Source organism: Pantherophis guttatus, chromosome 7 (assembly GCF_059756535.1).
Source record: "Pantherophis guttatus breed Tessera chromosome 7, ASM5975653v1, whole genome shotgun sequence".
In the NCBI taxonomy this organism is placed as follows: domain Eukaryota; kingdom Metazoa; phylum Chordata; class Lepidosauria; order Squamata; family Colubridae; genus Pantherophis; species Pantherophis guttatus.
The window spans coordinates 92,323,166-92,448,193 of NC_142069.1; the positions used below are offsets into that span (position 1 = coordinate 92,323,166).

General features: G+C 43.9%; 6 protein-coding genes and 2 long non-coding RNA genes across 16 annotated transcripts in view; 4 read left to right on the forward strand and 4 right to left on the reverse strand.

Annotated features, from left to right (window-relative positions):
• The window catches only part of LOC148112963 (uncharacterized), a 16,516-nt gene extending 16,450 nt beyond the window's left edge, over positions 1 to 66 (forward strand). Inside the window, exon 4 of the long non-coding RNA XR_015729027.1 lies at positions 1 to 66. This exon is cut by the window's left edge and continues 167 nt beyond it. This is a non-coding gene — a long non-coding RNA (uncharacterized LOC148112963).
• Positions 67 to 23,882: 23,816 nt separating this feature from the next.
• Positions 23,883 to 31,029, reverse strand: CDNF (cerebral dopamine neurotrophic factor). The gene is made up of 4 exons (XM_060694879.2): positions 30,833 to 31,029; positions 28,004 to 28,131; positions 27,483 to 27,624; positions 23,883 to 25,466 (listed from the first exon to the last, which is right to left on the reverse strand). The coding sequence occupies exons 1-4, from the start codon at positions 30,945 to 30,947 to the stop codon at positions 25,288 to 25,290; spliced, it is 564 nt and encodes a 187-aa protein (XP_060550862.2). The 5' UTR covers positions 30,948 to 31,029; the 3' UTR covers positions 23,883 to 25,287.
• Positions 31,030 to 31,036: 7 nt separating this feature from the next.
• HSPA14 (heat shock protein family A (Hsp70) member 14) lies at positions 31,037 to 45,612 on the forward strand. The gene is made up of 14 exons (XM_060694942.2): positions 31,037 to 31,226; positions 32,575 to 32,655; positions 32,744 to 32,826; positions 33,180 to 33,228; positions 34,177 to 34,270; positions 34,370 to 34,460; positions 35,452 to 35,556; positions 36,262 to 36,423; positions 38,157 to 38,312; positions 39,657 to 39,759; positions 41,324 to 41,536; positions 42,914 to 43,087; positions 43,903 to 43,970; positions 45,274 to 45,612. The coding sequence occupies exons 1-14, from the start codon at positions 31,170 to 31,172 to the stop codon at positions 45,350 to 45,352; spliced, it is 1,515 nt and encodes a 504-aa protein (XP_060550925.2). The 5' UTR covers positions 31,037 to 31,169; the 3' UTR covers positions 45,353 to 45,612.
• A 360-nt stretch (positions 45,613 to 45,972) lies between these two features.
• Positions 45,973 to 64,686, reverse strand: DCLRE1C (DNA cross-link repair 1C). 2 transcript variants are annotated; one of them, XM_034424843.3, is made up of 14 exons: positions 64,512 to 64,686; positions 63,896 to 63,947; positions 63,273 to 63,357; positions 62,206 to 62,265; positions 61,516 to 61,571; positions 60,700 to 60,801; positions 57,861 to 57,933; positions 56,852 to 56,992; positions 55,170 to 55,271; positions 54,068 to 54,204; positions 52,761 to 52,815; positions 52,080 to 52,168; positions 50,860 to 50,960; positions 45,973 to 49,230 (listed from the first exon to the last, which is right to left on the reverse strand). In XM_034424843.3, the coding sequence occupies exons 1-14, from the start codon at positions 64,618 to 64,620 to the stop codon at positions 48,236 to 48,238; spliced, it is 2,157 nt and encodes a 718-aa protein (XP_034280734.2). In that variant the 5' UTR covers positions 64,621 to 64,686; the 3' UTR covers positions 45,973 to 48,235. The 2 variants fall into 2 exon arrangements, with proteins under 2 accessions (XP_034280734.2, XP_034280735.2); XM_034424844.3 differs by lacking the exon at positions 64,512 to 64,686 and adding an exon at positions 64,165 to 64,268.
• A 574-nt stretch (positions 64,687 to 65,260) lies between these two features.
• Positions 65,261 to 70,936, forward strand: MEIG1 (meiosis/spermiogenesis associated 1). Of its 3 annotated transcripts, none has more exons than XM_034424848.2 (4): positions 65,261 to 65,405; positions 67,129 to 67,264; positions 67,941 to 68,106; positions 70,724 to 70,936. In XM_034424848.2, the coding sequence occupies exons 2-4, from the start codon at positions 67,137 to 67,139 to the stop codon at positions 70,850 to 70,852; spliced, it is 423 nt and encodes a 140-aa protein (XP_034280739.1). In that variant the 5' UTR covers positions 65,261 to 65,405; positions 67,129 to 67,136; the 3' UTR covers positions 70,853 to 70,936. The 3 variants fall into 3 exon arrangements, with proteins under 3 accessions (XP_034280739.1, XP_034280740.1, XP_034280738.1); XM_034424849.3 differs by lacking the exon at positions 65,261 to 65,405 and adding an exon at positions 65,493 to 65,642; XM_034424847.3 differs by lacking the exon at positions 65,261 to 65,405 and adding an exon at positions 65,690 to 65,907.
• Positions 67,691 to 78,505, reverse strand: LOC117670000 (uncharacterized). Of its 2 annotated transcripts, none has more exons than XR_015729028.1 (4): positions 78,330 to 78,505; positions 75,642 to 75,729; positions 73,685 to 74,107; positions 67,691 to 68,225 (listed from the first exon to the last, which is right to left on the reverse strand). It is a non-coding gene; the product is annotated as an uncharacterized LOC117670000 (long non-coding RNA). The 2 variants fall into 2 exon arrangements; XR_004592557.3 differs by having other exon boundaries at positions 75,843 to 78,505.
• On the forward strand, positions 74,104 to 92,057 carry TMEM243 (transmembrane protein 243). 3 transcript variants are annotated; one of them, XM_034424852.3, is made up of 5 exons: positions 74,104 to 74,180; positions 80,982 to 81,288; positions 87,575 to 87,625; positions 90,582 to 90,686; positions 91,492 to 92,057. In XM_034424852.3, exons 2-5 carry the CDS (start codon positions 81,211 to 81,213, stop codon positions 91,612 to 91,614), a joined length of 357 nt encoding a protein of 118 aa, XP_034280743.1. In that variant the 5' UTR covers positions 74,104 to 74,180; positions 80,982 to 81,210; the 3' UTR covers positions 91,615 to 92,057. The 3 variants fall into 3 exon arrangements, with proteins under 3 accessions (XP_034280743.1, XP_034280741.1, XP_034280742.1); XM_034424850.3 differs by lacking the exon at positions 74,104 to 74,180 and adding an exon at positions 78,875 to 79,052; XM_034424851.3 differs by lacking the exon at positions 74,104 to 74,180 and adding an exon at positions 79,042 to 79,242.
• Positions 91,902 to 119,482, reverse strand: DMTF1 (cyclin D binding myb like transcription factor 1). Of its 3 annotated transcripts, none has more exons than XM_034424845.2 (17): positions 119,380 to 119,482; positions 112,997 to 113,113; positions 111,248 to 111,370; positions 110,281 to 110,375; positions 109,968 to 110,082; positions 109,256 to 109,332; positions 108,072 to 108,229; positions 105,688 to 105,720; positions 104,413 to 104,522; positions 102,863 to 103,091; positions 101,523 to 101,674; positions 100,057 to 100,272; positions 97,078 to 97,163; positions 96,515 to 96,673; positions 95,066 to 95,440; positions 94,230 to 94,374; positions 91,902 to 92,818 (listed from the first exon to the last, which is right to left on the reverse strand). In XM_034424845.2, the coding sequence occupies exons 2-17, from the start codon at positions 113,103 to 113,105 to the stop codon at positions 92,709 to 92,711; spliced, it is 2,292 nt and encodes a 763-aa protein (XP_034280736.2). In that variant the 5' UTR covers positions 113,106 to 113,113; positions 119,380 to 119,482; the 3' UTR covers positions 91,902 to 92,708. The 3 variants fall into 3 exon arrangements, with proteins under 3 accessions (XP_034280736.2, XP_034280737.2, XP_087730487.1); XM_034424846.2 differs by having other exon boundaries at positions 112,973 to 113,113; positions 119,380 to 119,441; XM_087874361.1 differs by lacking the exon at positions 119,380 to 119,482 and having other exon boundaries at positions 112,997 to 118,121.
• Between the last annotated feature and the right edge of the window lie 5,546 nt (positions 119,483 to 125,028).

Here is a 125,028-nt window from a genome sequence, read left to right on the forward strand (position 1 = left end):
CTTCCATTTCCTTTTTAATTGTTGAATCATATTTTTTTTTATCAAATTCATTAAACAATTTCTGCAGTAAATCTGATGAAATGCTCTTATCGGTAAGTGATAAGAAGTGAAACTCTGCATTCTTCTCTTGCGGTAGCTTGAACTTTTTAAAGTTTTAGAACCAATGGGGTGTATTTTTTTTTCCTCTTCTATATCTGAGCTGAATTTCTTCAGCCACAATCTATTGAGGGCAGGAATGTTCTGCGTTCAAAGTGAAGAAAATCATTGGGGAAAATCACTTTTATAATTTTATAATTCCAATTTAGAAGACAAATAATACAGGCAGCCTTCAACTCACACCTACGAATGGAATCACGATTTCCACTGCTAAGCAAGGCAGGTTGTTCAGTGAAACACACCTGATTTTATGACATTTTCTTTTTTGCCACGCTGCTCAAGCGAACCACTGTCGCTCTTAAGTGAGTCATGAGGTCGTTAAGCGAATCCGGGTACCCCGATTGACTTCGCTTATGGGAAAATTTTGCGGTGGGAAAATTGCAAACGTCAATCATTTTGACCTCAGGATACTGCAACGTGTTGTAAACACACGTTAGTTGCCAAACATCCAAATTTTGATCATGTGACCCCCCCCCCATCTGTGACGGTCTTAAGTGTGAGGACTGATTGTAAATTGGTTTTTCCCCGTGCCATTGCAACAAGGGGTTGCTATAAACAAAGAGTCGTAAGTCAAAAACTACCTGTAATGTTCTGTGAATGTAACAGAGGGAAACGGACAAAACAGTTTATTTTGTTTCATCTGTTCTCCCTCTGGGCACAGTGAGAATATATCTGCTGAAAAAAAACTCCGCATTGGTGACAGGAAGGGCATCCGGCCAGTAAACACTCAGCTCCATTCAGTTGCCCAAGACTCCACCTCACAAGGGATTATGGGGTCATTAAAAGAAGATGAGTAAAAATAGAGAACATCATTTAATTGTTCCTCATTCTTAAAAGGGTTGTGATGCGTCTTGCTCCTGTACAAAGGATTTGTTTAGTTTTGCCACCTGCCCAGTACCAGAATATCTGCTTATATGCCAGGCTGTTGTTTTGCACAAGTGTATAAAAATCACGTGAGCCAATAAAAGGAATAAATTCTATGCGAAGTACCGCAGGCAGGAGCTCTTGGAATCAATAAGAGGTTTTAGGTGGTGATTAAGCATGGATTTGCTGTCCAAAATGATCTACTTGATCATCTCATTTATATTATGAGTAAGATTATAATGTGGATACTGTGGCATGGAAGTTTGATCTGCCCCCCTCTACAATCTTGATCAGTTCACCCCTTCCCTTGGGGAGTCACTTTATTGATGGCAAATTTAATGCGAACACCGACTGGTTCTTGAACCGCAAATAAAATAACAATAATAAAATAAAGCAAAATCCCGTGAACTCTGACTTGACTTCATTCAGTCTTTCAGACCTACATTTATTATCATTTAGCTTCTGATTTCTCTTTTCCTGAACCTACTAAAAACAATAATACAATCCCCAAATATAAAATCAATCCTCCTGTTTTGTTTTGTTTTTCCCCATATAAGCAGTTTCAGTTTTCTAACTGTTATGTAATTGATAAGCACCTACTACTACTGATACGATAGAGGGACGTGGTGGCTCAGTGGCTAAGACACTGAGCTTGTTGATCGAAAGGTCGGCAGTTCAGCGGTTCAAATCCCTAGTGCCGCGTAACGGGGTGAGCTCCCGTGACTTGTCCCAGCTTCTGCCAACCTAGCAGTTTGAAAGCAGGTAAAAAATGCAAGTAGAAAAATAGGGACCACCTTTGGTGGGAAGGGAACAGTGGCAAACTAGATGTAAAATTAGCATCCGGTTAGGCCAAACTAGTCCGAACTGGCTGAATCCCACCTCTTGGTGTAGGATTCTAAGGTATCTTAGATAGGTTGTATTTTACCATAACACAATTCCATTCTCTTTCCTTTAGTCTATGAAAAAAAAGGAGAAATGTGTATTTTTTTCACACAACAGCCTGGCATCCACAATACGAATCCTTCTTCCCCGTATTGGGTAATCAATACCTAATTGGTATTGAGATTGCCAATTTATTTATTTTCACAAAATTTATATGCCGCCCGTCTCACCCTCAAGTGAGTGGCTTACAACAATATGGAGGCACAATATTAAATGATAAGAAGCGTTAAAAAAACCTGAAAAACCTTCAGCATTAAAATTAACCAAGAACTAGATCAAAAGGGATTGATACGAAAATAGGATGGAGGTGGGATATTCTCCTAATCTACTCCTGATATTGGAATGCTGCTTCATCACAATTACATAGGGCTATTCCGAGTGATACTGCTGGGAAAATCCTAACCATTTCTAAAGAAAGGAACACAAGTTAAAATAGAGAAGAAAATGGTAAGTGAGCACCTGTCTATCCTAGACAAGTTCAAATCACCAGGACTGGATGGATTACACCCCAAGGTTCTGAAGGAACTGGCAGAGGAGATCTCAGAACCACTGAACTAGATCTTTGAAAGATCCTGGAGCACAGAGGAACTGCCAGAGGATTGGAAAAGAGCTGATGTAGTTCCCATCTTCAAAAAGGGGAAAAAAATAGATCCAAGAAACTACAGACCTATCAGCCTGACCTCAATACCAGGGAACATTCTAGAAAAGATAATCAAGCAATGAATCACCGAACACTTAGAAGCAAACCAAGTAATAACCAAAAGCCAACATGGGTTTGTTAAAAACAGATCATGCCAGACTAATCTTATTGCATTCTTTGACAAAATGACAAAATTAGTGGACCAGAGGAATACTGTATAGTATAATTTACGTGGACTTCAGTAAAGCATTTGATAAAGTAGACTATAACCTACTAGTAGATAAAAATTATTTCAAGTTTGATCAGGGCCTCAAGGATGGATATCCACAGGATGGCCAAGATGGCGGCTGGGACTACATGATCAAATCTCCATTCTGTTTTGACCTGCAACAAGTCACGTACTAGGGTTTATTTGTTTTAATTTTAGTGTTCTGTGAAAAACCATCCCTTCTGTCAGGAGCCCAAGGATCAGGACCGCATATTAAGTTGCAATTCAAAAGAATTATTGATCGAGTCTACGCACAAGAATCTAGTTAAGTAAAATTCAATATTAAATTGGTGCCAGATAAGGGTGAACGGAATTCCAGAGGGATTGGGTTGTTTGTGGCAACGTAAGGATTTCAAACTGATGGCATGTTTAACTCCGCCCACCCCAGCTCCCCTGCTCTTCTCCTACACATTGCATTTTATTCGTAGTACATTCTGTTCTACAGTTGTTCCTTGTTAACTAGGGACAAACATATCATGAAATATTGAGATGTGCAAACCTTCCTTATGTCTGAATCCAGCCTGATGCTTAAAATTTAGTGCCTGGAGCTATTTTTTAGCCTACTAGCCTCTAGATATCTCTATAAGCATTCTTAGCATCCCAAGCTAGCTGGGAGTTGCAGACAACTGCAGATTATTGTAGAGCTTGAAGAGTAACCAAACAGCACTAAGTTGTCATATATCCCTAACAGTTTAAATTCCCTTATGACGGTTCGGTAGTGAAGCAAAATTAATACCAGAGATTGACCCCAAAAATAAAAAAATGGAGCTAGCACTGCTGTTTTTAGTTCAAGTCACCAGAAAGGGAAAAGAAAGGAAAAAAACTCCATCTTCCACCACAAGACAACATCTTTGTATATTTAGCATTTTTCAAGTCTTTTTCCCATGTCATTCGTTTCCTGCCTTCACGGGAAATGTGACGTCAGTGGAAATCTCGGTACGGCTGAAGAAAAGAAGAATCGAACTGAAGTCGGATAGAAGTTTAAAAAGATTGCTGGATTCCCATTTCTTTTTTTCTTTTTTTTTTAACCTGGAGAATGTTCTAGGCCAGGGGTGTCCAACCTTGGCAACTTGAAGACTTGTGGACTTCAACTTCCAGAATTCCCCAGCCAGCCATGCTGGCTGGGGAATTCTAGGAGTCAAAGTCCTCAAGTCTTCAAGTCGCCAGAGTTTCTAGGCAAATAAAGAGCGAGCAAGATTGTATATGTATAATTCTGTATCTACACTTGCTTGCAAAATGATTTCCTGAACAAAACAACTTTTAAAACCCAGTTCGTTCAGCGTTATCAGGGCATTACGTCCGGCCAAACCAACCTACGCTTCTCACTCTGCAGTGTTTCAGAGAGGCATTTTGTCTGACAAAGCTTTGCTCAGAGTTCAGGTTGAAAAGAAACAGCTGAATCAGTCGGAACCCGGGGATTGAAGCGTTGCATTCAGTTCCGGAAATGCAAAGAGCTCATCCACGCTTGATGAGTAAAAAAAAAAAAAAAAGAAAGCACAAATGTACAAAACAGCTGGCTAAATGGAAGAGGCGGAATGTGATCTTCCCAACAATTGCTTTGATCTGCATCAAAGCAGTGCTTCAGGCTGGATTGCAGCCAGTCGATGGGCCCGCACTGGATCTGAGTTAGGATGGATCCCTTGGAAGGAAGACAGTTGAGTTACATGGTAGCCATGCTCCGTGCATCAGATAAAGTGAGACACCAGTGCACAGAAGTGTAGGTCTTTTAATCATCATCATCTTCTTCTTCTTCTTCTTTTAATGACCCCATAATCCCTTGTGGGGTGAAGTCTTGGCAACCGAATGGAGCCAGCAGAGTGTTTTAATGGCCGGATGCCCTTCCTGTCGCCAATGCGGAGTTTTGTTCAGCACATATATTCTCATTGTGCCCAGAGAGAAAAAATATCTGCCTCTACCTAGGATTGAACTCACAGCCTCCTATTTGTGAGGTGAGAGCGCCACCTGTAGGCCACCGCACCACTCCTAGTGTACGTCTTTTAAGAACATGTATTAATCTGAAAAGGTGCTATCTGTAACCCAAGGGTGCTTTTTTGCAAGCGGCAACTGGACTTTCTGGTTTTTCTTTGAAGACGTTTCGCTTCCCATCCAAGAAGCTTCTTCAGCTCTGACAGGATGGCGGAGAAGGGAAGGATTTAGCTTGCAAACAGAACTGGTCATTTGCATCCTTCCAAGAGTCATTGAGGCTACTTGGAAGTTTATGACTGGGTGGTGGAAGATGGAAGGATTGATGCTCCTTGCAAACAGAACTGGTCATTTGCATCCTTTTAGAGAGTCGTTGAGGCCCCTTAGAGGTCCGACTGTGTCCTCAGGGTCACCTGAGTGGTGCAAATGGGAATGGAGTCTTCTTGGGGCTGCTGAAAGGACTGGCGTTGTGGAGCTGTGCTTTCTGCAGGAAGTTTCCGCCCTGCGTCGTGAGAATCTCCATAGACGTCTGTGCTATCTTTTTTTTAGGAATAAAATGGGACTGTATTATTCTCAGCCAATTATGGTCTCCCCACTGGCATCTCACTAGCTGGAAACAAAATACAGGATGAGGTGGGACAAAATTGGCACTCTGGTTTAGCGCCTCAGGAGTTTAAATGTAGTAGACACTACTACAGGTAGTCCTCGACTTACAACAGTTCATTCAGTGACCGCTCGAAGTTACAACAACACTGAAAAAAGTGATTTATGACCGCTTTTCACACTTACGACCGTTGCAGCATTCCCCCGGTCACTTGATCAAAATTTAAACACTTGGCAACTGACTCATACAGTGTCCCAGGGTTTTGTGACCTTCTGATACGCAAAGTCGATGGAGAAGTCAGGTTCACTTAACAACCATTGTTATTAACTTAAGAACAGCAGTGATTCACGTAACAAATGTGGAGAGAAAGGTTGCAAAATGCGACAAAATTCCTTCAACACAAATTTTGGGGTCAATTGTGGTTGTTAGTCGAGAACTACCTGTAGTCAAAGGAGCACACTGTCACAACACAACTGGATGTCCACTTAACAGCCATTTCATAGGTGGGTTTCAGCAGGTTCTGACCAGTTCTGGAGAACCGGTAGCGGAAATTTTGAATAGTTCGGAGAACCGGTAGTAAAAATTCTGACCCCCATCTATTCTCTGCCTTCTGAGTCCCAGCTGATCAGGAGGAAATGGGGACTTTGCAGTAACCTTCCACGCCCACCAAGCCACGCCCACCAAGCCATGCCACGCCACGCCCACCAAGCCACGCCCACAGAACTGGTAGTAAAAAAAATTTGAAACCCACCACTGAGGCATTTCCTCCCAAACATCATTTGAAGTCATACCACCCTTGACAGATTTAAAGTACTTTCCTTTTCCGACTATTCAGAAGGAATCCTGGCAGTTAGGATTCCCAGGGGGAAAAAAAACTTAGATAATTGTGACATTTAATCTGAATTTTATAAATGATGTCTCTTCCTGGAATGGAAATAAACTTGGGGTGGATTAGATTAGAACAGATTGTGGCATGGGAATTCCTGCTCCTTGGAATATGGCTTCAAGGCCGCATGCAATATAGAGAGAGTTTATTTTCTACTGATATTTTGATACTCTACCCAGAGACTGTTGTCTTTTTGTGGTTCTTAGTCCAAAAAAAGCAAACACAAACTCAGAAAACTGCTCTAAAAAATATATTACGGCATTTTTATACGCGGCACATCTGCCTGCATTCTTCATCAGTGGAGTATTTTTCAAGATGGATGCAGCTGTATTTCATCTCCCAACTTGTCAGTAACTAGAAATATATTTACTGAGTTCTGACCAAGAGTTTTACAATACAGTGAACATCTTTTATATCCTTGTCAAGCACAAATAAATCTGCCCAGAAATGAGTTCGTAAGTTTATTCCTGCATCAGTTCACACAATGCTTTCTCAGGATATCTACGCTTCCAAACTCCCCAGATAATACATTTACATGGAAAACAAAGTACAAACTAAACTAACACATGAAGAATGGTTGCAGGAACTGGGTGTGTCTAGTTTAATGAAAAGAAGGACCAGGGGAGACATGATAGCAGCCTTCCGACATCTCAGGGGCTGCCCCAAAGAAGAGGGGGCCAAGCTATTCTCCAAAGCACCTGAGGGCAGGACAAGAAGCAATGGGTGGAAACTAATCAAAGAGAGAAGCAACTAGAACTAAGGAGAAATTTCCTGAATGTTAGAACAATTGATCAGTGGGACAACTTGCCTCCAGAAGTTGTGAATGCTCCAACACTAGAAGTTTTTAAGATGTTGGATAACCATTGGTCTGAAGTGGTGTAGAGTTTCCTGCCTGGGCAGGGGGTTGGACTAGAAGACCTCCAAGGTCCCTTCCAACTCTGCTATTCTATTCTATTCTAACCACCTGGAAGTTACAGGCATGTTGAATTAACTAGTCAAGCAAATTAATTAAACAGGTACATTGAATTAACTTGTCTCCTATATTGGAGAGGTAACCCCAAAACATCGATGTTTTAGCCAATCGCATTGCATAAGAAGGAAAAAGAAAAAGAAAGATGAGATTTAAGAATTCGTTGCTACCTATTTGCCCGTAAAAATGCCTTTTAAAAGATGCAGCAGTAAATATCGTGGCTGCGTCAACATGGACGTGACACGAGCTCATCGTGTTTGTTTAACGCATTGACATCGCCATATTCCTTATGGTTACCGTCTGCGAGTGGTTTTTGAAGACTTTTTTTCCCCTTTTTCAGAAAATATTTTCTCTGTGTTTTGCATTATAGTTTCCCCCACTAAAAATATCCCAAGCCTATCTTCCCCTCTATTTCTTTTCTGCAGGCAGCCGGTTCTTTTGTTCAACTCCTGTCTGGAAGGGACAAGCCAGCCTTCTCCTCCTGTCCCATCTGCAAAGGATTCCCAACACAATTGAAACCCAAGCCACGTTTTTCTGATTTTGGAACCTCCACAAAGGGAAGATGCCTCCAGCCTGGGGCTGCTTATAGGCAGGGAGGCCTGGAATTCACGAAGAGAACCAGACGCAGCAAAGAGCGACTTGGGAAAATGCAAACCAGAGTTTCTCTCCTCCGCTTGAAATGGGTCCCAGTTCCTGAGATCTCTTTCCTCAAAGTTTTACTTTGAGAGGAAATACCAAGTACAGGCAGTCCTCGAATTATGACAACAATCGAACCCCAAATTTTTGTTGCTAAGTGAGACGTTTGTTAAGCGAACTTCGCCACAGTGGTTACCGGTAAGTAAATCCCTGCAGTTGTTAAATTAGTAACATGGTTTTGTTAAGTGTTAAATTTATGTTTAACGACAAAGAGATAAAGGGAGACTAGTATAGATGTGTTTCAAGCTATTTGAGTCTCGTCAGCTAGCTAGCCATACCCTTCTGAGATTCGAACCCGGCTAGCTGACGAGACTAAAAATAGCTTGAAATAGATCTGTATTAGTCTCCCTTTATCTCTTTGTCGCTAAATATAAATTTAACACAAAAATAGTTTGTTGCGGAAGCAACTGCCTGGGAAGCCCCCTGGATTAGGGCTGAAAGTCGAAAGTGGAAGCAGTTATGCTCCGTCCCATAATTGGGTAGACCAGGTTGCCCTGATAAAAAACACCCATGGTTTTGTTAAGTGAATCTGACTTCCCCATTGACTTTGCTTGTCAGAAGGACGCAAAAGGGATCATGTGACCCTGGGACACACGTCATAAATAGGAGTCAGCTGCCAAGCATCTGGATTTTGATCTCGTGATCGTAGGGATGGTGCAACGGTGGACAGTGTGAAAAACTGTCCTAAGTCACTTTTTTTGGTGCTGTTGTAACTTCAAACCGTCACTAAATGAATGGTCGTAAGTTGAGAATCTGTATTTCAGAATCTGTATGTTCAGAATCTGTAGTCCTTCCTACTTCCTCTATTAAAAGAAAATAGATACATAGAGTTAGTTTTCTTTTCCTAACCAATTTGAAGCTACTGGCTTGGGATCACCCAACAGTCTACACCAGTGATGGCTAACCTTTTTGCCGTCACATGCCAAAAGTGTGGGGAGTGTGCACATGCCTACACCCATAATTCAATGCGCCCCACATGTGTGCTCGACCCCATGCTCCCCCTGCTTTTGGCATGGCATGGTGGGCCTTGTAGGCCTGTTTTTCACCCTCCAGAGGCTTTCTTGGCGCCTGGGGAGGGCAACAACAGCCTTCCCCACACCCTTGGAGGCCCTCCGGAGGCCAGAAATGGCACATTTCCCAACTTCCGGTGGGTCCGGAAGGCCCGAAAATTAGTTGGTGCTCTGGAGCTGAGCTAGGGCAATGCTCACATGCCCACAGATATGGCTCCATGTGCCACCTGTGGTCTATACCCCCACAGGTCTATACCCACAGAAGACCTTTTAAAGGCCGAACAACAACAAAAAGCAAATAAATTATTGTTCAATCCTTAATTGTCTTTAGCTCTGGTGGTCTTTATTATCGAAAGCTAGCTAACTCAGCTCTTTTCCAATAAATAACATTTTTATTTGCTGCTTAGAAAAAGAAATCACGGGAAGGTGATTATGATGATAAATTCACAGGAATAATTAAAAATCTTCCGTGATGCCAGCTAATGTTGTGATTGCAAGTGTTTGAGCATGCAATTTTTTTTTTTTTAAGGTGCTTATTAGATTTTTCTGCTGAAATGACAGGACAATAAGAAAGGCACTGAATTTCCAAACAACCTTCTAACGGTATTTGATTTGGATTAAAATCAAAAGAGGTGGTAGCACTTGGCTATACTTGGCTGGACTTTAAAAAATGAAGCAGGCTTGTAGCTGTTGATCCTTGTACGGGAGTCCATCAACAGACAACCTCAAGATTGTACGTTGGAAAATATGTTTTTTTAAAAAAAATCCCCAAATAAGTCAATAGTAAACTATTTCTTCATTGATTGTATACACACACACACACAAAAAAAAAGCCACACCAAGAGACAAGCTGAAGCTAAAGGAAGCACAATTCATTTTTATTTTTTTTTGACACTAACTGCATATGGGTCAAATAAACAGAGACATTATCTCCACATCGGTCCAGGAAAAAGTCACAGTTCCTCTGGCAGGAGAAATCTTTGCAAAAAAGGAAGAAAAAGATAAAGCCAGATTGGCTTATACATATTCAGCCTGGGAAAGGCTAGCAGGAAGGAAACTGAAGTATGTGCTCAGTACATTTTGAAGGCATGAAGATTTAAAGCAAAAATGGCAGAAAAACATTTATTCATTTATCAATGTTACAGCTCGATATATTGGAGCAGAAGGCTGGTTAAACCCAACCCCCCCAAAAATGCATTGGATTTTCCATATGAGATGTTGTTTTTATCAAGTTCTGAATATACAACAATGCCCAGTATGGATGTAAGGTTCCTTATATGATCTCGTGAGCTGCTTCAAGTAGAGCAGGGAATAGAATAGGATAGAATAACGGAGGACCTTAGTCCAACCCCTCACCCACCCACTCAAGGAGGAGACCCTTCACCATTTCTGACAGATGGCCGTCCAGTCTCTTCTTGAAAGCCTCCAGTGATGAAGCTCCCACAAGTTCCGAATGCAACTTCTATTCCACGGGTTGATTGTTCTCACTGTCAGAAAATTTCTCCTTATTTCTAGGTTGAATCTCTCCTTGTTCAGTTTCCATCCATTGTTCCTTGTCTGGCCTTCGGATGCTTTGGAGAATAGCTTGACCTCCTCCTCTCTGTAGCAGCCCCTCAAGTACAAGGGGATATCCACCCTGGGCAATTTTGAGCCTTGCGGACTTCACAGCTCTCAGAATTCATCTGGAGAATTGGCTGGGGAAGTCCACAGGTCTTAAAACTGCCAAGGGTGGAGGACTTCCCTGAACTAGAGCCTTGTTCCAATCAGACCCAATCAGCAGTACTCAAGAAACAATCATCATCACCCAACCACTGTCTACGTCTTCTCTTGCCTCTTCCTGCTTCTTCTGCTTCTTGATCAGCCCTCTCCAAATCCTTCCTTACTGTTCCTTGTTCCAGAGTTGCTTTGAAGGGTTGAACTTGAAGGATCTACCCAACAGTCTAAGCACGAGACTTGTGTGGCTCCATCTCGTATGAGGCTGAAAGGAATATGTGATAAAGGATCATTCAACTCTATCCCATGATGTCCTTGTCCAACCTAGAGTTTAGTGAGGTCCTATGTAGAAGTATAATTCTTCTACGACGAGGGCCGATTTTGTTTCAAGCCTGCTAGCAAGCTAAATAGTGAGGAAATGCTCCCAAAAATCTGTAATTGAAATCCTGTTCCTGAGAGAAGGTTAATTCTGTTGAAATCCTCTTGAAACGAATCCAAGTATATCATGATGTTATTTCATGATCGAGCCAGAGATTATGCAATGTTCTTTAAATCATCCTGGGTCATGAATCAGAACGATACTAAAAATAAGGAAAGCAGCCGAAGGAAAGTAATTGTTCAAGTAATGATAATGTTCATTTGTTTGGGAAGGCAACGTGAGGTGTGAAGTGATAAGGAAATGTGTGCCGTTTTCATAAATCATTTTACAATGTGTTTCCAGACATTCAGCACCAACCAGCGAGGAAAACAGCTAATAATGATTAAATATTAGATTAGAATTCCGGTGTTAAGCCCAGAACTCTGATTTTATCGTTCTTCAATATATTTTTTTCTCAAGAATCACGTTTTTGTTCACCTCTCTTCTTGCTTTTCTTCCAGATAATACTTTGCATTGCTTTTAGCTGGCTGTTCAGTCTAATAGGACTCTGTATGGATTATCCTGACAATATATTTGGCCAAAGTCAATTGTGGGTGGAGCGGGGTGGAAAAGACTTTCGTTGTGAACTTATGTGAACCTTGGGAGCTTTGCCGTAATGTTTTCATTAGTGAAAGTAATCATATCAGGCAAATAATGCTGTCTATCAACTCTTTCATCCTCTGGTCGGAGATTATCCTCCTTGTGGTATCAATGTTATAAAATAAGAAATTCTGTTTTTTTCCCCCAGCCTCTGGATGGATTTATGTTCATTCATGCATGTGTCTCTCTGCGTGAATAGGTATATTCAGAATGTGGCTGATAAAAGTATTCCTCAATTTACAATTGTAATGGAGCCTGTCCAGTGGTGGAATTCAATTTTTTTTACTACCGGTTCTGTGGGCGTGGCTTGGTGGGCGTGGTGTGGCTTGGTGGGCGTGGCACAAGAAGGATACTGCAAAATCTCCATTCCCTCTCCACTCCCGGGGGAAGGATATTGCAAAATCTCCATTCCCACCCCACTCTGGGATCAGCCAGAGGTGGTATTTGTTGGTTCTCCAAACTACTCAAAATTTCCACTACTGGTTCTCCAGAACCAGTAGTGGTTCTGTGATGGTCTTAAAACAGATTATCCACCTGACCAACCTAATTTTATGAACTTTTTTTTGCAGTGGTGGTTTAAGTAAACACAGTCGTCCTAAAGTGAATGCTGCGATTGTTAAGAGAATGCCATGGTCATTAAACAAATCTATTGTTTGCAATGGGTCATTTTTTTTTTACCCAAAACCAGAAATAAATGTTGGTTTTCAGCAAAAAAAATATGTATAAATCATGGACACAGGACCAACAGATGCTGCAAACAGGTATGAAAAGGCAAGCTGGTTACTGATATCCAATGTCATGTCGTGTGACCTTGGAGGGATCCCGCTGTTGAAACCTCAGAAGTGGGTTGCAAACAGCCCCGGGGAGACCGGTTGTAAGTTTAAACGACCACTAAGCGACCAGTCTTAAGTAGAGGACTACTAAGGAAACACCATCTTTATAAAGACAGCATTATTTCTGTGACTTCTATGTCGAGATGATGTGTCAACCAGAAGAAACTATAGGTTCCATAGGTCTTTTCAAAGTTGGAAAGTGGCCGAAATGCTCAAACTGATGTTTTGATGACCATTTTTTAAAATACCCTTGGAGTGAATCTCAAGTCAGGAATGAGACCCCCAATGGAGCATCTTTCCGATAATTTCCCTGCATTGATTCCACCTTCATGCACTGCGCAGAACTTCAAAAATAAACCTTTTCTCTCTAATTTTTCCAAATGAGGCCAGCCTTTGATGAGGTCTCTGTTGTATTGGCCATTTGGCCACGGTGGAATTAATCCTTTTATTCTATCAATGGCTTCTCTTTAATTAAAGGACCGACTGTAGCGTGCAGGAAGATTACAGACGATCGTCTTTAATGTAATTTCTACACATGGAGGCCCTGATTGCGGCTTATTACATGCTAGCAAAATGCCTGTAATGACGGGATGTGGAAGGCAGGGTGGGCTTCCTCTTTTGGACCACACACTGTTACAGGATTAAGTGGCACATTGCACCCTCAACACAACGTCTCCTCATTCTACGGATCAAAAGATACAAGCAGCTACCTCTCTTTCCTTTCCTCCCTCTGAAACAGGATGGATGAAATGTTTGGGGGGAAAAAAAACCCAGCTCAGTTTCACATGGAGAAGAACCAGTTTGGACTAGTGGTGAAGGCACCTGGCTAGAAACCAGGAGACGGTAAGTTCTAGCCTACTTTTAGACAAGAGAGCCAGCTGGGTGACTTGGGCCAGTCCCTCACTCGTAAAGATAAGGCCGTAGGACCTTGCTTAATACATAGCCATAGCACAACTGTCACACTAGCTATTCACCATGTTTTGAATCTTCTTCAGCACTGAAACAATCTGTGGTTATCACACAGGGAAAGAGGTTGGAGCCAAACTTCACCATATCCTGGTTAATCATTGACACGGAGAACTATTTGTTAGGGAATCTTCCAATTGAGGGGTTCATGAGGAGAACCTCATGGCTAGTCTAGGGAAGAGAAGGACCAGGGGAGACAGGAGAGCAGTCTTCCAGTATTTGAGGGGCTGCCACAGAGAGGAGGAAGGGGGTCAAGCTATTTTCCAAGGCACCTGAAGGCCAGACAAGGAATAATGGATGGAAACTGATCAAGGAGAGATTCAACCTGGAAATAAGGAGAAATTTCCTGACAGTGAGAACAGTCAACCCATGGAGCAGAAGTTGCCTTCGGAAGTTCTGGGAGCTTCATCACTGGAGGCTTTCAAGAAGAGACTGGACTGCCATCTGTCAGAGATGGTGTAGGGTCTCCTGCTTGAGTGGGGGGTTGGACTAGATGATCTACCAAGTCCCTTTCAACTCTGTTAATCTAATCTAATCTAATCTAATCTAATCTAATCTAATCTAATCTAATCTAATCTAAAAGCCTCAATAGCTTGTTGATATTTCCTTCGCCACAAGGAGAAAGGGAAGGACTCTGGGATAAAGATGCAAATATGGGTGAAGTTCAATGATACCATCTACTTCCATGCACGGACGAAATGGGCTCCAATTTACCTGTAAGTTTCAAACTTACTGATTGTGGCCTTCTTCTGTAACTGGACTCTGGATCACATTATTCAGTGCACTGAAGGAAGAAAGTTCAATCGTCAAACTATTCGTTTTTTTGTGAAAAGGAGCCAGGATGTTGAACTCAGAAAGCAGGAGAAATAGGAAAGTAAAATGAGGGTGGGGGGGAATAGTATTATCTGTACTTTCTTCTGGTACAGTTGGTGGATATGCAGCTTCCTCTATTATGACTGATTAAGAGATAAAAGGAGATGCCTCATAATCTTTTTTTAAAGGCATTTTTTTAATTTTTAAAAGTATTTTTCAAAAAAGGCTACCGCAAATTTAAATTTAATTTAAAACTCCTGTAAATGAATTGGAAAATTATATTGGGGAGAATAGTTCATGAAGCAACGGATGGAAACTAATCAAGGAGAGAAGCAACTTAGAACTAAGGAGAAATTTTGACAGTTAGAACAATTAATCAGTGGAACAACTTGCCTCCAGAAGTTGCACATGCTCTAATACTGGAAGTTTTTAAGAAGAGATTAGATAACCTTTGTCTGAAATGGGTTTCCTGCCTAAGCAGGGGGTTGGACTAGAAGACCTCCAAGGTCCCTTCCAACTCTGTTATTCTGTTACTCTGTTTAGCATCATCCTACTTCAAGTTTTGGAATAGGAATAATAACTTTATTGTCACTTTGAATGTACACCAATCAGCACACATGAAAGTGAAATTTCGTTGGGTGTACCTGAATGAATTTTGTCTGGTTCAAACTGAGCAATCCTAACAACTTGCAGAACTAATGGGTTAAATCTGGAACAAGAAAGAAAAAAAAACTGACACTTCTGCAGAATGCTGTGAAAATGCAACGATTCCAATAGTTCTTGAAATGTTAAAAAGAGATGGAAAGGAAGCAGATATTCTGTAATTGCTTGTAAGGAAGGAAATCCTGTGGTTGAGCCAGAACAATTAGAATCAGGAAAGAATAATTCTATTCTTACATTAATCCAAGCATCCTCTATAATTTTACTCAAGGAACAATAGGTAGATGCCTCCAGCTTCTTTATAAAGCATTAAATCATGCCTGGTTTAACGGCTATGTTCAAGTAACAAAAGTAAAGAGCAATTTTTTTTAAAGAGGAAATCCATTAGGGTGATGTGTATCTCAATTTTTTCTTTAAAACAACCAGTCTGGCATAGGGATGGGAAAATATCCCATCAGATGTAAAAACAAATTCAATAGGAGAAGAGTACCAATTGACAGCACAAAAATACAGTTTAAAAACCAGTGATAGATAGATAGATAGATAGATAGATAGATAGATAGATAGATAGATAGATAGATAGATTTTAGATGTTAGATGGATAGATGGTTAGATGGATGGATGGATGGATAAGTAGATAGGCAAATATTGGTTTTAATTGGGTTATTTTAATTACTGGGCCGAAATTATTTAATTGTTTTTAACCTGTTTTTTAAATTTTATATGTTATGTTTTATCTCGGCTGTGCACCGCCCTGAGTCCCGCAGGAGAAGGGCGGTATAGAAATATAATAAAATAAATAAATAAATAAATAAATATGATAGAAATACATGATAGAGATGATAGAATAGATAGATAGATAGATAGATAGATAGATAGATAGATAGATAGATAGATAGATAGATGATAGATGGATGGATGATAGAAGATAGATAGTTGGATAATGCAAGATAGATAGGTTGATTTTAGATGTTAGATGGATAGATGGTTAAATGGATGGATGGATGGATGGAAGATAGAAGATAAATAGATGGATAATGCAAGATAGATAAGATGATAGATAGATAGATAGATAGATAGATAGATAGATAGATAGATAGATAGATAGATGATAGATAGATGATAGAATAATTTCATTGTCACTTTGAATGTATACTGATTGGAATACATTAAAATGAAATTTCATTGCATACAGCTCTCAAAGAGTCACCACCTCCAATATACCCAATATTTTGTCATGTATAACCATGACTAAACAAATAAATAAATTGTGCATATGCCCACATATATTATATGACACAGAGACCGACTGGAGAGAGCCTAATTTGTAAAGAGACCATTTGCACAGAACTAGCTTGGAAGTGACTAGGAAATGGATCCTGGCTGGGTCTGCTCCCATAAGGGTTGCCACTATCGAACTAACAAACATTAGGAAAGACGCTTTTGCATTCCACCAAGCTCGGTATTCAAGGAAAGTGGATAACAGAGGATCAGAGGTTATCGCCAACCGACCCCTATCTTCCTACAGAGACAATACGACACCACCTTGAACAAGTTGCCTATCTCCTAAGTAAACAATAATTGGGTAAATCGTCATCTTTATTCCCAGCAACAATTGATCTGGGAGAGAACCAGTAATGCGGACCAGACTTGGTTAGTATTTTGATAGGAGACAGCCTGAAGATTGTATGGCTGGAGGGTAGACTGGGAAGTAAACAACAACTACAAAATCAAGGGACAAAACTTCACAACGTGGCAATGAGAAACCACTTGAATCTCACAGCCAAGAAAATCCTGTGGACGTTTTCTGAAAGTCACCCTCAGTCTTCACACACACACAGCTTGGTCAGACCAGTGGCGGGTTGCTACCAGTTTGCCCCAGTTTTGGTGAACAGGTAGCGGCAGCGTTGGAGGCTCCGCCCACCCGCCCAGATGTCTCTGCACATGCGCAGAAGTGTCACACGTGTGCACCAGAAGTGGGTTTCAGCAGGTTCTGGCCAGTTCTGGAGAACTGGTAGCGGAAATTTTGAGTAGTTCGGAGAACCAGTAGTAAAAATTCTGACTGGCCCCGCCCCCATTTATTCTCTGCCTCCCAAGTCCCAGCTGATTGGGAGGAAGTGGGGATTTTGCAGTAACCTTCTCTTGGATTGGGGGGGGGAGGGAATGAAGATTTTACAGTATCCTTCCCCTGCCACGCCCACCAAGCCACGCCCACCAAGCCATACCACGCCCACCAAGCCACATCCACAGAACTGGTAGTAAAAACCACCACTGGCGTGTGAGTGCAGGCACGCCCACGAGCGAACTGGTAGTGACGGGATTTTAATCCCACTACTGGATCAGAAGTCTAAGACTGGTGGGAATTTAATAATTCAAGTCCTACTTGATTAAGGTAGCATCTAAGAATATAGGCAGTTCCAAGTGGACTGGTTTTTTTTTTTACCCCCGTAGAATTAGAGCGTTCTTGCTGGATAAATTCAATATTTCCAGATATTGAAGAAGTCCTTTAGGTATCGCTCCAAGGACTTCCATCACGACTGGTATAAAAATGGATTTCTTTGCAGTCCTAAATCTTTTGAGCATGTGTCCCCCGTGGAATAAGTCAGCTGGAAGATGTGGTTAATTGCCTTGTTACCCCTTTAAAGGTGGATTTTAGGCCCCTTTGAAATGAATGCTACAGTGAGCCTCTTTGAAAACAGACTAATGAAAGATGCATGAACTGGGGAAAAAATGATGGGAAAGGAGCTTATGTCGACAAAGCTCCCAAGAGTTTCAGGCTTTAAATTATTGTTACTTCTTAATAGTAATGTATTAGGACAATTCTGTTATTTCTTGGCAATGAAAATTGAGAAGAAAATGTGATCTCTGGTTAGCACTAGCCCTTAAATTCCCCCCAGAATGAGTTAAATGTAATCTGCCTCTCAACACGTCAATTTTTAATTGTGTTTTGTGCTTCTCCCCGTCCTCCCAATTAAGAATTTCCAGGGTAGCAAACGCTGGGAGTCTTGGTCTTTTCCCAAATTTCAACCAACCTCGTCCAGTTTAAATATTCCGTCCAGCAGCAGAATTCGACCTACAGCAGACACAGTCCTGGAAAGAAGAGAGCGGAATGGTTTCCATTCCTGCTCCCAAAATGCTTTCTAAGGTTTTGCCTTTTATATATATTTGGTTGCTGGAAAAAGATGTTGTGGAATAAGCACAGCCGGCCTGGAAAATTAGGACAGTCTAAAAGAGGAAGGCACTTTTCACATGCCACAATAATAGAAAGTTGTTGTTGTTGTTGTTGTTGTTGTTGTTGTTGTTGTTGTTATTATTATTGTAGCATCATCTTGGTCCATCGGAATTAAAATGCTTCTGTTATGTTCCATTTCACGGTTCATTTAAGGACCGTTTGAAGTTACAACGGCACTGGAAAAAGAGATAGTTTTTCGTACGTACAACGTACAGCATCCCCGTGGTCATGTGATTAAATGTTGGATTTTTTGGCACTGATTCATATTTATGATGGTTTGCAGGGTCCCTGTGGGTCACGTGATTTCCTTTTGCGACCTTCTGACAAGTAAAGTCGATGGGGAAGCCAGATTCACTTAACAACCAGGTTACTAACTTAAGAGCTGGAGTGATTCACTGAACAACCGTGGCAAGAAAGGTCGTAAAATGGGGCAAAACTCACTTAACAAATGTCTCGCTTAGCAACAGAAATTTTGGGCTCTCGGTTGCAGTCGTAAGTCGAGGACTGCCTGTAATTGATCTGTTGCCAGGCACGGTAGCCAAGCGTTAACGCCCATTTCTGCAGTGAAACAAATATAACTGAAACAAATAAAACTAGGTGGCTCAGTGGCTAAGACACGGAGCTTGTTGATTGGAAAGGTTGGCAATTCGGCGGTTCGAATCCCTAATACAGGCCTCCTGCGTGAGCAGGGGGTTGGAATAGATGTCCTCCAAGGTCCCTTCCAACTCTGTTACTGTTAAACATCGATCAATTGTACAGTAACAGAAAAAGAGGAAAAACGATTTTGTCAGCTTAGGATAGAAAGCAAATGCTTGGATCTTTCGAATTCGTTCCCTGTTCGCCAATCTCCTTTCTATTTGTTGCAGGATCTACCCTCCAGTTTAGTAGGGAGAGGATTTAATAAAAAACCCCAAAAAATCAAGAAGGTGAGGTTTTGATGTCATTACGACACAGGTTAAAAAGAAGGAGTGTGTGGTTGTGTCCGTAGTATCTTCAATTTTTAGAATCCCTTCTTTGCAAACACAGTTGGACGGCTTCCTGAAATGATACGATGCTTAAAGTCCAAACAAATAAGATTTTGCAAGGTTAGGATTACATGTTTTTTCCCTTTTTTTCCTCCCTCTTTAAAGAGGAAACAGCTTCTCCTTTGGGATTTCATTTGTGTGGGACTTCAAGCGTTTCCTGCGGTTCGTTTAATATGCACATAAAATCAGTACCACATTAGTGTCTAATTGGCAAAGGGAATATTTAATGCATGCAAATAATAAGAATTCTGAGAATAACACGGACACAGAACCGAGTGGGAAGTCTGCATTGAATGAAGAAAAATCAGAGTTCAATAATATTTTGGTGTTCTTCTCTGGGCAGTTGTATCATTCAGACATTACTGCGTGCACACGAATATGACTGCGTGCACCACGGATCAAATATCTGGACAAGATTTTCAGAACATCTGTTCACACCACATTCTTCCCCGGAGTGAAGTTAGTTTGCACATTTGAGTGTTAAGATCACTGAAAAACTGAGAATGAAATGCCTGTTACATTAATGGAAATACAGCGGAATATATTCATGAGGGTGAGCATGCAGAATGGAAATGCTGAAGGGAAAAAGACTATTAATTTGCCGACATTATTAAAACATCACTTAATGTTCTTGTTTATTAGATAATTCAAGAGGCAGCTATGAGGATTATTCTTCTTGTTCTAGATTGATAAAAATCTCATTCAGACTTCGTTTGCAATATTAAACATCATGAATGCAGATTAACTGGTTTAGCTGGTACCCAGGCTATAATTTAAAACCTAAAAATAAGGAGTTTCCAATTTTTGCAAATATGTCAAAGTTCAGTTTGAGAATTTTGAAAAAGGTCTGGGTTTAAAACAAATTTGCCTCATTGGTGCATTTTTATTTTCATTTTATCTATTTATTTATTTTTATTATTTGCAATTTTGCCTGATCGCATAGTTTTTGCAGGCATTTTATTATTTTTTTAAAATATATTTTAAAATATCTATATATATTTTATAAATTTTTAAAATATACATAGGCATGCAAATGTTTATATCGATAGAAATTAGGGGACTTTCTTCTTATTGGGAATTTTTTAATTGCAAAATTCAAAGAACTAGTGAATTTCAAATGACGATTAAATGACTTGGATTGAAAAATGGAAAATAGATAAACCATTTTGGGATATGAACTAAATCAATTCTTCTCCATTCATACTGCTAACTGAATCAGGAAGGGGAGAAAACTATATTTTTTTCTATAAATATCTGTTTTGTCCATTTCTTTTCCAGAGATCTTTAAAACTAATGCATGACTGGGTCAAATTATGTTTTTCCATTAGTGATGTAGAGCTTTGATGGCCTTGATGGGATTCCTACATTGACTTTTATAAGCATACCCTGTGGATATCTCCATGAACTTAATTTCATTGAAGGTGATTATCTGAAATATCCATCCTTTTTCGTTTTGCTTTTTTAAAAAGCCAAGGACAGCTGTTTAGCAGGGAAAGTAGAAGCCAAGTTGAACGATACAAAAGGAATGAAATCTAAGCTCATGAGAATTAATTTACTCCATGATAAACAATTCATACACTTGTCGCAAAGGTGCTTTTTCAAAAGGCAATTAGCCTTTGTTTGTTTTTCCTTGAAGATGTTTCACTTCTCATCCAAGAAGCTTCTTCAGTTCTGAACTGAGGAACTGAAGAAGCTTCTTGGATGAGAAGCAAAACGTCTTCAAGGAAAAACAAAGAAATAGGCTAATTGCCTTTTGAAAAAGCACCTTTGGGACAATCATGGCCTGGATGACTGAGAATCTCCATACACAAGTCAGGCATTTTTAATGTAATATCTTGCTTGCTTTTTCCACCTAAGCTGAGTATAATCAAGTAGCAACCATTCCTTTTATTTAAGGTGCTACAGCTTTGTAATTCTTTCTTGGCAAAATCTGCTTTAAATTTGTCTGGCCAAGGATCTGAAGCAATGCATCATACAGCCACCCTATATCAAAAGCTTTTCTTGGTGTTAGAAGACTCGGCTTCTGCTACACCCTAGTGAGGGAACATGGGATGCATTTATTCCTAGTAATGATCTTTTGTCTATGTTTATAGAATGATGTCACCAAAAATCATATTAATAAACTATGGCTTTGATACAGAAGCATTTATAGTATCATTCTTTGTTTAGATAGGTGGTCCATGTTGATATTCATTGGAACGTAAGAGCCTGTAGTACAGTGGACTAATGCACTGTTATTAACATCTGCTGCTTGCAATTACTGCAAGTTCAAATCTCACCAGGCTCAAGGTTGACTCAGCCTTCCATCCTTTCAAAGGTAGGTGAAATGAGGACCCAGATTGTGGGGGGCAATAAGATGACTTTGTATAAATATACAAAAGAATGAAGGCTATTGCTTAACGCATTGTAAGCCGCCCTGAGTCTCTGGAGAAGGGCGGCATATAAATCAAATTAAAAAAAAAAAAACCCGTCACATCAATGTTTATCCTCCATGATTGAGGAACGACCTACATTTTTTAAATGTTAAATTATGTTTTCTTTTTTCTGGAGGGGATGATGGCGTTTCAATTTCAAATAATCAGCCCCTCGAGCTATTTAGCTGAAGAGACAGAATTTCATTTCTACCCATCCTGTTCCGTTTTTGTTCAGTCCCTAAGAAAACAAGGCAGGTCATATGAGGTGTATCAAAGGTCAGAATTTGCCTGGCAACCCTCCGTGTGAGCTACCTGACGGGAACTGTACACCTCGGCTGGTTAAAGATAAGATGGACTTACCTTTGGCACTTGGATGATGGACGGTCTTGGGATTTGTGTAAGAACCGCGGATGTGTCACGTCCCAAAGTTTCATCAGGAAACAGAGCTGAATCCAGAGGCATAATAGCCACGGAAGGGACCCCAACATGTCTGCTGGAATTGCAATTTGCAGTGTTGTGTCCCTCTGCACAGTTGTTGGGTCTGAAGACTTCTTCTCTAGCTGCATCTTTGTGGTGCCTCAGGGTGCACCTTAAAGGTAGCGGCTGCCCACAGACGGCGACCTCTGGCTCCAGCTTTTGTTGCTCTTCAGGGGTTAGGCAGGTGGGCTGACTTTGATCGACAGGTGTGCTTTCTGTCACACTGCCGAAGCAGCTGAGCAATGTCGAACAAGGAAACGGATGCATCACGAATGCCCGGAGATTGCACAGTTTATCCCATAGCAAGGCTGGCATTCTACTCATGGGCTCAGCAATCCTAAAATGGCTCTAGAAGGAAGAATCCAAGGCAGTTGAGGAGGTGTCCACCATAACTCTTCCATGACGTGAGATTCAGTGTATTTCATTGCGTTGGAAATGGGGGATGGAGAGCCACAGAATTCAACGGCACCTGTGGCATGGTTTCCTTGGGTAGAAGAAGCGTCAGGACCAGGAAAAAGGTTCAGAAGGTAGATGCAAACTCTTCACGGCATTGTTATTGGCCTCCAAATGAGGAGCTTTCAGAAAAGGGCCATCATCTCGCCAGCAAGCTCAGGTTACAATCCGCAGTCGAACAGATGCTACCTGAGCAGGTATGGCTTACTCAGTGGCACTGGAGTGTCAGATTACGAGGCTGGAGTGGCAGAAACAAACAAACAAACAAAGGTAGCTTGAGCTGTGAGAGCTTCAGTGTGTCTATCTTGGACAACATGACAATAGCATAACTGGCCTTCTCATTGCCCCGTTTCTTCTGAAGGCCCACAACGCACCCCATGGCAAATTTATTGCAATCTGGATGGACGTCACCTTCTTTTGATGGACGTTCGTTTTGTTTTCACGATCTACTCAACTATGACAAAACTGCAGGTGTTTTCTCACCCGTTGGCACATCACAAACTGAGCTTCTTAGATTGAGGTTTTCCAAGATGGATTTTAGCAGCTGTCCTATTTCTTCCACAACTTCTTTGAATGATTTTGAAACCGCTCTCCGTCTCTCGGAGAACGATGAACTTTGCATGAAGCACAGGTTAATTCTCTCTGACTTTGGGCTACAGCAAATAAACTTAGCCATTGTTACTTCCCCCCCGGATTGTCAGAGGGTTGAAAAATGACTCTCCACAGAGGTAATTTTTCTCGAGAACACTGACATTTTAATATTTCCATTTCCATTTGAACAACTGAAGAATACAAAGAGCACCCAGAAAATTTATTCAAGCCTTTAAAGCAGCATTAGTAAATTCAAATACATCAACCAACCCACTTTGACCCAAGTTTCTTCTTGCAATGTATTTGCAAATGTCAAGTCTGCTTTTTCTTCCATTGGCTGGAAAATCCACAGCACCCGGTGAAATAAAGAAATTCCCCTTTTGAACCTGATTTCATAGAGCTGGGAAACTTGGATGATGTTCAGTGACAAAGATCTGAAGAAATTCCCAATCCCCTCCCTGCCTTTTGCCTTCAATGGCTGTTTCACAGGGAGCAGCTTGGCTGCCGGCCCAGAAGGCTGATCCCGGCTTTTTTCCTCTTTTGACAGAGTCAGCAGTTGAAAGGTGAAATGTTGGCCATCTCCCTCCCTCCCCCTCCTCCCTCTCTCTCACACACACATCTACAGTATCTATCATCTCTATTTCTCTATCATCTGTCTATCTGTCTGTCCGTCCATCTGTCTATGTGCCTATCCTCTCTCTCATATCTTTATTTCCTTCCTTCTTTCCTTTTTTTCCTTCCTTCCTTCCTTCCTTCTTTCCTTTCTTTTTTTCCTTCTTTCTGCCTATCATCTATCTACTGGTATCTCTATTTCTATTTCTATCTCTATCTCTAATCTATCTCTATCTATTTATTTATCTATCTCTATCTATCTATCTATCTATCTATCTATCTATCTATCTATCTATCTATCTAATACCTATCCTCTCTCTCATATCTCTCTTTCTTTATCATCTATCTGCTGATCATCTGCCTATCATCCATCCATCCATCTGTTTGTCTGTCTATCTGTCATCTCTATCATCTTTCTCTCTCCCTTCTTCTCTCTCTCTTTGAAGAAGGGAGAAATTGATAAAGATTCTGTCAAGTTTCCCCTTCCAGTCCAAGGGACTCTTACATGGTGGTGATGGCTGCATTTTTTCCGGTACACAAACGACATTCCCATGGAAGGCAAAGCAGGTGGCCCTTATTTTCCTGGCAGGGGCACCTGGAGGGGAAGGGACAACCTTGACCAGGTGGTAGATCACAGGTGGGATTCAGCTGGTTCTGACCGGTTCGGGCGTACCGGTAGTTCTGACAATTAGCTGGGCCTGCCTGCCCACCCTTGCACTATAACCTGCCTATATTTATTTTGTTTTAAGCCCAGCTGATAGGTGCAGCAGAGCGGATTGCCGTGACTCCGCTGTTTTACTCACTCTGGATTCAGTAGAAAGTAATTTTTGATCATATTGAGCATGTGCAGAAATGGACACACAGCGAACCAGTTGTGATAACCGGTGAATCCCACCAGTGTGGTAGATGGAGGGACACCATGCAAGCTCCGCCCTCTTCAAACACACATGTGAGCTCAACACCTGCCCAAAAGCCAGGAGGATTTGTGTTGTAATGTGCCCTCTTGACTTCTAGCTGATTTGAATCTCTCTCTCTCTCTCTCTCTCTCTCTCTCTCTCTCTCTCACACACACACACACGTACCAAGATCAATATTTCCTGGCAGGGATGGGTGGAGAAAATAAATAGGGGACTCGACCAATCGAGGAACACCTTGACTGAGATCCAAAGAGATCACCCGGTCAAAGTGGAGGCAGGGATTGAAATTTCGAGAAAGCATTTCTTATTTTGAGAATAATCCCCGTCCCCAGCAGTCTTCTACTGTCCTTCAAGCCTGGTTCCGTTAATCCAATTGCAAAAAGATTCTACTATTTTTCTGTGCTTTTATGACTGAGAAATCTTTTTTCGCCCAGTCACGGATTATGTCCATTGACTGGATTCTTTCTCCTTCTGCTTTGCTGCAGAAGTCCCTGAGATCCATGGAGTTCTAGGAGCAATTTCCTAAATTTCTTCAGTGAATGAAAGCCAACCATGAAGTCAGGCTCAAGGCTGTGTGGAAAGCATTCAGGGGAAGTAGCATCCATCAAAGGTCAGTTTTAGCAGGAGGAGCAGAATGCTTGGGAGCAACCTCCTTAATCAGGTTCACAAAGTCTGTTTTCTCAGGACAAGCTCTGCAAACTTCTCCCCAGCTATCCAGGATCTTCTTCAGCTCAGCCACTCTCATCTTGGATAGATCTACCGAAGTTAAATCAAGTTGTCTTTCTGTAAAAGCAGATAAGCCAAGTCAGATATCTACAAATACATATATACACCAAACCAACTTGCTACGATGACCCAAAAAAAGTATGAAGAATGGTTGCAGGAATTGGATATGTCTAGTGTAATGAAAAGGGGCAACATGATAGCAGTCTTCCAATATTTGAGGGTCTGCCACAAAGAAGAGAGGGTCAACCTAGAGAACCAGAAGGCCAGACAAAAAAGATGTGGAGACTCTAGAAAGAGTGCAGAGAAGAGCAACAAGGATAATCAGGGGACTGGAGGCTAAAACATATGAAGAACGGTTGCAGGAACTGGGTATGTCTAGTTTAATGAAAAGAAGGACTAGGGGAGACATGATAGCAGCCTTCCAATATCTCAGGGGCTGCCCCAAAGAAGAGGGAGTCAAGCTATTCTCCAAAGCACCTGAGGTCAGGACAAGAAGCAATGGGTGGTAACTCATCAAGGAGAAGAGCAACCTAGAACTAAGGAGAAATTTCCTGACAGTGAGGACAATTAATCAGTGGAACAATTTGCCTCCAGAAGTTGTGAATGCTCCAACACTGGAGGTTTTTAAGAAGAGATTGGATAACCATTTGTCTGAAGTGGTGCTGGATTTCCTGCCTAAGCAGAGGGTTGGACTAGAAGACCTCTAAGGTCCCTTCTAACTTTCTTATTCTGAATGCTGCAGAGAGAAACAGTGAAATGTTCAGAGAAGATCACAAGGCCTCATAGCAACAGAGCCACCTTCCATGGTGATTTCTCAAAGGAATTCAGACCTTCTCCCCCATTGCAGGGATGGCCCCACACGACCACACCCAGGAACTGGCCGGAAGGGTGGGGGTCATGAGCCTGACGTGACCCACCCATCCCTCCTTCCCAGAGGTCACCTAACTGCAAATCTGATGGAATGGTTGGAGGAGAAACAAAAGGAATTGGAAGATGTTGTCGAGCTCCTTATGGTCAGCTAGAAGATGCTGCAGAGATCCTGTTTTTTGAATTCATTGGCATCCTCATTCTTTTTGTACCTGTATCTTTTAGCATCATGGGGAAGAAAGCTTCTTGGTCACTGTGCTTTGATTAGCTCAGGGGTCTCCAACCTTGGCAGCTTTAAGCCTGGAGGACTTCAATTCCCAAATCTGGGAATTGAAGTCCGCCAGGCTTAAAGTTGCCAAGGTTGGAGACCCCTGCACTAGCTCATAACTTCCCAAACGTTTCCCCTTGGCTCATTCCATTTCTAGGTTTTGAATGCAGAAAACCTCAAGTGATGTGGTGCCTCCTAATATGGAAATAATTAATAACACAACTCTATACACACACAGCCTCACCAATTGTTCTCATTCTCGTTTTTCTTTTCTGAACGCAGTTGGGTTACCCTTCTTAATGGGATATGCCAAACCCTCTGGAAAACTTTAGATCAACTCAAGCAGTCTTACATTCCCTTCTTAAAGTTCCTTTAGGTTTATATTTCTGGACTGAACATGTGGGCACGGATACTATTTGGACACAGGCCTGTGTACAGATGTTTAGAATTTTGCTAATACAATAAATAGAACCACTACCTTCTCTCTCTCCCTCCTCCCTCCCTCTTTCTCTCTCTCTTTCTCTCCCTCTTTTTCTCTTTTCTCTCCCTCCCTCTCTCTTCTCTCTCCCTCTTTCCATCTCTCTCTTTTCTCTCTCTCCCTCTCTCTTTCCATCTCTTTTCCCCTTTCTCTCTCTCTCTCCCTCTTTCCATCTCTGTCTTTCTCTCTTTCTCTCCCTCTCCTTCTTTCTTTCTCTCTCTTTCCATCTCTCTTCTTCTTTCTCCCTCCCTCTTTCTCTTTCCATCGCTCTCTCCCTATCTCTCTTTTGTCTCTCTCTCTTCCTCTCTTTCTCTCCCCCCACCTCTCTTTCCATTGCTCTCACACACACAGACTCAGTGCCTTTCCACGAGGAGTAAACGAGTTGTAAATACTGTGCCAAGAGCTGGAAGGTTCTTAATCACAGGCTTAACCGTCCTACATTTGTTGATTTCATCCATACCATGTTTGAGTTCACAAATCTGAATATCGGCTTTCTTTAGTTTCTCGCAGATTTTGGTCACAGGGATGTGACCACTCATTGGACGACTGACTTCAGTGAGGATCTTGGTAGCTGCGTCTTCGGTGGCCCCAAGGTAATAGCACTACGAAAAATAACACAAAGGCGAAATGAATGGTTAGGAACCAGGACACCCTTGTTCTCTTCCCTGAGTTTTCATAGCCGGAAGTCTTTGAACGAAATTATCTCAAGGACTTAGAAGCTGCACGATGATAGGTCTCATTAGTAGTTGGATAGGGGACCACTAAGGAAAACCAGACAGACCGGGGGTGTAAGTTCAGAAAAAAGTGTGTAAGAAACCCACATGCACTCTGGAAGAAAAAAATTGCAAATCGGTTCTGTAGTATTGTGAAAGTAAACGGCATGGCCGTGTGGGTGAATTTACTAGAGGTCACAATGGATTTGAAGGACACACGTTTTTATCTAAACTGAGCTGGTGGAAAGAAGAAGAGAGACGGTCATACCAAGCGGAGTTCTTTGCCTTTTGCGTTTATGCAGGCCTTAATTAATTCCTCCTCTATAGAAGCCATGGAGAAATCAGAATGTTTTGCTTTCAAAGAACTGTAGAATCTTTCCAAAAAATCTTGACACACTGTAAAAAGAACAAGAAGTGAAAAAGTAAACACACATAATGCACAAAATGTGTCAAGTTAAACAAATGGATCACCAAAACCTTCCAGCTTGAAGGGTAGAATTCATTAGTATTTCATAAAATGAAAACAAATGCAAATAAAATTCAAAACTCATTTTAGGTTGAAATTTCTTCCTTCTTCTCTCCCTGGTTTCCTTCCTTCCCCTCTCCCTTGCCTCCTTCCTTCCTTCCTTCCTTGAATTTTCAGTGTCTAAATATAGAAAAGACATTATCATATGCTTGCAGTTTTATTGTATCAAACTCCTGTAAGCGTAGGCCATTCCCCCACATTTGTTATGTGAGTTCTGCCCCGTTTTACGACCTCTCTTGCCACAGTTGTTAAGTGAATCACTGCAGCTGTTAAGTTAGTAACATGATTGTTAAGTGAATCGGACTTCTCCATTGAGGTTGCAAAAGAGGATCACATGACCCCGGGACACTGCAACTGTCATAAATGTGAGTCGATTGCCAAGCATCTGAATGTAAATCACATTTCCATGGAGATGCTACAACGGTCATTAAGTGTGAAAAACAGTCATACGTCACTTTTTTCAGTGATGTTTTAACTTTCAACTGTCACTAACTGTTGTAAATCAAGGACTACCTATATTCAAATATTATACAGCCAGGAGCTCCTTTAAAGTGCATTTTTAGTATAATTAGTATAATTTTAGTATAATTTGGGGCATTTGGGGCCTATGTCCATGGAGATGCTCCATCCTCCAGGTCACCGTTGTCCCAAAGGTGCTTTTTCAAAAGGCAACTGGACTTTCTTAAGTTTTTCCTCGAAGTCATTTCGCTTCTCATCCAAGAAACTTCTTCAATTCTGAGTTCAGTTCAGTTAGAACTGAAGAAGCTTCTTGGAAGAGAAGTGAAACGTCTTCAAGGAAAAACTAAGAAAGTCCAGTTGCCTTTTGAAAAAAGCACCTTTAGGTGATTGGTGTCCTGTTGACTTGACTTGAATAGAATAGAATAGAATAGAATATGGAAGAGGAGAGGAGAGGAAGAGAAGAGAACAGAAGAGCATGTAGGGTAGAATAGAATAGAATAGAATAGAATAGAATAGAATAGAATAGAATAGAATAGAATAGAATAGAATAGAATAGAATAGAATAGAATAGAATAGAATAGAATAGAATAGAATAGAACAGAGCTGGAAGGGACCTCGGAGATCTTCTAGTCCAGCTCAAGCAGGAGAACCTCTACTATTTCAGATAAGTGGCTGTCCAGTCTCTTCTTGAAAACCTCCAGTGATAGAGCAGCCACAATTTCTGGTGGCAAGCTGTTCCACTGATTGATTGTCCCCTTCCTGTTAGGAAGTTTCTCTTTAATTCCAGGTTGCTTCTCTCTTTCATCAAGCTGTTTGAATCTTGTTCGGGTATATAGTTATATCTGCCATTATTTATTCACCCATCCCACAAAGTGAGATCAAGCTTTACGCGAATGCCGCGAGATAATTTTAGATATTTAGACATTTGAATTTCCTGCCATCGGAGGCTGAAATCTGATCCCGCATTCCAAATAATTTAAAAAAAAATGATATACATTTGGAGACATGGCTGTTTGGGGTATTCTTGCTGTAATCAAAACCAGCAGCTCCGTGACTCCTGATAAAGAACAGGACTTTTCCTCCACGTGATAATAATTTTCGAAGCAAGACTGTCCTTAATCTGGTAACGTTACGATGGCTTTATGCCGCCTAGAGGAAACACAAATGTATACTGACGTTCAGGATGCAACAGGGACACCACTTATATATCCCTTAATTTCTGTCGGGGATGCCCAGTTAAATGTCCTTGGGGTTCACCTGGGCTTACCTGCATCCATTCCTGTAACTAAGGTGAGCTGTTTTTCCGAACTAAAGCTGAAGTAATGTTTTCATGAGTCGTACTCCATTAGGCTCAACGTTTCTGCTGCTAAGCAATACAGATAAATGAGTTTTGTCCCATTTTATGACCTTTCTTGCCAGAGTTGTTAAGCGAATCAGTGCCGTTGTTAAGACTGTTAGAAGTCAACCTGGCTTCCCCATTGACTTTGCTCGTCAGAAGCTCCCAAAAGGGGATCGATCAAGTGACTCTGGGATTTTGTGACCGTCATAAATATGAGTCCGTTGCCAAGGGTCTGGATTTTGATCACGTGACCAGGGGGTTGCTGCAGTCATAAGTGTGAAAAAAATGTTCGTAAGTCGCTCTCTCTCTCTCTCTTTTATCTGCCTAGAACGGGGGGGGGGGGGAAAGGGGGGTCCCAACCTTGGCAACTTTAAAGACTTTTGGATTTCAACTCTCAGAATTCTGGGAGTTGAAGTCCACCCATCTTAAAAAAGGAACCCAGGTTGAAAAACCCTGCTTAGCACATCTGGAAAGGTGAGTCAGTATTTGCAACCGTGCAAGGAAGCAAAGGCAGAGGATTTTCGTCGGGGAGCTTAATTTTTTTTTTAAAAAAAAAAAATTAAAAATATATGCAAAAGTCCACAACTCCAGGCAGTTTGCAAAAACGGCCGGTCTTCCTTCTCAGAATCTCCGGAGGTGCATGCAAGGAAGCAAGCCGTGCTGGAATTCACAACAGGCTAAATATAGCAGCAGAAAAGGAGTTCATTTTGCACACGGGTTGCAACACACACACACACACATGCACACAGGCGCGCCTGTGTACCCTTCCTCACCTTCGCACCGAGCTTCGGTGGCAGAAGGCGCCCCCTTAGCCCCGGGGCTTAAACAGAGCGCCGCCACCAGCAGGGTTGCTAAAATGCAACCGTGCAACGGCCCGCGACGCGCCATGCTTGCAAAAAGAATTGCAATTCCCTTGCAAGAGACCAACCAGCAGCTGCCCGGGGCCAGCTGAGCGAAAAATCTGCCTCGGTTGCTAGGTGGAGTGACGTCACGCATGCCCTTTTTTTGGATTGGCCACGCGGCGCCTGGGCCAACAGAAGAGGCGGAGAAGAAGATGATGATAATGGGGCGGCGCTCCCGGTGCATTGTGGGTAGGCGAGGGCGGCAAAGATGGCGGCGATCGGCATCCACTTGGGGAGCAGCTGCGCCTGCGCGGCCGTTTATAAGGTGAGGAGGGGGCTCAGGGCGGTGGGGGGGGGCCCGGGTTTTACTGGGGAGGGGTCGTTTTGTCCCTAAAAAGGGAGGAAACGGGGGTAAAAGCTGCCTTGGGAGAAAAAGGAGGGTCCTGGGAGCGGAGAGACCCTGAGATGCTAGCTTTCTACGCGAGGGGGCAGGGAGAGGGGAGGGCTGGGGGGGGTTTTCTCCTGGGGGGGGGTCCATGGCTCTCCTGCATCAAAGTCAGTGGGGGGGGCTCATTTGCAAAAAGAAGGCAGGGTTATAGAGAAGGCTTAGGCTGAGATGCTAGCTTTCTGCTTCCAAGGAGTTGTTTTTTTTTTTTGCAAGTGGGGGGGAGGTTGCATTTTGAAGCTGGGGCTGGGGGCTTGAATTAGACTCAGGAGGTATAATGCAAAAGGTTTGGGCGAGGTTGCAAAAAAAAGTTGGGTTTTATTTTTTGCAATTGTGTTTTTTTGGGGGGGTTGTAAGTTGCACCACGTTGGTGAATTGCTCCCATTTTTACAACTCGTCCTTATAAAATATATATATATATATATATATGTGCATATATATAGGAAGAGTTGCAAAAATGGGAGCAATTCACCAAATAAATATATATATATATTTTAAATCAAAAGCAGAAAAGCCATAAAAGGGCAACTCATAAACTGTTCTGCGCTGTCTGTCCCTGGGAGATAGATGGATTGTAATGCTTTTTTTAGGGAAGGGCTGCTTATTTTTAATGGGGTTTTAATGAGCCTGGAAAGTTTTCCAAGCTTTTGATGTAGGAGCTGCTTTCCATTCATCCTTCAGTACCTCGAAGGCGGCTTATCTGATGAAGTTAAAATTAGGCCAATATTAGGAAAAAATAATTAAAAAATAAAGTAAAATTAGGAAAAAATAATATTGATTTCTGAAGGGGGTTTCTTAAGAACTGTGTGTAATACGCCTTCCAGGGGAAAAAATAATCCCATTTGTTATAAAACAGCCTCTTAATAGTTAACTAACTATAGTTTGTTACGATCCACAAAGAGTGAATATTGGATGCTACCTTGCTGTATCTGAACTCATTGAGTTTATTTCAGATACTTGTACTGATTGAATTGTAAAATTGACTTATTAAATTTGAATCACGTTGGTTTGTAAGGATTTCTCTTTATTTTTTTCTCCCTACCAAAGTAAAGAAGATCAGTCATGGTATCTTTTTGAACAGAGATTTAAATTTGTGGTCTTATACCTTCTTCTTCTAAAATAATAATAATAAAACCTGGATCTATCACTGAGCTTTCCTTTTTAACTTTACAAAACATAAGGACCTTGATTAAACATAAGTCTTAGTAAGTGTGCTCGTGTGTTGTAGGATGGCCGTGCAGATGTTGTGGCTAATGACGCTGGAGACCGAGTAACTCCTGCTGTTGTTGCCTTCTCTGAAAAAGAAGAGGTAAATTTCTTTTTTTAAAAACATTTTGAGCCAAAGTTATGTAACTTTTTTTTCCCCTAAAAAACCCCCTCTTAAATGCTTTTCTTAGATCGTTGGTCTGGCAGCGAAACAAAACCGGGTCAGAAATCTCTCAAATACTGTAGTGAAAGTGAAACAGATTCTTGGAAGAAGGTATGAATTATGCCACAAAATATCCTCTAAAAGCTTACTGTGTACTCCATTAGCATGCATCTGAATAAATGGTTACCTTTTAAAATGTAATTATTGACTGGTCTGTTTTGGCTGTACTCAAGTCTCAGCGCTGTTGTTTAATAAAGTAGCTGAGGTTAATTTATATTTTTCATCTGTTTTTCTTCCCCATTATTTAAAGATGTACAGAAATTATACTGCTTAAATCAGGAGTGAAAGTTGAACTCATGAAACTTGACTCCCATTCAATGAAAACAAACAATGTACTGTTTTTGTTTGCTTGTTTTAAGTTTTAATATTTTTAAAGTATCTTCTAATTTTGCTTGTTTTCTCAGCTCTGGAGACTCACAAGCGGAAAAATACATTGCAGAAAGTAAATGTTCAGTAAGTGAGGGCATGCTTTGCCATTTTTTCCCCTATAGGGAAAATGTATGAATTTGGGTCCCAAAGGTGCTTTTTTTCCCCACAAGGCAACTGGTTTTTTTCCTTGAAGACGTTTCACTTCTCCAAGAAGCTCCTAAGGATATGCCAGAGCAATATTTTCCCTTTTTATTTTTTCAATCTGATTGATGTTCCAGGAAAAAAAAAGCATTCAGAGTAAGGCCTAGTGAATTAGCACATCAAAAGAACAAAGTTAAACAAAACAAGTCTGATTTCTTAATTTCAGAAGTTTGATACAATGTAAATAATCGTAAACTTCCGTAACGCAGATGTTAAATAACAGAATAACAGAGTTGGCAGGGTCCTTAGAGGTCTTCTAGTCCAACCCCCTGCTCAGGCAGGAACGCCTACTCTCTTTCAGATAGATTGTTACCCAATCTTTTTTTTAAAACTTCCAGTTTTGGAGTATCCACAACTTCTGCAGACAAGCCATTCCACGGATTAATTGTTCTAACGATCAGAAAATGTTATATTTAGCTATTGCTGTACAACATTCTTAAATCAACGAGATGCTTATGGTAAAAAAAAATAATAATGTACTGAGATTAAGTTGCAAAATTGTCAGAAGAATGCTTAGTTTTTTGTTTTGTGGGAGTAGTGATATTTGTAGATTTTTTCACATGCTTGCTGTAGTCCAGCTATTCAACCATCAGCTGGACTTCGGTTTCCTCCATTCCTAGCCATGTAGCCAACAACATTCGGAGGTGCTGGTATAGAAAGGCGCCTGTAAAATGACTTCTTAATTTCTTTTTAATATAAACTAACTGGCATTGTGGGTGGATCAGAAATGCTGTGAATGTTTTCTTAAGCAAAACATGGGGGGTGCTCATTGAAAATCTTCTCTCATAGTTCAACTAACCTAAGGAATACTTGGGGTTGATTTGTCCATAGGTCACCGAAAAGAACGGAAAACTTACTTATGAGATAGAGGGCAAATTTGTTTCTCCAGAAGATGTTGCAAAGTTAATCTTCAGGAAAATGAAAGGTACGGTATTCAGGTTGTGGCGGGGGGGGGGGGAATGCTAAATTCTGGGCAATGAAACAGCTTTTATGAATTACGGTACGTCATCATATGTTTCTCTAGAAACGGCTCAATTCGCATTGGGTTCGGATGTGAATGACACCGTGATTACCGTGCCTTTCGATTTTGGAGAGACGCAGAAAAGAGTTCTTGGGTGAGTCTGGTTCCCGTAAATGCAGTTTCTGGAGTTCATAGAGGTCAGATCCTATGGACGGGGCGTTTTGCCTGGATCAGACCTCCTTTTGAAACCCCGGCTCATCAGCCACACAAAATGTCACACTTTGGTTTCTCTGGCTGTTGCCTTGTTCGCATCTTTCGGAAGAGAAAAGTCTCAAATAAACAGTGACAGATCATCTTGAATTTTTTCATGGGAAAAACAAGCCAAACTAGAAGAAATTTTAGCTATCTTTTACCAGTTTTACCAGTACAAGCTACCCTGTTCCTGTTTTTCCTCTAGGATATGTTTTTTTCTAAGAAAGACACTCACACAAAAACTGTTTTAAAATGTATGCTGGGTTATCCCTTTCAAATACTGAAAGTTGCATTCAAACACCAATTCGCATTTTCATCTATTGCTAAAACAATTCCTCTCTGTATTAGGTGTTTAAATACTGCTGCTATCATAGTGGTTATCGCATTACTGAAATACAAATATATTGAAAGTAGGTGCAAATTTGAAATGTCCTGAATTTGATGCAGGAGTGAATATAAATGTTAATTTCCTGCAACCCCCCTCTTTTTCTTTTACATGTTGGTGTAACTTAACGAAATAAAATGCTCTGTTCCTTGCATAATATTGCAGTGTGGGTGATATTAAGACAACTTATATCTGGAATGGTTCAAAAATAGTTTTCTAATCTTGGTAACTTGAAACTCTGTGAACTCTTAAACCGCCTGCCATTTCCATGGCTGAGTTGTAAAATTCTGGAAGTTTTATCATTTTTTTTGCTTTATTAAATGTACAGGATCCCTCCACTCACCCACTAATTCCAAAGATGACATTTATACATCTAGAAGTTGACAAGAATGGGAATCACTGGTTTAGATTTACCTAGGATAACATACAAGAACCATCCTGGGGTTTTTTTATGGGGGAAAAAGGCTGTTGGGGTTCTATCTGATTTCTGGAGTCATGTTTGTTACAGAGAAGCTGCTAAAGGTGCTGGACTTAATGTTCTTCGACTAATTCACGAACCATCGGCTGCTCTGCTTGCTTACGGAATCGGACAAGATTCTCCCAGTGGAAAAAGGTGATTAAGGGTTTCTCAGCTATGGGGATTTTTGTTTTTTTCTGAATCAAGTTTTATTAGTTTTTTTTTTTCCTCACAAACACACCCACATATTTTATGAAACAGAGTATTGACCATATCATATCATATACAATTTGCCATATCCAAATACATTTTACTTAGTTACAATTTCTGCCAAAATATTCTTTTTCCATATTTTTAAAACATATCTTAATATTTCTATTCTAATTTATATAAACAACATCTCCTTTCACTCTCAAGTTCTAATTTCTCCATTTTTAATCATATATATTCTCTTAATTTTTTGATAGTTTATTCTTTATCCTAATACATTTAAACATGTTCGGGGTTGCCTTTCTTCCATTTCATCTTTTTTGTTTTACAGCAATCTTTCTTCTCTTTCTCTTCTCTTTCCTCTCCCTCCCTTCTTTTATCCTTCCTACCTTCTTCTTCCCACCTCTCCTACTCCTTCTCTACTTCCCCTTCCTTTTCCCCCTCCTCCTTTCTTCTCTCCTACTCTTATTTCCTTCTCTTCTCTTCTCTTCTCTTCTCTTCTCTTCTCTTCTCTTCTCTTCTCTTCTCTTCTCGTCTATTATTCTGTTCTATTCTATTCTATTCTATTCTATTCTATTCTATTCTATTCTATTCTATTCTATTGACTTTGAGGAAAAAAAAGATTTTTCATTTATGTTTTGCAAACGGAAGCAACGTGCTGGTGTATAAACTTGGAGGTGCTTCGCTTTCCATCACGGTCATAGAAGTCAACAGCGGGCTCTATCGTGTGCTTTCCACCACCACCGATGACAGCATAGGTGGCACCTGTTTCACGGAAGCGTTGGCGCAACACTTGGCTTCGGAATTTCGCAGGTAAATGCTCTAAAATCTAGAGCGATGTTTGGTGTAGCAGTTACCGTGTCAGGCTAGGAATGTGGAAACAGACAGTGCAGTCTGCCCTCAGCTGTGCAAGATCATTGGTAATGTACTCTCAGCTCAACCTAGGAGAGAATGCTACAGCAGGGGCCAAAATTGTGGGAACCTTTTGGGAAAAATGTATTTTCTAAAACTAGCTAAGAACACCACTTTTTTTTTGAGTAGTACCATAAAATTATATATCAAAGGAAAGATAATTTAATCAAGAATGTAATGCCATAAGTTTTAGGAAGGATTTGCTATTAGAATAGCAGTTACAGTATAAAGAAGAAAAGTGAAACACATAGAAAAAAAATAATCACCATAGAAAAAACGAGATCTACAAAAATTATCCCCATGTCAGTTAATCCTTAGTTGGGTAACCTTTAGCATGAATGACGGCCTTACAACGTCTTCCCATGGAGGGAACCAAGTCTTTGAGTTCTGCAGCTATTATAATAACGTGAAACCAAGATTGAAGGATGGCTTCTATTAACTGGGTTTTATTGCTGGGTTGCTTCTGACTAACAAGTTTCTTTAGTCAGCTCCATAGATTTTCAATTGGGTGAAGGTCTGGGCTATTCCCAGCAATGGAATAGGATTCTCTTGAAACTCCCCCCCCCCAAAAAAAAAGTGTTACTAGCCATCAAACCTCAAAAATACACTTTTCCCAAAAGGTTTCCACAATTTTGGCCACTACTGTATATATAACAACACAGTAACAGAGTTGGAAGGGACCTTGGAGGTCTTCTAGTCCAACCCCCTGCTATGGCAGGAAATCCTATACCATTTCAGACAAATACTTGTTCAGTCTCTTCCTAAAAATTTCTAGTGTTGGGGCATTCACAACTTCTGGAGGCAAGTTGTTCCGCTGATTAATTGTTCTAACTGTTAGGAAGTTTCTCCTTAGTTCCAGGTTGCTTCTCTCCTTGATTACCCATTGCTTCTTCTCCTGCCTTCAGGTGCTTTGGAGAATAATTTGACCCTTTCTTCTTTGTGGCAGCCCCTCAAATACTGGAAGGCTGCTCTCATATCACCCCTAGTCCTCCTTTTCACTAGACTAGACATACCCAATTCTGAAACTATTCATGATATGATATATGCCACCTTGAAATCCTGAATGGAAGGTGGGGCATAAATTCAATAAAGTTTTTATACACTGAACCATTAACAGGAAAACTGGCCACATCGGACATCTGTTGTCATTCAAATCAGCTAAAAATAAGTTTAATGGTCTCAGCAGGAGAGAACGAAAGACCTTTTGTTCCATTTTAGACTTTTGAAAGAGCCTGTCATTTGTAAAGTGCATCTCCCTGAGAATACTAAAGGTATTTTATAGCTTTATTAACTATCACTATTAAACTGTCTGTCTAAGGAGCACAGTTAGAGATAATTTGAAATTTTTCAGTCCTTAATATTTGGCTTTTTTTGTACGTCTTGAGGAACCTACACAAATATACTTATTTAGCTTTTGATATCAGAATCCTATTTAATTTGTTTATACAGAACATTAGGGAATGATTGGAACCAAAGTAACATTTTATTTTTATTTTTTATTTTATTTTATTTATTATTGTTTTGCATTTCTGAACTGCCCATCTCCCTCAAACATCCAGGATAAACAGTGGCTGGCTTAACTGTATGTTTTGTTGTGATTAATAACTGATTTTGTTTTCTAAAAAACCCCTCAGATGTTATAGAAACGATGTGAGAGGAAATCCCAGGGCTATGATGAAGTTAATGAACAGTGCCGAAGTGGCAAAACATTCCTTGTCGACCTTGGGAACCGCAAATTGTTTTGTTGACTCTCTCTACGATGGGATGGATTTTGACTGCAATGTTTCCAGGTAACGATTCAATAATTTCAAGCCTCTTTTCTTTATTTTCATCTAGGGAGCTTGTCAACTGGCACTTCCTGTAAAACTCCTTCAATTTGAAGCTTGTAAACATTCAAACTTCCAATTACCTCATTTACGTTTTGAGCTAGAAACAGCTATTTCAAATTTGGGCATTTGGTGAATTGTCAGGAAAGGCTGTATTGAGCTCAGAACATGTCTTTGAAGCTCAAAACTCTTCAATTATTTAAAGCAGTTTGCATATTCCTACTTTTCAACAGTAGGTCCTGCAGAAAATGGGCACATAACTCATCCCCTGCAGATGGGTCACATTATTAATGACATTTCTAGACTGTTGAACAGTCTATAACATCGAAAGAACACTTAGCAGTTAAGATAAAATAAACAATAAATAATATGCATGTCTTGGGTCCCAAAGATGACATGTGGAGTTATTTCTGAGCAGTTTCCTTATTGTTGGTCTACTACAGACAGAATCTTGCCAGACTAAGACAGTTATCTGCCTAACTATAGATACACTCTGTGAATTGCTAGAGAGGAGCCATCTTCTCCCTCTTCCTGCCCGCCGGACATTCCAGACTTGGCTGCCTGTTTCTTCCCCTCTGGGAAGGAGCCCCCCCCCTTCCTCCTAGGTGTTGTGACCTAGGCCCAAGTAGTTAGTATTAAATACAAACAGTTTGAAAACAGACTTTATTAGAACAGCTGAGAATTAACTCATTCTCAGCGTAGTCCAAACTAAAAGCAAATTCTTCAAAACACCATCCCTCAGCTTATCACCGACCTTGGGATAATTAGGCAAACTGCCAAAGGCAAAAGTTCAGAAGCAGAAGACGCCGACAAGAAATGAATACAGTGAAACATGAAGCAATTCTCTCAACGTTGTTTTCCAGCAAAGAGGCCAAGAGCCGTTGCTGGTCTTTTAAGCCTTATGGGAGGGGCCAATCATCTCTTGGCCTTACTCCCGAGTCGTCCTTTTTGCTTTAGCTGCTCCTGCCTTCTGGCAGCTCTTCTCATGCATGCACTAGGAACAGGCTCCTCCTGTTCCTCTGCTTCTCTGCTGTCTGACTCTGGAGGCTCCGGAGTCCGCACATCACTCCCCGATGGCCCTGACCCCATCTCTGCCTCCGACGCAGAGCCCTCATCCGAGCCTTCCCCTAACTCCAGGACTGGCCCATCTTCTTCCTCAGTCTCATTGCTGTCTGACTCCACTGCCAGCTCCGCAGGCTGCTGGTGGACCACAATATTGGGAATCCAGACTACACTCCACCACAGCGTGAAGAGAAAGTGTGCAAGGTCGACAGACTAATAAAATGTTTATTTCTTATTATACAACAGGGCCAGATTTGAACTTATTTGTTCTTCACTTTTTGCTAAGAGCATTGACGCAATCAAAAAACTGTTGGAACAAGTGGGACTCGGAACGGATGATATTAGCAAGGTAAGGGTGTCCTTTTATTCATCTTTTTTCCTCTCATTTGATTCCTAGGTCTTGATGGGTATAGGGAAGTGGGGGTGTTCTTGGTGTAGATGTAATGAGGAATCCTGGCTTAATATAAACTAGAATTTGATATCAAAGGGAAAAGAAGCTTTTAGACATAACGCTACACCCAGGGGTTTCAGATTGTGAACCGATGTCAGAACAAGGACAGTGTTTGCAGAGTTCAAACCATGTTGTGCATAAATGACTATAAAATGTACAGTCTTGAAATGAGAGGCAGATATATAGGGATTTGTCCTTGTGAACCTGCGAATGTCATTACAGGTAGTCCTCGACTTATGACCACAATTGGGACCGGGACCTCTGTCGCTAAGCGATGCGGTCATTAAGTGAGTCACTCCTGATTTTTTTGGCGGGGGAGAGGCTGTTTGCTTCAGTTGTTAAGCGAATCCCAATTCGTTAAGCAAATCCAGCTCGCCCCAATCCCTTCGCTTGTCAGGAGCCCAGAGAAAGTCACAGATGGTAATTTAATTTAATTTAATTTAGCCCTATAAACCTTGGATGCTCTAGTGCAGTGTTTCTCAACCTTGGAAGCTTGAAGATGGGTGGACTTCAACCCCCAGAATCCCCCAGCCAGCAGTGCTGGCTGGAGGATTCTGGGCGTTGAAGTCTACCCATCTTCAAGCTTCCAAGGTTGAGAAACACTGCTCTAGTGGTTGTATATCTGTGTCAAAAAACACCTGGATTTTGATCATGGGGAAGCTGCATCGGTGCGAGGACCGGTTGTTAAGTCCCTTTTTTTTTCAGCACCATCGTAACTTTGAACGGTTGTTGAACAAATGGCCATAGGTTGAGGACTGCCTGTAGAACAAGGAACATTACAATATTGAATAAAACCTTCATACAATAACTTGCACAATTGTCTGGGTGAGACAGCATGATTTACAAAATGAGTGTTTTGTTTTGATGCTAGTTACATCATCACTTAATCTTACTTATTTACATCTTGGCAAATGGGCTAGTTATGTTTATGGCTGCACGATAGTATCAGCATTGCAGAAATCTAGAAAAACACTAGGTGGCAGCAAAGTAAGCCAATTCGCCATGGCCACCTGACTGCAAAGATACCTTGCCGTGACCAACTCGCCGCGGGACGAGACTTACACCAATATCAGAGAAATGGTGGAATAGAATCATTTAAGAAAGAATGCCAAAGGAGGGACAGAATGAAAATATGAATGATAAAAAATAAAATATATTTTAAAAAATTAGTTTGAACCATTGAATTGCCCTGTGATGAATTATCCTGTGGTAACAGTGAGTTGGCCGCAGCCAGTTGTCCCATTCCGATTTGGCATTGCTTGTTTCCTAGGGTTGAAAGAGTGTGGCTGGCCCAAGGTTCCCCCAGCTGGCCTTGTGCAGCCAGTTGGGCAGGACTAGAACTCCCAGCCTCCTAGTTTCTAGCCTGGTGCTTTCATCACTTGACCAAGCAGGCTCTATTTGTCTAACAACTCATTCCCACTCAATGTTTGTGTCCTTAAAACCCACTTCACTCGCCTTCTAGGTGGTTCTGTGTGGCGGATCAGCCCGTATTCCAAAACTGCAGCAAATGATCAGAGAACTTTTCCCTAATGTTGACTTGCTAAACTCCATCCCTCCCGATGAGGTCATCCCCATCGGAGCGGCCATAGAAGCGGGAATCTTGCTTGGAAGAGAGATTTTTTCGGAGGACGACATGCTGTCGGTTGAATGTTCCGCCAAGGACATATTAGTCAAGGTAAGATGGTTACAGAGATGCCTGCGACATCCCTAACTTGCTGACCAAAATTATTATTTTTCTTTTAATGACCCTGTGGATCCCTTAACTCGGAGTAGAGTCGGGGCGACTGGATGGAGCTGAGCGTTTACTGGCCGGATGCCCTTCCTGATGCCTACGCGGAGTGCACAGCAAATATTTTCCCTTTGCGCTCAGAGAGAGAAATATCTGCCGCTACCTAGGATCGAACTCAAAACCTCCCGATTGTGAGGCGAGGGTTTTCACCTCTAGGCCACCACGCTGCTCACTAACCAAAATTAAATAACTGTTCGAAAACCGTTAGGATGAAAAGATAGGCACCATCATAGCACAAAATATTCTGAACAGGAAATCAGAAAAACTAAGCAACGTTGCAATAAAGGACAGTGGGATTAACGTGCATTCATTCAGCTGCTTGCACGGTGGTCATCTCTGAAGCGACTGCTGGGAAGCAGAGAACCAGACTGGCATCTGCTTTGTTGGGACAGGTGGAGAAAGGAGGTGTCATTCACTTTTTGTGCCAATTTGAATAAGAGGGAAAAACTAAGGTGGGAGGTGTTAATTGATTCAGTTTCCTCCAAGGAACGGGGGCAGAATCTCAAATTATTGCGTCACAAATCAGCATATATATATGTATGTATGTAAATAGATAGATAGATAGATAGATGATAGATAGATAGATAGATAGATATAGATATATGCAAAAAATTAAAATCTCGGGTGTTTTCCCGCGTCATTGTAAATAAGTTGGTTAAAATGTTTAAAATCCTGGTTAAAATCCTAGCTTAAAATCTTCCAAAATTCCTTACAGAGCACTCTGCAAGGTCCTTTAAAACCTCAGCTAAAATCCTACCAGTGACTTTAAAAGTTTTTCTTAAAGCAACGTTTCGACAGGCTCACAACCCTGTCATCTTCAGGCTCTGTTTCATGTAGAAGTTATGGGTTGTAGTGTATATATATATATATACACTATTTTACCTCCTTTTTAATAATTAAATAAAATTTAGTAAACTCATGTTGTTCAGTTCTTGACAACCTCATAGATCAGGGGTTCCCAAACTTGGCAGCTTTAAGACTTGTGGACTTCAACTCCCAGAATTCTCCAGCCAGCTGTTCTGGGAATTCTGGGAGTTGAAGTCCACAAGTCTTAAAGCTGCCAAGTTTGAAGGCCTCTGTCATAGATGCTTTTTTTTTTACTGTTCAGTGATTTCTCCCTCGAGAAAGATTTGGCCAAGGTTAGCAGGGTTGCTGCTACTGCTGCGTCTGTTGGGAGAGGTTCACTCGAAATGAGTAAAACTTCTGCAAGACTTTTATTTTATTTTATTTTATTTTATTTTATTTTATTTTATTTATTTCCAGGCATTGGACCAGTCGGGGACTGACAAATTCCTGGTGGTGTTACCGTCCGGAACTCCTTTGCCAGCTCGAAGGCAACACACACTGGAGGCCCCGGGAGAGATTTCCTCCGTCTGCCTGGAATTGTATGAGTCTCTGGAAAAAGGCCCCGTAAAAGAAGATGACAGATTTGCACAGGTAGAGAAAGAAAAGCGTGTTAATTTTTACAGCGCAATTTTATATCTGCTCAGAAGGAAATGTTTGTTTTCGGTGAAGCTCCCTTCAACATTACAGGCTATGAATATTTTTTTTGATCGAATCTGTCAGAAACGGGCAAGCTTCATGTTTGGATATTTATTTATTTTTTTTCCTAGAAACCTGAGATCCATGGAGCAGAATCCGGCATAAAAGGCACAATTTAGGATAACCAAAAAAATTTACTCAGGAAATAGGCACTTTTCAAAACTATTCTATATATAAAAAAAAAAAAATCATGCTTGGTTCCTTCAAATTAATTTACATTTCAGCATTACTGATTAGGGTTTAGTTGCAGAGGTTTCCTTTTAAAGGATTGCAATCTTGTAATATCACAGGGAGAAGGCAGGAGTTAAAATGAAGGCTGTTTTTCTACTTTAGGGAAAAGGGATTTCCACTGAAATACATTTTTTGGGAGAAAAAATAGCCTGATTTGGGTTTTTTTTTTTTAGGAATTTAGAGGATTTTTTTAACAGTTTGCTATGCATCCCATACTTTCCTGATAAGATTTGACTCTTTAATTTCTCAAATCTCCCACGTTAAAAAAAGAAAGTGGAATTTTCCAGCATGAAGTGCTGAAGTTCCATTACTGTTGATCTTAAAATCTCTGTGAAAAGAATTGATGTTCTTTATCGTTTAGTCCAAGTAGAGAATTAAAGCAAACCTCATCCTTCGAATATTTCCCTAACAGTGATTTCAAAACTTTGTTGCAGCTGAATGATATATTTCTGGTTGCTTTTTTTTTTTTTTTTTAACAGATCGTACTCCAGGATTTAGACGTCAAAGAAGGTCTGCATCATATATCAACTATCCTTACAATGAAGAGGTACTGGAAACGAAAATCTTAATTCTTTGGGTCAGAACCACGAGTACTTACGGGATTTACCATATGATAATTTTCATGTTGACATATTTTGTGGGGGAAGATAACCAGATTCTAAATATATATTATAGACACTGGAAAGGACATTTGTGGGGCAGTTCTAATTTTCCTGTTCAAATTTCACTTCCCCTCCCGTTCTGAACGGCCGTTCTCCTCCCCTGTGGAGAGGCAAGAGGGATACCCAGACTGGAACCTGATCACAGGGGCACATGGCAACAACCAGTTGTAAATGCTAACAGGTTGGCCGGCATCTGAAATGGGGCTGTGAGACTGGGGGAGAGGGGAGGAGGACAGTGCCATATTGTACAACAGCCCAGAAGTGTTTCAGGGGCCATAAAGCTTTTATTTTATGGCTGTTTTGACTGGGAACCGTCATTAAATGGCTTGTTGTAACTGGAGAACTATCTCTGGTGGGCCTACTTTCAGTGGCAGCATCCTTGCATGGAAGAACAGTTGCTAGGAGACTGTTGCTTGTAAGCTACAAGCCAAGAAAATGAGTAAGAACAAAGCCCTTCCTGAATTAACATATACGTACGTACGTACGTACGTACGTACGTATGTACGTACGTACGTGTGTGTGATATAGAACATAAATGTCCTTCTTTAATCCCTCTTACACCAATTTCTGGGACCTCTGAGTTCAACACGTCTTCTGAATAGTTTTTATCCCAGAGCTATAATTGCACTCAGCCATGAACTAAAGGGCCACCATCAGTGAGCTGTTGGACAGCATTACTTGGTCTGCTGTGTGGATGTTTGGGTGGTTGAGGGATGGGGAATTTTTGGTGGGTGGAAGTGTGTTTGGGAATTGTCATGTGTGTTGGGCTTGGTCTCTGGGTGTTAAGTGAATTTCGTTGTATGGGTATGCCATGTATACATGTACAATGACAATAAAGTTATTATTAAACATTTTATGCTGATCCACATACCATTTTTGTCGCTAACCCCTATATCAGGGGTGTCCAACCTTCGCCACTTTTAAGACCTGTGGACTTCAACTCCCAGAATTCCCCAGCCAACGGTGCATTGCTGGGGAATTCTGGGAGTCGACATCCAAAGTGCCAAGAATTGGACACCCGATTTAGATCTAGGCGACAGAAATTGTGTGCGGATCAACATAAAACGTTCCATTCATGCATTGCTGGCTAGGGAATTCTGGGACAGGCCTTGAAGTGGCCAAAGTTGGGACACCCCCCGATCTAAATGTTTAGGAATAGAGGATAAAAATTTATTTTTCTTTTCTCAGGGACGGATCATTACATGTAACCTGCACAGACGAAGACACTGGAAAATCCGAAGCCGTCACCGTGGAAGTGGCCTCATAGGCCCATTTTCTCAGCTACAGGAAATCTTTCCATAGGCGGCTTTGAAGACGAGCGAAAGGTTTCCTCCTTCAGAGGCCACCGGTCACAGCTGGGCGTCTCCAGCATGAACTGTCAAACGTTGAAGGGAGAAGGAGGAGCCCTGCCTACAAAACCCTTAAAAGGCCAATTGGCTTCATTTCGGTTTGTGAACCGTGTACATTGGAGAATCTATTCTGTTACTTGTGAATAATAAACCTTATCTTTTTATAGACATCATAAAACCGTTAAAAGCTTTTTTAGCAGATGGGCTTCCGTTGGCACCTGAAAACGGCTAACGAGAAATTCTGAGTGACCTGGAGTCACGAGGATGGGCTGAACGGATAACACACACCCGTTGTTAATGATGTTTGCGTGTGTTGGTTTTGGCATGATTAAGTCCTTGGTACGGTATGTTAAAAGGTTATCCATAAGCATAATAATCCCTTCCATCATAAGCTTAACAATCCATCCCTTTTATATAGGTACAGTTCTGGGAGCTTGTTCAGTCTGACTTCAATATAACAATAGGACATGAGCCTTCCTTAGGAAAGATACGGAAACAAAAAAACAACAACTGTAAATAGACAACAAAACATAGAAGGTATATTAACAAATGACCTCTTTTATGAACATTAGAATGTTGTAGAAAAGAATTTGGCAGCCGTCAGTCATGCCTCCGTTAACATTGGCTGACAGAGAAGTTCGACGCCAAGTCCGGTGAGGCGATTTAAAGCCAGGAGAAACAAAACTTGGGAGCGTGTGCTAGAAGCCACAGAAGAAAAACACAAAAGAGGTTCCACCTATCGCAGGTGGAATGATCACCTGGTCCGTTAGTAAAGCAGAGGGAAAACTTGAAAAACCAGAGTGACATTCTTCAAGCACTTCCTCTTCTCAGGGAAGGGAGCCAGAGAGCTGTTCTTATGAGCCACAACCTAAGAATACTGGAAAACGGCACCCGTTATGTGCCAAGAGCAGTTCCTTGACCTGCTGCTTGCAGGTCAAGGAACTCGGGTCAAAGGCCTTGAGCGTGGCAATTTTGGGGTGAAGGCAATAGGCCAGGGGTTACTTATGAAGAGGAACCTTCATGATCCATCCTGAAGTCAGGATCCGAAAGCTACAGGCCAACAGCTGTGGATGATTTAAATATGTTAAAACCAATCTAATGAGACCCGGTAGAACTAAACTTCCAGATCCATAGTGGCCTATTGAATAACAATAATAACTTTGATAAAATATTGACTTTCGCCAACTGCACACTGCTAAAAGAATAAGTTTGAGGCTAGTAACATTGGTTGGTCTCGAGCCACAGGCTGGTGGGCTCCAAACTCTGCAGGAAAGGCATGAAAAGCCTCTGAAATGAGGCTTATTCTATCACAACGGAAGGATGGAGTGACATAAATGTCCCCTGGGCTTCCATGTCTTTCCTTGGAACGAATGCCCCAGTGCTTCACATCAACTCCCGGTGGGTCTGTCTGAAGAACGAGGCCATCACGAGAACTTAATTTGGAACCCCAGACGGTGCCCGTTTCATCGTTGGATGGATACACTTGGCTTTCAGAATCCCTAAGCGGGCAGACCCTGTAAGTGAATGATTGCCCAGGCACTTCCCCCCCCCCTTTTTAATGCTAACTGTAAACAATATGAAAAAGGTGACATTTTATGCTCCTGCGGCCAGTTTTTCCAAAAGCTAGGACCTAAATATTGGGCACAAATCAATATTTAGGGAGGCAGGTTTTAATCACACAGCGTTAGAGGTAGTTCATCATGAATAATGGGAAAAGCCAACGTTTCTGTGTGGGAATACGGACATCCGTTTTTTTTTAATGGAAAAGGAAGGTGTGCTCCAGTATTTATGGCCGGGCAACGCTTCATTACTATGGCAAAACACCGGTGGGACTACCATCGTTCATGCATTCCAGAATTTGTTGATTTGTTCATCAAAAATGGCAGTTGGCTAAGGAGAAAAACCTTCCATGAAAACGAGAGTCCTTGTGCAAACTGTGTGATTAGAAACTGTAACTTGTCTCCTGGAATCAGCCTGAAGATTCATCATCATCTGCTTAAAAATGGAAAAAAATGCTTGAAATCCCTTTTTAAATAAATAAATAATTTATTGTCAGTTATTTATTTAAAAAGGGATTTTTCCCACTCCCAGATGCTCTCTAGTCCTACTGTTTGCAGTTAGAGCATAAATGTTTGTATTTTGTACATATAAACGTGTGTATGTGTGTATATATGTCTATATACCATATTTTTTGGAGTATAAGACGCACCTACCTTTTTTGGGGAGAAAAACAAGAAGAAAAAAATCTGCCGCTGCCTCCCAGCAATTTGCCTCCTTGCAGCAAACAGCCAAGGCTGAAAATGGGGACCACGGAGGTAGCAATAGCAATCCCTGCAGCCTGAAACAGCTGATGGTCTGCCAATCCAACCGACAATCAGCTGCTTGTGCTAATCAGGCTGTGCTGAAGCTGAAATGGGCTGTTTGCTGTTAGGAGGTAAAATTGCTAGGAAGCAAAGGGCAAAGGGGGGGGGGGCGACATTCGGTGTATAAAACGCACCCAAATTTTCACCCTCTTAAGGGGGAAAAATGCATCATACTCCGAAAAATACGGTTATGTATATACATGTACACACACACGTACACACACACACATATATAAGGATACACATGAATCTGTACACATGAATACACACACACACACACACACACACAAAGTTTATATGTACAAAATACAAAAACATTTTGTATTACATTTTTTACAAAATACAAAAACATATATATATATATATAAAACATTTTAAACGTCATTGTAAAGCTATTTAGGGAGGCAGAAGCTTCTGGATCTGGCTGCTCCCTCCCCGTCAGTGGAGATTTTCTCCAGCTGCCAGCTTTTGGTAGAGACTGCAGAGTTGCTGAGGTTTGGGAATCTCGGCCCCGGGAGTAGGCGGCACTTCAAAATCCGAAGAGCTCTGAGAGTCAACCGTTTGGACCTCTGGCCTCCCTTCTGGCTCGGTCCTCTCCTCTATTGGTTCGCTTTGATTGGGAGCTGCCCCTGCGCCCCAACCTCTGCCTCTGCCTTCCAAGGGAACGTGCTCTGCGGAAGAGGCACCCCGATCTAAAGCTTGGCAGCTGTTTGGCAAGTCCGTTTTTTTCTCTCCTGCAGGGAGATGAGGTAGGCAGACGGCCATCCTTTCAGTCCTTCCCTTGGAAGGGCTGAACTCCATGAAATTCCTTCGCTCCTGGGAGGAAACGAGGACGGTGTCGGCTTGGCTGTCCCACCCTTGGCTGCCCTGCTCAGAGATGTGGGTGGACTGAGAGGAATCCTGAGAAGAGATGTGAGTCGAGTCGCTCAGATCCTCATCGTTGAAGGGGCCACCGGGAGAAGGCGTCTCGGTTGAGCCTGTGCAAGGCAGGTGGCCCTCGTGGTCAGACGTCTCGGGGTCTTCTGAAGGACGTCTAAAGAAACTCTCCCACTTTGGCACTTCCGAGTTAGCTTGCGGTTGGTCTTCATTGGGCTTCCCGGGACTTGTTGAACCCACAAGATTGTTGTGGGGCTGCAAATCTTCAACCAAGTCTGTCCCCGGTGATGGAGTTCCAGGAAGAGCCGTCTCCTTCTCAGCTTGTTCTTCCTCCTCCTCCTCTTCCTCCTCCTCCTCACCATTCGATTCTTCGCACTCCACAAAATCAACCTGCAAAGAGGTAGGCACCGGAGAGGCCTTACGACCGTGGTCTTCTTCGCGATTTGGGGAAAGAGGCTTGCTCTCCCCGGGGCCGATCTCTGGCAGTTGTTTTGGAACCTTGCAATTTGTGGGAATCAGTCCAGAGTCAAAGAGATCGTCATCATCACTACCACCATCTGTCCAAAAAAACCCAAAATATTTAGAGATTAACAGAGTCGGAAGGGACCTTGTAGGTCATCTAGTCCAACCCCCCCACCCAAGCAGGAGACTCTACACCATTTCTGACAAATAAATGGCAGTCCAATCTTTTCTTGAAAGCTTCCAGGGATGAAGCTCCCACAACTTCCGAAGGCAACTTCTGCTCCATCGGTTGATGGTTCTCACTGTCAGGAAATTCCTCCGTATTTTCTAGGTTGAGTCTCTCCTTGGTCAGTTTCCATCCATTATTCCTTGTCTGGCCTTCAGGTGCTTTGGAGAATAGGTTGACCCCCTTCCTCCTCTCTGGGGCAGCCCCTCAAATATTAGAAGATGCTCTCCTGTCTCCCCTGGTCCTTCTCTTCACTAGACTAGCCATGCCCAGTTCCTGCAACCGTTCATCGTATGTTTTAGTCTCCAGTCCCCTCATCATCCTGGTTCCAACCCCCACCCAACCCCCACTCTGCATTCTTTCTGGAGTCTCAACAGCATATATATATATATATATATATATTCAGTGATTTTGGGCCAGTTGTTATCTCAGCTTAAACCCATCACACAGGGAAAAAAAACCCTGGAAGATGAAGGACCAGGTGGGCGCTTTGAAGGTGAGGCCAAAAATCAAATTAACAAAATGTCTATGGAGATTTTCCGTCCTCCAGGTCACAGTTGTCCCAAAGGTGCCTTTTTTTCAAGAGGCAACTGGACTTTCTGCTTTTTCTTTGAAGACTTTTCACTTCTCATCTAAGGAGCTTCTTGGATGAGAAGCGAAACATCTTCAAAGAAAAAGCAGGAAGTCCAGTTGAAAAAGCACCTTTGGGACAAATTAACCAAAGATTACATCAAGACCAGTGTTTTAAAGATGTGTGGACATCAGTTCCCAGAATTCCTTCGGGAGTTGGGCAGCACAGAAATGCGATAAATTAAATTAAATTATTAAATTAAATTAAATTAAATTAAATTCCGTAGCCAACATATCTTTGGCTGGGGAATTCTGGGGTCTTGCAGACCACACACGTCTTAAAATAGCCAAGGATGAAAGACCACATCAAACCGCAAGGGGAAACATCGGGCACATATTATCACATGTGTTGGATGTGTGCAAAGGCAAAAAACTACTGGATGAAAATACATACAAGGTTAGAAAAAATGTTAAAGCAACACACAGATTATAAACCAGAAATATTTCTGTTAGGCATAATACCGGAAACATATGATATAGGGAATATATACTTAATATTGCATGTCTTAACAGCAGCAAGAACTGTATATGCATGGCACTGGAAAAACAAGGAACCACCCATGGAAGAAGATTTAATTTAAAAAAATACTAGATTGTGCAGAAATGGATAGGCTGACATTAAAGATAAAAGATAAAGAATACTTTCAAATGTGGAACTTATTTTATCAATGGTTGATCAACAGAAGTAGAAATTAGAAAAATACTATTATGTATGTCTTATGTTTAATATATTATTATATTGTATACAATTAGATAAATTGACCCAGACAATACGCTGTTCGTAAAGCACTTATGTATGTTAAGGAAAAATATATAACTGTTAAAAAAAAAGTGGCAAGGGGAAAGAAGGTTGATCTTTTCAACTTACTGGTGTCCAGAAGCTCCAAGGCCCTCGGTCTCTTCAGCAGGCCGAGAGGTTTATAAGTTGGCCGGTTATTTGGCCTGTACTTCCTGCAGAAAGGCTTCAGGCTGAGGAGGGGAAAGAAGGGCCCAACTTTACAAAGTGATTATTAAAATCTTACCAGGGGAGAAAAACACCAAATACTGAACCGGAAACGAATCATGTCGTCTTTACTTAATTTTAGAGAAATTTAAAAGTGAACAGAATCAAATTTAGACTGTCATCTGGATGCTCCAATTTTGGAATCCAGCATTTGGTTCGGAAAACGCTACCTTTACATTAAAAGATGGCAAGCCCTTATCAAAATAGTTTTTGATAAAAGTAACCAATGGAGGGGGAACGCGGTGACTCAGTGGCTAAGACGCTGAGCTTGTCGATCGAAAGGTCGGCAGTTCAGCGGTTCGAATCCCTAGTGCCGCATAACGGGGTGAGCTCCCGTGACTTGCCCCAGCTTCTGCCAACCTAGCAGTTCGAAAGCACGTAAAAAATGCCAGTAGAAAAATAGGGACCACCTTTGGTGGGAAGGGAACAGCGTTCCGTGCGCCTTTGGCATTGAGTCATGCCGGCCACAGGATCATGGAGACGTCTTCAGACAGCGCTGGCTCTTCGGCTTTGAAACAGAGATGAGCACCGCCCCCTAGAGTCGGGAACGACTAGCACATATGTGCGAGGGGAACCTTTACCTTTACCTGATGGAAAAGTTTAATAAAGGACGGCTTGATGTGGATTCCATTACAGGTAGCCTTTCACTTAACAGCGGTTACAGAACCTGGTTGTAAGTTGTGATGGCCATAAAATGAATCGGTCACATGATCGACTTGGAATTATCTTTTTTTTTTTTGCAGTGGCCGTTAAGCGAACACAGCAGTCGTAAACTGAAACGACGGTTTGCTGTTGGTGCAGTTTGGTGGAAAACGAAGTAAAAACTGCTTTTCAGAAAAACCATCATAAAGTGACCGTCGGACATGGCAAATGGACACAAACGTGGCCCGGTGGCCGAGCCCCCAAAATCTGATCACACAACTATGGGGAGAGGCAGCCATCGCTGGAACTTCAAAATTCAGGTTGTGAGTGGCTTCCCAGGAAATTCGCTGTAATTTTGAACAGTTGCTAGCTGACCAGGTTGCAAACTGAACACTTTATTTGTATTATGGAGGGGGGAAAAAAATTAAAGACAGAACACTCACTTTTCTTCCACTTTGTCCTTGGTTGACCCCATTGGAATCACGTTGGGGTAGACATTCACCGGGCAAATGTAGCTCAAGAAATCTTGGATCTAGAATGGAGGATTGAGGAAAAAAAAGGAGGCATTGATAATATTTAATGTCTTGCCTTAATTTCTTGTACTTATGATTTGCAACGACTTTAAGAAGTACGGAGGGACTAAGAACAGTTTGTTTAGTGACCGTTTCTAAGTTACAACGGCGCTGAAAAATGTGACTATCTTTCACATTTAGGACCTTGGCAGCCTCCCCGTGGTCACGTGATCAAAATTCAGGAGCTTGGCAGCTGGTTTCATAGTTACGACGGTTGTATCCCAGGGTCACGTCATCCCCTTCTGCGACCTTCTGACAAGCAAAGTCAACCAAGCTATTAACTTAAGAACTGCAGGGATTCTCTGAATAACCGTGGCAAGAAAGAGTCATAAATGGAGCAAAGCTCACTTAACAGATGTCTCACTTAACAACAGAAATGTTGGGCTCAATTGTGGCCGTAAAACGAGGACTACCTGTAATTCGTAACATGCACACAATGATTTTTCATAAGGCGAGATGAGTCGCTCGTAAGTCCAACAAATCAATAAAATCTTTGCCAATGGTGACTGTGTTGTACGGGGAACGCAATTTAACAAAAGGGCAACTACGTACCTCGCAATAAGAAGAGTGAAACGAGAAGCAAGCTCTGTAGGAACTCATTCCGGCCCTAAACACAAGGCATAAATTTAAATTCGTTTCCTCTGCTGTTGATCAAAACAAGATTAAAAGCATGCTTTTTTTTTGCAGCCATCTTCCTTACACCCGTGTCCTTCCCAGAGGAACGTGGTTTCCTCTTGAGGACCATAATAATTGAACAGACATCTGGAAGACTAGAGATGTTCTTCTAAAGCGTCAATCTTCTAAAGGAATCTTAGTCAATTTGTGACCTTCCGAAGTGAAAGGAATTTGATTTTGGGTGAAAAACAGTCTTCTAAACAAGCTTAATCTTGAATATGATCTGGCACTTTTAACAAGAAGATGCAAGGATGAACCATAAAAAATATTCCTCACTTGCCTGTATCTTTTAAACCTTCTATCAAGCAATTTTTTTAGTTCGTTTTCTCTAAAACTCCTAAACATTAGCGCTTGAATAAGTGCTAATTTACATTCTGTTGTCACCTCAAATAAACCAGGAAAAATCTATGTGTATATTGTAAAGGGCAGGATGAAAGGAGAAACAAAAATACAGAAGACCTTTTTACTTTGAACCAGTTTAAATCACTAGAACCACCTGAACTGCACCTCCAAAGTAGTGAAGGAAACGGCTGGTAATGAAGCGAAATTATATCAGCTAGACCTTACTTAGGTTAACTGATAATAAAAGAAGAGCTAAATCAATTGCTATGAAGTTCAAAAGTTGAAAGCTTTTGTTGTCGTTGTACATCATGTATACAATGAAATTGGTTTAGCCTCTACTGCAAGAATACAAGACAACATGAATAATATAAAGAATAATCCTTATACAAGTAGTTAGGAAAAAAAAAACCTAGAAGTATCAATGAGAGATAGGGATAAACTGCTAATTTTGTGGAGTCCCTGGTGCTTTCTGAGCTTGGTGCTTTTCTTCCGGACATCTCATTACCCAAGTAGGGAACATCATCAGTGCTAGAAGGGAGTGGTGTTTGCATCTTCTAGAACTGATGATGTTCCCTAGTTGGGTCACGAAATGTCTTCAAGAAAACCACCAAGCTCAGAGAGCACCAAGGACCCACAGTTCTCCTCCTCCTTTTTCCCTTCCTCCTCCTTCTCCTCCTCCTCCTTCCTTCTAGCACTGATGATGTTATCTAGATGGGTCACGAAATGTCTGCAAGAAAGCCACCAAGCTCAGAGAGCACCAAGGACCTCACAGTTCAACCCCGAGCTGCCAATATTCTCTTCGAATGCTAATTTTGGGAAATTAAAACATACGCTGCCCTCACCTCATGATCACGTTGCTTTTCCGTGTCCTCTCTCCAAACCACATGGTGGATGGCTTGACACTGATAACACGCAACTCGTGTCCGTTCTGGGAAGTCATTCCACACGGCAGTCTGTTCCCGCGGTACATTTCGTAATCCTAATGGACAGATAACACCTCGTCAGATCGTGGCTAAAAGTCTACGGAGATTCTCAATCACCTACTCGCACCTACTATCTGGAACGAGCTCCCCCCGGAGATATGGAGGATCCCGGATCTGCGTACCTTCCGTCGCGCGCTCAAGACTTTCTTATTTCATCAAGCTGGCCTGACCTAAATTTTTCTCCTTTTTAAATGGAAATTTTAAATTTGGTTTTAAATTATTGGGGTTTTAAATTTGTTCAGCCAAATTATTTAATTCGTTTTATTCTATTTTAAATTTTGTATTTATATGTTTTATTCTATGGCTGTTCACCGCCCTGAGTCCTTCGGGAGTAGGGCGGTATACAAATTCAATAAGTAAGTAAGTAAGTAAGTAAATAAATAAATAAATAAAAAATCATCCAGGTCCTGGTTATCCCAAAAGTGGTGTTTTTTTTTTTTTCCAAGAGGCAACTGGACTTTATGGGGGGGTTTTTTTGAAGACGTTTTGCTTCTCATCCAAGAAGCTTCTTCAGCTCTGACTGGATGGTGAGGAACGGAAGGATTTGTATTCCTTGCAGACCAAGCTGGTCATCTGCATCCTTTGAGAGGGTCATTGAGGCCACTTGGAGGTTTATCTGAGTGGTGCAAATGGATGTGGAGCCTTCTGGGCTGCAGGATGTTTCCAAAAGGCAAGTGGACTTGTGTTTTTTCTTTTTCGTTTGAAAACATTTCACTTCTCATCTGAAGAAGCTCCTTGGATGAGAAGAGAAACATCTTCAAAGAAAAAACGAAATCCATTCGCCTTTTGACAAAAGCATCTTTGGGGATATTAGTACAATAGTGGCCTCAGGTCACTGTCAATGATTCTATACCACATGGTTTTCATTTCATCATCTCCACGTTGTCTTCCACCAGAGGGAAGGCTTTCATCAATTAGCAGGAAGGCAACCCTCATTTTTTTTAAAAAAAGAGATACATACCCTCGGATGGCGACATGCGTGAATCTGGGTACGCCGATTGGTGGTAACATGGTAGAGAATTTCCGGCATGTTTTTAAACATGTCCAACTTGTTCACATGCACCTAGGACAGGAGAGTCATAAAAAAGGGTATTTTAGGCAACTTGGAAAAGAGACAAGCGAAAACACTAGCAATCATTTTTCAACAACATATTGGAAGAGAATTTCTTGGCTAATTGGTGGAGAATGTAGAATGTAATGTAGAACGAACTCTAAGGCAGGTTACTAAATCAGCCATAACTCTGTTTTCATCCCGTGGATTAAAAAACAAAACAGAACCACCAAGCATCCTCACTGTGTTTGAAACGCGAGTGAGCCTGATCCAGACCGATCCGTAACCTGCCATTGCAAGGCAAAAGTTTGGTGCTCTCTGAGTTTGGTTGTTTTCTTGCAGATGTTTAATTACCCAGCTAGGGAACGTTGTGGCTGCTAGAGCTCTGGATAATGAAAGGTTTGCAAGAAAACATCCAGCCTCAGAGAGCACCAAAGATCCCAGTTCAAACCTGAGCCACAAATATTATCTCCTGTTGGTAAAATATTGTCAGCTTGAACACTTTGAGGGAAAAAACACCCAGGAAGCAAAACCAATTGCTAAGTAAAACAAATCTTGAAATAGGGCTGCTATGTTCGTATTCAACTTGTGAGTTGCAAGACTGCCTCTGACTGACCACAAGGAACAGAGTTTCCCAACCATGGCAACTTGAAGCCAAGAGCTCAGATGGCGGAGTGGTTAGCATGAAGGATTGCATGCTGACTCTGCCCACTGCCAGCAGTTCGATTCTCACTGGCTCAAGGTTGACTCAACCTTCCATCCTTCCGAGGTGGATAAAATGAGGACCCAGATTGTTGGGAGCAAGAGGCTCACTCTGTAAACTGCTTAGAGAGGGCTGTAAAAGTACTATGAAGCGGTATATAAATCTAAGTGCTATTGCTAATCTGTATTCCCTCCCTCCCTTCCTCTTCTATTCCCTTTCTCATTCTCCTTCCTGGTGGCGCAATGGTCAGAATGCAGCATTGCAGGCTGACTCTGCCAACAGTCAGCAGTGCAATCCTGGCCAGCTCAAGGTTGACTCAGCCTTCCATCCTTCCGAGGTCGGTAAAATGAGGACCCAGATGGTTGGGGGCATTTTGCTGACTCTGTAAAACTGCTCAGAAAGGGCTGTAGAGCAGTATGAAGCGGTATATAAGTCTAAGTAAATAAGTAAATGAAGGAGCCTTGGTGGCGCAGCAGACTAAAGTGCTGTTAAGTAGCACTTAGCTGCCAGCTGCCTGCAATTACTGCAAATTCAAATCTCACCAGGCTCAAGGTTGACTCAGCCTTCCATCCTTTCTAAGGTAGGTAAAATGAGGACCCAGATTGTGGGGGCAATAAGCTGACTTTGTATAAAAAAGAACACCGCTTACGGGGGGCCGAAAGCGCTACTAAGCAGGTATATACAAAAGTATGAAGGCTATTGCTTAACGCATTGTAAGCCGCCCTGAGTCTCCGGAGAAGGGCGGCATATAAATCGAACCAATAAATAAATAAGTGCGATTGCTATTAAGATCTGTGGATTTCCCCCCACAGCTGGTTTGGGAATTCTGGGAGTCGAAGTCTACATGTCTCCTGTTTAGAAAAGACTCAACCTAGAGACGCCGTCTTACCTTGATCCCAAGCTCTTCGCTGAGATTTGTGAATAAATACTCATATCCATAAGCCGCTTTGCAATTCAACCAGACCATGTGATAGGGACTCTGGACCACCCAGCTTCGGACTAATTCCATCAGCCCCTTCATACAGTCTTCCTGATGTGAAAAAGAGTACATACGATGGTTTTAACTTCAATGCAATGATACCACACACTTGAGTTGAATTCTTTTATCCCCCCCCCCATTGAATTAATGCAGATAAGCACCATATGCCTGTTTTTCAAATATGAAGTCACTTTACTACAAATGTTAAGCAAAATTTCCTTCGAAGTGAGCTTGATGACTAAGTGATGGTTAAAAACTTTCTTTTAAAGCAGGGAAAAACAATCGGATTATCTATTGGGGCATTCCCAAATAATTAATAAGGAATAAGGAGTGTGGACAAGATGCAAGGATCCATCATCTAGAACAGAAGTCTTCAAACTTGGCAGCTTTAAGACTTGTGGGCTTCAACTCCCAGAATTCTCCAGCCAGCATAGCTGAACTCCACAAGTCTTAAAGCTGCCAAGTTTGAAGACCTCTGTTCTAGAATAAGGCAAAATTGAGCTCTAATTGTAATTTAGACATTTCTTGCTTGCAATATTCAGCAATCTAACACAGGATAAGCCTGAATTAATCATGTTGCATTGGGAAGGTCTAAATTGGCTAGATGGCTGCCCAAATCATTAATTTGTATAGATGGGAACTGAATATTTGAATTGCAAAGAGTTTTAAGTGGAATTATCACAATCAGCAGCACAGCAAGCCAAACTGCACCACAAATAGGAAGATAGTTAAAATTGTATTGCTATCCCTGTTGGCTGCAACGAAATGCGTGCATGTAATTTATTTCATAAGGTTCATACATTTATGCTTCAAGGCACGCTTATTTTTATCTTCATTACTAGGGTGTGAAATGTATTCATTTACATATTATACACCATTAGCATTCAAGAGTGGAATGTTATCTTCTCATCTTACTTACCCGGCTTGGTATTTGATAATATTTGCGATCAAAGAACGTGGTGTCTAAATAGACACTCTGGATGTCCTTCACTCTGAAAAGAGAATGGCAGTATTGGTAGAGTAGTCCTTGACTTATGACCACAGTTGGGGTCCAGAATTTCTGTTGCTAAGCAGGGCGGTTCAGTGAGTTGTGGCAGATCCGATGGCCATTTTTGCCACGGTTGTTAAGCGAATCGCAAATAGTCCTTAAACAGTCCTTCCCCCTATCGCAGTGTTTCTCAACCTTGGAAGCTTGAAGATGGGTGGACTTCAACTCCCAGAATTCCCCCAGCCAGCGTTGCTGGCTGGGGGAATTCTGGGAGTTGAAGTCCACCCATCTTCAAGCTTCCAAGGTTGAGAAACACTGTCTTATTGGCTTTGCATGTTAGGAAGGTTGCAGACGGTAATCACATGACCCTGGGATCATGCATCTGAATTTTGGTCATGGGACCGTGGGAATGCCCGTTGTAAGTGTGAAGACTAGTCGTAAATCACTTTTTCCTGTTGTAATTCTAAATGGTCGCTAAATGAATTGTTGTAAGACTAGGAGTACCCATCTTGCATCTGACATAATTATGTCAGCTATACGTTAATTCGTAAGGTTTATGTCAGGATCTGGAATAGTGGTGTGGTGGCCTAGAGGTGGAGCTCTCGCCTCACAATCAGGAGGCTGTGGGTTCGATCCTAAGTAGAGGCAGATATTTCTCTCTCTGGGCACACTGAGAATATGTCTGCTGAACAAAACTCCACATTGGCGACAGGAAGGGCATCCGGCCAGTAAACACTCAGCTCCATTCAGTTTGCCCAGACTCCACCCCAATGGAAGGGATTATGGTGTCTTTAAAAAGAGATGACGATGTCAGGATATGGAATATTATATTTGCTTTTACAAAATGATTTCTTGAGAAGGAAAAGCAGGACATTTATTTTCAAGCTTCTCTTGACTGAGATGAGAATTGGAAGCCACGTGGACTCTGGTTCAAGGACCCGGATCTCTTTTAAGTAATTCTTTTTTTTTTTGCAAGAACCAGGAACGCCATTGAGAAAGAATTCTACCATAAAATGCAAGCAAGCCCGGTTGATAGGAAAATCCATGGTCCATTTTCCCACGCCTTTCTCCCACCTGCACGATGCCACAGGTGGCAAACCCCATCGTGCTGGTGGGCGGGAGGGACAGTGGCCACTGATCCCTTGTTATTGGAAGAGACCAGGTAAGGTAGATCAATTTTATTGTCACGTTTCGGCGTAAAGAATGGCGCACATTAAAATGAAATTCCAATGACTCGGGTCTTTGCTTCTGACCTTGTCAGAACCGACCCACTCGCTGATTACCGTATTTTTTGGAGTATAAGACACACTTTTTTCCCCTCCTAAAAGAGGCTGAAAATTTGGATGCGTCTTATACTCCGAATGTAGCCCCACCCTCCCGCTGGCCTCCACGTGTCCTCTTCCTGGCTGCAGAGATTGCCACCAACAATGGCTTGTGTTTTTGGGCTCCGCGCGTCGTGTTTTCAGTCTCCAAACGCCCCCTTTGAGAGCCCTTCAAGGCTGCGGGGATCGCCAAAGCACTTTGTGGATCACCGCCCAAAAATGCGACTAGTTTGGAGGCTGAAAACGCGACGTGTGGTGCCCAAAATGACTACCGTTACAGCTGCTGCCTTCTCTTACCCCTTTCGCACTTCGCTTGCTTTAGTCACTGGAGCTCCCTCCGACGCGAGTGAAGCGATCTTCTGTGCTTTGCCTGCTTTTCTAATTGCTGTTCCCTCCAACGATCAGCTGTGCTTTAGAAGTTGTTTTTTTAGCCCCAACCAGCCCCAACCTCAAAACCAGCGAGCGAACTAATGTGCTGAAGCTGACCAGGCTAAGGATGCTAGCCAGATGTTTTCCTCCCCAAAAACTAAGCTGCGTCTTATACTCCGAAAAATACGGTATATACTGCGACTGTGTTTGCAGGGAGTGGTAAATTTATTTATTTATTTATTTATTTATTTATTTATTTATTTATTTATTTATTATATTTCTATACCGCCTTTCTCCCGTAGGACTCAAGGCGGTGTACAGTCAAGAAAAATATAGACACACAAACATCATAAAATTGCTAATTAAAATTATTACTTAGTTTGGTCAATGAAATAAAACCCAGAATTAGACAACATTTAAAAAAAAAATCATTCACATGTTCGTATGTTTAGCCCCGCCTGTTGGAACATCAGGGTCTTGAGGGCACGGCGGAAAGCACGGAGATCAGGGATATTCCGTATCTCCGGGGGGCAGTTCATTCCAAAGGGTTGGAGCCCCCACAGAGAAGGCCCTCCCCCTGGGAGTCGCCAGTCGACATAATTTGACTGACGGTACCCTGAGTAGTCCCCCCCCTGTGAGAACGAACTGGTCGGTGGGAGGCTATTGGTGGCAAAAGACGGTCTCATAGGTACCCAGGTCCTAAGCCATGGAGCGCTTTAAAGGTGATAACTAACACCTTGAATCATGGATCCCTCAGCTTTGAAAATTCATCTACTCCTCTGCCAATCATTCAATCAATCAATCAATAGCAAGTGCAGAGAAAGCCCAGAGGTGGATCACCCAAGTGTGCATAAGAGGCTTTTTGTTCCTCATATTATAGGACAGGAGGGAAGTAGCATCCTCCAAGCATCTTTCGCCAGCTAAGTTCAAGACATTCCAACATACTAAAGAGTTGAACTCATTCCTCCATATTGACCCCATGCATGTTACCGAGGTCCCAAAGCAGGGACAATACGCACCTTTTTCTTCATAGGCCTACTACGGGTGGTCCAAGAGGAAGAGCCAGGGGCTTGCCTCACCTGCTTCCTGAATGCAGAAGTTCCATTCGGGCCACTTCTCCTCTGGCGAGTCGGAAATCCCCCGTGTACAAGACAGTCCCATTTTCCCCTTGGAAGAGAAACCTGGTTGGAAACGGATTCTTTCATTATTCACATTCACATATGCTGCTAAACAACCCACGTCCTGTTGGGTCGTTGTTTCAGAGATATTTCCTCACCTAAGCGGAGAAACAGAATGACCAAGGATGGGCAAAAAGGCAGTTAGAGCAGGACAACTTTTGACTTCCTGCTGTCTTCCCCATTGCATTTCCTTGTGGGAAGCTGATAGGCACAGTTGGAAATCTTTTCCTTCCTTCCTTCCCTTTTCCTTCCCTCCCTTTTTCCTTCCTTCCCATTTTCTTCCCTCCCTTTTTCCTTCCTTCCTTTCCTCCTCCTTCCCTTTTCATTCCTTTTCTTCCCTATCTCCCTTTTTCCTTCCTTCCTTCCCCGTTTTCTTCCCTTCCTTCCTTCCCTTTTCCTTCCCATTTCCTTCCCTCCCTTTTTCCTTCCTTCCCATTTTCTTCCCTCCCTTTTTCCTTCCTTCCTTTCCTCCCTCCTTCCCTTTTCATTCCTTTTCTTCCCTATCTTCCTTTTTCCTTCCTTCCTTCCTCGTTTTCTTCCCTTCCTTCCCTTTTCCTTCCCATTTTCTTTCCTCCCTCCCTTCCCCTCCCTAATGAGGGTGAATTAAGCAATTACACTTTGATCCAAATGACATGTGAAAGAATTATGGCAAAAGAAAACAAAATACGCATTTCCATCATTGCTGTTCATTGTCTGATAGGAGAACAAAAGACATACATAACTGATCCTGGGCAATGGCCGGCTGGCAGAAGTGTGACCTCTAGATCTTCTTTCTGGAAAGGAAAAGGTGAAAAAAGAGCTTCAAATTCATTGGATAACAGAAAGGATGGAAAACTCCTGATTTTTATAGTACTTTCTGGTCCCCAATGACGGGCCACAGTTAACAGGAGGCACCTGCTTAGAATTATTTGTCCATTTGTCGAGTATGCAAAACAATTTGAAGTCAAAAATCTTCCAAACATCCCCTTCTGATTCTTATCAGAATTGTTCCAAATTTTACAAAAATAGTGTAAACTCTGAATTGTGGGATTTTGATTTTTTTTATATATATAGATTCCTTCTGTTAATAGTTGGAACAACCATAAGAAACAGCAAAGAAGTGATTTTGTCCTCTCTTGCATTTAAGATTTTCAATTGAATGGCTAGAAAAGGAATTATTTCTTATGGTCGGTCAGTTGGCAATCGACCTTTTGAGCAACCTAAAAAAAGAGACTTAAGGCCTGGATTTCAATGGTTATGCCACCCTCCTGGCGTTCAACAACGTGGCTGCATTTGTGGCTGTTTTCAGTCCTGCATCACGTCACTTGTGTTTTACGATGGGTTAGACATTCACATTAGAAAACTTTAAATACAGGCACATATTTTGATCAAAAAGATAAAGCACTGAGTTTCAAATGAGCGTCTCACCTCTCCTGATGTTTCCTCAATGAGAGAAATTTGAGTCGGTGTTTCAACTTCCAGGGTGACCTAAATCATAGAAACCACAACAGGCAGATCAACGCTGAGAAAGGAGATATATTTATGCAATTCCTAGTGTATTTTTAATACACTAGTATTTATGGGGACACGGTGGCTCAGTGGCTAAGACACTAAGATTGTCGATTGAAAGGTCGCCAGTCCAGCGGTTCGAATCCCTAGTGCCGCGTAACAGGGTGAGCTCCCGTTACTTGTCCCAGCTTCTGCCAACCTAGCAGTTCGAAAGCACGTAAAAAATGCAAGTAGAAAAACAGGGACCGCCTTTGGTGGGAAGGGAACAGCGTTCCATGTGCCTTTGGCATTGAGTCATGCCGGCCACATGACCACGGAGACATCTTCAGACAGCGCTGGCTCTTCGGCTTTGAAACGGAGATGAGCACCGCCCCCTAGAGTCAGGAACGACTAGCACATATGTGCGAAGGGAACCTTTACCTTTTTAGTGTCTTTTTATGACGGGAAGAAGATGTAGGGGGAAACACGGATATGTGTGAAATGCCATGAATGTGAAAATGCAGCATTCTGGTTTGGTAAAAGAATGAACAGAGCAGATCTGCCTGATTAGCCAGGAAGGTTCCACTCCTGTATTTGTTAATATCTTTATTATTTGCAATTATCTTTTCTCAATCATGCCTTCGAGTTCCTCGCCATATAATTCCCAATGCTGTATTTAAGAAAATTCAGTGCAAAAAACCCACTTTTATTATTTTTACAAATAATTCAGGGCAGCGAATATATCCTAAACAGTTTCCTCCTCCTGCTTTCCCAACAACCACCCTGTTAGGCGGGTTGGGCTGAAAGAGACTGGTCCAAAGTCATCCAGATAGCTTTCATATCTAAGGTGGGACTAGAATTCCCAGTCTCCCACTTTCTAGCCTGGTGCCGTATCTACTTAACAATATTATTCTTACACTTTGGTATCTATTATTAATTACTAGAATTGATTATTGCCATTGTAGTGTTTATAGGTCGTAAAGAGGTACAAGAAATGGGTAACTCACAATGTAATTTTCCCAGAATGTGTATCGCGGGCTGGACAGTAGCAATTCTTTTGTCACAGGGGAGCAATACAGGCGGAGTTTCAAGCTTGTAAGATAGAAGCAAAACAAACAAACATGCAATGCCATGTATATTTCAATTTTGGGAGCTGAAGTTCACACATCTTAAAAGTTGGGAAGATTGAGAATAATAGGAAACAATAATGGGAGACAGCTCCATTTCCTGCTGATGAACAATTCAAAAGAACTGCATAAATGAAGAGGCATTTCTGTCTTCTTCCAGCATTCTGATCTCTTATCCAAGCTATTTATTTCATAAGGCATGGAAGCCAATGTCTTCCACAAGGGAAATTTGACAATTGTGTGTAATTGCTAAGTACAGTATGTCAAATTCTGCAACGCAGGCCAGCAAGAATCTACTTCGATTACTTTTTATTTCACTTAATATCGCTTCCTTTGTACAAAGGGAAAAAAATATAGAGAGAAGAAAGATGGCAAGTGAAAGAAATGCTATTGCAATATGCTTTTCGAAGAAATTCGAAAAGAGGTGATTGCAATTTGGAAGCTCCTGTAAGATGCTGTGGAGTCTGTTATTCTAGCAAAATTTAAAAGAAACGGTTCTCTACCTGCATGCCAGCCGTCTTTTCATAGAAGGCGCTTTCAGGCCTTTCATGTGATCTAAATAAAAAATCAACAACAACCTGGTATGAATTAAAATAGTCTCCATACAAATCATTAGAAAAGTATCATGTTAAATACATCAACAAGTTCAACAAGTTTTCCCCGTTTGTAAAATATCGATACCCAGACTGAAAAGGAGGCTTCAGCCTCTGCTGGGCCTTTTAGCAGCCTGTATGTATCTTTTTCTTTTAAAAAATTGATTTAAAACAGTCACCTGATCCTCTTTTGCGACCTTCCGACATACAAAACCAAGGGGGAACCCGGTTCACTTAGCGACCATGTTACTAACTTAACAATTTGCAATGATTCACTTAACAACCGGGGCACGGAAGGCCTTAAAATGGGGAAAAAAACTCGTGTCTCGCTTAGCAACATAAAATTTCGGGGTCCATTGTGGCCATAAGTGGAGGACCACCTGCATGGGCTCGTGTTGTGACCCTGCAAGGGCCAGAAGCGACTTAGCGACTGAACCAGAGCAAAAGAGGCAGAGCTGGGATCTCCTGGTGGTCTCCTTTCCTTCTCCTTTCTCGCCCTTTTCCCAGAACGCCCTCCCCCGCTCACCCTTATGGCAGTGGGAGAGGAAGTAGGCGCGGGCGCGCAGGTTCTCCCGGTCGAAGCGGTCGATGGAGAGGTGGGGATACTCTCGCATCACCCCGCCGAAGCTGCTCATGCTGCCGCCGCCGCCGCCGCCGCCACCGGCTCCTCTTCCGCTTCACACTTCCGCCAGGCTCTTCCCGCCGCCTTCTCATTGGCTGAAGCAGCGCCAATCACAGGGACTCCTTCCCCGGACGCATGCGCATATAGGAACTCGAAGGCGTGGCCCTACTCTCCTTGATCTTAAAAAGACAAGGAGACTCCGCCCAGCCGTCCGAGTTCCCATTTGCGCATGCGTCCGGGTGAGGCTTCTCTGTGATTGGCGCCGCCTCAGCCTATCACAGGAAGGCCTCACATATGCTGGGGGCGAGGGAGGGAATCTGTGACCTGCAGGGTCCTAGTGCGGCATGGGTTAGGGTAGCGGAGCTTTGATGGTCCTTGCATTAAATTGACTAAGTTGTATTTACTCTGAAAAATAGAGAAGGGGAAGGTTGCCACAACCTAAAGTGCGAAAGTACGAGACACAATTTCTATATGGAGCTTCCCTACTCTGAACCCCTCGCTGATAATGATCAACCAATAATACTACGGCAGCGTGGATTGTTTTGGACTACGATTCCCAGAATTCCATCACGTCTGTCACGCTCGCTCGAGCTTCTGGGAACTGTATTTTTAGGACCTAGCGGTGAATAGAACCCGCTGATTGGCCCAAGCAGACGAAGAGCCCGCCTTCCGCTAGATTGGTCCTCGCCGGCAGCTCCGATTGGCTCGGAGCCCTGAACGTGTTTGGTTGCTAAGCAACCGCGTAACCGCCGCGGGTGCGGGGCGTGTCATCGGCGTGCGTGGAGGAGCACACCTGAGGTAAGTCAGGGCCGGCCGGGGCGGCTTGGCGAGGCCGGCTTCCTTTCGGCTGAGGATAAGCGTTGCAGTCCCAGCCAGGGTAGAAGTGGCCGGCGATGGAGAGAAAATAGGGGAATAAGGGCTCGTCTCGTTTTACTTTCCCTCATAAACATAGTTTTTGATTGGTCGGCACTAAGGCCCCGCCCCTTTTGGGTGGCAACTCCGCTCCCGGCTCGAAGCATCGCGAGATTTGGGCGGGTGAGGCGGGAATAGGGCTCTGCACGTGTTTGGGCCGTTGGTTCACATTTTGGCGGGAATCTGTTTGAGGGGCTTTTGAGGGGCGAACGGTGCGCGTCTCTGTGCTGCACACGGCCCAGGATTATAAAAATCTATAAAAAAAATTTAATTTACAAAAACGTAGATTCTATAAATATAGGAAAATACTTTCTGAATTTTCAATCAAAAAACTGCGACTTGAAGATTTGGCATCTCACTTGCCATTCAGGATACCAAAAAGCAACTAGTAATTACAAATAATAACTAATAATAATGATTACATATTTAATTAATCCTCAATTTTCTGGTTCAATTAAAAAATATATATATATGCTGAGCTATTTATGAGGTTTCCTTCTCACATTTCATGAATATCGTTATCTTGAACCCGTTTTGGCTCCTCATAAATAGAAAATTGTTCCCTTTTATATGTGGTTTTTTTTTAACCGTGCGTTTTGTTACATCAGTTTTGTGAATTCGTTATTGCTATTGGATTGCTACGTTGAAATAAGAGAGTTCAAAATAAACTCTGTATTTTCCTAGAACATTTTTCTCCCGTGCTAAGGAATGTGTAAACTTTTCCTTATTTCTTATTTTTTTCTATTCCAGCTCCTTCCCAAATTAATATTTTGATAACTAAACGTGACTTGCATCCTCTAATTAGCTGAAGTGATGGCTTCAAATTGCAGACTTTCCTGATAAATCAAAAAATGCAGGGTACAATGTGTATATATTATTCACAACTGATACACAAAGGTAGCCCTCGACTTACGACCACAATTGAGCCCAAAATTTACGTTGCTAAGTGAGATTTGTTGAAGTGAGTTTTGTCCCATTTTACGACCTTTCTTGCCACAAGTGGTTAAGTGAAGCCTTGCAGTTGTTAAGTTAGTAACCTGGTTGTTAAGTGAATCTGGCTTCCCCATTGACTTTCCTGGTCAGAAGGTCCCAAAATTTGTTCACATGATCTGGGTGACGCTGCAACCGTCATAAATACGGTATGCCAAGCATTTAATGTGATCACTGGGATGCTGCAACGGCTGTAAGTGTGAAGAATAAGGTCATAAGTCACTATTTTCAGTGACGTAACTTTGAACTCTTGTAAATTGACAACTTACCTGTGTATCATCTTCTTTAGCAGAATGGCAAAAACAACATATTGTAAAAACTGCAAAACTGTAAAGATTTTAAGGTCTTTTTTTAGCTAGGCTGCCTTTTTATTGAGCCCTGATGGCCCACTGGTTAGAACGCAGTATGACTGCCCACTGCCAGCAGTTCGATCCTGACTGGCTCAAGGTTGACTCAGCCTTCTGTCCTTCTGAGGTCAGTAAAATGAGGACCCAGATTGTTGGGGGCAATAGGCTGACTCTGTAAACCCACTCAGAGGGGGCTGTAAAGCAGTGTGAAGGGGTGGATAAGTGCTGTTGCTATTTATATTGCTAGTATCATGCTTGTTGTTTTTTTGCAGAAGCGCCTATGGAAAGTTCAGCTTTGTTTATGGACAGTAAGAATATGGCCTGTGCATCTTTCTCTTCTGGAGAAGCACATATGACAGATAAGCCTGGTACGTCCTTCAGTAGAGGAGCAGATAGCCCTGAAGACACGTAAGTGGCCATCATGCAGGGTCTTCAGGGTGACATCCTGTTGATGGAAGGTTTTGTTCATTTGAGGATGTAAATCGGAGTAATTATAATCTATCATGTCTCAAGAAGTTGGGGGAAAGGAAGGAAGGAAGGAAGGAAGGAAGGAAGGAAGGAAGGAAGGAAGGAAGGAAGGAAGGAAGATGAGCCTGCTAGGAACTAAAACCAAATATGGGAGGAGACAAAATGGAGATCTACAGATGTATTTATTATTTATTTGTTAAACTTCTTTGCTGACTGTCTTGCCGTGAGGATACCCTAGATGGCTCTACTTCCTAAGAGCTTTTCTTCCACCTTACTTTCTTTTTGGAAGCAACGGGACAAATCAGGATTTATATTCTAAATATATGCATATTTTGGCTGGAAAGAATAACCGAAGGAGAGGAAATCTGAGTCTAAAGCCATTATTATTTATTCCCTTTTTTCAATAGTAGCTCTGTTTTTCAAAAGTACAGCTGCTTTTTGTCAAAAACAATTGGTAAGTCTTTTGGGTGGTATCAAAACAGTTCATAATACAGTTATGGCTTTAGTTAATTATGTCCATACATTTAGTTGCAATGTATTTTCATAAAAATTTTGATGATGTTTCTTCTACTCTTTTTTATGCATATCATTGCAATTTAAAAAAAAAATAATTCAGCAAGTTAGCCGGTGATGTTTCCGGGGCAACAGCCAGTATTGATCGCAAGCCAAAATTCATGCAGCGGGCCAAAACATGGTCGGATGAAGTTGAAAATTTATACAGATTTCAGCAAGCTGGCTATAGAGATGAAAATGAATATAAACAAGTAAAGCATGTTGATGTGGTAAGACTTGATAGATTTTAAGAATTGAGCATTTTAAAGATGAAAACTTACTATTCCATACAATAATCTCCTTAGGTTTGTGATACTTTTTCATCATTTCCTCCTGGCATGATTTGTTGCTGTTGGTAGAAAAAGCACCATCAGAGAATTTGTTCAGTGAGGGTTTCTCACATAAATGACAAGTAACTGAACTGGTGCAACGTGGCAAACTATGAAAGATAGGTATAAATACCGATGACTGAATTTACCCATTTTGGAATCTATGGGTGGAGAAACTTTCAAATACATTCCTCTCTCTAAAGATTTACTGGTCATGTATTATTACCATTTGCTGAAGAGCTGCTATCATACACATAAGTTTACCTGCTCTGCAATATGTTTTCCGTATTTAATTAACATTTTATATTTTGTGACTATGTGTTAGTGTATATGCATAAATAAGCTGCCTTTGATTTTTTGAAGAAACTATAAAATATATAAAAATAATAATAATCCAAATTCACAAATTTAATAGCATGGGAATGGCACAAGACACTTTTCGTGTGCGATCAAAAATATTTTCTTGATTTTAATGTCCAGTTGCGTTCATATTGAATTAGATGACCCTGCAGCCAGTATTTGCTCATAGCAAATGCTTTTCTGTTGGTTCAGTCATGTGTCTAGTTGGAATCCAAGCAATTTAGGGCATTAAACTTTTTGATTGGGTCCAGAAAAAAATAATGTAAGTTACTTTCATGTGCATGTCTATGTGAGAAATTATTGTTTCCATTTGGAGACTACAAAGAAAGAATTGAGCTGACTCTTTATCTTAACTCCATGGTTACTTCAGGGGCCTGGAGTGCTGGCTTCAAAAGAGCCCTTCTCTGTTTATTCTTGGCTTTCTGTCACTAAGGAGAGAAGCAAAGGGGAAGAAGAGTAGGGATTTTATGGGAGTAGGGAGTGGAAAGTGGGATTTCCATTATGTAGAAACACCCATCAGCGAGGGATTGAAAAATGTTGAAATTGGGGAAACACTGCCATGGTGTAGCTGGAGATTTTTGGAGAAGCACTTCCTAAGCACACTTCGATATGTGCAGAGGGAGGGAGGGAGGGGAAGAAAATATTTTCAGGCTGCAGGCATCCATCTGACCACCCAAATTGTTTTTTAATCTTGGGTAAAAAAAGAAGTGCATGACACATAATAGTCATTGGCTGGCATTCAAAAAGCTAATTCAGAAGGCTTCTCTATTGGAGAGGAGCTTCTGAAGCCCAGCCAACCGCCTACTTCATAACAAGTCTGATTTTTTTAATCTCTCTCAACTCTCAGGAGCACTTGGTGATACAGTATTGTGGGCAGGCAGAGCTGCCTGGCCATCAGCTGTTCAAAGACACTGCGAATCCCACTAAATTAGGCCCAAATCTTGGAACAAGTAAATGGTTCTTGGCCCTTCTGTTAAGAACACAGATGTATAATGGATCCACGAGAAATAGATTTTCCGGGCTTCTTAAAGAATACTGAATAACACATTTATGGACAGAACAAATGGAGGGTTATGCCACCCTTGACTAATCAATAGGACTTGCATACATAACAAAAAGGAGCATTTAGGGATTACAGCTGCATCTCCTGTGTGCTCTGGCTGCGTCAGCGCAACCTGACTTTGAGCCCAGAGATTGCTTCCAGAGGGGTCCTGTGGCAGTCCCCTACAAAGAGACAATTATGACGATGTTTTGATGCTGGTCAGGAGGCCCCTGAGATTATGATTGTGTTACCTCCTTCAGTCTGAGCGAATGAAAATGTTTTCTCTTTCTAATAATGCTTCAGAAAACCTAGATTCACCCTGATGGTCATTTCATTCTGAAAACAGCCCCTCTGTGGGAACCCTTTTCCCACTCACTGGAGTCCTTTAATGCTGCATAAAACAACTGAGTTAGTCCTTGTTTGCTTACTCTAAAAAAACTTTTGCCCCCTCTATTGAAAACTTCACTGACTTGTGTTCTAGCCTTCAAGAAAATCTGCAACGATATTAAATTTGATAGAATTTGTGATTAATTCTTTCTTTCTGATAAGATGTATTTTGAGAGCACAGGAACACTTCACATTTACTATTGAAAGTTAAAGAAAATTAAAAGTATTGCTTACTGAGATGTTTAGTCAAGTCTTCTGAATGGAAGCTACTGATTAAAACAATAAACTATGAGCAACACAAAGTACTTAGTCATTCGAATCTTTATAAGAATAAAGGGATAAGATAAGTTGTGTCAGCTTTAAATGAACTGAACCCGAAAACTCAAAACTGTTTGAACCATTTGAACAGAATGAAAAGTCACAGAATTCCATACCAATTGAATTAGTTGGAATACTGCTGACCAACTCTTTTCGAAGAGAATGTTGAAAAGGGGAGATTGTGAAATCCTGAATTTCTTTCTATCTGCATTGTCAACTTTGGATCAGGTTTGGGATCCTATGCTCAGCATGCCTGGTCTCCTCCCGTATATTTGTCCCATATACGTTATACAGTATGTAATCCTTTTTTCCGTCCCTTATTCAAGTTTCACTAGCAGAACCTATAGATAAATGTGTGCTCAGCCATTCCAAGAACACATGGGCACTTTCCTTCTTCTTGTTTGCATGCAGGTGGAAAGGTGGCCAGAAACTGGATTTGTGAAGAAGCTTCAGAGGAGGGACAATACTTTCTACTATTATGATAAGGAAAGAGAATGTGAAGACAAAGAAGTCCATAACGTTAAAATGTATGGCTACTGATCTATGTCTCTCATCCACTGTTTTTAGAAATGATTTTTTTTGTCTTGAATAGAATGGAACCCATTAAAAAGTTTTTAAGAGTAACTTGATCTGATTTTATATGTGGCTCCGCTCTGTGAAAAAACAAAAGTAAATATATTTTTAATGGGCAATGTAAAAGATAATAAATTGATTTTGAGATTTCTGTTCATTGGGGCTGTGAAGGTATATCTGTTTACCTGGAGATGAACTTAGTGGACTTCTTCAGGTGTGTGCATTGTGCTATTGTCTTGGCTTGGCCTACTTCATATAATGTATTTTCTGTGTAAAGTGGTTATAAGTTTCTCCCTGGCTCTCCAGTTCCATTTTACTTCTGTTTCAGTAGGTGAATTTTGTAAGAAAGCTTTAGCCATAACCAAGTCCAGATTGCTACTTTTAATGCTTTAAAAGGAAAAGGATGAAATGGTGGGGTCCTTGGTGCTCTCTGAGCTTGGTGGTTTTCTTGCAGACGTTTCATGACCCAACTGGGTAACATCATCAGTGCACAGTTCAAAGGCACGAAAGCCCCTACAGGGAAAGGATCTGCTGCTCTGCAGCAAACGTGACCAGATGTGTTTGTGAGGGCTGCGTGTACCTAGGAAGTCTTTAATACACAATTCATTTCTCTGTGAGAAAAGGTGCTCTCCCGAAAATGTATGTATGTTACCTGCATGGTATGGTACGCCTTTGAAGTGGAGCCTTTATTACAGTTTACCTTGAAGGACAGCAGTTCCTGTTTATGACATTTATGCTACAATGTCGGCTTCTTTGATCCTTAAATATATAAATGGGAGGACCATGTTCTCCTTCAGCATTTTACCAGGGAACAAATCGAGGCCTACTCTGAACTAAGAAAAGAAAGTCCTGGAGAATGAATTTGCTGGCTCCAGGCATTGGAATTCCTTTTGCCTCTCCCCCAGGCATGTCAGAAACAACAGGCGAAGTTGGCCCTTCCCTCGCTGTTCCTACCATGAAGGCAGAAGACGCCGGACAGACCCGGCTGCCATTTAGCAGAGACCTCTGAGAGCAAGTACGAGCGTACCCAGGTGGGCAAGAGACCTTTGGATCGGGGCACCAGGCTGTTTCTGGTGGCCATGTTTGGCATTCCCCATGTTCCTTCTCTAATACAACAAGCTTCCTTAATCTCTACCTCCTCCCACATCTGCTAGAGGGTTCCGTGAGAATGGTGCATGACAGTCTGTCTGAAGGGTACCTGTCAGGGAGGGGGTTTGCATGAAACTCTGGCACCCAATACATCCAGCTTTCGCTAAAGGTGGCAGTGACCTCCTTAGCAGCGGGAGTTGGGCAGGAAATGCAATTCCCTCAGCGATAATCAGATTAAAAAGTACAAAACGAATGTAACATACGATTCCACAGCAATAAAACACGACAGCCAAACTCCCAAGTGTTTGGAGGTTTCTGGGGCAACCCTGCATTGTGCTGGAGGAACAGAACAATGCAGACGGGCGCGTAGCTTTTATGGGGACGGAGAGCAGGCAGACGCGTCCTTTGGCCTTCTGAAGCACAGGACCCAAGAAATTCCAGCCTTAACAAGCCAAAGGTTGTAATAAGAACAGAATAGGAAAATAATTTCAACTGAAACCAGTTGGTCAAAAAATGCACCCTGAGTAGTAGGATTCAACTTACTCTGAGAAGCCTTTGTTGGTAGGGCTGTGGGGTTACGGCCTAAAATGCCCAACCCCCGAGAGGGCAGTTTGGAAGCCTTATTTTTTTTGTCCTGTTCAGTGACCCCTGGATCTGGCTCCACTTTTGCTGCATGGGGTCTCTTCTGGATTTTGATCAAAGATCACTTTCATCCTTGGGGGTGCTCAGTTGCAGGGAAGCCTGGGGGGGGGTTTCGGTCCAGAAGGAGCGAGGGTGGTGTCAGTCGGTGCGTGCCTTTGGAAGGGTCCTGAGCCAGACATGCATTTTGTGCCATTTGGGAGCAAATCCGGACTGTCCGTCTCTTGCAGAAGATTTTGGCAATTCCAAATGAGTTTCTTACACCTGCCCGGAAGGGGCAGCCTCCACGTCCCCATGCAGGTCCTTCCCCTGCCAGCAAAGGCTGGGACGGAGGACTCTGCCAGAGTCCTCTGCCTCCTCCCTCTCATTTGGGGCTGGGGGCTCTTAACCTGCTCCCCCTTTCACTCCTTCCCGGCTGGCAGCAGCAAAGCCCCAACTGAAAGAGTGGATCTGTGGGAAGGACCAATCTGGGTCGGTCACCAGGAGACTTCCAAGCTTTGGGACCTGTGCTGGAGCCCCTCCTCAGGGATACACGGGTGCCTTCATTCATTCATTCATTCATGGATAGGTCCCTCCTCTGCGGGGGGGTGGGGGGGCTTATTACTTTGCTTTCCCATCTCACTACTGCAGAGACAGGTAGTTTTCATCTTACCACTATAATTGAGCCCAGAATGACACACTTAAGTCATGCCAGTCATGAAGTAGATAACCTGATTTTAAAACCTTTACTGCAGTGGTCAGTAAATGCAGTTGTTAATGCCACAGTTGTTAAAGTGAACATATTGGATCTAATGGGCCTTTTTATTGGAAATCAGCAATAAAGACCAGGTTGCAGTCATGTGCAAATGGCCGTAAATCACCTTGACCAGGGGTGATATTTAGCAGGTTCTGACGGGTTCTGGAGAACCGGTTGCAGAAATTTTGAGCAGTTTGGACAACCGGCAAACACCATCTCTGGCTGGCCCCAGAGTGGGGTGGGAAGGGAGATTTTGCAGTATATTTCCCCTGCCATGCCCACCAAGCTACGCCCACATAACCGGTAGTAAAAAAAAAATTAATTCTACCACTGACCTTGACACTGAGTCGAAAGTAACTCTGGGGTGGTCCCTTGTAACTCTGAACAGTCATGAAGTGACCGATTTTCAGTTGAGAAGTTAAGTTGGGAAAGGCTGGCCTAGGCGATAAAAGTGATCACCGAAAGGATAAAGATGAGAGCCGAAGGAGCTTCTTGGATGAGAAGCGAAACGTCTTCAAAAGAAAAAACCCGAAAGTCCAGTTGCCTCTTGAAAAAAAAGCACCTTTGGGACAAACGTGACCTGGATGACGGAGAATCTCCATAGATAAAAGACGAGACTTCCTCGTTTTTCAAATCTTTTTTAACTGTCATGGCTTCTCCCGTGGAATCATCATAACCGGAAGTTCCATCCTGAAGATGTGGCTTTTCCAGTGAGTGAAATTCTTCCGGCATTCTGGAAACTGCGGGTCCTCCTGGATCTTTCAGGGGGAGAAAAAAAAAAGGGAAAACGAAGGCAATCGTGTGTAGAACATCCCGAAAAGATTAAACCAGGTATGGTTGGTTGTTTTTGTGTAACTATTCAAAAAGTAAACTCAAGAGCATTCCTGAAATTCAGTTGTTTGTCACTAGACTTGAGGTCCGAGTAGAGTTGTCAGGTTTTGCCACGAGCGTCCGTCAATAAATAAAAATAAAATCTTACGAATAAAATCTTGAGTACATAAAGATAAACCCTTGGCACAGAGAGAGCAAGCAAGGTCCCTGATGTTTGTTTGTTAAACCAAGTTAATGCAACGATTTGAGCAAGAAGGATTTAATATTTCCTTTAAAGAATTAATACTATGGTTGGCTTTACATACGGATTTCACATTGTTTTTCCACATGCGAGTTAAAATCCCATAGATCTACCAAACTCGTTCAACTAATGCTTCCCAACTGGAGTTTCCTAAAACAACATTAGATACAGCAAAATGTTGGCCACCTCAGAATATGACTTAAAATTATGACAATAAATAGTGGAAAATAAAGGACTTGGGCTTTGCTGTAGTTTTCTGTGGCTATGAGTGGTAGAGGCCTTTTTTTTTTTAACCCATCAATTTCACAGCCGCCGCAAATTCTCACAAAAGCAACATTTCAGATGAGAAAATGAGAGGTAAAAACTGCCTTTAGTTCTGGTTTCTTCACCCCCAAGGAATCTTGGGAACACTAGCTGGGAGAAGAATTTGAATGGGTTTACTTAGAAAATTCATAAAACTACAGTTTATGGAGTTCCATGACAGTTAAGCCATTTCCATCCATACAGAGAGCAAAATCCTAACATCTTGTTCCAGAGTGGATAATGTTGAAATCAATGGCACTACTCAAAAATTGCCACTCTAGACTCACTTGAGTGGCCTATTTCAACGGCTCAAGATTAAGAGGAAAAAGGAACCCTGTTTAAACTACTTTATTTCATTAACCTAGCTTACTTTGGATATGCCATTTTTCTCTCTCTCAAGGATTCAAACTCCATCTAAACGCGGTTTCCAACTTGTATATTTTCTGCTTTAGAAATGAACCCAGATTGCGTTACTTAAAACGTAGACAATATTCTTTGGAGATAATTATTTTTGTTTATTTTTCCTCTCGTTTTTATTTTACACATCACATACAAGATCCTCCAGCTCTTTTGATGAATAGCTTGTTAGATGCAGCTGTACAAAGGAAACTTTTCTGTGGGTATAAATAGAATTGTTTTGCAAAGATACTGCGGTAAGGAAGGGTGCGGTGGTTTCTGTTTTCTGTTGTGCACCTTTGATGTATGTGAATGAAATTACAACTACTAGTAATAAACTATGAGCAACGTTGGAAAAACTTTCCCCTTTCCCCCAAGTAAACTACAAAAAGCTAACCTCTGTAGGCAGCTTTGAGATTTTTATTGATCTGTAACAACAAGGGGTTTTCTTAGAGGAAACGACAAAGCTTTGCAAGAAAACAAGCCATCTGTTAAGATGGCTACATCCTCTTCCTGCTTACCTTATTAGGAGGAACAAGCATTGGCCGGTTCAGGGTAGAAACTGCTTGTCCTTGACTGTAGACACTGGCTTCGTTCTTTCTTTAGGAACTGTCAAGAGATAGCAGATTGAACAAAGAGAGCTTGTTTTAAATGCACGTTATCAACCTGGCTTCCTTCTGGATTCCCTCCCTCCCTCGCCTGTATCTTACTCTGCATCTTACCTGCCATCGAAGTGGCGTCTAGCTTATTCTAGTGGCTTTGGTCAGGCCTGATAATGTTGCCTGATTTTGGGGGTGGGGGTGTCTTGCACCACATATTTCTGCTAAAGAATGGAAGCAAAAAAAGAATATGGTCGAAATGAGGGGTCTTCGGTGCTCTCTGAGCTTGGCGGTTTTCTTGCAGACGTTTCATGACCCAGCTATGTTATATCATCAGTGCTGCAAGGGAGTGGGGTTTGTGAGGAGGAGGAGAACTGTGAAGGTTGTTGGTGCTCTCATAGCTGAGTGGTTTTCTTGCAGACATTTCATGACCCAGCTAGGTTATATCATCAGTCCTGCTCTTAGAGGTTTTCCAAGATGGTGTGTTGGCATTTGTTTAATCCGAGGTTTGCTCACTTTATTGAGCTATTTTCCATCCAGCTACACTGGACACAAGTGGGGGGGAGGGGGGGCAGCCATCACAGGCCTTTGTGCAGAAAGAACAGTTGTTCCTACGTGCAAAATTTCTCCCCTTTGCTTGCAAATGTCTGAAGCATTTGGATGCCCACAAAGGCTTCCTAGAGAAGAGAATCATTTGCAGGTTGAACGGTGGCGTTTCTGAGCTTGGTGGTCTTCTGGCAGACATTTCATGACCCAACTAGGTAACATCATCAGTGTTAAAAGAGGCTCTAATCCAGGGTGGGTGAATAGCTCCCCTTTATGGACCTGCGGACTTCAATTCCCAGAATTCTTGAGCCAGCCAAGAACAGATGAAGGGTTTGTATTAATACAAAAGGGTTACCTCCCTGTAGTTTCTCCTTCATTTTTTTCCTGCAACCAGGAGAGGAGGAGGCTCAGAAAGAAGAAATGGCAGCATTGTTGGCTGCCGCCCAGTTGCTTCAACTCCCCTCCCTTCCCCCCTCCCTCCTTTTTGCCTTCTCTGCCATAACAACAACCAAGTTTGGAAAAGTTGCCCTCAAGTCCGTTTTCTCCTCCATTGCATTGGATTTTTTAAAGACGTTGGGAGTGTAGCAGACGGACAGAAGAGTGTCGAGAATTCGAGGGAGACCAATACAGCGAACATTCCTATTACGAAATGGTTTTATCCTACAGTTTTATGATCCAGTAAATTAAGGGTTCCCTATTTTTCCAGAGCTCAGTGAACACTTCTCGTCAACTTGGTTTCTGTTCCTACCAAACTGGTTTCTTTCCTGGCCAGGTTGAAATATCTTAACAATTTAAAGCAATTACTTGATCTAATCTCGAGTGGCCCTCAAACAGACTTTCTGAAGTGTGGTTAAACGCAGGAAACGCTGCAGCTCTTTATTGGATTGATTTGAAGAATCCGGAAAGCCTTTCGTATTTCGGTTTTCCTTCCCGTCAGACCGCATGTTTCTTTCTCCAGGTGCTCCATCAATCTGACCCAAAGCACTTCCCTCCGTCAGATTTCAAAACCATAACTTGGCTGAATAATATTCTCCACGCAAGGAAAAGGAACACTTGAGAATCCCAGGAGAATACAAGGAGTTTCTCATCAAGGAGAAGTTGGGCGGGAACAGGATCTGGGCCCTCAAACTCTCCGGGAGTTTCCAGCTTCAGCAACTTTTCAAAACGGTGACTTTTTTGTTGCTAAAACGGGACCTACATCAGAAATTGTTCCACTGACAGGGCTGGTCAGAAGGTCGCAAAATATGATCACATGATCACATGACCCCAGGACACTGAAACCGTCATTAATATGAAACAGTTGTCAAGTGTCACAATTTACAGACCAAAATTTTGGGTTCAATTACGGTCAAAAGCTGAGGACTACCTGTCTCATAGGTTAGAATTTGATCACGTGACCAAATGGTCCTAAGCCACTTTTTTCAGTGCCATTGTAACTTTGAATGGTCACTAAATGAACTGTTAAAAGTTGAGGACTACCTGCAGAAAGCAGCAGGAATATTAAAAAAAAAACAGATTTACACCCAGTGTGACCTCCAAAAATCCAGATGATTGCGAAACGGGGTTAGGCAATATGGGAAACGAGCGATTGGTTGTGTGAGAAGGCCCCCCTCCCTGAAGAATGAAATATTTTGGGGGGATATTAAAAAGCCAGGATAGAATATTTCCCCTAAAGGAGAAATGGGGGAAAAAAACTCAAGGGAGGCAGAAACCAGTTTCCCTGCCCCAAGCAGGAACTGAGGTGGCCAGCTTTTAGAAATGCAGATTTGGTCATCCATTCAGAAAGACTGGGCCAGATGGAAACTCCAGATAAGCAACAAACAAAAGGTTGACAAGATTAGCTCAGAGAAACACCTAGGATTTGCATTTCTCCTTTTGCCTATAGAGCCGGCCAGGACCCCTACATGGCCCCATAGGAATCCAGAAGGTCTTAAAAACCCACCCACTCTCAACTCCTCTTGGCCAGCTGCCCCAGAACCACCAACCCTGGTGGTTCTGCTTCATCAAGAAATGGGCCTTCTTTCCAATCGGCCTCCATGTTCTTTCTCCCAGCCTGAAACTGACCCAGATCTGGGATTTTCCTTCCAACGGGTACTGGGTTCAGGATTTGGCTGCCAGGCGCCTCATCATCTCTGGCTCAGCCGTCAAGGTCTGTAGCTGTCACAAGGCCAGTTGCAAGTTCTTCTGGCCAAACCCTTGAGAAGCCAAGGAGCCCCGAGTGGCCTTCAGGTGAAATTGACACCCTCACCGGGGCTGGGATGGATGGAGCCCTTGGCAAGCTTCGGAGAAGCCCCTTCTGGCCAGGAGCTCCTCCTCCTCCTCCTCCTGGTGTAGCTACTACCGGCATCTCTGGAGCTGTCCGCCCGACGCATCCGCCCCCCCCGAAGCAGTCCCGGGAAGAGCAGAGCAAACTCCAAAGTCAACCGCGGGGGCCGTAGCCTCCGCACAGATAGACTGCTCCCGGACCTGGAGGCTTCACCGGCAAAAACCCGACCTCCCCACCGGAAAACCCGCCTGGTCTCCCGGGTTCGGGAGACCCACCGGGAGCCGCGCTCCGGTTGCCAAGCGGCGGCCAAGCCGCGGGCGGCTCCCGGGCCGAGGCGAAGCCAGCCCAGGTCGGCGGCCCAGGTGCCGAGCTCCGTGCTCCGGGATTGGCGCAGCGGGGCCAATGAGCGGGCGGGCCGGGGAAGAAGGCAGGAGCGGCGGAGGCGGAGGCGGCGCGGGGGACTTTGCGACAGCGGCCCAGAGCCAGAGCCGGAGCCGGAGCGCGCCCGGCATCTGCAGGAGGTGGGGAAGCGCGCTGGAGCGTTGGGGTCGCCGGGGTTCTTCCTCGGAACGTTGGCGGCGCCGGAGTTCCTTCTTGGAACGTTCGCGTCGCCAAGGTTCTTTCTCGGAACGTTCGGTTCTCCGAGGTTCCTTCTCGGAACGTTCGCGTCGCCGGGGTTCCTCCTTGGAACGTTGCGACTTTCCCGGGCAGGTTCGGCTTTCGGGCGGTGCGGGGGGGGGGTCGGGGGGGGAGGCGGGAGCGGCTTCGTGCAGGTGGGGCCGACCCGGCGCTGGAAAGCGGGGCGCGGGGGGCTTTTGCTCCGGCCGCCTTCAGGTTGCGCTTCTTTCGCTTCTTGCGGCTGCTCCGACACTTGTAAGGGATGGCCCCGCAGGGTCTCCTGCCTGAGCGGAGGGGATCGACTAGAAGGCCTCCCAGGACCCTCCCAACTCCGCTCGGGCGGTTTTCCGAGAGGAAGAGAAGCCGGAGAGTTGACCGGGGGTTGATTTGAGAAATAAAATCGGAACCTCCCAATCTGGGCGTCCTAGCGCCTGCCTGCCTGCCTGCCTCTCTGGAGCCGGTGGGGGCTTGGAAGGGGAGCTAAGCACTGCCAAGGGAGGGGGAAGGGAGGGGGGGCTGGAAGCCATCCAACCAACAGGAAGCCCCTCGGGTAGGGGGAAGGAAGAGTGGGGGGGGTCTTCCCTGAGCCCCTTTCCTCTCTCCCAGGAAGCCCCTCTGAGGATGCCACTGAATGCCAGTCAAAGCGCTTCCCCCACTCTGAAGGTTTCCGCACTTTAAACTCCCCGGGGGTGGGGGTGGGGGGCTTCTCGGAGCAGAAGCTAACCTGGTTCCTCCTGCAGCCACTTATTGCTCAGATGCTGGCCTGCCTAAGGGGTCCCCTGTGCGGGACACCCTTCCCTGCAAAACAGCCTGGGATTAAGCGGTGTGCAATCTGCAGGATTAGCCTCACACCTCGGTTGCAGCTTCTGACCCGGGTTTCAGGCTCCTCCTGCCCCCGAGGAGCCCAAGGTCGGCGGTTCCACCTGGAATTGCCCAACAGACGGGCTGCCTTCCCACAGCCGCCTTCCCCGGGTGACTCACTTGCCTCCTTTTCCCCCCGCCTGGAATTTATAGCAGGCTAAGAAGCACCACAAAGACACACTAACTGAGGTTAATCCCCCCACCCAGGTTTAGCATGTAGAAGAAAGGAGAGTCAAACTTCAACCCCTGATGAGGATGTCACTCTGCCTTGTTTGGAAATTTCTCAAATTGACATGTTATGTGCAGGAAGTTGATAATGGTAGAGGGAATGCCAAATTTCTTTTTCTTTCTTTCTTTCTTTCTTTCTTTCTTTCTTTCTTTCTTTCTTTCTTTCTTTCTTTCTTTCTTTCTTTTTCTTTCCTTCCTTCCTTCCCTCCCTCCCCCCTCCATCCCTTTCTCCTGTTTCCTTTCTCCTACTCATTTCCTTCCTTCCTTCCTTCCTTCCTTCCTTCCTTCCTTCCTTCCTTCCTTCCTTCCCTTTCTCCTGTTTCCTTTCTCCTACTCATTTCCTTCCTTCCTTCCTTCCTTCCTTCCTTCCTTCCTTCCTACCTACCTACCTACCTACCTACCTACCTACCTACCCATCCATGCATCCTATCTTCTATTGTTTTATTCAAACCTTTAGTAAAATTGTTTGGGGGGGGAAAAGAGAGAGAAATCCAGGCAGTGGTCCCAGATTCGCAGTCTCTCCTGGCCCTGCAGGGTCCCTCTCTTCAACTCACAGCTGTAAGGTTCGGGGTGGGGGGTGGGAGGGAATCTTCCTGGAGCAAACGGTTTGGGTGGCATCCCCCTCGGCCTGCCCCAGCTCCAGCCGTGACCAAACCAGCCGCCTGAACCGACTGGGGAGTCCTGGGGGGTGGAGAGGGAGCTGGCCCCCCTTCTGAGTGCCGCTCTGTTCTTTCTCTCCTCAGCTGCTGATCATGAGGAGCAGAGTTGAGGCTTGGAGGAGAGGCCCGGATCCCCGGCCTTGAACCGCAACCGGCGCTCCAGAAGGCATGCGTTTCTCCTAGAGGTCGGCCGTCCCCCCGCCCGATGTCCCGCCTGCCCCCGGGGCTCCAGGAACCCTCTTGGGAACAAGGCATGACTCTGTGTTGAGGCTCTTCAGACCTGGACTCGAGAAGGAGCCTTGGGAAGGGCATCATGGAGGACTTCACGACCAGGACGTACGGGACCGGAGGCTTGGATAACCGGCCTCTTTTTGGAGAGACGTCGCCAAGGGTAAAGAAGGAAGGAGCTTCTCTTGGTCTCTGAGGCAGGGTTTCCCCAGCCGTGGCCGGACTTCCCACTCCCGGAATCCCCCACCTGGGAAGTCTGGCCGTTGAAGGCCGCCCATCTTAAAGTTGCCAAGGTCTAATGTAGGGGTGTCGGGCTTGATTTCATTGAGGGCCGCCTGAGGGTTGTGTTTGACCTCAAGGGGGTGGGGGAGGGCTGGGGGGGCGTGGCCAGCTCAGCATCACTCATGTCAGGGGGGCCTGTGGCGGCCCAAGCGCTCTGCCAGCGGAAACGGGCCCCCGAGCTCCGTTTCCGGCTACAACGGCCTCCTGCCACTGCCTGCCATTGAAAACGGAGCTCTGGAGGGCCTGTTTTTGCTGGCAGAGGCACTGCAGGCCGGCCCTTTGCTGTTTTCAGGGGGGGCCCTGCGGGCCAGATGCAAGCACCCCATGGGCCGGATCCGTCCCGCGGGCCTTGAGTTTCACACCTCGGGTTTAATGGGCCTTTTGCCCTCCAAGGAAGGCCTAGCAGTCCATCCCACAGCTGGTTTCTGCCCCAGAAGGTGGCAGCGATGTATGCCTGAGCAGCTGGCTGCCAGTTCCAGCTGCACCTGGGCTCCAGAGCTGGCACAAGATAGGCAGGAGAAGAGACCAGGGTTCGAATCTGATCTCGGACGCCAAGGCGAAAAGTAGGCCAGTCATGCTTTCGCAGCCCACAAAGACCTCCGCGTTGGGTGTTTTGAGTTGCTGTTGACGCCCCCCTTGGGCTTCTCAAGGTGAGATGGAAAGGAAAGAACCTTAGGCCCTGCGTGCAATCTGGGATCGACAGGTCTTCCTTGAGTTACGACTATAATTGAGCCTGAAATTTATGTCGCTAAGTGAGACATTCGTTGGGTGAATTTTGCCCCGTTTCACGACCTTTCTTGCCACAGTTGTTAAGCGAATCATTGCGTGAATATGGTTGTTAATCGAATCCAGCTTCCCCCTTGACTTGGCTTGTTCCAGAAGGTCGCAAAAGGGGATAACGTGACACTCCCCCCCCTCCCACGGGACAATGCGACCGTCATAGATACGAACCAGTTTGCCAAGCATCCGAATTTTGATCACGTGACCCTGGGGATACTGCAACGGTCGTAAGTGTGAAAAAACGGCCGTAAGTCACTTTTTTCAGCGCCGTTGTAACTTAGAACGGTCACTAAACGAAGGGTTGTACATCTTTTGGTTCCACCGTGCAGACGGCTCTGGTCACCCAGGAGTGGCTGTGCGCCCCTTTCCAAAACGGCGGCCTCTGCTCCGTTTTGTGACGACGGAGGTTGCGTTTAGGGTGAGCCTTCACGGAGTTTTCCTAACTCCCCCCCCCTGCCACCGGCTGGGGACTGCAGCCACGTGTGGGAGTTCTCCTGCCTTGGAGTGCGATGGAGCAATCCTGTGATTGTGTAACTCGGGCACAATGGCAGCCTTTCGCCTGCAGGCTTTAGAAGCTCCCACTGACTCCTTTGGGGTCCTCTCCTATAAAGAGCCCTTTGTGTTGTGCAAGCTTAATTGTGACAGAATTAAGGGTGGGATTTCCTCGGCTTTAACGGGATTATTTCAACAAACTTTCCAAGATATATATATATATTTTGCCAGGAGCCTCTGGCTTAAATTCAAGTATGAGACTCTAGACTTTATAGTTGACGTGGAGTTGTCTTCTCATTTGCCATGCTCCTTCATGGGCTGTGCAATAAACAGCTTGTATTTTGGAGTTTGTTAGACGACGTTTTTCTCCTCGGTTGATGTCCTCCAAAGAAGTTGGACCACACGGTTTTCAAAGCCCCCAACCAGCTTGGTATGTTTTTTGTTGCATTGTTTTATTCTCTGTTGTAAGCCGCCCAGAGTCCCTTGGGAGTTGGGCGGCATAGAAATGCGACAAATAAAATAAATAAAATAATAAATTAATAGGACCGTGATGGTGAACCTATGCCCCAGGTGGCACGCGGAGCCATTTCTGTGGGCACGCGAGTTGTCACCCTAGATCAGCTCCACTGCGCATGTGTGTGTGCCTCCCGCCCGCCAGCTGATTTTCGGATCTCTGCCGCGCATGTGGGAGACACACACGCATGTCCATGCCACCCTGCCCCTCCCAGGAGTCTCCACGCGGCCCGTTTTGCATGCCAGGTAAGTACATGGCTCGCGCAGAGGCTCTGGGAGAGGGAAAAATGGGCCTACTGGAAGTCCAAAAATGGCCCATTTCCAGCCTCCAGAGGGCCGGGGGAGGCAGTTTTCGCCCTCCTGGAGGCTCCCGGAAAGCCTCCAGAGCCTGTGGAGGGTGAAAAATGGCCCTACTCAAAGTCTGGAAACAGGCTGTTTCCGGCCTCCGGAGACTTCACGAAGGCCTGCTAGGCCCAAAACAGGGGAGGTGGGTGTCACGTGTGCATGCGTGGGTGGGTGGGGTTGCACGCACCCGCGCAGGGGGGCGGGGCAGCACGGTGGGGAGATTGCATTATGAGAGTGGGCACGCGTGTGTGGGCACTTTTGGCACCCGAGGGAAAAAAGGTTTGCCATCCCTGTTTTAGGAGATGGAGGTCTTCCGTGTTGATGGAGATGAGGGTTTATTTTCTTGTCGCACCAGCTTCGTTGTGATTCCCTCTCAAACATTTGCAACGAATAGTTTTATGCTTTGCAGTTTGTTAGAGGAAGCGTTGATCCTTCGTTGGGATGGACTTTGTCATAAATGGTTCTTACAAACTCTGCATAGACTGCTGGTTGATGTCCTCCACAAAGAAGTTGGACCACACGATTCTCAAAGCCCCAACCAGCTCGGTTGTTTTAGGAGACTGAGATCTTCTGTGTGTTAGGGGCAAAGCTTTTTTCAGAGTGCCCCTACCTGCAAGTGTGCACTGGAAGCATTCAGGTGTGTGTGTGTGTCTCTCTCTCTCTCTGTGTGAGAGAAGTAGACAGACTCCAGGTCTGAATCCTAGGCAGCTATATCTAAAGCAGGGGTCTCCAACCTTGGCAACTTTAAGACTTGTGGATTTCAACTCCAATTCTGGGAGAGGCCCAACCTTAAGTTTGGAGACCTCTCATCTAACGGTTATTTCTTTGAGTAAATCTTAACAATAGGGAGCCAACAGGATCAGTGATCAAAGAGGTGTATCTTGGTATCCTTTGCCATTGCCACACGAGCACTGATGATGTTACCTAGTTGGGTCATGAGACGTCTGCAGGAAAACCAACAACCGACAAGTGACCGACCACCAAGGAGCCCTCATGTCAACCCCCGAGCTACAGATATTTTCCTTCATTGGCCATTTCCCAAAGCACTTTGAAGAGGAGGCTAGTCAGATCCCAACCAGAGAGAATGGCAACGTGTAGTAGAGGAGAAACCATTTTTAGTTAATATTTTTCGGTACTTTTTAAATTGCGACAGATAATGTTTGCCTTTGGGTAAGCTACATGCTGAGAAACATCTGTTGTGTCAATACCACCTTACAAATGTGGAATCAAGGGTGTGATTATAGGGTGGGATAATCTCTGACTTTCAAAATGCCTTTTTCTAAAAAGAAAAAAAAGAACAGAATTAGGCAATCTTTTGTCAGCGTGATGTTGGGATGACTTGGCCAGAGCGACTAAAGCAGTGTTTCTCAACCTTGGCCGCTGGACGATGTGTGGACTTCAACTCCCAGCTGGCTGGGGAATTCTGGGAGTTAAAGTCCACACATCGTCCAGCGGCCAAGGTTGAGAAACACTGGACTAAAGTCTTCTGAATGAATGGATTTGTAGTTGAACCTATCAGGAAGGTCTCCAGTTGAGTCAAGGATGGTTTTGAAATGTAGGGACGAGTGGATTACGGGACTAAATTATATGGAATCCCAACCTACTGAAAAAAAAAAATTCAGGACAGAAGCAGAAATAACAATAAAGGGACGAAGAGAAGGAAGGAAGTTGTAAGTATCTTCATAAGTGGGCCTTGTTAAGAATACAAAGCCTCACCTTTTTAACTCTTGTTCTGGAAAATACGTTATTATAATTATTTTTGTTTCTTAATCCTGATTTCAGTGGTCATTAAGACTTTCCTAATTTAGACTTGTGGAGATAGAAGATACGTTGAGGGACTCACCCTTTGGAAGTGGCACCAGTCCAGGGCGAAGGAGTAGCTGGGTCAAACTGATAAGGAAGAAAATGTGGCCTCAAAGTCAGTCTCCCTTATGACGAGTGGAGTAATTTGGCCTGCACTGAGTAGATACAATAGTTGTAAGAGCCAGAATTGGTTGCAAGTCTCATTTTTTTCAGCTCCGTTGTAACTTTGAACAGTTGCTAAAGAAATGGTTGTAACTTGAGGACTACCTATAAAGATTTGATTAATTCAGAACTCTTAACGGAATTACAGTGTTGGAAGGGACCTTGGAGGTCTTCTAGTCCAACCCCCTGCTCAGGCAGGAAACCCTATGCCATTTCAGACAAATGCTTGTCCAATCTCTTCTTAGAAGCCTCCAGTGATGAAGCATCCACAATTTCTGGTGGCAGGCTGTTCCACTGGTTAATTGTCCTCACTGTGAGGAAGTTTCTCCTTAATTCCAGGTTGCTTCTCTCCTTGATGAGTTTCCATCCGTTGCTTCTTGTCCTGCCTTCTTTGATGCTTTGGAGAATAGCTTGACTCCCTCTTCTTCGTGGCAGCCCCTGAGATATTGGACCACTGTTATCATGTGTCCTCCCCACCCCCAGTCCTTCTTTTCATTAAACTAGACATATCCAATTCAACTGGATCTTGGGCATTGCCAGACTTGAAGACTGGAAGAGGGGAAGGGTTAGGGTTGATGAGGTTGGACTTCCCCAATACAGGTAGTCCTCGATTTATGACCATAACGGAGCCCAAACATTTCTGTTGCTAAGCGAGACATTGGTGAAGTGAGTTTTGCCCCATTTCATGACCTTTCTTGCCACAGTTATTAACTGAATCACTCCAGTTGTTAAGTTAGTGTGAACAAGTCGCTTTCTTCCGAGCTGTTGTAACTTTGGTCGCTAAATGAATTTGGTTGTAAATGGAGGACTACCTGTATATACAGTGGCATTTGAATGGAGGACACATTCCCAAAGTGGGTGGGGGGAAGATTCACCCCTTAAATCAGTGTCTCCCTTAACTCCAATGCCTCTTGACTTAAAATAAGATTCCCCTCCATCTCCAACCAGCCTCCTCACTTGGCACGAACAATATTTAACGTTTTTTTTACTTTGCTTTCTCTTAACTGCCCCCCCCTTCCCTTCCCTTATTTTTCTCCTGGCAGTAAGTAACCTTGGCAAAGAACCAAAGCTAAAGTCCTCAATGTAGAAATGCCATCTGCAGAAAGGACTAGGGCAGGGATCTCCAACCTTGGCCACTTTAAGCCTGGAGGACTTCAGGCTGGCTGGGGAATTCTGGGAGTTGAAGTCCTCCAGGCTTAAAGTGGCCAAGGTTGGAGACCCCTGCACTAGGGGGGGAAAAATAAATGAAAAGCAAAGGGCTGAAGCAGCAGCGATGGAGGAGAATCTGGTCTTTTTCTCAGCAGAAGGGAAACTGAAATTACGATTATGATTTTATTGACGCAAGAGAAGCCAACTGGGGAATTGCAACTGAGTCCCTACACAAACTTCCCTTTTTGTCATTTTAAAAGGAGTTTTAGGGGACCAACTGGAGCAGGGGTCAGCAACCTGCGGCTCTGGAGCCGCATGTGGCTCTTTCACCCCTCTGCTGCGGCTCCCCCTCTCACTCAAAATATGCGGCACAACTGGCAATGTGTGACACCCACCGGCACGCAGTTTATTTCAACCCCCGGTAGGCCAACCATGGATAAATCCATGAAAAGAAAAGTTTCAGAAGAAAACAATGTTTAATTCAACTACATCTGCTAGTTTTGTGGCCACTGAAGAAATAGGCACGGGAAGGGTTTTGTGGCTCCCGGTGTTTTCTTTTCTGTGGGGAACAGGTCCAAATGGCTCTTTTGAGTGTTTAAGGTTGCAGACCCCTGAACTGGAGGATCTTAAGCCACCTGAAGCATTATTAAATATGTCGCTGCATTGATTGCGAAGAGACAGTTACGATTATTTACTTAACCGTCAGCCTTGTTCACAGTTTGACTTCCTAGCTGTTTCCGAGCATCTCGGGTTCCTTTGCTGAAATCTTGAAGACTCTTTTTAAAGTTTGTACGCCTGCGTGGGATTTATTTTGCCCCGTCACACAACTGGCGCCAATTTTCTGCCCTTTTGCAATTGGTTCAATATTCTGTATTGTGCAGAATACGCCTTGTTTATTTGTTGTTCTTTTTCTTGCCTTTCAGGACAGAATAATCAATCTTGCCGTTGGCGTCGTAGTTTCCTTGTTGCTTCTAGTAAGTATCCCGCTTGGCCCCGCAAACCTAATTCGGGAAGTTGAGGCTAGGTTTGAATCGGTACCAAAATGGTTCAGATCAGACTTGTCTTCTAGCAGCTTGTAAGGAGGTATTAATTTCTATTATTCCCCCCACCCCACCCACAGGGTATAGGGAAATATTCATTCCATCCATTCCGATACCTTTTATAAGGATGTGGACATTTTGGCATTTGTTCATTTATTTTGAAAACCTTCCATTTGTTTCTTGCAAACGCTGATCCTTCGATTTTCTTAGCTGCTGTGTATAAATATTTGATTTATGTATTGCAGCTAAATACCCAGATCAGAGCATTTTAATAGAATGAGTGGCTGGTGAGGACCAGTAAAAAAAAAACACCTGCTTGAAAAACAAAGAAATGCACCCTGGATGGGGAGCCTTTTGCCTCCACTCCATCAAGGTTGCCCAATTTGGCTGTGGCAATACGGAGTAGTTGCTAGAGAAAAGTTAACTTTCCGTGGTAAAAATAAAAATAGAATATGCTGCTGGCTTGTTGCCACCATGATGAGGAACATGGACATACAGGCAGTCCTCCACTTACGACCACAATGGAGCCCAACATTTCTGTTGTTATGTGAGACATTTGTTAAGTGAGTTACGAATTTCCTTGCCACATTTGTTCAGCGAATCACTGCAATTGTTAAGTTAGTAACATGGTTGTTAAGTGAATCTGGCTTCCCCCGTTGACTTTGCTCGTCGGTAGGTCACTAAAGGGGAATCACGTGACACCGGGACACTACGACGGTCATAAATACGAGTCAATTGCCGAGTGAATTTTTGATCCCGTGACCCTGGGGAGGCTGCTACGGTCCTAAATGTGAAAAAGGGTCATAAGTCACTTTTTTCAGTGCCATCGTAACTTCGGTCACTAAACGAACTGTTGTAAGATGAGGACTCTAATGTGGATAATGTCCCTGTCCCATCAGAATTACTCGCTAAGAAATTTTGAATCCAGGAGACGCAGAACGAGAACTTCAGGCCTGTGGAGTTTTCCAGCCTTCCTGTAAAAGATTTTTTTTTTTTTTTAGTTTTCAATGCTTTGTTACCGGTCTCCACATTCAACTTTTAAAGTTTCGTTATTTGATGAATGATTTGGTTCTCCATTCTGATTTACTGTCATGTTTTTCTCACTTTCTCACGAGTTGGTTTTTTTTCCCCCCCCTCACCAACCTAAACCTCCAAACGTGTGAGATTTTTCTCAAGGTGTAACTTGTTTCAAGCCCTCTCTAATTTTAGCTTTCTCTTGCGTTTTACAAAGCTCCAGAAGTAAGCATCGCTAAAATGCAGATAAATTAACATTTGCCCTCTGGGAAGGCGGTTTAAGGGCCTCGTGTAACAGCCGAACTTTTAGCGCTCTTTATTATAAGGGCTGAAAAGATGATTATACCTGCAGAGAGTCGGCCGCAGGATTAAGAGAATTGGGTTCCCTTTTTAAAATCGCGGATTTCCAAGCAAATGCAGTTAAAAGCCCCCTGTGGACTTCTCAAAGGAATATCCTCTGATTTGGAATTTCCTTTTCTCGGCTTCAACAGGTGGGAGCACCTGGCTGAGCTGAGCTTGGAAACCAAAGCAGGACCAGGCTTAATATTTGCACGGGGGACTTCTGGAAGCGTAGGCTAGACCAAAAAGTAACATCATAAAACCTCCATTGTCCTCTAGGAAAAACAAAGAATCAAGAGAATGATCACCATCATCATCCTCATTTAACGGCCCATAATCCCTTGCGGGGTGGAGTCTGGGCAACTGAATGGAGCTAGCAGAGTGTTTACTGGCCGGATGCCTTTCCTGTTGCCAGTGCGGAGTTTTGTTCAGCAGATATAGTCTCAGTGTGCCCAGAGAGAGAAATATTTGCCTCTACCTAGGATTGAACTCATAGGCCGCTGCATCACTCTGCTAAGAGAGTAATGGGGATCTCTCCATGAAACCTTCAAGAGTCAAACGCAACAAACCGTGGTCTATATAGAACACCCCCTAAAATCCAGGGGCGAAGCTCCTGTGTTCGGTGAGAAGGTGCCAACAGGATAACGGTGCTTTGGGGTGTCCTGAAACTCCAAGGAACAGAAGGCGACCAGAAGGTCTCCGTAGAGTTTCGAGGTGGAGAGTTGATGGGTGCACTGATGGTCACTTCTCTGGCTGTTGTTTTAGTAAGGAACAAAGAGTTTACCACAGATAGTCCTTGGCTTATCACCATTCATTTAGTAACCGTTCAAAGTTAACAACGGTATTGAAAAATGTGCCTTACAGTTGGTCCCCAAACTTAGAAATTGTTGCGGGGTCAGTCACACTGTCAAAATATCACCACTCACAACCTTCCCCGTGGGGTCAAGCAAAATAAGGGGGGGGGGAAGAGAGAGTGGAGCTTGGGTCACTTAATGACCACACAATTCCCTTTAAGCATGGGAAAAAGGGTCCGAAAATTGGCTGACTTCCCCGTCGCCTTCCTTGCTAGCAACAGGAATTTTTTTGTCCCCTTTGTGGCCGTACTGGAAGATCCTCCATAGGAAAAGCTACGTGGAAGGAGGGGAACCCTGCAAGCCATTCAGCCACGAAGGGCCGCCCACAGCTGGACTCCCCTTGCCAGCGTTGGAAAAACAGGCGCTGAAAAACTGACCCTTTAGAAAATGTCTTTCAACCAGTTTTTGCATCTTTTCATTCCTCTTCATCCGAGTTTCAATTAGCTGGCCAAATGCTGAACAGACTGGCTAGGTTAGCTTGATCAAACTGTATTCTGACTAATTTAGTTTTACCTTAGATTGAAACCCTCAAAGATAATTACGTTCCACAAAAGTTTTGTTTTCTACGAGTATAACACTGAACTTTCTTTCTCTTTCTCTCTCTGTCCCTTCCTTTTTCTTTTTTTTTGTTTTTCTCCTTCCTTCCTTTCTTCCCTTTTCTCTCTCTCTCTGTCTCTCTGCAGGTCACTTTAATCAGTGCTTTCGTCTTTCCTCACCTACCTCCAAAACCAGTGAATATCTTTTTTGCTTTCTGCATCTCCCTGAGTTGTGCTTCGGCTGGCATTCTTGTAAGTGTTCGTGTTTACTTTTGTGAAGATTAAGTAGATCTTACTCAGATGAGGGGAACAATGGTGTATGGCTGCCGTGGAGAGTCGTAAAAATATTGCAAGGCCCAAAGTAAACAAGGATTTAAGTCCACAAAGGATGTCTTAATTATTTGCACTACTTACCCTAAGCCAGGTTTTAGACTAACACTTACAATGGCAGCTGGGACTAGTCGTAGGATAAGAGCCCCAAACTTCCTTCCTTCACACAGGGTGAAATAATGAAATACAGGGTTATCTGCAACTGAGCTTTTAATTAGATTTGGATTGTCCCTTGGCCACTCTCTCTGAGGGATGTGGGCTGTTGAACCAGCCATGGCCACCGTCCCAAAGGGTGGGACCTCTGATCTACTTCATCACCCAAGGGAACGACACGCGTCAGAGCAGATGCCCGCAAGGATTGGGATGATGAAAAGGTGGCTTTTCGGGGGTCTTTGATATCGCACCATCTCCTTAGAATCAAAGCCTCCACTGGGTTCAGCTCACATCATCCCGTAGCTCACGTGCCCTGCAACTTCTCCACCTTCTTGGAGAACCTCAACCCTAGAAGTATCCCAGAGGTGGTCAAGGGTTCTTCTAAGACAGGGGTCTCCAACCTTGGCAACTTTAAGACGCGTGGACTTCAACTCCCAGAGTTCCTCAGCCAGGAACTCTGGGAGCTGAAGTCCACGAGTTTTAAAGTTGCCAAGGTTGGAGACCCCTGTTCTAAGATGATGGCATCCCGTCTCCTCTTTTAACATTTTGTCCCCCTCTTCTCTCCCCCTTCCAGATCTATTGGTATCGACAAGGAGACCTGGAGCCTAAATTTAGGAACCTCATCTACTACATTTTGTTCTCAATCATCATGCTTTGTATATGTGCCAACCTCTACTTCCATGAAGTGGGGAAATGACAAAGGTGGCAACGCGTCCAGGTGCTCCCAGGTAGCGTTTTTCAGGCCGTGCTTTCTGAGGAGAGGACCAGGAGGGCTTCCAAAATAACGCAAGACCTCAACCGGCACAAGAGGTCGGAAGGAAGACCCGGAGGATAGTTCAGAGGGGTGTATTTCAATGGTCCTTCCTTCCTGCCGGTGAGGTGAAGTGGTGCAATACGACAAGAGCATCTGCTTTAGGGGGTGGGGGTGGGGTGAGCCACAGAATCGCTATTAGCGCACTTAATGAACATTCCAGTTGTACGACGTTTGTGTTTTTCAGAGTGGCGCACCCTTTTTCCCCCCTCCCCATTGTGTGTGGGGGGGAAAAAAAACGGCCTTCTTTTTTTATTATTACACTGTACAAAAAAACCCGCAGCACTGCAAATGTCTATACTACATTATAAATAAAAAGGCATTTACTATGACAGAAGAGAAGAGAGTTTCGCTCGCGTTAAGCTGGTTAATTTCCGCTCCTTCCCTCCGCGACCGGCTTCTCGTGTTCACTACAAATTCATTGTTACGTGAATCGATTTTTGAACTGACAGCAGGTGGTCTCCTCGGGGATTGAAAACGGACGCCTAAATTTATCGCAGCTTGAAAGTCTCCATGCTACACTCGGGAGGGGGGGGGGTTCTAGCTGTAGTAGTTTAAGAATTACGTCTCATCATTCGGGCGCGACATCCGTTGCCAGCAACAGATTCTTCAGTTTCAAGGAAGATCTCGATCCGGCTTGTCGGCTGCTTGAATAGCCTGGAACCCCTAGAAAAATTAACCTTTCCTCCTCACGTAGCTTCTTGCTCCCTCGGTAGTTACAACGCTGTAACCATAGTCTTACCCAGAAGCAGGAGGACCGGTGCAAATTCTTAAAACGGTGTCACCTCAACTCCATACGCTCGTTTGCCGCTGGGTTCGCAGCCTGGAGCGTTGGATTTCCTCACTGTCCATCCCAAGAATGCAGACCCTTGGGAGGGGTCTCCGTTTGGGATCAGAAGAGAGCCAAAGGGACTTCTGGGCCAGCCCTGCCAGGTGGAGCCTCCTTTGACCAACGCAGGAGTTACGGACCGGGAAGATCCTCAGTGGCAGCTGACTAAGTTCTCCATGCCCTTTGAGTCTTCAGAACTGGGGCTGTCCAACGAGGAGCCGATGATGTGAGAATTCTCTCCGTGGTGTTGTAAGATGGGATCTAGGAAGAACCGAGATACAACAGGTTGCTACACAGGCGGTCTCCTCTCATGCTGGCTAACATGCAGGCGCGACCTATAACACGGTTGAAGGCTGCCTTCTTTAACCTTCACCTGCAAGAGGCAGGACTGGAACCGGGGGGGGGGGGGTGGAAAATGCTGCCCAGAATACTGTGTTTCTCCAAAAAGACGACCCACCTTGGAAAGAAGCCCTATCACGTTTTCGAGCGCATGCGATCAAATTAAGCCCCACCCACAAAATCAGACCTACTTAAGGCCCCGCCCACCCTGGGGTGCACTGGCTGGGGTGAGGCACACCAGTAAATAATAAGCCAGGGTGGGGATGGAGTGATGGTGGTGGAGCTGCCCTACTTACCAGGCCTTGCACACCCCAACACCTGCCTCGCCTCCTTCTGCGGCCGCTTGCCGCCACTCGAACGCATCGCCCCGGCCTCCGTTTCGCCTTTAGATGCCTGCCGGAAGGTGAAACATAGGCCGGGGCGATGTGTGCGAGTGGCAGCAAGCGGCCGCAGAAGAAGAGGGCCAGCAGGAGGCTCCTGCCGGGCGGGGCTGTCGGTGCCACTGCTGCGAGGGGAGTCAATAGTTAGAACCCTCCAAAAGGAAGGCCTAGCCAGTTTTTTCGGGGGCCAAAAGAAAATAAGACCCGGCCTTCTTTTTGGAGAAACACGGTAGAAAAACTCTTGTTTGGACTTCAGAGCAAAGCTGAGCCTCCTTTGCCAGGAGCTCAGAACCTTCCGGATGGTCCTTGCTAGGCACCCATCACCTTCACCAAAGCGTTCAGTACAGGTAGTCCTCGACTTAACAACCGTTCAAAGTTACAACGGCCCTGGACAAGTGACCGTTTTTCACACTTGCGATGACGGTTGTGACATCCCCGTGGTCACGTGATTTGCATTCTTGACACCTGACTTGGGTTGGTGACGGACGCCGTCTCCCGGGGTCACGTGGATCCCCTTTGGCGACCTTCCTCCGAGCAAAGTCCACGGGGAAAGCCAGATTCGCTTAACAACCAGGTTACCCGCTTAACAACTGCAGTGATTCGCTTATCAAATGTGACGGCGAGAAAAGTCGTAAAATGGGGCCAAACTCCCTGAACAAATTTCTCACTTAGCAACAGGAATTCTGGGCTCCGTTGCGGTCCTAAGTCGAGAACTACCTGTAGTGAGTTCAGAAGGAACCAAGTCCTGGCTGCGATGCAGAGCAAGCGCTGAAGCTCCCCAAAGTGCTGCGTTAAAGCGCTGAGCAAGCAGAATGGTGGGCAAACTAGAAGGGGGAAGACGTGTGTTGTGAGATGTTCACCCCCTTGGGTTGTTTGTGAGGAACGCTAATGGCGGGATGCAGGATAAAAAGCAGCCCACGAAGCCAAGCTCAGGTTCAGGAGAGTCAAGTCACCTGCTAAGGTGGTCAGAGGCAGCACCGATTCTCCGTCTATGTCCTCGGACGCCTGGATGAAGCCTCGGGGAGAAGGCACGATGAGGACGGCTCTGTCCAGGGTGGATGGTCCCACCTGCTCTTCGGCCGTGGGAGAACCCAGGTCCTGCACAACAACCACAGACAACTGTCATTGAGCCGTTTCCGCAGAATTTTAAAAAGCCTTTTGGGAAAACCCACCACCCCGGACAGAAGCTGAGCGACATTTCTTGCTACAGACAAATTCCTGCGAATAGAGAAGTGTTGGAGGCCACGCATGAAAATCTTAAAACGGTGTGAGGGCTATTAATAACTTGGTAACACCTGACTCCCACAGCACTGCCTTACGCCTAAGGATACTTACCCACGTAGTAGGGCTGTCTTGCTATTCTCCTCCTCATCTTCCCTAATAACCTCCTCCTCTTGACCACTTTATGATTTATCACTTATCGTTTGTATCTTAGGATTTAGGATTTCTAACTATGATTTATGATCTTTGACTTATTTCTTTGCTGCTTGTATGTACGCTGAGAGCTGCTGCACCGGAGACAAAATCCCTTCCGTGTCCACTCACATTTGGCCAGAGAAAAGAATTCTACAGAGAACTCTTAACTTCTAGGGTAGGAACACAGATAGGCCTTTTTTTAGTGCACAGGGGAGATCAACTCGTTAACAACTTAAGAGGAGAGTGCTTCGATTTTCTCACTTTCCTAATACTTAAATCCAGTTCACATTTCTGCCAGATTTGGAGAACTGTGGCTTAGGACCACATAAACCTCAGCTCGGAAGGTTTACAAGTGTTTTTGTTTTTTTTTTACCTCGGAAACGTAAGTGCCGGCCAAATCCGATGGACAATTATCTTCCCGCTTGAGATCTGAATTCAGAATGTCGACGCCTGCTCTTCCCAGGAGCTCCGGGCTGCTTTGGCTGCCAAATTTGGAGGAACCGACGGCGCTGAAAGCAGACGGGTCTCCCCCTGGGAGTTTGGAGGGGTGGAGGTCCTCCGGGAAAGAGTCCGTTTCCAGGGAGGTGGGCGTGCCCGCTACATCGACGGGCTGCATGTCCGGATCGGCGCTCAGTTCCGCCTGGCTGGCAGTCGGAGAAATGTCTTCGGCTGCCACGGTGCGGATGATGACGCTCGGCGCGTGGCACTGCACGGTGACGTTCTCCGTCGTGTTCAGCAGGTGCTCGGGCTGCGGGGGAAGGGCCACACAAGGGCGGTTGGGTATTTGGCAAAGGTGGCAAAGAAAACACCCGAGGCTGCTTTTATCCTCTTTGGCAAGACGGATACCGGCTGCTCGGTGCCAGGTGGTTATTTTTTCAAAAAACAAGACAAAGCAGGAATATTTGTAGAAGAAAGTGGAAGCTGGAAATCAGCCACCTGATCTCTCAGCTTTGCTCATCAAAAGGAAGGCCATCCCCCGTTCACCAAGGGAGGAACGGAGAAGAAGAAATGCAGGCCAAGCGGCTTCCTTTCCCTGTGGGTTTGGAGTGCCCCCTTCATATGAAGCTGATCTCGGAGAATCCACACCTCTCCCGTAAATGCACATGTCATACATGTATGTCTTCTTAGCTGCCAGGAACGACATGCACCCACCCATAAAAAAGGCAAAGCACACACAGCAATACACGTGCACTGGCTGAATTGTGTCTGTTGTTCAGCCTCCAAGTCAGGTCTGACTCTGCGACCCCCAACCACCACAGCATTCCAGCTCCCCTCCCGTCCCCCCCCCCAATCTTCCACTCTCTCCCAGAGTTTGCCCCAATTCGCGTCCATTGCATTGATGACCCTACCTAACCATCTCCTCCTCTGCCATCCCCTTCTCTTTTGGCCTTTCCCAACATCAAGCCAGATCACTGAACCACCGTGTTACTGACTCAACAATTGCAGTGATTCACTGTATTTATTTATTTATTTATTTATTTATTAAATTTTTATACCGCCCCCTCTCCCGAAGGACTCGGGGCGGTGAACAGCCAAAATTAAAACACACAATACAAATATTAAAATACAATTAAAAACAAAATTAAATTATCTTTGGCTTCTCCAATTTAAAACCCCTTACCCATAAAATTGTGTCAAGAATGGTCGTAAAACGGGGCAAAACTCAACAAATGTGTCGCTTAGCAATGGAAATGTTAGGCCCAACTGTGGCCATAAGTCAAGGATCCCCTGTACTGATAAGGTCAGTCAACAGCTTACAGAACTTGCCAGCCAGAGCTCCGAAGCCCCCCGCTCCCCGTAGTTTTACTGTTCCGATACGTACGGACAAGGCGTGGACTATGATCTGGTCTGGGGAGGCCGGGGCCGCAGCAGCCGTCAGGGTGACCGTGGGGCTGGCGGTCAGGGTGAGAGGCAGGCCCTGGCTTGAGCTGGTCTGGAGTAGGTAGGTGCCTGGGGTTCCAGTTGGCTGCAGGTGAAAAGACTAGGAAGGGGAGAAGGAAAAGAGGAGGAGTCAGGTGTTTTCACGGCCATCTCAACGGAGCTCCTTCCAAGTATGACATCAAAGAGAAACCGAGAAGAAGTTATACAAACGTAGCTGAAAGAAGGTATGGCGAAGAAGATTATTTCTACTGTCTACTATTTGGGGACATTGTAGTTGAGGATTCAGGGGAGGAGGAATTCTGAGAGATCTGATGTTAGACACGTGTTCTGCTTTGCACTAGAGTAGGGGTCTCCATGCATGGCTGGCTGGGGAATTCTGGGAGTTGAAGTCCACAAGTCTTAAAGTGGCCCTGGTTGGAGACCCCTGCCCTAGAGTTTTAAATTTCTCAGTTAAAACCTTTTAACCACAGAAAGGTGTAATCAAGTCAACTCTGCAGTGCTTACCGGCAGAATCTCAAAAGTCTGTAACGTCCCACTATTTAGCGTTATGGTTTCGGAGTCGACAGAAGCCGCAGGGGAATCGGCAGAAGCTACACAAGAAGAAGAAAAAGAAAAACAAGATTCAAATCGGTAAATACGTTCTGAGCATATTTAATTGCAAGAGAATATAAAAGAAGAACATGCACCCAGCTGGTCAAAGCAGGAATAAGGAAAAGAACTTTATCTATTAAGAAGCGACCGTTGGCCAAAGTTTGGAAGAGTTTAAATGGGGTCTCTGGGAAGACCCCCCACCACAAATTCCTCCCAGATTTTGTTAGCTTCAGAAGATGACTTAAAGTTGCAGTCCACCTAAGAGACTGGCTAATGGAAACATCCAAGTTCTCTTGACTACCGCCTATGTTCTGCCCCAGCTACGGACCCCAAAGAACGCAGCACACACAAAGTCTGTACAAACCTTAGTTTACTAAATTAAATCCATCTTTTTCAAACAAAGACTATTAATTAACTTTCTTAACAGCCTACAAGAATCCAAAGAATAAATAATTGTAATCTTACTATGGTTGGCAGAAAGCCCAAAAGCAATTTGCAGAGAACTAAGATCAAGATGCGAAGGAGAGTGAACTAAGTTGTTCCCTGCAAATTGCTTCAGTCGGCGTTCCTCCTTAAATAGGCTAAGGGAGTGGCCAATTAGCCCCAAGCCTTACCCTCGAGGAGACCTCCTCCTGAGGAGCCACTCCTGCCTTTTGGCAGCTCTGCGCACCCATGCATCGAGAAGAGCCTCCTCCTCCTCTTCCTCTTCACTTATGGGAGCTTCTGGAGGTTCTGAAGGCCCTGACTGAATCCCCGCCTCTGGCACCACATCTTCTCCAGCCTCCTCATTGTCTGACTCGGGTGCCAGCTACACAGGCTGCTGGCGCAGCACCACACCAGCCTCCTCGCTGTTGGAATCAGCTACTAGCTGCACAGGCTGCTGACGGGCCACAACAGCCTATGGCTCTCTTATCAATTCTCTCTCTGTGTGTGTTATCTGTACAATGCCGTTCTCCACTCAATAAATCTTCAGGGTCTGCAGAAATCAATTCACCAAGGACAAAATAGAAGGTCAAAGCCCCTGTGAAGTCAAGCTCCACTCTGAATAACTTCCACGTCTGTGTTGGTGTAATCTTCTTGACAAGACAAAACATTAGGAATATGAGCAATGGTGCCCCATGGAATCGCATTTTAAAAAAGGAAGAAACATTTGGCCATCATCATTAAGTGCCACTGATTCAAATCTTGTTCTTCTCTCAGTCCGTAACATCACAAGGCTTTTGTTTCGTTCTGATGCCCACTTGGGAGGACTATCTGGGTTCTTAACCCAATCCTGGTTTATCATCAATCCCTGCTGACGTCCACCTGGCAGCTGCATTCAAAGGACAAAAGGAGGCACTACAGCTGGAACCGGACCTAAGAACGGCTCTGCAGAGAGGGAGAGCCAGGGGCTCAGGGCATCTGAAAAGCCACAATATAAAATATGCAAGACTGTAAAAGCTTGCACAGACGCAATTGGAGACACAGTGCTGGCTGATTCAATGCGGTATTTTGAAAGAAAGAATGTAAGTTTGGACCACATCGGCTGGAGAGAAAACGCAGGAAGGGTAATGGAAGTGGGGAATGTCTGTATTCCCAGCATTATATAAATGGGGAAATAGGAGAATTTGGTAGATTTATCTACGGGTAGCCCAAAACTTACGACAACGTAAGCGGTGGCGCAGTGGTTAGAACGCAGTACTGCAGGCTACTTCTGCTGACTGCCGACTGCCTGCAATTTAGCAGTTCGAATCTCACCAGGCTCAAGGTTGACTCAGCCTTCCAAGGTCAGTAAAATGAGGACCCAGATTGTTGGGGGCCAGAGGCTGACTCTGTAAACCGCTCAGAGAGGGCTGTAAACCAATGTGAAGCGGTATATAAGTCCAAATGCAATTGCTAGTGCTATTGCTACAACTGAGCCCAAACTTTCCGTCGCTATGCGAGGCAGTTAAGTGATTTTTGCTCCATTTTACGGCCTTTTGCCACACTGGTTAAGGGAATCCCTGCAGTTGTTCATTTAGTAACATGGTTGTTAAGTGAAAAGAGCCTTGGTACTACAGTGGTTTAAAGCACCCTGTTATTAACACAGCTGCCTGCAATTTACTGCTGGTTCGAATCTCTCCAAGGCTCAAGGTTGACTCAGCCTTCCATCCTTTCTAAGGTAGGTGAAATGAGGACCCAGTTTGTGGGGGCAATAAGCTGACTTTGTATAAATATACAAAAGTATGAAGGCTATTGCTTAAAGCATTGTAAGCCGCCCTGAGTCTCTGGAGAAGGGCGGCATATAAATCAAATTAAAAAAAAAACACAAACAAACAAACAAAAATTCGGCTTCCCCGTTGACTTTGCCTGTCAGAAGATGGGACACTGGAACTGTCATAAATATGAGTCAGTTGCCAAGCATCTGGATTTGGCTCAGGTGACCTCGGGGAGGCTGCAACAGTTTTGAGGGTGGAAAACGGTCCTAAGTCACATTTTTTCAGTGCTGTTGTAACTCTGAACGGTCACTGAATAAACTCTTGTAAGTGAAGGACTAGCTGTATCGCCTCTATTTCCTCCGTTTTCTTCCACCGGGAAACCCGTAAAGTAGATTGGCCTGAAAAAAAATTGACCCTTGTCCGAAGGGAGCCCCCATGGCGAAAGACCAGCCCCTCCCCCCACCTCACCTGAACTTCTGGCTGGCTCTCGTGAATTTGCAATTAAATAAAATTAATGATGCTCGTCCAACTTTTCATATCCGTGGGACTGCCACCGCGGTCAGTGCCATGCAAGACAAACCAGCAATATCTATACCCTGTAAACGTTGCCGGTTGCCCCCTCCTGAACAGGAGCCCCCAATTAAAGAAGCAGCAACACAGATCTAGTAAAAGCTGTTTAGGAAAAAAAAAAAGAGAGCTTTGGTGGGTGACTCACAGACGTGGGTGATCTGGAGAGGGATCTGTAAGGCTGCCACGGAAGCAGGGGAGCAGACGGAACTTTCCTCCAGACGGGCCACGCGGATCTGGACGTGCTGAACCCCGGAACCAGGATGGGAATTTGGCAGCCCAGGTAAAGATTTCGCGTCTGGAAGTTGGTGTGCAGGGGCGTTTTTTTGGCTTTCGTGCAGTTGCCTCAGACCTTTTATCAGCACTGGAAGAAAAATGGCATTCAAGGTTGCTGGACAACGAAACCAAAGTCAAAATTTGTAATAAAAAAAAAAAATAACTAAATCACTTATTTCAGCATTTCCAATCCTTTGGGATGAGCGGATTTCATCTCCCAGAATCCACCCAGCTTGCATTGGTTGCCAAGGTTGGGAAACACTCATTTTTTTTTATAAAAGTTTTTTTTTATTTTTTAACAAACATACACAAACAAACAAACAATGCATTTTTTCTGAACAGGGTATTGGCCGAGTCACAAATGTGTACAGCTTCTAGTTATCTCCAATACAATTTATATACTGTATTTTTCAGAGTATAAGACGCACCTTAGCTTTTGGGGAGGAAAATAAGGAAAAAGCTGATTGGGGGTTGGATCAGAATACCCCCAATCAGCTGTTCCCAGAGGTAAATTTTAGCAACAGGTTCCTTGGTTGGGAGCTCTGTGCCTTGCTATTTTTTCTGCCTCTGAAACTTCTGAAACTCTGTTTCAGGAAAAAAAAAAATTTCCTGCCTCTGAAAGCCTCCGAAACAGCTTCAGAAAAAAAGCCTCTGAAGCTCTGTTTGGAGGCTTCTTTTCTGAAGTTTTGTTTCTGATGCTTTTTTCAGCCTCTGAAACCTCCATTGGGTGGGGCTACATTCGGAGTATAAGACACACCCAGATTTTCACCCTTTTTTTTCGGGGAAAAAGGTGCGTCCTATATTCCGAAAAATACGGTATTTCACTTTTTGCCATAATATTCTTTCCAGGAAACACTCATTATTTTATTCAATTACCTTCCAAGTTACCAGAGGGAAAAGGAGTCTTCCTCTCCAGGATGGATTTTTCCAAATTTTACGAGTCTCGATTCAAAGTTTCAGAGAGTGGTTTCAGTTTGAAATGAGCCATTTTTGTCCTTTTTTTGGAAAGGTTGGGTTTCCGATCCCTCAACCAAGTGGGACCCGACTCAGTGTGGATTTTGATGGGAGAATTTTAAAATGGGGACAGATGCCGGAGAGAAACTGGCCGAGTCAGAGGGAGGTGTCAAGCGGGGAAATAGTCTTGAATTCTTACGTAGGCACAAGAGGGCAAAGTCTAACCCCATTGGGAAGCCACTGAGCCTGATCTAGTCAGGCCCTGGTGCAGGGAAGATTCCTGTAAAAGAGGCACGGACAATAAAGGACTAACGGAACTCTTCCCCTGTGGATCCTGGCTGTTCGGTCCGAGAGCAAGCCAAGAATAGAGTTAGGTGACTTTACCGGGAAAGGACACCTCTTTGTGGTTTGCGATCTGCCTCTTGATGGTCCACCATTTGCTCCGAAGCCACTGGGGTGAGCGGACGCTGCTCCAGCCTTCCGCCAGCAAATCCCAGTTGATGCCGTTTTCATCCGCGACCTCTAGCTCTGCTATTCTGACAGGATCACACGGAGAAAGAAAGGGTTCCTTTTACAAACAGTAGCCTTCAGGGACAGGCTTTCTTCAATTCAAGGCCAGACAAGGCATTCCAATTACTGTATTTTTCAGACTATAAAATGCACCGGAGTATAAGACGCACTTTAGCTTTTGGGGAGGAAAATAAGAAAAAAGCTGACTGGCGGGTGGATCGGCCTCCCGGAATATCCCCAATCAGCTGTTCCCAGAGGTGAATTTTAGCAACAGGTTCCTTGGTTGGGAGCTCTACGCCTTGCTTTTTTCCCAGCCTCTCAAACCTCCGTTTCAGAGGCTACATTCGGACTATAAGACGCACCCAGATTTTCACCCTCTTTTTTGGGGGGAAAAAGGTGCATCTTATACTCCAAAAAAAATACGGTAATTGATCTCTCTCAAGCCAATTTGGATCCCAGGTAACAATCTGGATGCATCTATGCAGCTTCCTTGGAATGAAGGCAGACCGGGTTTCTCCTTGGCGGCTTCTAGGAATTGGTTCACGGATCCCAATCTCCCCTATCTTTTTTTTTTTTTTTTTTTTTTTTTACAATTTTTCTGGTGGTCTCCTGTCCTTTCCTTGGCCTTTTTAAAGATCGGCCAAAGTTGGAGATGTGCTGCCACCTATAACTAGTCCTCGACTTAACAACAGTTCATTTAGTGACCGTTCAGTTATGGCGGCCCTGAAAAAAAGTGACTTATCACTGTTTTTTCACACGACTGTTGCAACATCCCCCATGGTCACGTGATCAAAATTTGGTTGCTTGGCAATCATGTGATCCCCTTTTGCGACATTCTGACAAGTCAATGGGGAAAGCCAGATTCACTTAACAACAGTGATACTAACTTAAAAACTTGCAGTGGTTCACTTAACAACTATGGCGGAAAAGGTCGTAAAATGGGGCAAGACGCACTTAACAAATGTCTTGCTTAGCAACAGGAATCTTGAGCTCAATTGTGGTCGTAATTCAAGGACTACCTGTACAGTGAACCCTGAAGATTTAAATAAGAAATATCTGGGAGCCTCCAGCAGAGGAGACATTGCTGGGAGAAGTTTCCCCGACACTTTGGTGCTTTCAAAGGAAGCCTTTGGGGTGCTGGTCTCCCAGAAACCGTGCCTTCGCGCTCTCCCTGCGATCCAAGGCCGGCCCTTCCCAAGCCAAGCGGTGCAAACCTGAGAATGAGGTTGATTTCGTCTTCCTTGGTCCACTCGGTGCCTCCGCTCTGCTTCCAGTTGAGGTAGTTGAGCCATTTGGAGCGGCACTGCTTCTCCGACCGGGTTCCCACGCGCTCGGCCACCGCGGCCCAGGAGACCCCTTGCGTGACGATGTCCCCGGGCTCGGTGCTCGTTAATTCGTGGACCACTTCCGCCAGCCTCTTCTCTTCTTTCTCCGTCCATTTCCCTGAATTGGAAACAATCCAAAAAGCAACAGTAGCAATCGCACTTAAGACTTATATGCCACTTTACAGGCCTCTCTAAGCAGGCTCTCTCTACCGAGTCAGCCTTCGGCCCCCAACAATCTGGGTCCTCATTTTAGCGACCGGGAAAGGCTGAGCCAACCTTGAGCTGATCAGGATCGAACTGCTGGCAGCGAGCAGAGTCTGCCTGCAATGCTGCTTTCCAACCACTGAAGCACCATGGAGAGAGAGAGAGGTAGACAGATATGCTAGAGATAGAAATAGATAGCACTAGCACTTAAGACTTATATACCGCTTCATGGTGCTTTTACAGCCCTCTCTAAGCAGTTTACAGAGTTAGGGTTAGCCTCCTGCCCCCAACAATCTGGGTCCTCATTTTACCCACCTCGGAAGGATGGAAGGCTGAGTCAACCTTGAGCCTGGTGAGAAAAACAATAATGCAGGGCATGGAGAAGAAGAAAACACCCCCCACCCCAGAGTTAAGCCCCAAATCCTCATTTTTCTTTCTCCTTATTTTATGTTATGCTTATTATGGGGAGGTGAGGGGATGGGAGAGGAGAGAGGTTCCTATATCCCCCCCCCCCCCGGATAAGGCATTCTCAGGCACTCTGTTCAGGGAGGGAGGTGGGTTGTAACAGCAACCAGGCTCCCATCAAGCATGAAACAGAATAAAAGAACCATGGACGGCTCCTTGCAAGCCACCCATGTTTTTGGGAGAGGAAACAGAGGGTAAGACAAGGAAGTCCTTGCCAACAGGCAGTTCAGAAGATCTGGAAGGCTGGCTCTTTTGCTAGAGCTCAGTTGGCAGAACTCTGCGCCCTTAACATCCTACAAGCAGCCGGTAACCTAAAGTGGCGTATTTATGAAGAGCGTTCCAAAGAGTTTCGTCTCGATGAAACTCCTCCTCTCTTCAACCGGTTAAAAGCAGCCATGTATTTTGACTCACTCATGATTTCTTCGCAAGGGTCCCCTGGCTTTCTGCAGGTGAGCATCCGGGCCAAATCTGCCCCATTGACGGGGCCATCGGAAGGGGTCCTGTGCTGTGCACTGCATGCAGGGACGACTGGAAATGTGGGGGGTTGGGAGCAGCTGCACTGCCCTTGGCAAAGGAAGCAGACGCCTCAACGCCTTGAAGAGAGGTGCTTTCCTCACCCGTTGCAAAACACCTCTTTCAAAAGCTTTGCCAGGGACTCAATCGGAAAGGCCTGGCGTCCCAAGATTTACTCTCCTGAAGCCGACGTATACGCCTTGCCTGCCAAGCCAGTGTAACTGGAGTTTCCTTGGCAGGTGCTTTATTCGCCGTACCTGTGTTGCAAGTGTCCTTCATCAGCCGGCATCGGTCTTTGACGGAGGAAGCGCTCCGTCCAAGAGCCGCTCCTATCGTGGCCCAGTCATTGCCGTGCTTGATTCTTAATCTAAAGGGGGGGAAAAAGCTGTTCATTTTTGCTCATCGGGGCTGGGAAGATCAGCTACTGCACGGTGGGCTAATGTGCACAGATGGGAATCAAAGCCAAGATCATCATTCCAAAATGTTTGTCTCCTATGAACGTAGCACAGTGCAGTGCAGTTCAGTACGGCACAGAGTTTGATGTCTCCGCGTCGAAATTTGACTTAGGAGGGGCTTCCCCCCCACCGTCCTTTTTGGGCGGTTCTGCCAGTATTCCTCCCAGGGGGCTGCAGGGGTGAGGGAAGCCCACGGAGGCAACGTTGGGAGGGAGATCAAATGGGATGGCAGGGAAGAAACAACGCTGAGGCTTCGACTGAGCCACAGTAATCAATCAGCTGCTCCCGGGGCATCTTTGCAACTTTTCCCCTTTTGAGAAATTGTTGGTATTGCTTTTTTCAGATCTATGTAAGAGCTGGTGGCTGTATTCTTGACATGCATTCATTCAGCTTAAATAAATTTATTTTTATTTATTTATTATTAAATTTGTATACCGCCCTACTCCCGAGGGACTCAGGGCGGTGAACAGCCAAGATAAAATATAGACAATACAAACATTAAAAAACCCATTAAAATTATTAAATAAATAACAGTAAGAGAGTTGGAAGGGACCTTGGAGGTCATCTAGTCCAACCCCCCTGCTCACGCAAGAGACCTATACTAGGGATTCGAACCGCCAAACTGCCGACTTTTCTGATCGACAGGCTCAGCGTCTTAGGCACTGAGCCACCTAGCCGGGCTTTTTGGGCATTTCTACAGCCAAGTGAGGTCTCTGAACATCCTAGTCTCTCTGCTGCATTCTGGCCACTAAGGCTGGCTATGACATAGGTCACAGGGCATGAACTTCTATTTGATCAGGGGCTGGACTAGAAGACCTCCATGGTTCCTTCCAACCGTTATTCTACACGACACAGAGCACAGAATGAACGAAGCCTTTCCAACCGAGTGGTTAGCCCCAGACAAAGCTGAAAGGCCTCCCTAGGCAAACGCAGAGGATTTGGGGGGGACATTTTGAGGATGTTCCTTTTCTCTCTCGGGTGTCAATTCATGAGTCCTGACTTGTCCATCTAAGAGGAAACCAAGATTCTAGACTGGGATAGGAACGGTTGGCAAAATCTGATTTAAATGAAACTTACTCTTTGAGTTTTTCAATCTCTTCGGGAGTGTACCTGTTCAAACATGGAAACAGCATATTTAATGAAGCTGTAAATATACGCTCATTATACAAATTCCTCTTGTGGAGACCTTTGAGGCAAAAGGGAAGCCACGAGGTCTCCCGTCCTTCGCTAGCTTGCATACAACTGGCTACTTTCCCATTATCGGCAACCATGATTTTAATTAGGATCAGCAGGAAAGGAAGCTGGGTCATTTTCTCCTGGTCACTATAGCATGAAGCTAGGAATCCTCACCGCCTTGTGGTCATCAAGGGGCTTTTTTCCAAGAGGCAACTGGACTTTCTGGTTTCTCTTTGAAGACGTTTCGCTTCTCATCCAAGAAGCTTCTTCAGCTCTGACTGGATGGGGGGGAAGGGAAGGATTTATACTCCTTGCAGACAGAACTGGTCACCTGCGTCTTTTTTAGGGAGTCATTAAGGCCACCTGGAGGTTTATCGGTGTCCTCAGGGTCACCTGAGTGGTGCAAATTTGCACAGACAAGCGAAAAGTCTTTGAAGAAAAAAACAAGGAAGTCCAGTTGCCTCTTGAAAAAAGCACCTTTGGGACAACCACGACCTGGATGGCTGAGAATCTCCATCGACATTTGAGCCATAGTTGTCAGAATTTCAGAATATTACAAGTTGGGAGGTTTTCTTTTAGAAGAACACAATCTTACTTAAAGAACGCTTATTTATTATTTATTTGTAAAATTTATCAGTTGCCCATCTTACCCCAAGGATAACTCTGAGCGGCTTACAATATTAAAAGATAAAACTATACAAAACCTAATCGTACAAACACAATATTATATATTAAAGAAACCCCTTCCTAGCTAAAAAGATGGGGAGGGAGAGAGGGAGGGAGTAGGATGAGGAAGGGGAGATCCGCTGTTAATCCATCAATGGCCCCCCGTGTGATTCCCCTCCGTTAGAGCCCCAAGCCAAGGGGCAGAGTCAGGTCTTTTAAGCTCTCATGGGAGGTGAGGAGGAGGATTAAGTACTATTCATCCCTGTGGAGACACCAGAGTGGTGCGGTGGCCTAGAGGTGGAGCTCTCGCCTCACAATCAGGAGGCTGTGAGTTCGATCCTAGGTAGAGGCAGATATTTCTCTCTGAGAATATATCTACTGAACAAAACTCCGCATTGGTGACAGGAAAGGCATCTGGCCATTAAAACGCTCTGCTAGCTCCATCATTCAGTTGGCCAGATTGCACCTCACAAGGGATTATGGGGTCATTAAAAGATGATGATCCCTGTGGAGATGCCGCCAATGAGCTTCTCTCCTCCACCTCGTTTGGACTGGTGCTCAGGATATTTACTAGGAATGGGAGGAAGTTAAATTTGGATTAAACTCCCAGATCTTCCGGTACACAAGAAAAGATCTCTAATTCCCAAATGTTTTGCCTCATCTCTAATACGATGATTTCCTACGGAGGGTGAAGTTGTCCGTTGGAAAGTCACTCTACAGGTAGTCCTCAACCTATGACCACAACTGAGCCCCAACATTCTGTTGCTAAACGAGACAGTCGTTAAGTGGGTTTTGACCCATTTTACATCCTTTCTTGGCCCAGTTGTTAACTGAATCCCTGGAGTTGTTTTTATAGTAACACAGCTGTCGTGTAAATCTGTTTTCCCCACTGACTGCATTTTACAGTGCCATTGTAACTTTGAATGGTCACTAAATGAACTGTTGTTAAGTCAGTTCCTTCATGATGACTTTCTAACATTTTAAGCCTGTACTCCAGGGGTGAAATGCTCCCGGTTTGGACCGGATCGCCCGATCTGGTAGCGATGGAGGCGGGTGGTTTGGAGAACCGGTAGCAAAAATCCCTACCCCCTCCCCCATGCCCAGCTGAGCCGCACGATCATCAGAGGCTTTTTTTTTTTAACTTTTAAAAGCATTTTTTCGGCCGAAGAGTTTGTAGAAAAAAATGCTTTTAAAAGTAAAAAAAAAAAGCCTCTGATGATCGTGTGGCTGAGCTGGGATCGTCAGAGGCTTTTAAAAGCATTTTTTCTACAACCTCTTCGGCTGAAGAGATTGTAGAAAAAATGTTTTTAAAAGAAAAAAAAGCCTCTGCCGATCAGGCAACTCAGCTGGGATCGTCAGAGGCTTTTAAAAGCATTTTTTTACAACCTTTTCGGCTGAAGAGGTTGTAGAAAAAATGGTTTTAAAAACAAAACAAAAAAAAAAGTTGGCCACGCCCACCCAGTCACATTAACCCCACCACCACCAAGCCACGCCCACAGAACCGGTAGTAACAAATTTTACATTTCACCACTGCTGCCCTCCACTCTTCCCCCCAGACCCCAGAGCTGTTCCCAGCAAGCAATCCTCCCCTCCGGGTCAAACCTTAGGAAGGTTCATACTTGCCAACGTGGTTTCGGTCATCGTACATGCGAAGGACGCGCCTATAAACAGCAAAGAGAGGCCGGTTCAAACCCCAGGCGATGGTCCTGTAGAAATCTTTCCTTTCGTCTTTTGACATCTCAAAAATGATCTCGGTGGCATCTTTGATTCCACGGGCCTGGTCGCATGAAGAGGACAATTTTAGTTTCCCTCCCTTGGCAGAAAGTTAAAACTGATTTTTTTTCCTTTCTTTTCCTGGACAGCCTCCCCAAATTTAAGTAGGACAATTCAAACTCTAATCAATCTGAGCCACTTCCTGTTCGTGCTGACAAATGGGAGGGCGGAAGAAATAAGCCAGGATTTGGTTTTAAAGGTTTAAGACGGCGGCTGAATAACCCAGGTCTTATACTATTGCTTGGTTATACAATGATTGTAATAACTACAGGTTTAATATAAGGTTAAACTGAGATGGCAGCGATGTTTTTTTTTCCCTTTTGAAAAATAACTAGCAACCAGGAAAAGGTGCAAAATTCATTTCCCTTGAAATCAACATGGAAGAAATGAGCTGTTTTGATTTTAAAATCAAAACAAGGACATTGGAATCCGTAATCTTTTTTTTTTATAACTACAAAATGAAACCTATTATAAACAAATCCAGCTAAAAAGTTCTTTCTTTCTTTCTTTCTTTATTTATTAGATTTCTCTCTCTATGGGAGACAGGCTGATTAAAGAATTGGGATGAATTGGGCCTTCTTGTGCTCTTTTAAGAAAAGGCTGAATCCGTGTCAGTCAGGGTCAAGCTGAGGTTCAGGATGTCCCGATTTAAGATTCCCTGGCTTCATGCCAACTATTGAGTCTTTGATTTAAGGCTATGAGAAAGTCAGGCAGTCCCACTTTAAACAAAAGCACCATTCATTATTCGATTAAATGGGTCAGTAAACAGTCTGTATGCTGCTTAACCAGATCTATTGCTTTATAAGCTCCTGCAAACTCAGGTGAGGAGCATGGTCTCTTCAGGTATGTAGAGAAAGGGACCTCTCACGTACGGAGCGAAAGGGACTCGGAAGGGAGTTTTTCCTGGAAATTGGGGGCTATAAGAGAGATGGAGAAACTCTACGGAATCCCACTGAGGAAAACTCTGAAGCCCATCATACAGAAGGGACCAACGTCGGAAACTAAGACACGTATTGAGAGCAACACAAACCTTCAAATAACGCTCAATGTTACTCATCAAAATCTGAATTTCTTCCTTCGACCACATGCCCTGTTTCCACTTATGACCTTAAAAATGGAGAAGAAGCTGTCACACACAGACGCCCTACGAGCACTTCAACTTACGGGGAACGATTAGCACAGAGAAGCGGAGGAGGTTTATTTAGATCCACTTCTAATCCAGCAGATAAATTTTAGTAATCGTTCGTAGCCACTACAGCATTATTTTTTTAAGAGAATGGCAATTATTTACTTAAAACATAAGTAAATAAGATATGATCATTAAATCACAATATAGTTTTTTCAATGTTTTTCCGAGTCATGCACCCAAACACACAACAAATTTAATAGCATATGTACAAAAAGGTTGGCGTTTAGCACTGATAATAAATGCCTCAAATTGGAAATGAAGTTTCTATTATTTGTAGACAAAAAATAAAATAAAATAAAAATGTAAAGGCCAGGGCAAATGGCAAATTGTTACAAGTTATAACATTTTAGCTGTACGCTAAAAAAATAATAGATATGAATATTCATTAGCTCCCATTGCAAAAAAAGCTAGCACATTGTCCTCACGTTATTTTGATAAAACAGATGGATTCCTCTCAAAACAACGTCATCCTTTTCTGTCATGCACCAAATGCCCACAGGCCTCCCTCGACCCATCCAGAGATGCCCTCCACAAACGGAAAATGTGAGCTTGCCTTTGTTTGTTAGACAATCCTTGTCTTCTTTGGTTGTAAACCAGGCCTGACTGACGGCAGAAACTTCTTCGTTGGCTAGAGACGAGATTTCGTCCAGTTGCTCATTCTGAAGGATCTGGGAGAGGTCAACCGGAGAGGAAACCCTTGAAAGCAGGGCTCCTTCCACTTCAACAACCTCAAGGGGTGTGGACTTCAACTCTCAGAATAATAAACCCATTACTTCGATGGCCACCTTATATGTTTTATATTCTCAAGTCCCGCCACAGCCATGGGCCAAGATGGCATGGGACGCCTCCAGGAGGGTTTCATCTACCTGAATCTGAGTCACCGTTCCTTCGTTAACCTCATGGTCAGCTACTTCTGTGGTGGCAGTCATGGTCACCTCAAAGCTCTGGTCGCTTTCTGAAACTGGAAAGCACATCAAGGGTTAAGCTTGTGTAGTGCGATTGTTGTGAATATTCTTCTCACATGTGCACAGCAGCGACCTTCCTCGGTGAGCGTGTTTCCGAGAGTCTCTTTGCTATTCCTGTCTTGCCACCTGTTGTCTTTAGGGCCAGTTTGGTCTAATGGTGAAGGCACCTGGCTAGAAACCAGGAGACGGGGAGTTCTAGTCCCGCTTTAGCCATGAAAGCCAGCTGGGTGATCTTGGGCCAGTCCCACTCCCTCAGCCCAACCTACCTCACAGGGTTGTTGTTGTTTTGGGGAACCTGACAAGGTTGCTCCTAGGCCTCTAGGAGGAGGAATACGGGTGTTGGATATGTTTGCTGCCTTGAGTTGCTTGTAAAAATAATAAAAGTGATATAGGAATGAATGGATGGATGGATGAGTGGGTGGATGGATGAGTGGATGAATAAATGAATGAATGAATGAGTGGATGGATGGATGATTGACTGAATGAATGAGTGGATGGATGGATGGATGGATGGATGGATGATGGATGGATGGATGAGTGGATGAATAAATGAATGAATGATGGATGGATGAATGAGTGAATGAATGAATGATGGATGGATGGATGGATGGATGAATAAATGAATCAGTGGATGGATAGATGAGTGGATGAGCGGATGGATGAATGAATGGTGGATGGATGGTTGGATGAATAAATGAATGTTTTCAGACTGGGGTAAGGAATAGTGGATCACTTCACCAGCCAAAGGAAACCTGACTTTCCCTCCATTTCCACAAGCCCTCCTCCTGGTCCCCCCGTGTGGTCTCCCTTTAGCAGCCCCCTCCCTCCCTTAAGCTGCACCTGCAGAGCCTTCAGAGGGAGCCCTTACTTGGAAGCGCCACGACCGAGATGCAGGGAGGGTTGCCTTCGATGCTCTCATCATCTTCTGAGGATAAGCAAAGCCTTTTGTGGGGAGGTTCGGTGCTGTCTTCCGAGTCTACTTCGTCTGCCTCTAAACGCCCGCGGACAGAAAGGAGAAGGACAGCCATGAGACTCGGAAGGGAATCGTGCCTGACATGCTCTCGTGCTGAACTGCCTACTGCAGATCATTTAAGGAGGCCGCCTGACACTCCACTGGAAATCCTAGGGAGAAATGGAGCCATTTGTTTAAGTTCCTGAAAAATATTCACATTTTAGCTCTTGGTCCAAGGTGCAGTATCACTTTCTTTCAGAGCGACTGAATGGAGCTGAGCGTTTACTGGCCGGATGCCCTTCCTGATGCCTAACTGGAGTTCACAGCAGATATTTTCTCTTTGTGCCCAGAGAGACAACTATCTGCCGCTACTTAGGATCGAACTCTCAATCTTCTGAGTGGGAGGAGAGCGTCTTCACTTTTAGGCCACCACACTGTACATGCCTTTATCTCTTTTTTCAATCCCCAGAGACTAGCAGCTAATGTTTAGTGGTGTGATTCTTCACTTATAGGAAAAAATAATTAAAAATGCATTTAATGGAGAAAAAGTTCAAAAAGTCTGATCTGTTCTCTGGTGCCATAGCATGCCTTCTAAAGAACAAATGGCCTAATTTCCCCTTTTTTTAAAGTGCAACCTCCTGTTTTAATGCTTTGCCCACAATATCATTAAAATGAATTTTCTTTCATCCAACTTTCATACACAGTCTAATGGTTTAAGAGTCATTCGCTGCAATAACCAAACCATTATAAGGAACCACTTGTTGTTTTAATGTATTGGTTTGCACAATTCCAATAGAAGTCATCAAACCTATTGTGCAACTGTTGTGCAATTAATTACAATTGTGTGTAATTGATCTGGTCTTGTCCTCCCACATCCAATTCCAGCCTCAAGCACTTCAATTTCAGCCTCCTCACTTGAATGTAAGGAGCAAAGTGGTGCAAAAGTCCTTCTGGAGACCAAAAAAAAAAAAATGTTTTTAGGGGGAAATGGCATGACTAGGTCATGCACCATCCTCATGCTTCAGCGATGGCTGAATGGGCGCGATGGCTCAGAGGTTAAAGGCGCTGAGCTTGTCAGCTGGAGAGCTGGCAGCCCAGGTTGGAGACGGAGCAAGTTCCTGTTCCTTGCTCCAGCTCTGAGCAAATGCAAGAAGATTAATAGGTACCACTTTGGTGGGAAGGTAACAGTGTTTTGTGCACCTTTGGTGTATAGCCATGCTGGCCACATGACCACAGAAATAGTCTTCGGACAAGGCTGGCTCTTTCGGCCAAGAAGCGGATATGGGCACCATGTCCCAGAACTGGACACGACTGGAGAGGGAAAGCTTTACCTTCTTTTTAACCATGCTTTAGCAGTGTGATCATGGTCTATTTTGAGGGGTGGGATTCAGGAAGTGAAATGGGTGTCTTAAGGAAATGCAAGTTTTAACTCATCCATTGCAGACCCTTGATATGTATATATTTTTTAAAGGACATTCTTGAAATTCCTCCAGGAAACTAAAATTCCCAGCGACACTGAAAACTGTCTCTCCCGAATTTTATTACCAAACGAAACCACCCGCCCTACCGGGCTGTGCAGTTAAGCCCAATATCTTGGTCTGAGGAGTGATTGTAATTTGAAATAATATGGAGAAAGCATACAGTCCAATAACAGGTGTTCTATACCATCCTGGGGGCAGTGAAGAATAAGGTTGCCTTGAGGATCTTGTGTCAGAGTCACGGAATTCACGGTTTCCACTGTCACTGTGTCAGATTCTTCTTCAACTGTGGTCATAATCAAATCTGCAAGAGAACAATCACAGATTAGCCATATGGTGCTCATCATGTACCAATAAAGGAGAACATCTGAAGCTCAGGGTTGAACTGTGGGGTCCTTGGTGCTCTCTGAGCAGGGTCGTTTCCCTCTCGCAGACACGTCATTATCCAAAATAGTTAGTCTGCTAGCACGGATGATGAATGAAACGTCTGCAAGAAAACAACCAAGCTCAGAGAGCACCAAGTTACTTACTTTGAACCTGCAACCTACTTATTTAGCTTGGAATCAAAGTGGCCCTCAGTACTTCATGCGCAGTAAGTAAAACAGCCGTGCTATTGACCTAGACAGAAAACATCTGCTCCTCGTTGGGTTAATGGGTGGCCTTTTATTTCTTGAACCTTCTCACTCGTATCTTCAAAACGAAACACTTCTCCTAAGACCAACGAAGAAACTCTCAGTCTTCAAGGAAGAGAAAGTTGAGGGACAGGCTCAGAGAAATGCAAGGATTCTGGAGAGCATCTGGTTGACCATCCCAGGGCGTCCATGAGAGAGGGCTCTCCCGCCTGTGTTGAAGCATCTCCAGGGAAGGAAAGTTCATCGGTTCCTGAGGCAGTTCAGTGCCCTTGCTGATCATCTCTTGCCATCAAGGAATGTCTTGAAGCAGAGTCATGGCAACTGGACTTCTTCTCTTGTTGGCTTGAAAACGTTTCGCTGCTGATCCAAGTAGCTCCTTCAGTCTGAGGAAGTTGGTTATATATATGTCCCCCATTTCTTATGCTGCTCTTTCATCAGTCCCCAGGGAGATCAAGACCACTTCACAGGAGCACCAAGGAACCCACCTAGGAAAAAGGATTTAGGAGTTGGAACATCCCAATGACTCTCTGCCTACCCACCTAACAAGACTCTAGCAAGATTCGGGGAGAAATGAAATCTCCCTGGAGGACATATATGGGTCTCTCCTCACCCACGTGCTCAGGTTGAAGAAGGTACGTGGAAGAGCAGCAAAATGTTTTGAACCCGCAAGGGAAGAATTCCGGATGCCCTGCCTCAACTTCCAGACAACTCCGCTGGATGACTGAGAATCTTCACTGACCATCAAGGATGTTTTCCTGACGTTCAACCAATCTGCTTTCTTGCGATGTTCTGCTGGTCTTGTCTCCAGGAGCAACTTTCAACAGCTCTCTACCTCTTCTTCTACATTCAGGTACTGGAAAATGGCTCCTGGGTTTCCCCACCCCACCCCACCCCACTCTTTATTATTATTATTTTAGTTTGTCAAGCATATATGAGAAAACAAGTATGACGTTACATATAAGCATATAAGTATAAACAGGTATAAGTATACACATTGTAAATGAGTAAGAATAAATGGGGACAGTAGGACAGGGACGGTAGGTATGCTGGTGCACTTATGCACGCCCCTTTACGGACCTCTTAGGAATGGGGTGAGGTCCAGTTTGAGGTTGAAGCTGTGAGGGTTTGAGGCTGTAACAACAGAGTCAGGTAGTGAGTTCCAGGCACTGACCACTCTGTTGCTGAAGTTGTATTTTCTGCAATCTTATAACTTTGGTTTTCATTACTCAAATCAAAGGCTTTGTAATTCATCCTGCTGAGATTCATCTTGTTGGTGGCTGCCCATTCTTTTGTTTCATCAAGTTGAGGTCCTCAAGAATCTTGATAAATGTGGTCTAAGGCCTTTTGTTATTTTTGCTGTCCTTCCTGTATGTCAGCCCTGTGAGGTAGTCCAGACAAGAAGCACCATAAGCAGCACAGGTCTACCTTTATTGTACTTGTAAGACTGAAAGTATCTCTCCCCTTTTACTCTCCGGAAAGCTACAGAGGGTCTCTTCCGACATGCCTCCCATGCCTCTTCTCCTTCTGTGACCTGAGAAATCTTTTACATGCTGGTTATCCAGACTGCGAGTCTCCCTTCGGTCTTCCAAGCTCATCCTCACGTACCATTACCTTGCCTTTGTGACATCTGCAAATGTGTTGCGTTCTTGACTTGGCTAAGTGCGGATGGATGTGTGCAACTGAGAAACAGCAAATGTGGAGAGAAGAGCTTTACTGTTACTTTAAATTCACCGGGTCACTGTGTGCTCCGAAGAACCTGTTGGGCCTCGTTGTTCAGTTGAAAGTGATTTTTGTGTGTCCCTTCCTTTTCCTGGCTATTGACCTGAGTTGTGTGCCTGTGTTAGACACACCTATCTGGTACACCCAGCAAGGGGGGGGGGGGGAAGGCTTACAAGATCCATGTGCCTCAACAGGCAGGGATAGTGTGAATGCACGACCAGAAGTCGAACTGTGGAGTGCCCCAACGCACCCAGAATTTTTAATTTAGCTCTTTCATGATTGAAAAAAAATGGAAACCACCCAGAGATGAGATTAACGTGTGCGTCCTGAAACCCCTCACAGGAGACACATGCCAGACTCCTGGCGATGCCTTCCTTGCTCAGCAGTTTTGACAAAAATAAGAGCAGGCCAGCAAGTGAATAATCTATTGGGGGTGAATAAAGGAGGGCTGGAAAGAGCGACCCTAAACAGGCGCGTCTTCCTGAAGGAGAGGACGAGGTGATCCCGGCACCACATCGGCTTCAGTGCTCAGCTGGAAAAAAACCAACTCAGAGGAAAGGAAGATTTGGGGAGAGGGAAAAGTGCCTCCGTGCCATGACGTTGAGCATCACACGCCTGAGCTATGGCGCATGGCGACGCCTGCTCCGTCGTTGCCCCCGTCAGGATGACGGCCAAAACTCAGGGCAGGAGGAGAGAAGGACCACCGCTCATTACAGGCTGTTTGGGCCGCACTGCCAACGGCTGCGTTTTCTTGGACTGGAAGCCCTCCAACTCCATTATCCGGTCATTCTTCTGCCCTTTGCATGGTGTGGAACTCCCGAGGGATACAGGAAGACATCTTGGATTTGCAAAATATGCCGTCCCGGAAGGTTCTGACCTGCAAATGTTTGGATCTTGAAACTAGACGCACAACCTATTAGGGAAGTAGTGGAATCCTGGAACTCTTCTGACGTCAGGAAAGTTTGATTTCCAAATTGGACCCTTCTGGACCGTTTAGAAGGCGACTGAATTGTTTCCACCTCCCTAATATAGATACATTTCTAAATATACCATTAATTCCCGCTGCCTGTTGACTCAACGCGCTCCTTTGCCTAACCCCCACGGAGGCCATTCTCGCTCCAGGGTTCCCTAGACCTGTCGCGGTTTTAATGTGAGCTGCAAACCAAGAAAAGGTTTTGCTTTGCAAACTGAAGTATCTTGTCTTGCGAGGCTCACTAGCTGAAGTAGAGTACAGGCAGTCCTTGACTTACGACCACAGGTGAGCCCAACATTTCTGTTGCTAAGTGAAGCAGTTCAGTGAGTTTTGCCCCATTTTACGACCTTTCTTGTCTCGGCTGTTAAGTGAAGCACTGCTGTTGTTAAATTAGTAACCCTGTTGTTAAGTGAATCTGGCTTTCCCCATTGACTTTGCTTGGGGATCACGTGACCCCTGGGACATTTTTCAACCGTCGTAAATACGAGTTAGTTGCCAAGTGTCTGGATTTTGATGACATGGCCATGGAGGTGCTATAATGATTGTGTGAAAAAATAAGTCCCTTTTTTCAGATAAGTCCCTGTTTTCAGTGTGGTTGTAACTTTGAATGGTCACTAAATGGACTGTCGTAAGTGGAGAACTACCTGTATATCACTACAATATCCACAGTGTTCCGATAATGAGATTTTCTTTGTCCTGCATTGCTCATTGTTACCCCCTTGCCTACAACTCAGTTCCAGCAGGCCGGCCTTTAACTACAATGCACATTTCAACCGACATATTTAAATGTAACAGAAGATAAAAAACAACAACAAATAGTCCTCTCCATCAATCTGTTTTCAGAGCCCACAAAAAGCTGTTGCAGCTGATGGCACCTTTGAAATTCAGCACGGAGCCAAGTTTTGATGAGCGAAGTTGATCTATCTGAGAACTAAAATGCATTTTGAAAGACTATTATATATTCTGTGCAGGTGTAAAGTGAAAAGAAAATACAGTGGAAGAAAATAGACATTTTGAAACATAGTTTTTATTTGTCAAAGCATACCAACTGAAAAGATGAAGGCACTTTATTTCAGAGCATTAGTGGTAAATATCCATATATCTACTTTTTGTTTTACAATGTCATGGTTTGGTTGTCGATTGTTCTCTTGGGAAGATCCCAATGTTGTTTATGAAACAGAAAAATCCTACACAAGAACACCCAACTGCCCTAATAACTCAAAACCTCTCAGCATGAATCTTAAAACAATCAAATTCAGGAGACGATTTATGTTAAAATACCACTGACATATGAGAACATCTTTTAGTCTCAAACCACAAACTTCAATAATTCAGTACCCCAAGATTTTGCAACAGCAGGAAATCTTATATAGTGTGTGGGGAAAAAAGAAAGAAAGAAGGAAGGAAGGAAGGAAGGAAGGAAGGAAGGAAGGAAGGAAGGAAGAGAAAAGAAAGGAAAGGAAAGGAAAGGAAAGGAAAGGAAAGGAAAGGAAAGAAGGAAGAAAGAAAGAATCATCAATGTAGGCAGAATATGAGAACATTCATTTGCTGTAATGTAGGTATGGTTTGTAAAATTACCATTTTATATTTTATGCACTGGAGACAAATTCCTTGTGTGTCCAATCACACTTGGCCAATAGAGAATTCTATTTCTATTTCTCATACACACACACACACACATGTACACACAAACATGTGTATACACACCCCCACGCCCACTGCTTTTATACATCATCATACCAAAAAACAGTTTATTAGATTTGTGACCCTCCCAACTCCCAATGGCTCTGGCGACCTGAGAACAATCAAAGAAATAATATAAAATAATATATTTAAAAAAAATTGAAGATAAAGATAACAGGTGGCAATGAAATCGCCAAAGGCCTGGGAATTTTAATATCATCCCTCTATCATCTGTATATCTACCATGTACCTAAATTCATATATATATATACACATACATACACACAAACATATATACATAATATCTGAATTCATATATATGCATATACATATATATGCATAGATGCACACACACAGACATATACAAAGACATACAGACACACATATAATCATAGCTAAATTCATATATATATATATATACATACAGATGTAGACACACATGCATATATATATACACACACACAAATAGTATCTAAATTCATATATACACATAGACATATATATGCATACAGATGCACATACACACACATACAGACACACATATAATCATATCTAAATTCATATATATACATACAGATGTACACACAGGCATATATATATATATATATATACAGAGTATCTAAATTCATATATATACATATATATGCATACAGATGCATATACACATATACAAACACATACAGACACACATATAATCTATCTAAATTCATATATATACAGACATATATATGCATACATGCATATATGCATATATAATAATATATGCATGATTATATATGTGTGTATATCACACACATATAATCATATCTAAATTCATATATATGCATATTCATACAGATGTAGACACACATGCATATACATACATACATACACACACATAATATCTAAATTCATATATATATACACATATGCATATATATGCATACAGATGCACAACACACACATATACAAACACATACACATATTTAATCATATCTAAATTCATATATATATATACATATGCATACAGATGTATATATACACACACACAGTATCTAAATTGATATACACACAGAGAGACATATATAGATAGATAGATAGATGTAGGCAGACCCTCCCAGCCTAGACTGGACTGCCAGGGTGGGTGCGCTGTGGATGGAAGGGAATTTGGTTTTCCCTGCTGATCTTCTCTAGTGAAGCCCCCCCCCACAAGAGACCCCCTCCCATACACCCACCCACCCACCCACCGCCCAGCCAGGCCTCCCAACCCTGTGGAGCCCCTCCCCTCCCGGGGCCCCCGCCTTGCATCCCGCAGGCCCGTCCTCCCGACCTCAGGGGGGCCCCTTTCTGAAAAGCCCCCCCCCACAGGCTCCCCCGGGGGGGGAGAGAAGGGAGAGAAGCGAGGGAGGGAGGCGGGTTCGAAAGAGGCGCCCACCAGGGTCCGTCCGTGCGTGAGGGAGAGAGAGGGGGAGATCTATTCCGTGGGGGGAGGGGGGAGGAAAGAAAGCGCCCCCCCACCGAGCCCCCTCTTTCCCCTCCCCCCTCCCTCCCCCCCCCGTCCGATGGGCGCTTCCAGGCACTTACTTCCTGTTTTGGGTCCGGGCACTTGAGAGGCCAGGATGGAGGCTCCGAAATGCCAGGATGGAGAGGCGCCCGCCCGCCTCAGACGCCGCCGCCGCCACGCCGCCTCCCTCCCTCCCTCCCTCCCTCGCTCGCCCCAACCACCACCAGCACCACCAACTCCACCGGCAGCAGCAGCAGCAGGCCGCGGGGCGGAAGGGGCGGCGCCGGAGGAGCGGGCACAGAGAGCCCCGGGCAGAGCGGACCGGAAGCTCCCCACACACACACACACACACACACACACACACACACACATCCCCCTCTACCCACCCACCCCCGCCCCTTCGCCTCGTCTGCTCCGATGGCCGCCTTCGTTCTCCTTATTTCCCCCTCCCCCCCTTCCTTTATTTCCTTCGCCTGAGGGAGGGAGGGAGGGGGCCCAGGGTGGGCTTCAGCCTTGGAAGGGATTTGAACCCGGCTTTCTCTTCCCCCCACGGCTGGCTGTTTAAGAACCGACACCCCCCCCCGCCCCCCCTCTCTGGACTTGTGTGGTCTGGTCTGCGCTTGGATGGGAGGCCACGAGGAGATCCCAGTTGGGAAGGAAATACCCTGGAAGAAGGCAGTGGACCTTCTCTCCTGTATAAAAAGACCCCCATGCCTGGAGGCTTTCAATGAATGTGTGATTCCCTGTAGATGACATACGCCTAATCATAATACTAATAATAATAACAATAATTACAAATATAAATTACAAAATAAATCACAAAGTACCGGGACTTGCAAATTGAAGTTGAGCGACTGTGGAAAAAGAAATCGTGTGTTGTCCCGATTGTAATTGGAGCCCTCGGAGCAATACCCAAAGGGCTACCCCGCTATTTAGAAATCCTAAATTTGCCGGACTTGAACATTTTGACTCTACAAAAAACCACCTTACTCGGAACAGCTTACATCCTCCGACGATACCTTAACAGTTCCTAGGTCCTTGGTTAGGACTCGAGCTCCTGAGCTATTAACCAGCCCCAAAGGCTGTGAATCTCACTAAAGATTAACCAATAACAATAATTAAAACATTGATAGCAGCAACAACAATAACAATAACAGGACACTGGCAGCAACCCGTATCAACCATTAGCACCAGTCAATGGTATTTGTGACACATTTTTGAATATTCAGCTGACTGAGTTTCATGTTTAATGAATAAAAGATGATGATGATGATGATGATGATGCTATGCCTGGGGTCTCCAGGAGGCAGGTATAACTTGGTAAGCAGCCTTTAATCATTTAATGATTAAATTTACGTAGATGCCCCTCTCCCCACTGAGTCTCCAGGCTAGGAAACTCCTCAGTGGAAGAAAAAAGCTGGTTTGGTTTGGAGAAGAGATGTGACACTTTTTGATATATATATATTTTAAATTGGCTTAGCTTTTAAAACCGGACAGAGCATCTTATTAGACAGACTCAGAACCAATTTTAAACTCGTTCAAAATGTTTGGGTGGAGATGCCATTATATTGTGAGAAAGTATGCATTTAGATTCCAGAGTATAAAATCTATGCATGTCTACGCTGGAGTAAGCCTGTTACATGCAATCATCTTGTTCCCAGTTAAGTAAGAAACACAATTTTAATAAACTGCAAAGAGCAGACAGGCGTGCCACATATTTTTCAAACCATTTTATTAAGAATTAGAAACAACAAAAAATACAAAACAGGAAAATACAAAAAAAAAAAAAGTGCGGATGTGAAATAAAGAAAAAGGGGAAAAAAACACCTTTCATCCCAGCAGACAAAAACAATTTTAATAGACTATCTCCCTCTTTAAATAAAACATAACTTCTCCCATAGCTCATCTTTTAGATAAGGAAAACAAGAGCCAAATGGTACATCGATCAATCTCTGTCAGCAGAACTTGATGAAGGGCAACCGGATGTGACTCTTCCCTTCTTTTAACCCTGATTGAAGAAGCCAATCTGATATTAATCAATCAGAATAGAACTGAAAGGGCCCTTAGAGGTCTTCTAGTCCAACCCCCTGCTCAAGCAGGGGATCCTACACTATTTTGGACAAGTGACGATCAAGTCTTTTTTTTTTTTGAAAGCCTCTAGTGATGAAGCACCCACCATTTCTGAAGGCAAGTTTTCCCACTGGTTATAAATGCTGCCTGGTTTTTTTGAAAATTATTCTTTAACCACTTCAAAAAATAAATCCTCCCTTTGCTTCTCTTGCTCCAGCATCCAGTGGTGACTCTCCTTGCAAAAGTGGTCTTGCTAGCCTGAAAAAGCCAGGAAGTATCTGGACATGCCATCTACTATTTTCTGTGAGTAATTCCTGATTGACTCTGTGGTTACTCAATGTTTTTACTATGATTACTTTCCTACAGCCTTGTAACCACCAGATGGCTCACATCTCCACATTTCGGCTTTTCAGCTCCGTAATTTCCTAAGAGGCCTTTTGGATTCTTCTTTTATTAAGGTTCCATTATTGAGAATAAATGTGCATAGTGTCACACCTGTAGCACATAGAACTGTGCTATCTAAAATTCTTGGTATCAAGCACCTGGCCTGGCATGGAGGAGGGATCCAGCATAGAGGTAGGGACAGGGATGACCCACCTAAGTTCCTTGGAGCCTTATCTAATTGCTCCCAGGAATAGCAATAGCAATAGCCCCTTATACTGCTTCACAGAGCTTTACAGCCCTGTCTAAGCGGTTTACAGAGTCAGCCTCTTGCCCCCAACAATCTGGGTCCTCATTTTATCGACCTTGGAAGGATGGAAGGCTGAGTCAACATTGAGCCAGTCAGGATCGAACTCCAGATTGTGGGCAGAGTTAACTTGCAATACTGCATTCTAACCACTGCACCACCATGTCTCTATCATCTATCTATCTATCTATCTATCTATCTATCTATCTATCTATCTATCTATCATTATCTATCTATCTATCTATCTATCTATCTATCTATCTATCTATCTCAGTAACAATAGCAATAGCACTTAGACTTATATATCGCTTCACAGTGCTTCTCAGCCCTCTCTAAGTGGTTTACAGAGTCAGCCTCTTGCCCCCAACAATCTGGGTCCTCATTTTACCCACCTCAGAAGGATGGAAGGCTGAGTCAACCTTGAGCTGCTCAGGATCGAACTCCTGGCAGTGAGCAGAGTTGGTCTGCAATGCTGCGTTCTAACCACTGTGCCACCATGAGTAAGTTTTCAGACCGGGGAGATTCCTGCATTATAGGCAGAACATAATAAAGTAGGTAGTCTGAACTCTGCATACCCGGATCTGGTTGTTTGGGCCTGACATTTCTTGACTTGCTGAAAGGACCACTCTGTTTTCTGCTTGCATGTTGTTTATTTATTTATTAATTAAATTGATAATGCCACCCATCTCACCATGGAGGGATTCTTATGCTTGTTGTACTGGATTGCTGTATCACACCAGCCTTTGAGGCATGCTTCTAGATAATCAAATGTGAGACACCAATAACAAAATGATAAGGGTTGCCTTGTATTCAGCTGGGCTTCCGTCCAACACAGGAAAATATCCAGTAGCAATATCCAGTAGTTTACTATTATGGTACTATTTTCTTCACAGACCAGCCTATCGGCCTGTCATTTCCTGGTGGTCTCTCATCCATTCATCCAGCAGGGCTACGTATCGTTTGAAAGCGATTCAGAACGTGTTCTGCAGATATTGTGCCACATCATAATAGAAAGAAAATTCCTGGTTTTGTCTGGATGTTGATTTTTAAAACAATCTGCCTTGTTGAAGGCCTTTGTGTTCGATATATATATTTTTTTTCACAAGCCCATCATGCATGGGAAAATGTCCTTCACGCTTTTCACACTTTTGACAACGATTTGAATATCCTTCTGCACCTTTTTTCCCCCCTCGTTTCCAAAGCTGGACCTGCTTAGCGCCTGTCAGTTTAGCATTGCCACCCATAGAAGTTCACACATAAAACTGCAGTGGGATGTTGCATCCTGATCCGGATTTTTTTCCTGCAGAATGTGCTTGCTATTTTTGGAAACAACTCAGTGGGTTGGGCTTCTCCAGGACAGAATGGACAACGTCTTGGTACCAACGCCTTGGTACTACAGTGGACTAAAGCACCCTGTTATTAACACAGCTGCCTGCAATTTACTGCTGGTTCGAATCTCTCCAAGGCTCAAGGTTGACTCAGCCTTCCATCCTTTCTAAGGTAGGTAAAATGAGGACCCAGTTTGTGGGGGCAATAAGCTGACTTTGTATAAATATACAAAAGTATGAAGGCTATTGCTTAACGCACTGTAAGCCGCCCTGAGTCTCCGGAGAAGGGCGGCATATAAATCAAATTTAAAAACAAAACAAAAAAAAAAAGTCCTAGTCTAAGAGACTGTAGATGATCTATGTAGCCCCTTCCCGCATTTGGGCTCATTTCACTTTTTATTAATTCCACCTCCACTAGTTTAAAATCTTGGAAGAAAAAAAAAAGTTACAGAAGTTTTTTTTAAGCAAGTGAGGCTGTCCCAGAGAAGAGGGGGCCAACCTCTCCTCCAAAGGCAAGACAAGAAGCAACGGATGGAAACCAATCATGGAGAGAACCAACCAGGAACCAAGGAGAAACTTCCTAACAGTGAGGACAATCAGTCAGTGGAAAGACTTCCCTCCAGAGGTTGTGGATGCTTCATCGCTGGAGGTTTTTAAGAAGAGACTGGACAACCAGTGGTCTGAAGTGGTACGTGGTCTCCTGCTTGAGCAGGGGGTGGGGCTAGAACAGAGATCACCAACTGGTGGCCCGGGGAGCACTGGTGGTCTGTGAGAAAATTTTGGTGGTCCGCAGAAAAATTATTTTTTTATATTGCACTAAATCAGGGGTCCTCAAACTATGGCCCCTGGGACGGATACATGCAATGAACGTTTGTGTTGCTGCAAAGGGTCTCCCCCTTCGGGGTCTTTTTGTGTGGGTTGGAGGGGGCAGAAGACTTGGGGTCTGTTTCAGCCTCCTGGTGCGGGGCTTTGGGCGAAGGCTGGAGGGAAGGGCCGCTGGTGGCGAAGAGCCGGAGGGCCTCGTTCCAGTGGGACTGCCTCATGGCCTGGAACTGGCTGACCATCTCAGCCCACTGAGCCTCCAGGCGCCTCTACCTGGCCTTGCACTCCTGCAGGTCTTCCCTCTGCTTGGAAAGCCTATGCTCCTAGTCCTCAGTGAGGTGCTTCTGCTGAGCCTCCTTCTCGGCCACATCCAATTTGAACTGAGCTGTTTTGCCAACTCTTTCTCGTGGAGGCTGCTTAGCTTCAACAACTGCTTCCTGTTGGGGCCCTAAGGAGCCCGGGCGGGCAAGAGAGGAGTGGGTGGGAGGGGCGAGTAGAGGCTTTTGAGGTGCCCCTGGATGTGAGTGACATTGAGTTGGCCACGCCCACCCAGTCACATGACCACCTAGCCACGGCCACCCAGCTGGTCATTAGGCAGATCGTATTAGTGGTCCATGAGATTTAAAATTATGAATTTAGTGGTCCCTGAGGTCCGAAAGACCTCAAATTCCCTTCTTTTATTCTGTCATTCTCACCTGTAAATAATTCTTCCCTGCCAAGAGAGGAGTGGGGGTCATTTGGTCTGTCTGCCACTACTTGCTCTCAAAAGTCTTGAGTGTGCTTTTGGATCCCAAAGATTGGCAGCTCCGGAATTGTGTTTT

Excerpts from the sequence above, each read along its gene's own strand:
- CDNF (XM_060694879.2), bottom strand. The coding sequence starts at position 30,947 with ATGGCGCGTCGCGGGCCGTTGCACGGTTGCATTTTAGCAACCCTGCTG. Across the intron at positions 27,625-28,003 it reads AAGGCAAAGAACTCCGCTTG|TGCTATTACCTTGGGGCCAC; the intron begins GTATGACCGTCT and ends TATTTTTCGTAG. Across the intron at positions 25,467-27,482 it reads GATTTGTGAACTCAAACATG|AAAGACAACTTGATTTAACT; the intron begins GTATGGATGAAA and ends CTGCTTTTACAG.
- HSPA14 (XM_060694942.2), top strand. The coding sequence starts at position 31,170 with ATGGCGGCGATCGGCATCCACTTGGGGAGCAGCTGCGCCTGCGCGGCC. Across the intron at positions 32,827-33,179 it reads AAACAGATTCTTGGAAGAAG|CTCTGGAGACTCACAAGCGG; the intron begins GTATGAATTATG and ends TTGTTTTCTCAG. Across the intron at positions 34,461-35,451 it reads ACGCAGAAAAGAGTTCTTGG|AGAAGCTGCTAAAGGTGCTG; the intron begins GTGAGTCTGGTT and ends TGTTTGTTACAG.
- DCLRE1C (XM_034424843.3), bottom strand. The coding sequence starts at position 64,620 with ATGAGCAGCTTCGGCGGGGTGATGCGAGAGTATCCCCACCTCTCCATC. Across the intron at positions 61,572-62,205 it reads TTGAGGAAACATCAGGAGAG|AAAGAAGATCTAGAGGTCAC; the intron begins GTGAGACGCTCA and ends TTTCCTTTCCAG. Across the intron at positions 60,802-61,515 it reads CATTGCCCAGGATCAGTTAT|GTTTCTCTTCCAAGGGGAAA; the intron begins GTATGTCTTTTG and ends GTTTCCAACCAG.
- MEIG1 (XM_034424848.2), top strand. The coding sequence starts at position 67,137 with ATGGAAAGTTCAGCTTTGTTTATGGACAGTAAGAATATGGCCTGTGCA. Across the intron at positions 67,265-67,940 it reads GCAGATAGCCCTGAAGACAC|CAAGTTAGCCGGTGATGTTT; the intron begins GTAAGTGGCCAT and ends AAAATAATTCAG. Across the intron at positions 68,107-70,723 it reads AAGTAAAGCATGTTGATGTG|GTGGAAAGGTGGCCAGAAAC; the intron begins GTAAGACTTGAT and ends GTTTGCATGCAG.
- TMEM243 (XM_034424852.3), top strand. The coding sequence starts at position 81,211 with ATGGAGGACTTCACGACCAGGACGTACGGGACCGGAGGCTTGGATAAC. Across the intron at positions 81,289-87,574 it reads TTGGAGAGACGTCGCCAAGG|GACAGAATAATCAATCTTGC; the intron begins GTAAAGAAGGAA and ends CTTGCCTTTCAG. Across the intron at positions 90,687-91,491 it reads GTGCTTCGGCTGGCATTCTT|ATCTATTGGTATCGACAAGG; the intron begins GTAAGTGTTCGT and ends TCCCCCTTCCAG.
- DMTF1 (XM_087874361.1), bottom strand. The coding sequence starts at position 113,156 with ATGATGAGCACCATATGGCTAATCTGTGATTGTTCTCTTGCAGATTTG. Across the intron at positions 108,230-109,255 it reads ACATTGAGCGTTATTTGAAG|GCCCGTGGAATCAAAGATGC; the intron begins GTTTGTGTTGCT and ends TCATGCGACCAG. Across the intron at positions 105,721-108,071 it reads GACCGAAACCACGTTGGCAA|GTACACTCCCGAAGAGATTG; the intron begins GTATGAACCTTC and ends ATGTTTGAACAG.